The sequence below is a fragment of the Danio rerio genome, chromosome 20 (genome assembly GCF_049306965.1).
Source record: "Danio rerio strain Tuebingen ecotype United States chromosome 20, GRCz12tu, whole genome shotgun sequence".
NCBI lineage: Eukaryota > Metazoa > Chordata > Actinopteri > Cypriniformes > Danionidae > Danio > Danio rerio.
The window spans coordinates 24984658-25128836 of NC_133195.1; the positions used below are offsets into that span (position 1 = coordinate 24984658).

The following is a 144179-nucleotide window of genomic DNA, read 5'->3' on the forward strand; positions in this document are numbered from 1 at the left end:
GGATGTGGTGGAATGGGGGATTCACATCATGGATGTGCAACTGACAAATTTGCAGATGATGCTATCATGTCAATATGGCCCAAATTTTCTGTGGAATATTTCCAGTACCTTGTTGAATCTATGCCATGATGGATTAAGGCAGTTCTTAAGGCAAAATGGGGTCCAACCCGGTAATAGTAAGATGTACCTAATTAGGTACACAGGACTAACAAATTTATATAGATTAACATCAACATATTATGGCTAATTGAATATTTTTAAACAGCTTTTTTTGGATCCCAGGTTCATAAATATAATGATGTCTCAATCGTTCTCTCGGATGTTTGTGTCAGTGATTTATAATCAAAACAAGTTCTCAAAAAATAAAATAAAACTTGATAAAACTGTGCAATAGTCCATTAAATCTCATTTATTGAAATATAAATCTTTTGAATGTACATGGTCATAATGCATATTATAGCAAAAGAATAGCATTTGTAAAGGGAATAACTACCTAGAATTACACATATTGTACCATAGAATATACTTCATACCGTTCCTTTGTTTTCCCTCTTCCTGCACAACAAGAACATTCACTCTACTGTCTCTAGAAATCATTTACCATCTTTTTGTGGCACAGACATGTTTTTAAACACCTACACATACACACACACATAACAAAAGCAGAATAACGAAACGCTCAAATAAGATTTTAAAAGAAGAGTTTTTAAAAGTGCAATAGTTTTTTTTACATATATATCTCCTCTCGACATGCCTGTGGAACATACCACAGAGGTTAAAGATGGGGGGCAGGCAGTGATATGCTGATATACAATGATACACATTTACAATAAACAATGATGTATAACATCACAGTAAAAAAAAAAAAAAAATCTAAATGATGTGTTTCTACAATGCTTCAAGACTACAGGATTTGGCTATGTGTAAATCTACACTGTGATTTTTAATTGCTTTGCTTTAGGGGGATCTGCATAAATCTTAATGAGCAGCAAACAGCACATCTGCCAGGGCTTGATTGATATTTCCATTTGGTTAAAATGCTCATACAGTATATAAAATCCATTGAACAGGAAAGTAAAACTTTAGGAAACAGTCTGAAACACAATGTATTTGTGCATAACAAAATCCCAGACCCTGGAAAATGCCAGACATATACTGAAAGATTACATGAAATAAGCGTGTTCATTTGGATTATCTCTTTTTTTTTTCAAAAGCATAGCTCTAAATATCATTAATGCCTCAAACTGACAAGTGTCAAACATTTCTTCCGTAAAAACTTTGGTCAGACATTAAGATATCATAAATAGTGTTGTATCAAATTGAAGTCACATAAATAAATGTGACTCACAGGTCAAAACACAGCCATTTTCTTCATTTTAGGACTACATAGTTTCTCCCAACCCCACCCAGAATTCACAAATAATATATCCAAACCGTACAAAAATAAATCTCAAACTGCCTCACACATATGGAGACATTAACACAAACATTACATTATATCTTCCAAGGTTTGCGCTGTTTAGTTGGTGCAATGCATTGTATGTAAGATCCTGGAAAACTGTGGGAGTGAGGGGGAAAATAACAGGCCTGGTCTAAAATAGAAGCCACATTGACCCATTTTTTAATCTCTGTAGTGGTTTTCTTTATAGCTCAGATGGATTCATTTGAAAGGTAGCAGTTGTGAAACAACCCAGGTCATTAATATGAAAGACATGCTTATATTGCTGATCAGAATGCCCGTCAAAAATAAAGTTCGCACAATTCACTCTCACGCACAAACACAGAGAAACGATACACAGAAAGATAAATCTCCTCTTCGTTGGTCTTGGCTCCATTAGACTGAGCCTCTTCAAGAGTGCTCATAGAGTCCTGCTCATTCCTCCAGACCTGTAGAGGGCGATGTCTCATCCAAAAAAAAAACATCAATGACATTCACGTATCAAAAGTCTTCTTTTTCTAAGGGCTCCATAAGACTGAGGTGAAGAAAAAGTGACAAGATGACGCAGAGAGAGATCTGTGCACTTGGAATGAAAAGTCTGCAGATGTCTGTTTCTCTCTCTTTGCATCTTTCTCTCACAGGAAGCTGTCCTCCACCAGGTCTCCTGAGTCCAAGCACATCTCGTCCAGCAAGGTGATGTCCTCCAGAGTCTCTCCCTCACGCTTGGTCGTGGAGCTGCTAGAGCCTGTATCTATCGCGCTTTCCTCCGATGTCTGAGAGCTACAGAAAGAAAGAAGACATTTAAATTTTTATGATGTATAGAATGAAAGAAGAGCTGCGTCCCAAATCGCATACTTATGCACTATTCTACGCCATTTTGTAGTATAAATAGTGTAAGTAGTGTGTTCACACTGAAAACTCTAAAAATAATAAGAGCACTTTAATTACCCGGATGATGCACTCATTCAGCCGCTAAAATGAAGTGTGGATTGATGGACAATTCACGCACTCAACGACCGCAGGTTTGCTTACGTAGCGGAAGGGGCGGAGCTATCGGATGCACATGTTGAATAACTATTTATTTTGGAGTGTGAAAGCAAAATTCTCCTACGAGAGTGATTATAGCGCCTCCCGATGGTGAATGCGGCAATACTCACGGCAGGTATTATTTGATAAGTCGGTCGTTCATTTCACTGATTTGGCGACCGTCAAACGTCATTAGGGAAACGGTTTGAATTTCCGTTTGGTAAAAAAACATTAGTGTGCCATTTGGGACAACACTACATACATATACTATCCTGTTGAGTGTGTAAGTGCATAAGAACATAATGCATGAGTGCATAGTGTATAGTGTGCCATTTGGGACGCAGCTAAAGACTAGAGGTATGTGTCCATTTTGCATAGTTCCAATCTATCTGTTCTATTTTTAAGTATAAATAATACAAGTAGTATAAACTAAATCTGTAATGTTACATAATAGAGGGGACAAGGTTTTCTGACTCTAATGATTAATTAGGGATAGAACTAAACTGTGCAGAGCTGCAGCCCTCCAGGAACTGGCTTTGACACCTGTGCTCTATATAGTATGATTGTGTGCAGTTTGAATGTAATCTGGTCGCCATGCAATCCTACTGATCTGCAGTTTTTTCCAATTCTGACATCCTTTATTTGCCCAATACTGTTTACACCTACTATATAGTAAGGAAGAATGCAATTTTAGATGCAGCCAGTCGGTTGTTTTGTTCATGAATAAATCAGCCATTCTGAATGAATCGTTTGAGTGAATAATTCAATGACTCGCTTATTCACATATTGATTTTTCCACCCCCTAATGGGGGTTTAAGTATATCTCTAGTTGTTTCTTTAAAACAGGTCTCTGAATAGCAGACCAAAGTGAGAAGGCAATGTGATTAGTGTTGTACCTGTGGCGGTTCCTCTTGCTGTAGTCTTCGTTAGAAAGTGGATCCAGGTCTGGCAGAGGAATGATGTAGCCGCTGTCAGAGCTGAGTCTCTGTTCATCAAAGCCACTCTCACGGTTCTTCATTTTGCCCTGGTTTTTGTAGAGCACACCCATGTAGGCATCGTCATTGTCAATGCACTGCACCCGAGTCACAGCAGGGTGATCGCTCTTCAGGAAGTCATGATTCACACGTTCATAACACTGCATGATAGAATGCAAATAAATTAATTTTGGGGTCTGCATAACAAATACATTTATTAAAGGGTTTTAAAGACAGTTGAAGTCAGAATTATTATAGCCCCCCTGTATATTTTTCCTCAATTTCTGTTTTAACAGTAAGATTTTTTTATAGTACATTTATAAACATAATAGTTTTAATAATTCATTTCTAACAACTGATTTATTTTATCTTTGCCATGATGACAGTAAATAATATTTGGCTAGATATGTTTCAAGGCGCTTCTATTCAGCTTAAAGTGACATTTAAAGGCTTAACTAGGTTAATTAGCTTAACTAGGTAGGTTAGGGTAAGTAGGCAAGTTATTGTATAATGATGGTTTGTTCTGTAGACTATCGGAAAAAAAAATTAAAATTGCTTAAGGTGGCTAATAATTTTGACCATAAAATGTTTTTAGAAAAAAATGGAAAACTGCTTTTATTTTAGCCGAAATAAAACAAATAAGATTTTTTCCAGAAAGAAAAATATTATCAGACATACTGTAAAAATTTCCCTGCTCTGTTAAACATAATTTAGAAAATATTTGAAAAAAAAACAATAATAATTTTGATTTCAATTGTACGTAAAAAAAAAAAACTTATTAAATGCAAATAAGTGTCTAAATTTCTAATAATAAAATGTCAAGATAAGGATGAAATGGTTCATTGTTGAAACATCATTCTATTTCTAACCTGTACTTATTAAATAATTTTAATATACTTTAGATTATTAAACATTTCTTGCTCTAAGTCAGTGGTTCTCAAACTCTTTCAGCAAGTACCACCTCAGAAAAAAAATGTCTCTCCAAGTACCACCATGATGATGAGACAGATTAATTCCTATTATTATTAGGAATATTTATTATTGTCAGCCACTTTAAACATTATAAATAGTTTGGAAATTAATTAATTACTTTGGAAGTTTGGAAATTAATTACTGTGCTTGTAGGTAAAATAAATAAATAAATAAAAGTAAACGTTTAAAATGTGCTTTTAAAAGTTAATTAAAACTAGGCTACTGTTTCTAAAGTAAAAAGTACGATAACATCATGAACAGCCGGTGCTGATCACATCAGTGTAATTGTTCGAGTCAAAGGGTTTAAAGTATTATTATTTTTTCTTTCATTATTCAGTATTCCTCCTCGTACCAGAAGGAAGCCTGCGTAAGTCATTAAATAATTACTTTTCTAGATATTTTTTTTTGTTTGGTATATAAACTAGTGTTAAAATGAATGACATTTATCTTCTGTAACTCATAATATTAGGACACATGTTAATCCATGTAAAATAAAATATGCGTTTTTACTGTATACAACAACAAAATCAAAGCTGCATTGCACTTTTATAGTTTTGACGCTTGGAAACCTTGTCTTTGTTTCATAAAAGTTCAACTGAAAGTGTAATAGAGCATGAGCGATGACAAACATATATATAAAAAGAGTTTCTATATACTGTAAGATTTATGTGACCAGCATTAAATTAAAGAACATTAATCTCAAATTAGGCCTTCTCTTGTTTCTTTTAATGCATCAGATTGAAGGAAATGAGGGAGAAATTGAATCATTTTTGGCAGTTGTAAACAGCACTTCATCACCGCCATAAACGCGGCTCAACCCTGAAGTTCTGCCCCATTTCGGCAGTCATTCTGTGGTTACTTGAAGGCTTATAGGCCCATTTGCGAACCGCATTTCCCACCACACCCCAGTTATAGGTGCTATAACAGGAGCTAGTCTTTCCCCATGCCAAAGTGACGTTTTGAAGTACCACGTGTGGCGTCTGTTTAATAGGGCAATTATGGCTAGCTAGTGGATGCTAAGTGTATGCTTCTGATGATTAGCACTGCTGGGTTTTGCCCTGCTGGGGCGTTAGCCAGCTGGAGCGCTAGTGTGCTAATCTCTGTTAGTGGTCTGGCAGTGTTGGCAGTGATGACATTCACCTAGCCAAAGACCTCAATGCCCAGACTGACACACTGCATTTAAGCTGCAGGAAGTGGGAAGCCATTTCCACCATACTTTTATCTTGGGCATTTATTAGGGCATGGCAGGCTATTATTATTATTATTATAGGTTTAATTTTGCATTATAGTTTTCAGTTTCAGTGTATTATTATCAAAAAGAGACTATCATAAGATTTAATTTAGTTTCAGAACAGATTTAATCACTTTAAAATATCACATTCAGGAAGATGTTGGTTGTGTTTTATTATAACTCAGATTCCTTCTTCCTGTGCAATTTGGTATTTTTCTTTGACAAAATACATGGCTCATGAACGTAAAATAAAATCAAATTTATTTTACTTATTTGTTTTCATATTGGGGTGTCACAGTGGCGCAGTGGGTAGCACAGTCACCTCACAGCAAGAAGATTGCTGGTTCGAGCCCTGGCTAGGTCAGCTGGCATTTCTGTGTGGAGTTTGCATGTTCTCCCATGTTCGCGTGGGTTTCCTCTGGGTGCTCCAGTTTCCCCCACAATCCAAAGACATGCGGTATAAATGAATTGGGTAGGCTAAATATTCCGTAGTGTATGTGTGAGAATGTATGGGTGTTTTCCAGTGATGGGTAGCAGCTAAAAGGGCATCCGCTGCGTCGAACCCAAATTAATAAATAAAATTTTCTTTTAAAGCCGAAAAGAAAATGAATGAATGAATATTCATAGTTCCAGTGTGCTTTTTGTGCTAATTTCCTTTTTTTATAATAGATTTTATAGATAATAGATTGGAAAAATAATAGATTTGTTTTATTTTTTGATAGGATATTACAATATTATTACAATATTATTAATTGCAACATTTTAATACTGTAAGATTACAATAGTAACATGAACTAGTGAATTAAAAATAATGATATTAATAATAAGTATTTAATAACCTTATTTAACTCAACATTTATTAAAACTGAAATCTGCACTCATCTTTGATGGATTTCTAGCATTAATAAACAGTATGGATAGTTGATTTTTTTTAATTGCATTAACAAAGATTAATTAAAAATATTAATGGCTGCTATCTGTAAGTAGCATAATCATCTTTGTGCTGATGATACGCAGTTTTATGTGACCATCAAAATGGAGTAAACTCTGTTTTACAGTCACTTTTACCTGTTTTAATGACATTAAGGAATGGCTGGCGGGTCATTATTTTTCACTTGAAAGAATCAAAAACTGAACTGATTTTTTAAACCGTTAAAGTTTGACAAGCAAATAAATTCAGTCGTCAAAAGTGGTTTCTATCATTTTAGGAACATTGCCAAATTGAAGTCTTTTCTTTCTTTTAAGGAGTTTGAAACCATCATCAATGTGTTTATTATGTCCAGATTGGACTACTGCAACTCTTTGTATTCAGGAGTTTTGCAGGCTTCAATTGGATTTTTAACTGGAACAAAAAAAAATTTAGTGTCTCACCAGTTTTATCATCCCTTCATGGGCTCCCGATCCAATTTAGGATTTAATACAAGTTATTGTTATTTGTTTTTAAAGGTTTGAATGGTCTGGCACCTACTTATATTGGTGAGCTATTTCACTGGCACACTTTATTGAGGCCAATCAGGTCAGAAAACCAGTTTCAGCTAGTTGTTTCCAATTCACGGGTAAAATCAAGAGGTGAAAGGGCTGTTTCTGTCACAGCTCCTAGTCTGTGGAATGGTCTGCCTTTACTTATCAGGTCATACTGCTCCCATGGTGCTTTTAAGTCTCATTTTAAAAAACACTTTCTGTCTATTGCTTTTTAATTGCAATCTGTTTTACTTATTTTGTTTATAGTATAGATTTTGTATGTTGGTCATTTGGTAAAGAACTTTTGAATGTGCTCTATAAATAAAGCAAACAAACAAACAAACAAACATAAATAATGTACAAAAAATAGATTTTCTTTGCCAATCAATGCATCAGCTACAACTAACTCTGAAATCTTTCTGCACACAAAATAAAATCTATTATATTTTAGTTATGATAATACCAATTATATATAGTATTATTATCTGATAACAGTAAAAAAAAAATATTGGTGGCAACAAAAATTGGCAGTGGCATTAAATATGTTTGGCCTAAAAAGTTCAAACTGAAAGTAGGAAAAATAAACTCTGCTTGCTTGACATTTTATATTTAATATATATTTAATATAAATAACATTCTCTTTCTTCACTCCATGTCATTATGCATATATTCGCATATTGAAATGATCAGACCTGAAGTAAAAACCACAAAAACTAAGCTGACTCAGCAATGATCCAACAGTCAATCAATGACTTAGTGTGTGATAAAACCGAGAAACAGAGGAGAGTCTTGAAATGTCATGCTGATGTTTCAGACTCACCCTCTTAAATCCTGAGGGCAGCAGAGATGCCACTGTATCACTCAGACTGTGGAAAGATGGTCTCTTCTCCGGTTCACTGTTCCAGCACTTCATCATGAGCTCATAGCTGCACACAGAAAAACAACAACAAAGCGGTCAGAGATCTGCAGCAGCCGGAGACAAGAACTGCGGAAAAACAGTGGAGATGCACGTACACATCACTGGACGCATGCTCAGGTTTGGTCATTCGGTATCCACTCTTGATCTTGTTGTAGAAGCTGGAATCCACAACCATGCCGGGATAAGGCGTCCCTCCTACACAAACGACAACAACAAATCATATATGTGAGACTGTTTTATAAACTACAAAAATTGCTAAATTTTCAAAAATTTCATTTCTTTAACAGTACAATTCTGGTAACCAAAGCTGCCACCTTAATATACACAGTAAAAATATTATAATCAATATTTTAGTCACTAAACATCTTTAGAAATAGTAAGATAATACAATTAAATTCATATGAATTATTGCGTTAAAAATAAAAATAAAAATTACAAAATAAATCTACAAAAAAATTACAAAATTAAACTAAACAAAACTACAAAATAAAACTACAAAAACTACAAAATAAAACTACAAAATACTACTAAATAAAACTACAAAATAAAACTACAAAATTAAACTAATCAAATCTACTAAATAAAACTACAAAATTAAACTAAAAACTACAAAATAAAACTATAAAAAGCCAACAAAATAAAACTACAAAAAACTACATAAAATTGCAAAAAACTACAAAATAAAACTAATAAACTACAAAATAAAACTACAAAAGCTACAAAAATTAAACTAAACAAAACAAAAAAATAAAACTACAAAAATCCTACAAAATCTACAAAATAAAACTACCAAAAAAAATAAATAAAATAAAATAAAATAAATAAATAAATAAATAAATAAATAAATAAATATATATATATATATATATATATATATATATATATATATATATATATATATATATATATATATATATATATATATATATATATATATATATATATATATATATATATATAATTTACTGTTTTTTACAGTGTAAGAAAGTATGGTATTAACTATTAGTTTGCCTAAAGACATATACCTGTATGGTGATATGAAACATACCGAGAGAGAAGATCTCCCATAATAAGATGCCATAAGACCAGACATCACTCAGCGTTGTGTAGAGATTATCAAAAATACTTTCAGGAGCCATCCACTTCACTGGAAGAAACGTCTGTGTGTTCGAGACAGAAGAAACAAATCGTTATGTCGCTTTTTCCAAAGAAGGACAAGTAAAGTACTGATAATATCCATAATCTAGGAAGAGTATTCAGAAACACCAGATTTGGACTAAGACTAGCACTCACGCTTCCTTTGGAGACATAGTTGTTATCGTGCATGATGTCTCTTGCCAGTCCAAAGTCACAGATCTTCACTATCTTGCCTTGAGACAGCAGGACATTTCGTGCAGCCAAGTCTCGGTGCACACACTGAGAGAAAAAGACAGAAAAACACACACTCAAAGAGAGGTTTGGCACTGAGAGATTCAGTTCAGCTTCAGTAAGTTGTGGTATTAGAGACACTTTATGCTTATTTGAGATGTATGAATTTTGTATCTTTGTGTTTTGTAACTTTGATGTTGTTTATTCTTATTTTCCCATGAAAATGTTCAAAGTAATATATATATATATATATATATATATATATATATATATATATATATATATATATATATATATATATATATATCAAATCAGAATCAACAATTAGTGGTCACACTTTACAATAAGGTTCATTAGTTAATGTTAATTAATGCATTTACTAACATGAACAAACAATGAACAATACATTTACTATGGTATTTGTTCATGTTAGTTAACATTAGTTAATGAAAATACAGTTGTTCATTGTTAGTTCATGTTAACTCACGGTGCATTAACTAATGTTAACAAGCATGGACTTGGATGTTAATAATGCTTTAGTAAATGTTCAATTATGATTAATAAATGCTGTACATTTGTTGTTCATGATTAGTTTATGTTAGTAAATTCATTAACTAATGAACCTTATTGTAAAGTGTTACCCAATTAGTTTATTTTAGGTCTTTATACTGTAAATCAATATTATATTTATTATCATTTAGTACAGACATGTTTTAATACCATGCTAATTACAGCACAAAAAAGAACAATATTTTAAATATTTTAGTCTATGAGTGCCACACAATTAACAGATTTAATAATGTCAATTTTTATTTTATTTTTAATTTAATGTTAATAGCTTAATTAAAAACTGTAATTTTAGTGTATTAAATGTATACAAATTTATACAACAGTTCTGTTAACGGTTCTTGAATCTGATTGGCTGATAGCCATGCATTATTCTGCAAATAACAGTACTCGTACCGCCTCTTCACCCTTGTGTATTACTCCGCCCACATACAGCGACAAGCGACACTCTACACTTTGACAAATATTGCTGCTGTTGCACAACATAATGTACTTTTGAGGCCTTTTTAGGTGAGATTATAGTTGTTTAGATTGCAAATATGCAGTTTATTTATAAGAATAGTGCCTATTTAAAAATATACAAAATTTCGGAGCATCAGATTCAGTGCATCGGCCGCCATCAGCCTGTCTGAGCAGACCAAAGAAAGTGACGGTTGACTTTCTGCCACAAGATGGCGACAGAGAGCGCATGATAAGTCCTTAGGGGAAAAAAACTCAGCATTTTCTCAGCATAAGTTTCAAACTACAGCTGAACAAATTATTATAAATCAGGTCAGTGACATTCTAAGTTGATATCTCTCTTTTGTATTTTGTGCTGTATTTATACAAGAGAAATTGGTAGTGTTTGCTTTGCTCTGGCTTTTTCGGGGTTAATTATTGTGATATCCAAAATGCAACAGATAAATACTGGGAAATCTCTGTAGACTAATTTCATGTCATTCAGCCTTACACTCTTAAAATATGAGCAAAAATTACCTGTTTTGTCATTACTTTACTTATTAAAATATCTATGATATTTATCACGCCTGAGAATATTTCAAAAACCTGCTCTAAAGTGACATTTGTGAAGTAGTAACGGTTTCTGCTGTTCTGACATGGTGGAAGAAAGTAGTTCCTCAAAGGGTTATTGAGACGCTCCATGTTTTATTTACTTTTTATACACATGATTTTGCTTTCAAACTGTTAACGCAATATCACAGCAGTATCAGCGCCATGTGGCTGTATATTGGCACTGGTGGGACACTAAGGCACTCGGCATGCAGTCTCGAGCCAATGCAAGCCTCCCACCAGTGCCGATATACAGCCATATCACACTGCTACTTGCGTGATATTGCTCATATATATATTATTATTATTTACAAAGCTCATATTTCTAAGATATATGTATTATTTTCTGTTATATTTAACATGTATCTAGTTAACTAAGACTTTAAGAACTAAGTGTTTAAGTCTCCCTGATGCAGCTGCCGATTTGTGCGCTGTTCCACCTCCTCATCTTCAAGGGTGGTCTAGAATGCCTTGTTCATTTGTAAGACGAGATATGGGAAAATGTCTGTTACTAGATTTTAAACAAACGATGTCTAATTAACATTTGCATAACAGCATTTTCAATTATTGACCTCTCTTTCTTAGCTTTCAGTTAACCAGGGGATTTCTGCAAACCCTCAGTCCGATGTATTTTAACTATACAGCCACAACACACACATTCAGCCACTTTCTCAAATATATAAACCTGCCATCAAATCACCTCCTCCGCAAAGACATCCAGAATTACTTTAATGTTACGCCTCAATGTTATGTCTAAACTGCAGGCATAAGCGAGATCAAAAGCAAATGTTTACTAAATAAACCAACAGTTATCCCACTGAAACAGGATTTAGCTTACATTCTTAGAGGCCAAAAACTCCATCCCTCGAGCCACTTGATAGGTGAAACTGAGGAGGTCCATCGTGGTCAGGCCTTCAGCGCTGTCATCTGATAGAAGACTCTCTGCTTCATCTGTACATCACACAAACAAATGCAGTTAAAACAGCGGGCTTAAAATAATTTGTGTGTGTATTCTGGCTTGAAGGAGTTACGAATGGCCTGTTTTGAATATTGTACCCATTCGTTGATGTCCATGTATGCTGTTATTAAAGTTTTTAATTAAAATATCACAATAGGCTGATTTATGTCAATTTTTATCTCTCTTGTTGAAGCACACCATCTAAATATGCAGGGCGGATTGTGATTGGTAACATTTCTAAATCAATACACTGTAAAAAATTATATGATAAATTAGTCATGACAACACGTTTTTAGTTCATTGTAACTTATTAAACTAAGTTAATCATGTTCTAACTTAATTTTATAAGTTACATGAGCTGTTTTAGGTCAGTTTAACATCATATAAGTTCAATAGAATCATAAAGTTAATTTGATTCAGCTTAAATATTTAAGACAAACAGGATTTTTTTACAGTAGAGTGACCATGTACACTGTAAAAAGTGAAAACTTAAACAAATTACTTGTTACAATTAAATGAATTAAGTTTGACAAACTTAATTTATGACAGTTTTCAGTAAAAAATTAAATGAGTTATTTTAGGTGTAACGAGTTTTAGTAATTTATTTTAGAAAACAAGAATGGAACAGTACATACAGTACAGTACAAATCATTCAATGCAATATTGTAAATATAATAATACTAGTAAAAAGTACTTTTTTACAGTAAAAATAATTCCCTTCCCTTCTTAATATAAAAATAATACTTTAATGTCTTTTGGCAAATACAAGTATTGCTTATTATTGATAGTGAACAATACTTATTCTTGCCATAAATAACTTACTAAAACCTGTTACAACTTAAACAACTAACTTATCTTATTACTGAAAACTGTTAAGTTTGTCTAACTTAATTCATTTAATTGTAACAAGTCAAAGTCATTTGTTTAAGTTTCCTCTTTTTACAGTGTAATAATGTGTTATGTGCCCTTGTTTGTTGCGACAATACCCAATATAATATATTACAATACCCAATATAATATATTACAATTCCCAATATAATATAATATCATATGCAATATAATTGACAAATCAACATCTTTTAATTAAAATATTTTTTAAAATCTATGATAAATTTCCTAAATAAGTGGGCGGAACTAAATAGTCAGTGATGTAGAAGCAGGTGCTGATCTTCCTTTTGTGGAGGCAGAGTTTAGACACACTATTGTGTGATAAAATGTCAAGTTCCTCAACTTGTTGTGGAATGTTTCTATATTAAAGTGACCTCTTATACTAAATGTCAAGATAATTTCAATCTCTCAGTTCATAATCCTGTTTAAAGGGATCGTTCACCCCAAAAATGAAAATTCACTTACTATTAGACTTTAGTGGTTATAAAGCTTTACAAGTTCTTACTTTTGTTAAACACAAAAGAAGATAATATGAAGAAATTTGAAAACCTGTAACCACTGAAATCCATAGTAGGTTCTAAAATTGAAGCCAATGGTTTTGAACAAGTGAAGGGAAAAAGAAAGACATTTATGACAGAATTTTCAAATTTTAGTTAAAGTGTCACTTTAAATTGTATTGCAAGTACCAAATGTCCTTGAAAGGATAGTAAAACCTGACATGATTTAGCTTTTTTGGCCATCGGTCCCAACACAGGATATAATTTATTAAATTTACTACAAGGTGTTTATTTAAAAATTTAAATATGCAAAAGTAATGATACGTCAATATAAGAACAACAAAAGTTCAAGGTGTCCCCACCAAGATGGCAGTATGAGTACATAAAATCAGAGGAATGGCAGGCAGATGTATGCATTAAGACGTGTGCTACAATTATCCTTTGTAATTGTAGGGTGCACAGACTGCAGTAACATGGGTGGACCGCTCTGCTATCACTAGCTAAACATCAGTGTGTGTGTGTGTGCACGTTTGTGTGTCTCGACTACCAGTCAAGCCAAACCAGAACACAGCATGCCAAACAGACCGGAGTACGTGCAGTAAACGAGGGACAGACCGAAAAATAAAATGCAGAAGGGAAAAAATCTGAAGGATTAAGAATGAGAAAACAGAGCAGGAAAGGCAAAGAGGTGGAGATGTGATTTATGATTAAAGGAAGAGTTCATCCAAAAATATTTATTCACTCTGATGTAGTTCCAAACCTGTATGACTTTCCTGTTTTTTCACAAGGAGAAAATAGTTTTTCATGCTCTTTCTAGTGCAGTTACATTGAACTAGGGCTTTCAAACTTCAAAACGGATGTAAAATCAGCATGAGGTAGAATTTAAAAGGACAATAAGACTATGTTCAAAGTGTGCAGAACTGACTACTGTTTAAGATGCTGTTCATGGATGAAATTTGCTTAGATTGTGAGATTAGGAAACAATTATTTGGTTCTTTTTTATTAAATCATTTGACATTATAAGTAAAATAAGAGAGAAAGCGCAGAGAAAGTAAAAAGCAGAGAGAAATTTTACTCATCCTTTACTCAAGAAGAAGTACAGATACTCGTGTTTAAAATAACGCTGGTATAAGTTGAACTGAGTGACTGCACTTTTTTAGTAAGGTATAAAGGTCTCAGCCATGTGCTTAAGTAAAAAGTAGCACTTACTACTACCTAGTAGTAGTCTCATGCTGGTAACTGGATCATATGAACACCCAGCATATAGAATTAAGCACATTTTTTACCAATGAAAGTGAAAACTAGCTAACCTTAGAAATACTGTAGTTAGATACTGTAGTTAATGAACATTTACTAAATACGTTGCCTTAGTAAACACATGGCCTGCACTAAAGATAATATGATGATAAAATGAATCTACAGGCTGGGCCGTTTATATGGATACACCTTAATAAAATGGGAATGGTTGGTAATATCAACGACCTGTTTGTGGCACATTAGTATATGTAAGGGGGCTTGTAAGTAGCTCAAAGAATAAAGTTACGTTAAAACCAAGCACAACATTGTTTTTTCTTGTGAAATTCCCAATAAGTTTATTAAGGTGTATCCATATGGCCCACCCCGTACACTAACATTGAAGATACAAAATAATTTATTATTACTAAAAGCTTTAAATTGACTTGATGATAATTGATATGTCGATGATAAGAAAGCGATAACAATAAAACATTGAAGCACTTATTTAAGAAAAACAGAAAAAAAAGGTAAAAAAAATAGTAGAATGTTTTCATAAATTCAATAATGCAAAGTTAAACAAATAAAAACTAAAGCACCTGATTTAACAAAATAAGTAACAAGCACAGAGATTTGTATAATAATGTACTGAGTAAAATAACAAGTAAAAATAAACATATTTAATTAATAAATAATTACTGTAGTGATGTATTTTTACTTCATAACCTCCCATCTCTCATTTTTGTTCTCAGTATATTTTCTTATTCAAATTATTATGCTTTATATAATCTAATATTGTCAATGTATAGTGTGCTACTACCTATATATATATTGTGTTAATAGTAATACAATAGTATCTATATTTCACAGGATTTTGATTTGACTGCTAAAATCACTCTTTATTACATGTTTACAGTGTATGTGTGTCCATTCTTAAAGTTTAGGTCCCATTCATTATAAATGAATGAAAAGAAGCAACCAGTACATTCTTCAAAATGTCTGCTTTTGTATTTTATAGAAAAAATGAAAGTCATGTAGTTTTGAAACAACATTATATTGAGCAGATGATGTCAGAATATGACCTACTGTTGCTGCATGATCTATCCTTATAAGAGGGCTGTTGCTTTCTCACCATTGAATTGTCTGTGAGAGGGAGGATGATCGTAGTCTGATCTCTGGATGGGAGAGTATTTTGAGGCTTCATTCATTTCCAGCATGGGGACGTACTGCATGGTGTCTGCCTGCTTCATGTCCATATAATCACCTTTCCCCTCGAAAGACAGGATGACATAGCTGCACACACACACACACATATGCACAAAAATAATAAGTCAGGGGAGAATGCCAGACTCTAGCCAAAGAAAACACTCACACTATCTGTTCTATTGGTCAGGCTGATGAATGACTAGGCCGTTTAGTAATAGAACATCCAAATAATCTTATTAGTAAGTGAATGTCCAGATCTAGATCAACAATTTTTGTGCGTTAATTTGAAATGTACATCTAGTAAATTCCAGAGTATTCTCTGAAGGAAGTGTCACAAATGTAAGTTACTGTTACCTACAAGTATTAAAATTGTTTTCATTAGGTCCGTCCACCCGCATGAAACAATTAGAATGGTGTAATAAAGCATTTGTTCCCAAAATACATCAATATTTGCATAGAACTTGTGATATATTGTTTCTGTAGATACAGACTACGTATTTTATTCATGTTGTAATAATATTTAAATTTAATCGGGATTGCTTTATGTGTAGACTGCAGATCTTTTCTCAGAAATGTCTTTGCTTAATGTTGTGATTAATATCAGCTGGATGGTTTAGCTTAAAGCATATGAATATATGTAAATAAAAAAAGGAAAAGAATTTGTCAGTGAAAAAGTTACAGTTACAATAATGGATTTTGTTTGCTGCCTATTTTTATGAAATGACAAAATGATTGCCTGGGAGAACAATTTTCTTAGAATCCAACAGGTTAAAATGGGAGGTTTTATTTCAGATAAAATGTGTACTTCAATAGAAGCTCCACAGGGTTGTGTTTTATCTCTGTTAATAATTTTATATACACATTTTTGTATGAATTCATTTACAAATATATATATATATTGTAAAGTATGCAGATGATACCACTTTGGTGAGCCTTTTAAATGAAGAGGAGGAAGAACACAGGCCTGTTCTTGACTTCTTTTTAGACTGGTGTGAAAATTCAAACCTTCTCCTAAACATTTCTAAAACTAAGAAGATGGTTATTGATTTTAGAGAGAGTTCACAAAGCAAAACTCATCCCACATTATTTAATGAGGAGCAAATTCAGTTAGTAACAATTATACATATTTGGGTGTAATGTTGGGCAAAAAATTTAAGTGGGATGTATGAACTGACTGTATAAGGAACTGCCTTCAACAGAGAATGTACTTCTTAAAGAAACTGTTATCTTTTAATGTTGACTACACATTGTTGATTATGTTTTATAGTGCTTTTATCGAAAGTATTGCAACATTTTGTGTAATCTGTTGGTATGAATACTTCTGAGGCCTAGAAGAGGTCATTGGGAAAGGTGGTAACAACAGCCAGTAAGTTGTTGGGAATAAAACTAAAGAGCATTGATAGTATATACAAAGAAATGATTGTCAATAATGAGAGACATCCTTTATTAAACACCTTCCAATTATTACCGAGCCGTCGAAATTGTGTTCCCAGGTGTGTAAGAAGTTATCATTTATTCCGCAAGCAATAATGTTTTTAAATTCCTCTTCCCTCAGTAACAGTTGATGGCTAGTAGACTGGATAATTATTTAGAGCACCATGGTTTTAAATTATTATTTATATATATGCCAAATTTGAAAAGTCTCTGTGAGTGTATGCTGCAAATGAAATAAAGTTAACTCCATATACTGTATAAAAATATCAGTAGTTTAAGATAACTTCAGCAACAAATTATATTTTAATCCCGACACTCATTTCTCAATCAGATTAGCAAGCAAGATAAATAATTCTTAACATAATGTTTGGACCTAAAACATTTTTTTTTTCTATGCAGTGGATCATATCTTTCGTGTGGGTGTGTGTGCTGGCTGACCTCCTGCTGCTCTCATCGGCTGGGTTGATGCCAAAGATGTCTAGATCTTTCTTTCCCTTTTCTGTGTGCCGGCTGAGAAACCCATCTCTGTTCTTATGAAGGTAATTCACCAGATCTCCATAGAAACAATACTCTGTTATAATGTAGATTGGTCCTGAGAGAGAAAAACAGAAAGCGGGGTTAATAAAACTGCTCTAACCTTATCAGAGACTTGTAAAATGTCTAAAAGCAGGGGTTTAAGCTCTACATTGCACTTAACTTCACCCGTTAAAACGCCACACAATAAAAAAAAAACCCTCAGACCAAAAGGAAAACACCCTAGAGATGGCCGGTTTGTGTTGGAAATTGGTGGGTTTGTGCATTTTTTTCACCTGATTTGGTACACGCTCCCAGAAGGTTAACAATGTTTAGGTGAGGGCCCAGATGGGTCATGATTTTCAGCTCTGACATCAAAGCTTGTTTCTCACTGGAACGGGCGGTCGCTGAAAACAAAACGAAAACAATCATATAAACTATTATCTAACGCGTAAATAAAAACATTAAATGTGCAACAGGATGCACTGATTCAATATGTTAAAGTGTTCTCTGATATACATTAGGTTTGTCGCTTATGCTGGGCTCAAACCACAAAATTAAGTATTTACAGTCTCTGTTTGAGGTGAACCCCGCATTAGGTGCTCTTATCTTGAGAAATTTGCTCAAGTTAACCAAAGGAATTACTCACAGAATGAAAATATTGGTTTTTACCATACCTGGAATGGTCATGAATACTGATTAATATTTTTTTAATGGTTTAATTGATTATAATGACTTTGTTGACAATAATTTTACACACACACACACACACACACATTATGTTTAATAAAAGCTTAGATAATAAATAAAATTTAGATAAATATATAGATAACTATAATTAATTTCTGCTTAAAATTAAGAGAGAAAAATATTATACAAATAAAATGGTTGTAATTGTCTGAGATGGCATTTCAATCTACTGAACTTTTATGATTCAGCTGCCTATGTATACAGATTTATAGTTAATGGCACCTTTCACAAAAATTAGGTTTATCTTTCAGTTAACTTACGCTTAAGCATTTTCACAGCAACTTTCATCACAGGCTGAGAACGGCTTAGTCCATAAGCAGTACCCTCCACCACTTTACCAAAAGCTCCTGAACCCAGGACGCGACCTGCAAAACACACATACAAACACACGCAAATACTTTTAACTAATTTGCATAACCAGAGGATGCCACAGAAACATTATCTGGTGTAAGAGAGCATGCAGACACAAAGCGTTGCATTACCACACTGAATTCCCGCTAGCGCAAGATCTTTTTTTTTGAAGTTTGAGTTAAAACCTCAATGAGTATGAAAAATAAAACACCTAGGATTTGCACATGCAATAGTAATAATGCAAGATTAGGATAGAGCTAAAATGCAAACCGCAATCCAAATAAGTACATGACCACAACAAAGTGTTGTTTGAAGCTGGTTAGGCCACACAAAACTCTAGGATAGGATCATGGTGGACTGATTCATCACAAATGTGACTCACCCAGAACGAGTCCATCCCGAGGGAACTCCCAGCGGGAATCATATGGAAGCTGCATGGGATCGACATAGATGTACTCGTGCCCATCCGGACTGACTGATTCAATCACGCGCCATCTAATCTCATAACGTGGTTTCTGTAAATAAATGTAGAAGAGACAGAGAGAGGGATTTTCATGTAGTCAGTGAATGAGATGGTTACAGATGCTGGAAGACAGTTGGATTGTTCCACAAACGGGCTGTAAAAAGAGAGAGGTGTCATTCACACAAATAAATTGATGGAAGTTCAATTTTAAATCTCATTTAAGCCATGGCTAAAGTAACATGACTGCATTGATGTATTGTGTTTATGCTTTGCTCAAATGTCCATGACTGACTACAAGAATAAGTGAATTGTGGATATGTGAATGTGTGCATGAGTGGGTGTATATCTGAATAGGTGAGTGAGTGAGTGAATGAGTGAGTGAGTGATTGAACAGGTGCATGAGTTAGCAGGTGACTAACACTGTGTTCTGTTAGGAAAGAATCATGGGAGTACAAAATGTCCACCAGATGAATCCTTCATTCTGAAGGGCCCTTCGAAATGGTCAGTTTTAAGAACTTTAATTTGAAACAATAATTCAATATGGTGACTATGACTGTTTTCATTTCAAAGTGCCATTCGAAGGGATATATATCCAGTTTGGAATGCACTGAGTGAGTGAGTGAGTGAGTGAGTGAGTGAGTGAGTGAGTGAGTGAGTGAGTGAGTGAGTGAGCGAGTGAATTAGAGTGAGTGAGAGAGGGAGTGAGTGAGCAAGTGAGAGTAAATGAGTGAGTGATTGAGTGAATGAGTGAGAGTGAGTGATTGAGTAAGTAAGCGAGTGTTTGAGTGAGTGAGTGAGTGAGTGAATGAGTGAGTGAGTGAGTGAGTGAGTGAGTGAGTGAGCAAGTGAATTAGAGTGAGTGAGAGAGGGAGTGAGTGAGCAAGTGAGAGTAAATGAGTGAGTGATTGAGTGAATGAGTGAGAGTGAGTGATTGAGTAAGTAAGCGAGTGTTTGAGTGAGTGAGTGAATGAATGAGTGAGTGAGTGAGCGAGTAATTAAGTCAGTGAGAGTCAATGAATAAGTGATTGAGTGAGTGAGTGAGAGAGAGAGAGAGAGAATGAATGAATGAATGATTAAGCAAGTGTTTGAGTAATTGAGTGAAAGTGAATGAGTAAGTGAGAGAGAGTGAGCGAGTGAGTGAGTGAGTATGTGAGTGAGTGAGTGATTGAGTGAGCAAGTGATTGAGTAAATTAAAGTGAGTGAAACTGAATATAAGATTGAGTAAGTGAGTGAGCGAGCGAGCGAGTGAGTTAATGAGTGAGTGAATGAGTGAGTCAGTGAGTGAGTGAGTGGGTGAGTGTGACTGGGTGTGAGGGAGTGCATTGGTTGAAAGGGTAAGTTAGCAAGTGATTAAGTGAGAGTAACTTAGGTGAGAGAGAATGAGACAAGTACATAATCGAATGGGAATCTAAGTTAGTAGGTTTCTGAGTGTGAGTGAGTTGAGTCAGTAAATGATTGAATATTTTCATGAATGACTGATGATTGAACAGGTACATGAGTTATTAGGTGACTCAGTATGAGTGAGTGACTGAATGGTAAAAATAAGTATGTAAGTTAGTAGGTGATTGACTGAGAGCAAAAGAGTGAATGACTGATTACATAAGTAAGTTAGTAGGTGACTGAGTGAGAATGAGGGAATGGCTGAACATGTACTTGAGTTATTAGGTGACTGAGTGTAGAAGAACGAGTTTATAATTAAATAGCAAGTTGAGAGGGTGAGTGAGTCATTGTGTATGTGAGTAAATTTGAAAATGCTTTAAATTACTGGAAGACTGAGTGAATGTGTGAAGTGAACGAGATAGTGACTGAGACCATATGAATGAGTAAGTAAGAGGATGAATGAGTGAGTACCTGTTTCCATATAATGACCAGCACAATGAGTGAGATGATGACAATGACCAGCAGCACCAGAACCGCAGCAGCCACAGTGAGCTCCGAATGCGGACCTGAACACACCAGCAGCAATGAGGAAGAGCAAGGTGGAAGCATATGCTGCAAAACTGATCTGAGACAATCACCAAAACAAACTAGCTTTTCCTTAACATATCTAATAGTCAACATAAAAGAAAAAATTAATTTTTCTGCATCAGTCTTGTACAGTAAGCTTCTGTATTAATCAATGTGCCCAGTGTGAGCAATTCATTTAAGCTGCATCTTAGTGAAGCGAAACCCCTGCCAACAGAAACTAGTGTAAACACATATGGATTTGTTTCGAAAGTCTGAGGACAGTCCACCTGAGGAATCTATCACGGGAAAACAACATGGGGAGCCGGACAAGACAGGCATGGATTACAAAATGAGGCTAACAGATGTACGGGCTACTGAAGTAGTATTAGCTGCATCTGAAGTAGGGCTGTGCAAAATGACAATGTATATCGTATGGACAAAATAAAAAGCCTATCGCTTCATATTATGCTCTATTATTTATTTCATGGCGTTGCAAAATACATTGCTTATAGTAATACTTCTTCATAATTTATATGTGTGCAATATTTCTTGCCGTTACGGGGATGTAGACAGAACCATGGATAACAACATCATGAGAATATTGCAATCTTAAAAGTACAAGGTTTACATTTAGCATTTAACTTAAAAATATTACATGTCTTTTATGTTATTAGTTATATCAAATATACTTATACTTAATCAAGAATTAAATAAATTGAGAAATATGACCACATATGAATGAATAGATTTTCTATATTTTATATACTTTAAAATGTACAGTAAGTATATACTTTCAAACGTAAAATCAATTAAATAGTCCTTTCCATGTGGGCAATGTAAATAAACTATTAATCGATTGAATTTAGAGAAAAGCTAATATATTGTGATATACATTCACGGGCCACTTTATTAGGCACACATGTGCAACTGCTCGTTAACACAAATTTCTAATCAGGCAATCACATGGCAACAACTCAATGCATTTAGGCATGTGGACATGGTCAAGACGATCTACTGCAGTTCAAACTGAGCCTCAGAATGGGGAAGAAAGGTTATCTAAGTGACTTTAAACATGGCTTGGCTGTTGGTGCCAGACGGGCTGGCCTATTACAGACACTGCTGATCTACTGGGATTTTCACGCACAACCTTTTCTAGGGTTTAAAGAGAATGGTCTGAAAAAGAGAAAATATCCAGTAAGTGGCAGTTCTGTGGGTGCAAATGCCTTGTTGATGTCAGAGGTCAGAGGAGAATGGCCAGACTGGTTCGAGCTCATAGAAAGGCAAAAGTATCTAAAATAACCACTCGTTACAACTTAGTCATGCAGAAGAGCATCCCTGAATGCACAACACATCGAAGCTCGAGGCGGATGGGCTACAGCAGCAGACGACTACAGCAGGTGCCACTCCTGTCAGCTAGGAACAGGAAACTGAAGCTACAGTTTGCACAGGTTCACCAAAATTGGACAATAAAAGATTGGAAAAATGTTGCCTGGTCTGATGAGTCTCAATTTCTGCTGCTACATTTGTATGGTAGGGTCAGTTTTGGCATAAACAACAAGAAAGCATGGATTCATCCTGCCCTGTATCAACAGTTCAGCCTGGTGGTGGTGTACTGGTGTAAGGGATATTTTCTTGGAATACTTTGGACCCATTAGTACCAATTGATAATTGTGTCAACGCCACAACCTATCTGAGTATTGTTGCTGACCATGTCCATCCCTGACCATGACCACAGTGTACCCATCTTCTGATTTCATGAAGCACAAATCAACTTAGACTGGTTTCTTGAACATGACAATGAGTTCACTGTACTCAAATGGCCTCCACAGTCACCCAATCTCAATCCAATAGAGCATCTTTCGGATGGGGTGGAACAAGAGATTTGCATTATGGATGTGCAGTTGACAAATCTGCAGTAACTATGTGATGCCATCATGTCAATATGGACCAAAAACTAATATATTTTAGTACCTTGATAAATCTATGCCATGAAGTATTAAGGGATTTTTAGAAGGCAAAATAGGGTCCAACCCGATACTAGTAAGGTGTACCTAATAAAGTGGCCGGTGAGTGAATATCCTCTTGAGGCCCAGGGTGTTTTTTTACATGCATTTTTTTTATTTCTCTTTGCTATTTGGGCTTATTGGAACCTAATTAGAATAAAAACCTAAGTATTATCTTTTGATATGATGTACTTTTAAAGAAAAATTATGTTTATATATGTAGACTCGTGGTCCGAATTTACTTAAACAACTTTTCCTGACTTTTTTTTAATGCATATATAACATCTAATTTTTTTTGAACATGTTTTGAATATCAGAGAGTAAAAACTATTTTTTTTTTCCCATTTTTGACAGTTAAAAACAGTGTTTGGGACATTTTATATGCTGCAAAACAGTTGCAGGATGACACTGTATGTCACTTAATAGCCACCTAAGAGCTAAAATGTGCTGCCCACATATGTAGGGTTAATGTTATTAGGATATATGATGACTTATATCGAGATAATGGATGTCTGTCAAATAGCCTAGCCCCGATCTGAAACAACAATGAACAAATAATCACACAAACACAAGTTTCCTAACACTGACTGAAACCTAAACAAACAGAACATAGCCTCTGAGCAAATCTACTCCCAGCAATTCAGTGCTAAATAAACTGTACACCTGCGATTCAAATTACTTTCAAATCAGCTTCAAACTTTCTTTACCTTATGAACCCACAACCAAACAATGGACACTAGGAGATTGAAGAGCACTTAGGATGAACAGACTGGTTTCTAAATGTCATCTCTGTTGCTCTTTAAATAAAAAAAGCAGTCCACAACAGGCTTCTTACCACTTGACATGAGTTTAACCTCCCGTGAAACAACACCCATGTCATTCCTGGCCAGACAGCGCACAGCGACTGTGCCCTCAAGATGGTGGAAAATAATGTGGCTCTCAATGTGGTTGTCCACATTCATTTGCAGTTCCACTGTGATGTCCGTCGAGTTGATCGGAAGTGGCATCCACTGGGAGGAATCATTGGCACAGCTGGTGGAAGAAAGAAAAATGAGGTCAGCATGATTCATTATGGTGACTTGACTTTATACTCTAGGGATGTGTCTCATTTACCGATCTTGTGCTGCTTATATTGAAGGAAATAGTGTAGAATGAAGACAGGCAGAAATAGAGAGATAATACCTGAGGGGTAACAGAGTAAAAGAAGGAGGAAAAGCTTACTGTTTAAGGTTTTTGCAGATATACCAGTCCACTTCAGGGAATGGGGAGCCGCCAGCAGTGCATACCACTTCCTGACCCGCAGCAGAACCATGATGGACGTCGATCAGGTCCACAATCACAGGGGGAACTGAAGAAGGGAAAGGTTTTTGTTTCTACTTTCCATGCCAACATTTTCACTGCCATTTTTTTTTACTCCAGCCATCACACACAGTAGATGAATTGAATTTTAAAATATATTAAAATGTTTTATTTAAAAAATGGTCATAATATATCACATTTTATCCAATAAATGCAGCTTGGTGAGACTTTTTTGCATTAAAAATATAGTATAGGCCTGAGCTGTCACTGAAACACTTGTTTAATGCAAAAATGATTTCAACAATTTGCAAAAGCTGAAAAACGCTCAAATTTATGTATATATTTTACACTGCTAAATGCAATTAAATGTTGCAGTGAGTTAAGAGTAGAATTAATTAAAAATGGAAACCTGTAACATTTAGCAAATTTAACATCTATATATTGCTAGTATTCTGTCCACCTTTAATTAGCAGGACAGATACAAGAGAACCAGCACTTGTACTGTATGTACATGTAGATACAGATTGGTTGACAAAGATTCTCCAGTTGACAACAATCAAAACATAAACAAATGTATGTAAAATATAGCCAAAAAAGATGTAGAGGTGCATTGAGATAAACAAACAGCAAGCACAGCCAAAAGCAAACATGTGCAAATGTAGGTAAAAGTAAAGCTCCTACCTTTAACCTGAAGGTAGAAACTGTAGCTGGTACTTATGCTGCCTATTTCTGCCTTGACGGTGTAGTTTCCACTGTCCTCTGCTTTAGCTCTGATCAGGTTCAACACACCCTTGTAACTGAGGAAATACATTATAACAGATTTAAAAATATTTTTTTGTTGTCAATGTATTCATAGAAAAAATTATATTTCCTTTAAAGGGGTCATTAACCAAGATACTTCTCTGTATCTTTTTAAGATATAAGAGGCCATTGTTCTATGAAAAACATTGTGTTGAGTTTCAGAAGTGAAAACATTAGTCTAAAACAGCTTAGTCTTTGAGTCAAAACCTGCCAAATCAACAGGTTCTGGAATAAACTTCTTTATTATGTACTGTAATTGTGTGTCTAAACTCTTCCTCCACAGGAAAAAGAATCTCAACACCTGCTTCGCTGCCTGTTTATTTCTGTCCACTGATTCAGTATGTTAGAGAGGCAGATGCAGGTCTACAAAAAACAAATGATAAAGATGCTGCAAGGGTAACAAAAGGCTGAATTTTGCTGATCACAAATATTAGGAAAGAGTGAATTAATAATAATTAATTAATAATTAATAATTTATTGTTAATTCAATTTAAGTTCCTGTCAACATCAGTAAGAACTTTGTCCTTTGTTCAGCTGATTGTCCTTGACAAACAAGGCACAATTAAACACTGGTTTTCCAGAAGAACTGAAACTAAAAGACAATGATGTGCCGACTACATTGAATGCGACAGTAATGTTGTACCACACAAGCATGCATAACTTTTATATTTCAGCCAGTCATGTTTTCATTGTATAGACACTATTGCTTTGTCCGCTATTACAGATCAATTCATATGTCCAAAGTATTTAAGCATGTTGGTGAGGAGGAAGTCCTGTTTACCTGGTCTCGCCGATTTTGAGGAGGTTGGTGCTGATCTCTGCAGTATCATCTCCCAGGACAGCGCTGTCCTTTAACCATGTAACTTTGGGTGCAGGGAAAGACTCTATGTCCACTTTAAACTCTGGCACCTCGTCCAGCCTGGCAGTTTCCACTGGACCGATCAATGGATTGATGTGGACAAATTCATGATCTGAAACCAAGTGACCAGATTAGGAATGCCGATGAATGAAACGTGTGTACTTTATGTGAGTATATACTGTATGACATCTCTGTACCATAGACAGTAATAGTCAGCTCTTTGGTTTGGCTCTCGTTGCTCATGATGTCAGTGATGGAGCAGGCATAGATGCCGCTGTCTTTTGGTGAGGCATTAGTCACTGTCAGAGTATAATAGATCTCCAGATTTAGCTTATTCTCCTTTACAGTCTTTGTTCCACGATTAGCCTGATGGTAAACGACAAGACAATGCGTAAGGGATAAAGAACATATTGGCTGTTGTTATCACAGATTAAATCAAGAATAAATCCTGCAGCATATATGTATTCTGTGAAAACAATCATATGGATATACTTTATGCAGTTTAATACTTGACACAAAATGTAAAAAAACAGACACAAAACATTATTAAATGCAAAGCTGACAGAAATAAAAATGGCTGAACGGAGCATACGCTAATGTGTAGGTTAGTGCAGGCTCTATTCAGCCATTTTTGTTTCAATCACAATCACAAGATTGCACCAAACTATCAAAAACAGTGGTGTGACAGACAAGCATATTCTGTATATTAATTAGAATTTTCAGTATTCACTTGAATCAAGATGATTCGAAGTACCCGGATGAGCCTGTGTTATTTGGTGGTTGTTATCGTGGAATAACATACCATGGCTGACCAATCAGAATCAAGTATTCCAGAGAGCAGTGTAATAAAATTAATTAAATTTTAAAAAGTGTGCTTAAACATCTTATCTTATCTTATCTTATCTTATCTTATCTTATCTTATCTTATCTTATCTTATCTTATCTTTTCTTATCTTAATCTGTGAATGTAAAATCTGTCTTACCAGTTTGCCAGGGTATTTCCAGTGGTCCTCCAGCATCTCACTGCCTTTGGCTACACAGTCAACAGTGATAGTCTCACCCACCAGCAGAGTTCTCTTCACTGCCCGCAGCTCCACTCGCAAATCAGACCCTCCTGATTGACAACACAATGTAGTTGAGATAAGTTGTGTTAATATGCATAGTAAGAGACAAAATTCAGTTTCTCCTAAAACATAAACTTAAACAATAAACTTCTGGAATAAGTTTACGTCAATATAAAATTTACACAAAGCATATTACATGTATTATATTACATCAGTGTTTCTCAAACACGTTTCTGAAGGACCACAAGCTCTGTACATTTTCATGTCTCCTCAACCAAACACACCTGAATCAGATCAAGCAGAGACTGAAAGACCTGTAATGGGTTTGACAGGAGACATCCAAAGCATGCATTGTTGATGGGCCTCCAGGAATGTGGTTCGGAAACATTATATTATATTATATTATATTATATTATATTATATTATATTATATTATATTATATTATATTACATTATATTATATTATATTATATTATATTATATTATATTATATTATATTATATTATATTATATTATATTATATCATATTATATTATATTACAACTTTTTATATTGCATAGTTCATATTGCAAGTTTTTTACTTAATTACAGTAGCAAAAAGATTATTTACAATAGACAGGCCAAAATAGATTTAGTGTAACAATAGTTTATATACAAAAGAAAATATCAGGCAAAATATCTCGTCAGGCATATTAAGAACAATAATCATTTTACGACGTAGGTCCAACTCTATTCAAGCCCAAAAATATTCTGAAATTAATCTTTTATATATTTAGTATTTAAGGGAAACAAACATAAAATAAAAGATGAAAAAATTAAGATTATTTTTCCAGTTTTGCTTCTCAGGTGAAGAAAATATGTCAGAACAAAACAGTTTTTAGATTAAAAATAATAATAATAATAATAATAATGTTGAATTGGAACATTAAATTAAAAGTATGACTGAAGAATAGCCAAAAAAAACATAACAAAACAAAATCCAATATGTATCACCTGTCCATCCATGAACAATGTACTCAATGCTGTCATGATTCTGTCCATGAATGAGGGCTCGGCAGACATACGTCCCAGCGCCGAAGAGCCCGATGAATCCTCTCTTGCTGTCGTAGGCGCTGGGCATAACTTGATCGGTCTCCATGTGGATGAGAGAGACGCTGGCACTGGGATCCGTCACACGGCAGGGAATCTCCATTTCATCATAACTCGTCAGCACGTGGTTTTCAAACGGGGTCATGGACGGCACAAATGGGGTTTGTGGATCTGTGTGCAGGGGAAGAAATAAAATTGTCAGCTCACCATGTACAATTGAGGTAAAAAATATTCTGAATATTTTTTGACTGAAAGAAATCTATAGTCTTTTGCTATTTATTATTTTTTTGCATCTGTATCAGTTTAGTGGCTCAGTAAACATATTTTTGAGTTATGTGATTTGTTTGTAATAGAGTTAAGCCATAAGAATTCACCAAATCTATTCAAGTCATTCATTTGTATGATGTGTCACAAAATTGTGTTAAAACACAGTTCAGACTTTCGAAACGCTTAATTAAACAAGACAAAATTAGTTGGTGGAAACATTTAAGCTAATAAATTTACCTTATGCCTATTCTGAGCAGCATATGGCCAAATAAAAAAGGTCTCACAAAATCTATACAAAAAATTTGTTTATAACATTAGAAAGTCTATGGCTAAAAGACAAACCCTAGACACACAAAAAATGACTGGATTAAAGGAGTATACGGTGACAAACCATTTTATACCTGGCACATAAATGTAGATGGTGGACTCAGTGCTGTTGAAGGGTTCAGAAGAGCAGACGTACTCTCCTGTATGGACAGCTGTGGCATTGCTAATTGTCACAGTGCTAATAAAGAGTCCTTTCTTTACACTGTTGGTCTGGTCATCAATAAAAACAGGGCCATTCCAGGAGAGCTCGGCTTGACCTCGACATGTGAGTCTGAAAGTGGAGTGCAGAGACACCTCCATACTCTCCCTCTGGGGCCAAATCAGTGGAGCCTGAACTGACTGTGGCAGCACCGGGAACATGACTGTATAAAAGCAAAACAATTATTTATTATAAAGGCAAATGCTGTAGGTGTGGGTTTAAGAAACAATGTGGGCACTTCATACATAGTTTGTACAAAATGAATACTGTACCTTCAATGAGGAGTTTGAATGAAAATTGTGAAGTCCTGGAGCCGGTGGAAGCAACGATCTCATAAATGCCGCTGTCTTCTTCTACAGGGTGTCGGAGAATCAGAATATTTTCATACCTTTGTAGGAAAGAAGGCATTGCAATTTTTGTAGTTATATTAATAAACTGGTGATCCTTTCAATAGGATTAATTTGGTTAAAACAAATAGATATCATAAACTATGAACACTTAAGCAATAGTTTTATGGCATTAGATCATTTTGATTCACAATTAATTTATCCATGTGCTAATATTTTTGAGTACTTCAAAATGCATAAATATAAAACAAACCAAAATAACATCAACCAAAATAGAGAAGCTGTTTATATAATATTTTATTTTATTTAAATTAAATGCATCCAAACCATAATTGAATTGTAATAATGTAATGTAATGTATTTTTATTTAATGCCATGTCAGCAACCAAGGCTATTTTTATGGCAAGAACATTTCAATAATAAATATGCAACTAAAAATCAACAAACAAAATGAATACATTAATTAAAAAAAAAAATTTAAGCACTAATACATGATAAAAATACTTAACTTTTTCCAGGTGTCACTTTGATAAAAATGAAGAGAGTTAATTTTATTTAAAAAAAAAAAAGTCTTTAAAAGCAGGCTAGACCAGTAAAATATGTTTTAGTGTAAGAGGAATTTTGCAGTACAAACATTGAGTAAGGTCTTCATCTTTGAGCAAAGTTATTCTAATATGAACAATACTACATCTGGTAAAAATCACTCGGAAAAATCTAGTTTTTAAATGTCTTAAAATTCTGATTGAGATTTTTAATACAATTTATTATTTTTTTAATATGCAATAAATGATCAAATAAATCATCAAGTTTATGAAACTTAATATAAAGTGCACCATCATTTTCTAATACTACTTTCTACTAATTAGGTTAATAGTAATAAAATAGATAAGTAATAAGTAGCAATAAAACAGCAATATTTAGATTACTGCAAAGTAGTCTAATATTAATATTAAAATATAATTCTACAAAAACATTGTCAGTAATAGAGATTATAAAAAAACATGCAAGAGATTTGTTGTTTTTTTTGTAAACAATTTTACCTGAGGTTTTCTAGATGAGTGGTCTTAGAGAAGATGTAGCTGTCCTCCAATGGCTGTCCATCTTTAAACCATGTGACCTTTGGCTCAGGGTCAGCATCAATGTAAATAGTGAACTCTTTTTCCTCCAGAAGAGACACAACCTCCACTGGCCCAATACCATTAGATATAATTTCCACAAATGAGCTCTCTGAGAAAGAAAGAAAGAACGAAAGAAAGAAAGAAAGAAAGAAAGAAAGAAAGAAAGAAAGAAAGAAAGAAAGAAAGAAAGAAAGAAAGAAAGAAAGAAAGTAGACATTGATTGATTGTTTATTGCACATCTGTTCAGTCCATCTCCGTTTACTGGTTTTAATGGTGAAAGCAGAGGTGTGCGGAGTGTGAGTGAGAAAATCATACCGTGAACTGTGATGCCCAGGCTTTTGGACCTGGTTTGTCTAGTAAGCTGGTTTGTCACAGAACACTCATAGCGTCCGGTGTCTTCCACAGAAGCTTTTGGGATGTTGAGGATGTACTGGATCTTATCTTGGAGAGTTAACTTTATTGGGACCCCGTCTTTGGCCTGAGTATGAAGACAGCAAGGACAGAAAAAAAAAGCTATGATCAAATATTAAAAACATTGTGTTTATTATAAATGGGCATGCTGACTGAATTTTTCCCTTTTATAATATATAGACTATGTATATTCTATTGTATTTATAATGGTCACCCTTTTCTTTGCAAAGTAGCAGGTTTTATTCCAGGGTTAGCCTGTGCCTGTGTATCAGTACAGTCTTCTGGAGATAAATCAGCTCTACACCAGTCTTTTAAGGGCTATAATCACAGTTGAATGCAGCAAACTCATCACTAACAAACTCAGCTCAGTTCTGTTCCAGATCAGGCTTGGAAGCTCTCTACACAATTCCACGCTGCTTTCAAAAACAGAGGTTGGCTCATTTTTAAAGATAATGCTTCTGACAAATTCACTTAAACAAACAACAACAGAGGCGTGGAACAAACTAACCTAATAAACCAACATCTTTTAATTCAGAACTCACATTCATTATCAAATACACACAAAAATGACAACTAAATAACTAGCCAACTAACTAACAAACTAACTAACTGACTGACTGACCGACCGACCAACCAACCAACTAAGTTTTAATATAGTATTTCCATTCATCAAATGCAAAAAAGCCATCAAGCAAACTTGATTAAAAGTTACAATTACCAACAAATAACAACAAAATGTTTAGAACTTAAGCTAAGTAACCAACCATTTAACATCTTTACATTTGGTTTTCACATTCATCAAATACAAAAAAAAAAAAAAAAAAAAAAAACTAGCTAACTTGTCTGGAATTTTCAATTACCAACAAATAACAACAAAACATTTTAAACTGGACCTATAAATAACTAACTAACTAACTAACTAACTAACTAACTAACTAACTAACTAACTAACTAACTAACTAACTAACTAACTAGCTAGCTAGCTAACTAACTAACTAACTAACTAACTAACCAACTAACTAACTAACTAACTAACTAACTAACATCTTTAAATTTGGTTCTCATGTTTATCATACAAAAATACAACTTGTCTGAAATTTACAACTACCAACAAACAACTAACTAACTAACTAACTAACTAACTAACTAACTAACTAACTAACTAACTAACTAACTAACTAACTAACTAACTAACTAACTAACTAACATCTTTAAATTTGGTTCTCATGTTTATCATACAAAAATACAACTTGTCTGAAATTTACAACTACCAACAAACAACTAACTAACTAACTAACTAACTAACTAACTAACTAACTAACTAACTAACTAACTAACTAACTAACTAACTAACTAACTAACTAACTAACTATATATTATTCATTTATTAGAGACTCTCTTTATTCATCAAATACAAAAATACACCCCTAAACCATCTTATACGTTTTGAACTCATGCTCACCACCAAATAGATCCAAAACTAACTAACATATTATAACCTCAAAACTATCTGCTTGTTTTTTAAGTAATTTTAACCAAACACCAAATATATATATATATATATATATATATATATATATATATATATATATATATATATATATATATATAAATTAAATATATATTTTTATACACATTCAAGAGTTCCATTAACTTAAACATACATCTCTTGGTTTGGAGCTAACATCACTGTACACACAAACAACAAATAAAATAAAGCTAACATTGTTTGATTAAAACTTACAATAAACAACAGGATATTGTCAAATAAAACCAACTAACTCTGTAACTAATTATCTACCTGACAGACTTACTGACTAACTAACCTCTTTTCATTTTCATTTCAACTACATTCAGCATCAACAACTAATAATCACATTTCTGTATTCGAAACTCACAATAATCAAACACACACAAAAAAATAAACAAAAAACATATTACACTATCCTTAACTACAACTTACTACCAGCAATATTTCATTTAAGGAAGCAAATTTCCTCAAAAATGTTGATTCAACTATTTGTATGTTCCTGACCGTCACACATGTGGATTCACAAGAGCACAGAGGTGAGAAACGCACATCTGTCTTCAACACTCACAGGACGGGCAGGTCACAGGTCAAAGCACATGGTAAATTAGTGTCACTCTTTTCCTTTGAGGTTTCTAGCTTCACTTCTGTAGCCTCACATTTTTGCATTTCCTTCCTACTGTTAAAGATGGACTGAGGAAATATCACCTCTGCATCACACCATACATCTTCAGTCCTGGACTTTTAGATAAGCCTGTTTTTCTTCTAATAGATAACCACAAAACAGAAAGCAAAGAGAGAGAAATAAATCAAATGAAATTCCTGCCTGTTTTTGGGGATGCAGCCACTGCTGGTGGAAAGCCATTCCAGCAGGAGTCTCACAGGTGAGGTTGACTGAATCTCCCTCTTTCAAATCCTCCATACTGGCGCTCAGCTGGATGCTGAAGTTCTGGTCTACAACCTCAGGAACGTCAGTAGCTTTAATGCAAGCAAAATTGGCCAAAACATGAGCAATGCTGCACTATAATAAATGACATGAACAATAAGTCATGACAACATACAGTATGATTTTTATTCATTTTCCTTTAAATTAGAATGACATAAAGAACAAAAATGTATCATTAATACTAAAGTGAATGCATTATTAATGCAGATAATGCTTAAATGTGATAAAATACATTTAAATATGTTACTAAGTGTTGTTAAATCGTTAAAATCTCAAACAGAGTTGACTTTTTCCAACATTTTAACCTCTGTTTTAACCTCAAACCAGATACCACAGGACTAACCACATGTCTAAACCTGAATTGTATGTATTTTCATCATATTGCTATAGCTTTTAAGAAAATGTGTTAGTAATTCACTGAACTATTATAGTAACAGAGTTGACAAATAATTAATCTATATATCTAATGTTGATGTTTCCTAATTAAAACACTGTAAAACCCGAAAAGTTAAGGAAACTCAAACCACTTGATAAAACCGACTGCAACAATGCATTTAAGTTCAAAAGTTAATCTTAAAGAGTACTATGAACTTAATCCATTTGAGCAGGGGTTTAGTTCCAACCCTGCTCCAACACACTTACCTGTAGGTTTCAAACAAGCCTGAAGGACTCAATTATAGTTTGAAAAGGTGTGTTTAATTAGGGTTGGAACTAAACTGTGCAGAGATGCGGCCCTTTTGGAACTGAGTTTGACACCTGTGCATTTGAGTAAATAAAGAAATTTGAGCACAGTAAAACCCAATAAATTAAGATAAGACAAACCAACTGAGTTCTGTAAAACCTGGTAAGTTAAGGCAACTCAAATCATTTAAGGAAACCGATTGCTACAGACCATTTGAGTTAAAAAAACTAATCTATATGAGTACTGTGAACTTACTTTAATTAAGTTAAAGTAATGAGGTATTTAATTAGCTTATCACCTTCAACACTGAGTTCAAAACTCTTTTCAAATGAGAAGAATTAACTTTCAGTAAATTTTGAGTTAACTACACTCATTTCATTTGATAAAGTTGACTGTTGGGTTTTACAGTGTAGATATTTTGTACAAGTGATTGAGAGTAGAATACATCTCAATGCTTTCCAGAGCTTCCCCCCAGATCAAGTGGCATCACTTGAAGCAAATCACATGATTTTTAAGTAATAAGCATTTTAAAGCATGGGGTGCCCAAATCTTTTCTTATGAAGGGCCAAAATAACCAAACTTATATTTCATTAAATTGGAAATGATAATGTATATTAAAACCATTAACCCCAATTCTCCCCAAAATCTTCCCTTTCTTCTCAGATGGGATGGCGAGCAAAATCAAAGGTTACAATGTTTAAAGGTGTACAAAGGTTCTCTGCTTTAATGGTTGAACACTTTTTTTAAAAACCAATGTAACAAAGTTGACCAAATTGTAGGAACAGACTAGAAATGCACTTTTTTTTTTTTTTACTGAATTAAAAAAAACATACAGAAATTAGATGTTTAACACAAATGTTTTAGCTTACTAAAGAAAACACACACAAAAAAAGATCAAAATGTAATTATCTCATTAAAAGTATAGCTAAATGAAAGATTCAGAAAGCGGAGACAGTAAAAACAGTTATAGTAGGAGTCTTTAGGTTATTATTTTCAAGACAAAACGAAGATAAAAAACATACAAGTGAAGTTTCATAAACTAATTTCGAGAGGAGCACGTGATATGATTGTGCACCGCTGGCCACTCATCCGTAATCAGTAATAATCCAATCAGAATGATCCTAGCTTAATATAAATGGATCACTTTCTCCTTAATGCACTTCGTTTTGGAAGAATCCCCCCTTCCACCCCATCTCCTCCTTTTTCTCCCCTTCTAAAGGGAAGGCGATCGAGACCTACCTGATCTCGGTTCTCCTGATATGCTTCTAGACCGGGCGGGAGCCCTGGGCTCAAATATCTCCGAGCTCAGGGTTCTCTCCCGGGACAGCATGCCAAACCTGCTATAAGTGCCAAGTATATCTAAGTGGGAACTCTTGAAACATTATTTTCATTATTTTTAAGTTAATATCATTTATTTTAAGGTTAAACTTAATTCAACTTAATCTTCTGTCATACAGGCTATTAAAAATCAGGTTAATGGTCTTTAAATTTAAATTATTTTAAAGTACAAAGTCAAAAATGTAAAGCAACCACTTTTTTACAGTATACAAATATGCTCCAAGTCCAAAACCAATGTAGAAACACCCAATCACTCTTATTCAAAGTTATTCCTAAACAAAGCTTAAACTGTGACCTTTGATAGGCTATAAATATTCTTATTGCATTTTATACTGATCCAAAATGAAGTAAGTGTGCGTCAGCATCCCACACCTGCAGTGCACTTAAAATCATGTCACCACTATTGGTCATCAAGAATATGTCATCTCCCTTGATGCTTATGTAATCTTATGAGCTCATGTTTCACTTGTTTTTGTCAAAAAGGATTCATTAGAATGTTGAAATTTGATTTAAAACTTACTTACCCATGTCATTTGTCACATTATAAATGATGCTCCGCACTGTTTTGCCATTCACAGTTGTCTCACAGACGTATTGTCCTGGCGGTATTGTACCAAAAAAGCCAAGTTTGGGGTCATAAAGCACAGTAACCTCATCCCCGCTCTGCAGATCTCTGAGCATCACTTCAGAATGTGGGTTTGTTACGTGGCAGGGGATTGTTGTGCCTATTTCATCTGTCTCAGCATCGTGTTCAGACACAAATGGAACATCGGGATCTGTTAAATAAGAGATGAGTATCATTTTACAATTGCATAACGCACAAATTCATTTTAATATCTGAGCACTAATGTACCTTGAACAAAAATGTAGATATCAGTTTCAGTTTCAGAATGATCCTCATGCTGGCAGGTGTAGAAACGAGTGTTAGAGGCCACCGCATCAGTGATCATTAAAGTACTGTAGTTAAATCCAGAATGAACTTTGATGTTGAACGGTAATGGTTCGACCCAAGTTACTCTCCTCATTCCAAAGCAAGTGATGTTAAAGTCGGAATGTGGTGTCAGCATGAATTCCTCTTTCTCTTTATCCGTAACTAGCCATGGCTTCGAGACATCTGCAAGGAGATATTTAATGTATTCATTTCATTACTGTGTTATAAGAAAAGTGGTGAAATTGATAACTATTTTGGTATATTTAAAAAAAATATATATATAAAATAAATATTCTGATTCCCCAATCCTACCCAAAGCCTAAACCCAACTTGTACCTTACAAGGAAAGCTAGGTTGCAGCCAGAAATTATGTTAGTGAGGCCAGCAGGGGGCACCCAACCTGCGGTCTGTGTGGATCCTTACGCCCCAGTATAGTGACGGGGACTTTATAATGTTCAGTGAGCGCCGTCTTTCAAATAAGACGTTAAACTAAGGTTCTGACTCATTAAAAATCCCAGGATGTCCTTTGAAAAAGAGTAGGGGTTTCACCCCGACATCCAGGCCAAATTTGCCCACTGGTCTTTTTCCATCATGGCCTCCCAACCCTCCCCATATCATATCACTCTGTCTCCTACTCATCAATTAGCTGGTGAGTGGTGTGCGGTCTGGCGCAAAACGGCTGCCATCGCATCATCCTGCTGAATGCTGCACACTGGTGGTGGATGAGGAGATCCACCACCCCAACCCCCCCCTTCCTTTTTTTTTGTGTAAAGCAATTTGACTGCCCAGAAAAGCGCTACATAAATGATACATGTAGGAATTAATATTAATAATATTTTTTATGAATAGATTTAAAAAAGCAATACAAAATCTAATCTAACCAGCAAAACAGTACTAGTATTAAAAATATTGATTTGTAAATCAAACAAACGACATTGCATACATTTAGTAACTTGCTAATTAGTTTGTTACTCACATTCAACACCAAACAAAAAGCACATACAGTTAACTGAAACTAACTCATTAACATAATTTGATTTGGAACTCATATTAATAACCATAATAACTGACTGGTTAGTCTGTAACTTTTAACTAACTAAGCAACTATATAACTGACTAACTAACCAATTTAAATTTTTTAATTCACTTTAATCAGGGGCGGATTTAACCGCAATAAGCAAGAAAATTGGCCGCTTGGGACCCCAAGAAATCTGAGGGGCCCCCAATAAATATCTAAAACTTCTAAACTTAAAAAAAAAACTCATTGTTGCCTTAATTTTTTAAGCTACATCAAATTAACCTTGTGAGTCCATTGAACTTACAATATGCTAAACTGACTTAAAACAGCTTGTGTAACTTATAAAATTAAGTTAGAACATGATTAAATTAGATTAATAAGTTACAATGACATAAAAACAGTGTTAATAATGTTGTCATGACTAACTGATCATATAATTTTTCACAATGGATAAATCATATATATAAATCATATTTCCTATTGTAAAGGTCTAACAAATACAATTTTAACATAATTATTACATCAGTGGAAGTGTGACACCCCTCCACACATCCAATCATGGAGCAGTACAGCAATCAAATCAGCAAGAGAGTTAGTTTCAGATACAAAATAGTATTTATTATTTTTAGCTGGGTTTTAAGTAAACAAATAATTTTAAATGTAGAGATTGCATTAAGATACAAGCAAAATAAAAATCAATTACTTAATAAAAATGCAAAAGGTGCATACTAGAATTGCTTGGGACCCCATGGCTGTAAATGCGTAGGGCCCCCAAACAATTAAATCTGCCTCTGACCTTAATAATAAAACCCATGAGCATTTCTTTAACGTTTTAACTAACCAATTAGTCTGGTCTCTTTTAACAACATTTTTTTTAGAGTGAACTATCCCTTTAATGTCCAAATACACGCTAATTACACAAGCTTTATAACTAACTGGTTAGTTTGAAATTAACATTGACAACCAAACACACAAAATTTAAAGTAAAACAAACTTTTTAATAGATTTTCCCTTCCACATACCTGAAAACACCCCTAGTAAGACAATCCCAAAAACGAGATGTGTCTTCAGGAATCCCATGGTCACGTAGATTGTGCTCAGCTGAAAGAAGAAAAAGAGGTAACCATTTAAAAACCATAAAGAAAATATGAAAATCAGATTTTAAAAAACGACAAAGAAACTAAATAATGTAAAATTTAAGTTCAAACTATTTTTGTGTAAGCTCTGGGTTGTACAAAACACAGTGGAATGAACCGCTAACTTATCCAGCATGTTTTACAGAGTGGATGCCCTTCCAGCTGCAACCCAGTACAGGGAAACATCCATACACACATATACACTACGGCTGGTTTATTTTATTCAATTCACCTATAGCGCATGTAAATTGGACTGTGAGGGAGCACCCTGAGGAAACCCATGCGAACACGGGGAGAACATGCAAACTCCATGCAGAAACGGCAACTGACACAGTTGGGACTCCAACCACCAACCTTCTTGCTGCGAGGCGACAGTTCTAACCACTGAGCCACCGTGTCGCTCACAATTTGACTGATTTAATACAAAAAAAATGAAGTTTTCCAAAGCACGTTACACTATATAGACACAACAACAAATGACGTTGTACTGTATTGATCTCTTACTCAATGTAAATGATGAAGTTCTGTGCAGAAACAGCTCAGGTAGCATGAAGAGATCTTTGAATCATCGGCAGCAGAAAGTTTTGGAAAGGTTCAGTGCCAAGACATAAAAGGTCTTTAAAGAGTCTGGACGCTGTTCAGTCTGTAAACGGACGCCAGACTTTTTTTCAACTTAGCACAGTCAGCTTTATTTGACCACCAGGTGGAGACACAGTACACATTTTCCCCAAGCGAGTACAAGCAGCAGTTTCGGCTGTTCCAAATTCTTCCTTTTCTCTTTCTTTTTAAAAGTGTTTTACCCTATATAGGAAAAAAATACGCCTTTCAAATTTTGTTTGACACTTATAATAGTTAATATCAGGATTGAGATTGTGCATACCCTTAATGCGACTTCGAGCGCGCACAATGAGGTGACGGTTTATTGGTTATTTTTTCTCCATCTAAATTATTCTGTTGCACAATTAAATTTGATCGTCTGAATTTAAAACATATATTCCAACTTAGACTAACGTGGACAAATAACGATTACATTGATGTAACAGAACTTTTGGATTTAGTTTTCCTGTGATTTCAAAAGACCAGTCACTAGTTTAAGCGCTTGTTTCTAATCAGACATTCCGCGCGCGCGTGTTTTATCTCTGTCTGATGCTCGGACCCCTGGGTTCCATCAGCGCTCCAGCAGACAGTCAATGCCAATCAGTCTGAAGTGGTTAGCTCTGCAAAAACTCAGTTATATCCGGATGAAATGTTATATTTATTAAAATGTAGTTTTCTGTAAATTTGTTTAAAACTAATTAAAAACTGAGCAAATATTTTAGATCCATTTAGTTTAAAAAAAATGGTTCAGCAGTTTTTCAAAGTGAAGGGGAAAAGCTCAAAGCAAAGGGGGGAAAGAGTTTTACAGCCCAGCGAAGTTCCCGTTTGCTCGTGTCATCCCTCTCAAGCCAGTTATCCTTGGTGAATCCGGGGGTGTCGAGTAAGACTGTAATTAGTCGACCCCTTTCTGTGCAGAGTCCATCGGATTGCCGTGGGAATCCTTTGTGTAATGGCAGACTGGTGCGCGTTTGGTACCGCTCATCTGCCCAGCCAGCGGTGTCGGGAGCGTCCGCACATATTCGGCGCGCACCCCCCATCGCAAGGCGCCCACACACGCACACATAGATGCGCAACTGGCTGCCAAACACAACCCATCCGCTGTGCTTGACACTTTCGGGCAACAGCTGAGCGAGGGGTGCCGTCCAGCACCTGGTTAGTTCACGCGTAAAAGCGATTTCCATGAGAATAAAAGAAAGCGGTGTAAAATGAGGAGACGTTCATAAGTCCAGTATAAAAGCAGGAAGGGGCGAAAAAAATAATGATTAAACATTTTCCAGTCTTATTACAATAACAGCCAAGCAACACAGTCTCATCAGTCCTTGGTAAATACTACAAAAAATTGCATTAAGTTAATCCAGATGTGAGAGAAGTTTCCCATTCATGCAGCTTCATCATCATCGACTTGGGCTTCAGCGCAGAACGCGGCAAATAAGTTTGCCAAACTTTCCTTCTACTTCTCCATCGCTATTTGCAACACATACATATCCTTTCAGAAGACTACTAATCCATTAAGTGGTATTCCAGTATAGAAATGGTCATCCGATTAATATTTTAAGGCACAAAGAACTCTCCAATTCCAGTCAGAAATGTGTTTGCCATTAGATGCCAGCGGAGCGCCTCTCCACGGGCTGAGACACCCCCAGCTGCGCGCCTGCGGCTCCAACTGAGATCCAGCACAACCAGGCTTTAACTTTACGGGATAACGCTGTTCCTTGGATGGGACATAATCCTGCTCGATGCAAAAGTGTCCAGAATAAAAAGAAAAATCTTTTCTTTTTTAGGTAAAAAAACGTACGTGTCCATTGTGAGCATTGATGGGAAAAATACTTGAACATGATTATTTATAAGTAAAAACCTTTTTAACAAGTTATCAAATCGAATGTTTTTATTTATTTATTTATTTATTTGCATGCATGTTTAATTTATCTTTACTGGTCGTTTCAGAGATAGAGAAAACTAATTAATAAAAACCTCAACTGTTAAAAAAAGAAATCAAGAACACATTTAATTAGTCTAATCCTGAGTAAGTGCAATTATGTTCAGAGGTTCAACCGTTTTCGAGGGAACTTTGCATGAACGAAAATACAAAAGAAACTAATTAAACTAATTGAAACATACAATACCTTTTTAATCCCTTTTGGTTGTTCCCTTTGATAAAAAAGAACAGCCAAAATGAATGGCAAAGCTCTTGTAAAATACTCTAATAAGCCCAAGGGTCCTCAGTTGTAAAGCAGTAGTAATCCTTTCCCTTGTGCTGCGCTCCTCCGTCCTGCTCCACGGCCACTCACACAAATGCGCCTCTGCAACAGCAACCTGTAATTGATTCAATGCTACAGTCCATCCTTCCCAGAGAACTAATCATCTGGCTCAAAGTAAATAACTCTCAGGAAACTGCCCCTCCTCTCTCTCCCTCTGCCCCAGGCGTCTTTTCAAAATAAGAGTCCGTGTTTTCACACTGCGGCTCCGAAGAGGAGTCAGATTTCTCCGTGCTCTGCAGTTCTGAAGGAGGTGCATGAAAAGAGGTTGAGCGGGGAAGAAAAGGACCATATGTTTTTGTAAAGTCTAAGAGGGGCCCTTTTGGAATAAAGGGATCTTTTTGCGGGGACAATGAAGTCAAGTGACCCATTAAAAGTGTTTTTATACAGGCTTAGGTAGGAAAGAAATCAAGGAATTGGGAATGCACAATTACATTCGGTAACTAGATTAACCTTGTCATCACGCTCCATTCTTCACGCTCAGCTTTTAGATGATTGTGCTTTTCAGTGCTTCATGCTGCTGCTGCTGCAGTTTTGCGCATTGTTTTGTGGATCTTGATTTAAAATTACTCACACTTGTATTGTGTGGTTTCTGACTTTGGAGTGCACGCAAGATGGCACACTAAATATAGGCTATGTGATGAAATTATGTGATTATGAGATAATAATGGATAGTATGGTTAATAATGCTAATAATTTAGCGTCGAGTACAGTGTGTTTCTGAAATAGCTCATTCAGCAGAAAAAAATTGGGGGTCCATCAAAGGCGCACGCGTATTTACGCAGGGGGCGCTCTAACACAAGAAACACATTTAGTGGTTCTCGTTTTAATCTCTCTCTCTCTCTCTCTCTCTCTCTCTCTCTCTCTCTCTCTAATTTATTACAGCGTAGTTTTGAATAAATAACATCAAAGACATATGCTATATAATTTGTATTCGATATCTGAAAGTTTAGTCAAACTCTTACTAACAACAACATCTTTTTCTGTTTTCTTTCCCTTTGGCTTTTTTTAAGACATGGCAGGCTGCAGATAATGGCTCATTATGAATTAGTACCCTACGCGACGCAGCACACGGTGATTTGCAGCTCTGTGCAGATGAGTGAGCCGGCATGTGGTGAGTGAAGCCCCGGGGCAAGCTTGGCCCCCTCTAGCCCTCGCTGCTCTTCCTGCAGCCTTGCAGCTCACCCTCGCAGAGAAACACACATCTCCAGTTGCTCAGCACAATTATTTCCACATGTTCGTGCCGCCCGGTCGCTCAAAAGAACAGAGTCCCTTGTTCTGGAAACAAAAGACTCTAATCTCTGAGACTAAAACTGAAGCATTCAGAAATAGCGGCGATCGGTGCTTAGTTTGGAATCCGTTAAATGCACTGAAATGAGCAAAAGCAAAAATTTGCTGCCAATAAGCACAATTCCACAGGTATAATTAAACTGCTGTTGTATGTTGTTTTTAGGGTTTCTGCATAACTGTTTCCAAAAGTTATAAGCCAAAAAGATGCTGAGCGAGCTAAAGTATCCAGAAAGGAACTTTTCAATTCACATCTTAAAATGCAATTAATTACTCTAATTAAACTAATTAATTTTAAAAAACTTTAATAGCCCATAATTAAATATGGGCCTTTAGTATTTTTTTTAGTATAAAAGAAATTTCCAGCTTAAACTGTCATAAATTGAACATTTTATTGTTATTATCATTATTATTATTATCATTATCATCATCATCATAATTATTAGCCTATGTAATTGCACACAATCCAATTTTTTTCTCAAGCTTTATATATATATATTAATATATATATATATATATATATATATATATATATATATATATATATATATATATATATATATATATATATATATATATATATATATATATATATATATGGGTAATATGATTTTTCCTTCCAAAGTATGCTTTACTGTAAAGTAAAAATCAAAGCCATAAATATAAAGTTGTGTTTCAAATTAGAGGTTATGTTTTCTTTAGGCGCAGTACTGAACATTACCGCTAGATCAATACATAGTTTCTGATTCGTTTCCAATGCGGTGATTTTTGACAGCGATTCTGAAACTGTTTGGTAAGATACAAGCTGTCAGTTAAAGCAGCTACATCGTCTAACCACTCTTATAAAGTCGTTAACAACATTATAAGTAGCTTGTTATTAGATATAAAATATTTGGTGCTAGTGGTTTATGGAAGCTATTTTTATTTATTTATTTATTTATTTATTTATTTATTTATTTGTTTGTTTGTTTGTTTGTTTGTTTGTTTGTTTGTTTGTTTGTTTGTTTGTTTAAAGCACCAAACCAATATGTTGTTAAGTATTCCACATTCGGTCATGATGTGTCTGTTTGATCGGAACTCAGCTGAGAAGAATGTCCAGTATGCGCGAGCGGGCGGGAGAATGCGAGTCAGCTTCGGGACACCAGTACTTCAGTCGACTCGACCTCCTTTTAGTTTGACTGACGCCAAGACGAATAAATCACTTTTACAGGCATATGCTCACACAGAGAGAGACATTTCTGATGTTTCGACGGAGGGTCCTTTTTAAAGAAGGAAAAGCTGTTTACCTACATCTACAGGGAACTATTACCACATGGTGGCGTATATGTCCGTTCCTTCTCTGGGAGACCCTGCATTCATCTCTCTCCTGTTGGTTATTCAAGTCCATTCCCTAAAAGACAATCAAAGAGAGAGAGAGAGAGAGAGGGGGGGGGGGGGGGGGGGGGGGTAAAAAGCCCTATGGGGATAATATAAACGGAATCGAAGAACAAACCACATCAAAAATAATGGCTTTAACTTTATTAGCAACAAGATAACTGCAAAAAAAAAAAAAAAAAAAAAGAGGGTGCAATAACAGCACAGAATTGGGGTTTAAATTTTTGATATAGGCCTTTATGTTATTTATGTGTGTATGAGTATGTTTAGTTAAAGTAAATGATGGTAAAATCCGCACCATTGAGTAATTGGGTAAACAACTTGAAGCCACACTAAACCATATGTTTTATAAAATACAAACTGCAGAATGTTTTCCATGAATGTTAAGTTTACTGGTAGGTTTAGTGCTTATATTAAACGCTCAGTAGCAACCATCTTAAAGTAAATTAAAAAGTAAAATACATATTGTTGTCATGGTTAGGTTTAGGGGTTATGAGATATAATATGCAACCTGTTCAGTATAAAAAAAAACATCATTAAGTCTATGGTAAGTCCTATGAAGATAATGTGAATCTCTCTATGAGAACAGCAACTATAGGGAAATATTATATATAGAGATTTTTTGTTGATTGATTATATATGGTTAAGTCCTTATGAAACAGATATATTGTGAGGATGTGTGTGAGAGAATGAAATAGCTATTCAATAAAGAGACTCGCATTCTGCTTTGGATATGTTATTGCATTCCCACTGACAAAACAAATGAAAAATTCAGTTAATTGACTGAGGTTAACAATTATAAATCTTAATAGTTATAAATCGTATTGATTTATTTTATTTTAATTTTTGATAACTGAAAACTGCATTGCTGGTTTTGATAATGAACAACATGCTTTAAAAGATCATGTGAAAATCCGCTGGCAGTGAATTTTAGACAAGATTATTTTTAATATTCATTATTATCCAGAATTGATCAAACAAAAGTTCGAAACTCTGACTCCTAAATTTAAAGCCTGTGTCTTTCCCTGTTCATTGGTTTAAAATGAGAAGCAGTGGAGTCAGACTGTTTGATTGGTCAGATGTCAATGGACTCTGACGCGCTGCTTTCACACACGCGCTGTCCAGCGTGCTGAAGCTCACAATTTTTTCTATAGCGGCTATATATTAGTGGGCGTAGAGCCGGGGTGGAGGCGCTGCTGCTCTGCTCTCTCAGGAAATGCATCATAATGAATAAAAGTTGACCTTGAACATAAACAGTCGGCAGAGGCGTTTAGCAGAGGGGGTGTAAAATGTTAAGAGTGACACGATGTTTTCGGTGAGTTTTTGTTGCATCTTAAATGTCAAAGCAAAAGTGAAGTAACCTTTTCAAACCTGAATGATCAAATTACTGGGTTCTAAAAGAGCACAGTCATGTTATTATGGGTCCATATAATAACTTCCATGTTTTGCCCCTGATTTTTATGCTGATTTAATTTATCTCCTAAAAGGGTTCATATCCTTTACACTGAGAGAACCATAACTTCAGTTCCTGTTTGTTTACAATGGCTACATAAAACCAAATGTCGTTTTATTCATGGGTCCTGAAACCAAACAATGTGGATGTCGCAGCAATCAATCGATGAACTAAAAATGAACTTGCGTTATTGTACACAGTTAACAATACTGTACCCAGAATATTACAGTTTGTAAAAAGAAGACACATACATATGAATAATCTTAAAATTGAAATGAATAGTCCAATTTACTTAGGCCAACCTGAACCAAAGTAATCCCAAAGAACATCAAAGGAGGAGTTAAATCTACGCTTGCTAGTTTGTTATTATATTTTATCTTTGTTTCTTCCTTATTTAGACTTTTTAATATTGCTTTAACTCTTGGAAACTACAAGTCCACTTATAGCAGACCCTATAGTTCAGGGACAAGTTGGCCAACTTAATGAATAATATTCTTTCTTCTAAAATAAAATATAATCATATATTATCTCATTCAGAGCTGACTTTTTTTTTTTTTTTTACAACGTCTATACATTCTAATCCAGCAAAGCCTCTAAGCACACTTGATAATATAGTGGGCACGCTCAGGAGCGCAACAATGGGACGCCTTGAAGAGGAGCTGACAAGTCTCAGAAAGGGCCCATTCTAGAGAGCGCCACAAAAGCGCTCAGGACATATTGTGTGATGACCGAGTTCCCACTAAATTAAGTCACCATGGACAGCACTGATGGGACACGTGTCTAGAATTCCCAGTCCCATCATCTTTGAAACAATCGGTTTTGGACGGGAAGCCCAAACGATGTCCTCGAGCTCAAACGATGCTGAAAAAGCCCGAAGAGAGTGTCACGTCAACTTTGCAGCATTAGAGAAACGGTTTTCGCGACTGAGGACAAAACAGGTTTGGGAGGCATTCATTGCCCGAGTGCCCCACTTCTCTCAAGGCGAAAGCAGCTGCAAGCGCCCAAAAGGGGCTTCTATTAATTGCTCTTTGTCATGCGTAATTGCCCATTTTGCGACAGCGAGTATACTTTAAAAGCGGAGCTGTACTTTGTTTCCATTTAATATTTGGTTTAAGGATCGGATTATCTAATATAGAATACCTGCTACTCAACTTGGCTACAAAAGCAGTACAAGCGATGATAAATGCCATGACATCAGTTGAATTACCTTGCCTTACAATACAATTAGCCAACTGAACGAAAATAAAAAATAAAAAATACAACGAAAACAACCACCTACCAAAATAAATAAATTGATTTTTTTTCAAGATCTATTTTACATATTAATTTTACTTTCATTTTGAATCAGCTTAAATTAACTTTGCAGTTTTAAAGTTCCAAACTTCAAAATTGAATAGAATATTAATAAAGTAACAAGTGACAAGTGTCCGGGGTCAGCCGTGTCATGTTTGAAAAACGGGAGTCAGTCCTAAAACGGCTGCAAACTCTTTTGTCGGAGGCTCTTTCTCTCTCGCACCTGCGAGGGGTGAAGTCTAATTCGATTAATAAGAAATTCAATATATATTCATTAGGTGCCTTCCCTCGATAATATATGATCATGAAGCGAGACGTGAAAGGAGGCCATTTATTCCCCCTCTGAAAGGACCTGCGTGGGACCAAAATTTCACCTGCTTCCCCTCTCAATTAGGAATGTATCCCAAACTCTGACGGAACACGAGTTAAATTAAGCGTTCGCTAATTTCCTATCACCCCTCCTACGTAATCCCTCAATTTTCAGCATGCCCCCTCAATTTGGCCCAAGTTGAAAGGTTCAAATAGTGCCTAATGAAACAGTGACTAAATCGTTTTCTCGCGCGCGGAGAAACCCTGTAGACGTCTCGTGAAAGGCCTTGAGCTCGCCGCCGTCGGGGGTCCGCCGGCTAAATGCAAGTTCCTGGCAGGACAATCTAACCTGTCAAAGCCTTTGGCCAGCTCTGCGTAGCTTTTTTCCCTCGCTCGTATTGAGGGAATTGCTACATAAGCAACCAACGTGGGACAAAAAACTGCAATTAAACTCCTTTCGGATTAACTTAACAGGGGTACAACCGTCTCTTGAAAAGCGCACACAGAATAGATGTATAATTGACTATCACCTGGCCCGTGAGATACAAATTCTCTCCTATAGGCCTTTTGTGGCCTACTAGGGGATATATGAGAAAAACACTGAAAATTAATTAAAAATATCACATATCATTTTTAAATTATACTATACTTAAACATCTGAAAAACATCCAGAAATTTGTCAAAACAATAACAGTAGGATTATTGTACAAGCTAACAAGTGAATCTTTCATATGATACAACTCGTGAAGCTTTTAGGGGATTATTGTATTCTCTTTGAAGAGGATTCAATGGGTCAAAAGGCTTTGTGTTGGTTTCTTAATAAAACAAAAACTTTTGAAATCTTAATACTAGTTGTCATTTGTTGCTTGAAATGCAACAAATTCATGAACTTCAATTGTCGCAGTTTGTCTCTCAAAGTTTTATTCATGTTGAATTTAAATTGTTTCCCAGTGATGGGTTGCAGCTGGAAGGGCATCCGCTGCGTAAAACATATGCTGGATAAGTTAGCGGTTCATTCCGCTGTGGCGAACCCAGATTATTAAAGGGACTAAGCCGAAAAGAAAATGGATGAATTAATTAATTAACACAAATTGATTTGGCTGAATTTAGTGTATTTATATTCACCTATTCCTTTAAAATCATAAGTGTAGAATTTAAACAGGTGTCTAAATGCAGTAAAATACTTGATAATAAATATCAGAACACATGAGTAAAGTCACAGATGTATTTTTATTTAAATAAATACAAATATACACATTTTCATTAATATGCACATAAAATTCAGATGAAAAAAAATCACAGCTTCTCAGTAGTCTAGGATTAACAGTCTGCATATTTACAATATCAAACAGGAAATATTTCATCTTCTTCATGAGTCCAAAGTTTATTCTTTAAAGAACAGGGAAGACAATGAATTACCAGAATTCACTTAAAACAACCTGTAAAAAAAGTATTCTGTCACAGTGAAACATTGATAAAACACACATATAACTTGAGTGTCAGGGTAAAACAGTAGTTTGTGGGAATACAGACTAAACCTCCACACACTTTGGGTTATGGAAAGAAGACAACGTCCCATAAACTCAGTAGTTTCATCCGATCCGTTTAAAAGTGCCACGTATGGTACAAAATTGTAGTCTGTAATGTTTGTGACGCCCCTAAATAGGTGAAGTCTCCTTCTCCTCTGTGGCTGATACAGGTGACAGGGATTCTTCGTCTTCTGAGCGCGGATAATGCGAGTGGCTGCCCGAGCATTTGCATCCTGCGTGCGCGCTCCTTTGCGTACCTTTGCCTTCTTTCTTGTGCTTAACGCGTCGGTTTTGAAACCATATTTTCACTTGTTTCTCTGACAGATTCAGGTATGTGGCTATTTCGATCCTGCGTAAGCGTGAGAGGTACATGTTAGATGAGAATTCGCGCTCCAACTCGAGCAGTTGAGTGCTGGTGAAGGCTGTGCGCATCCGTTTGCCGTTCTGTATGTGGCTGTTGTCAGATGCACCTATTGAAAAGAAGAAAAAAGAAAAGTTCAATGTAAAATAAAGTGCGTAGCATACTCATCGCAAAAAAAAAATAAATAAATAAAATTAAATAAAATTAAACAGTTGTTTTTATTTTCTTCGTGGTACAAATGCGTAAATCTGCAATTCAATCTGTTTCACAGTAAGATAAAGTAACTGAGAGATACAGAGAGAGAAATCAATGCATAACGACTTCTAATAATTTTCTAATGCTAGATAGTAGAGTGCATCATGACAAGCAGTAACAGGTGTATAAGCATGCGCGCGCGCGCACTCACTCACCTAGAGACAGGCAGTGATACCTCCGAGGGTCAGTGACGCTGAAGCTTGTGGGCGTGCAGACAGGCGCGTGTCCGTGTCCAGGGTGCGCTAACGCGGGGCTCTGTTGGTGTGCCATCCTCTGGCAGAACGCCGCGTCACCGGCAGTGAAGCCTTGTCCCTTGAGCAGTGGAATTCCGCCGCGGGGAGAGTGGATGTGTGAGGATACGCACAGCGGACAAACGCAAAAAGTGCCGGTCTTCCGGGACGGGCAGATGGGCGCAGTGACGCTCATCACGCCGGGAGAGTGCATGCCAATGGGGATGAGAAAGTCCTGCGCCGTGTGCTCGCTTAGAGTTGGGCGCGCGGGATCCTTGATAATCAAAGAGTCTACGTAGAAAGACCTCGACATGATTGCTCCTGTCTGAGCGAGATGCTGATGGTGTCAGTGATACCGCACTGATGGCGATGCTCCAAGAACTTGCGCAGTGCCCAGTGGTCTCAAAACTGTTCTGAAGCCCTCGGGAGCTGGCTTATGTTTGATAGTTCAACAAAAGGGTCCCTGGAGAGGGCCGGCCCAAACGTCACCCACGTGCGCCCACGGCCTAGGGGCTTTAGTACCTCTAGTGTCCCGGGACACGTGATGCCCATGCAAACCTCCAATCAAATCTTTGCCTATGCAGACTTGTTAAGCCGCGGGTTTACGCTCCTCGACAAGCACAGTGGCATAACAGCTTTGGCAAGTTCGCCTACTGAGATATCAACAATTATCCCACTATATACGAGATTAATATGTAGCTTCTCAGTTGATGTAACAAGGCCAACATTTATCAATGAGCTTGGCTTTGTTGTATAAAAACTTTCGTCAGTACCCACATTATACAAATAGCAAAACAGATTATTAGTAAAACTACAGAAATTCTATAACTACAAAAGGTCTTGCTTCATCCACAATACTCCTTATACTTGTTTTCCCCAGAGCCTCCCTAACTTGACCTACATTAAGTTTAATAGGCAGTGCATAATAGAATTTATGGCAAATGTCACATAAAAAATCAGACTATTGGATAAAGTGTTGCAGAAAACCCCATTGCGATTTCATCGACTTTTAAACTTATCTACTGAGACAGTTTTTTTTTTTGCTGCATTTGTAATAAATTTTAACATCAAAATGTTATAGTCGAATATAACTTAATATCAATCTTTCAAACGAAGTGAACATTGACGTTTTTGCGCTTAACCTCCAGACAATACATTTGTACACTAAATACTTCATAAACAGATTAACAGATCCTTAAATTAATCAATTCTTAACTATATTAGAAATATTCACGTTTCAAAAGGGGAAAATATAAAATAGGTTTACCAGTGAATAACTAATGATGTAGTTTCACCAAAACAAATACTTTTAAGAACCATTAGTTTATTGTAGCAGAAGTGTAGACACCAGGTTTGTTTATTTATCTGTTCGTTTGTTTGAGCAGATTGATTATACAGTATGTAGAGCCACACCTTTAGTTATTGTTTAACGAACTGTTCAATATTATGATTCCATTGGTGGTTATCATGGTTTAAATATCCATAGGTTTTGTTTTATTCGTGGTAAAACCATGCTTAATTTTTACAACGTTTTGCAGAGTATTGTTTGTACTCAAATATATTTTATAAAAAGACAAAAAAGTAGGCTGAATCCTAATATAAACTATTAAAACAGTACATTTTCAATTCAAATTCAGTGATGATCTTTGATTCACGTCTGTTTGCTAAGATCTGGAGCCGGCAATTAAAGATTTATGATTCTCAGTGGAGTCTGGGTGCTTGCAATTTGATAGCGATTAGGATTCAATTAGAAAGTGTTTATTGTGGAGGTTTTGGAGTGGATAAACAGCCAGCTATTTCAGAAATGCGTTAATCCCTCATCTTGTGACAATAATTAGCGGGTTTGATCTCTCGGCGGGTCAGCAGCGGGGTGAACTTCCACTTTCATCTGCGCGCGAACGCCTCTACCTCCAGACACTGCGCGCGGAGGCCAGTGGCGCGCGCGAGCAAGCTTTGACGAGGTTAAGTCTTGCCATAACGGTGGGTCAGGTTTTATTCTGCCTCCTGTTCTTTCGGAAGAGACTTCACCTCGTCAAATCTTGTCTGAAGATTACAGTAAAAGTAACGCTGTCAATCTGAAAGAGCTGTAGCTACTGCTTGCGTCTGTAGGCTGCAATTATCTTTGCCCAAAACCCAATTACAGGCCTGACACCTAATCTTTTTTCAGTACCATGCAAAACACAGAAAAATGGGCTCTCGTTCGGGGCGGCTTTTATAGATGTTATGATAGAACTGAAAGACTACTAATGATAATTGAGGGCAAAGTTCAAGCGTCGTAATGACGATTTCATATCAGCGTTTAGTGCTAATATCACCAAGAAGCTTTCACAGGCACATAATTGCTAAAATCAGCGTCTTGGTCCTAAACGGGGTAGAATATGACTTTAAAATGGGCTGAATTGGGGAGGCGAAAAAACAAACACATCTGTCATTCTGTCTGTAATTGTTGTAATGGATGAAACACGGCGTATGAAACAAGAGAGAAGAGGGAGAGAGAATGACTGACAACCCATGCGGAATGATTCGCGGCGCGCGCCCATCATACCGTCCAGTCTTCAATATTTTTTTCTCTGCATAATGCTTCACGATAAAATTTCATTGTCTATTAAGTAATCCCACAAATGAGAGCCTTTATGAGTCTGTAATGAGCTCTAATTGCCACGACTAGCCAGGCCACGTGGAAGGATTTAAGACTTAAGCCGTCGGGTACTGTGCACAGAGTGTTACCTAGCCATTACTTTCATAATTCAAGGGGAAAATTAGCCCATTTAAGGGGAAAAAAATCCTTTGATTCCTTTCATTCTGCTCGGGGTGATAGGAATAGGCTACATCTTTGTCTGCTGCGTTTAAGAAAGCGAGTCTTGAAAACGGATAGTAAATTTTAAAGAGAGAGAAGACCGTGATTGAATAACGTTTATATTGCAGAGATAAAGTAAAGACATGCCCATTTTTGTTCTTTCGGTTAAACCTTATATAGAGCCTCGTTAGGCCTAAATAAAGCAGTGTTACTGGCTTTTAAGTGAGTACTGAATTGTTTGTATTAATTTACAAAAGAGTTGAGTAAAAGAAACCCATTGTCACGTGCAGGGCCGGAGTGGGACACCTTTTCAGCCCTGGAGTTTCAAGCCTCAGACCGGCCCACCTCAGTTCACGACTGACTATATTAAAATAAGGTCATTTCCAAATCAGTTTCTAATGACACTATCACGTCTTTTTTTGAGAAAACAGCTGCTTTAGAACTTCAAATGTTCAACAACCCTAACAGAATTATATGTCTTAACAATAAAACTGAAAACAATAAGTAACTCTAACGAGGATCGAACCCGGGTCCGCAGCGTCTTAACCTAACGTGCTAACCGCTGGACCACAATAACTGTGTTCTACTGTCAGACACAACTGAGTTATAATCATTAAAATAGATGAAAAGAGAAGAGTTGCGGTAAAATAATGAATAAAAAGGCTGTGGTCAAGTAAATAAATAAATTTAAAAAGTGTGACTGCTGCGAGCAACAGATTCTGCAGCTAGGGACACCGGCCCTCGCGGCCAAAAAAACGGACCGGCCCACCGGGAATTCTCCCGGTCCTCCCGATTAGCCAATCCGGGCCTGGTCACGTGTAACCATATATGACACAAAAAAACGAATAGAAAATCATGATTGATTGTCAAGAACTTCAACGAAACACAATGCAAGAAAATTAGTTTTATCATAAGTCTTTCATGACCTTTATCATGAAAAGACAATGTATTCAAAGAATTACCTCCATCACCTTATATATTCTAATATATTACAGGCCTCTAACATATATAAAAAGTCATCTCGGGTAAAAAAAACAAAACAATTTGATGTAATTTTCTTGTATCGCTTGAACACAATACTTTTAGAAGTTGTTTTGCAGAGAGAGTGTACAGATTTGTTGTGACATTTGTGCAAAGTGGTTTGCCAATGATGTTTTTTAATACAAAATAATAACTAAATTGTTACAGAAGTTATGAATAATTCATATTTTGATATGAAATTAATAAAGACTCCATGTAAAACATCAACGAGAACGGGGCGACGTCAGGTGAGCTGTTCTGAAGTTAAGTCTTCTAAAACAATTAATCTTGTCACAAAAGGAAATTTTATTTGTATTTCTGTAGACACGTTGGGTTCACATGAAACACTCCATTAACACTTAACAACATAAATAAAAATGCAAGTGACTTTTATTTAAATCAAATAATATGGGGGGAGCATTTTCTAGAAACGCATGGGAGAGTCAGTGTGCTATAATACTAATGGACACAAGATTTTATTAAATACATTCACACCAAATATGTGGGTATCTCCAATGTGATGTATTGGTAGAAAAATGACGTATGGTCTCACCTCCAGTGCCGTGCAATATTGCACTATAAGCGCTTCATAACTGCCGTATTGCATAAGTGTCATTAATTTGTGTCAACGCCTTCTCACAAAAGTTGCATTGTGGCGCAAGGGGCCAGCCTGCGGCCCATCCCGACTGATACAGTGGGCGATTCCCCCCATTCCCAGTAACCAAGCAACACACGGTGAATACTGAAAACTGAAAAGAAACACTCGGGTTTTCAATATAGTCTTCAATAGCAAGGGGAAAATGAACAATGATCCCGCAGACAACATAATGCGGCGCAGTGACTTTTCATTGGCAATTATCTCCTTCATCTGAATAGCAGCTGCAGGGCCTGCTCTTCATTTCATAGTTTTGGGGGCTGAGTGGGGGGCTTAAATTCAATTGCCCGTGTGTGTCAAAATCTAATTTATGTCTTAATGACGGATACGATTTTTATGAAAAGAAGCGGGAGCCACACACATAGGAATTTCAGCAGCAAACTGCAACTGTTGCGTATCCCCATCGTTTTTCTCCACGAATAAATGACAAGATGCATTTATTAGAGCGACTTAGATTGAAAGAAAAGCCGCGCAATTAGGAGAGGCCAGAAAAACAAGATAAATGCCGACAGATTCGGTGATGCTGAACTCAAGAAGATGTCCAACTAACCTCATTAAAAAGCCTCGCTTTCATCACCTTATTAGAGAGCACAACTCTTCTAAAAGCCAACAGTTCTTTCCAAACCAGTAGACAAACACTCATGACTAAACCACAACAGGCCTGACGAGCGACCAAATAGCCCTTATCCCGATTGTGTTTCGCTCGACATGCTGAAATCAATGGGAAATATGTAAAGTCTTAATCAAAACCCCATAGTTATATCAAAAGTACTCTTTTAAATTTCAGTACATGCACTTGAGATTCCGTGTGCTGTAAATTAGGCAAACACGAGATGGTTCAAGATAAAAATGAGCAAATAATACCCTTCAAATGTTTTCATGCTTTCCATAATTAAGTCCAGTCTGTTGTGAACTAACTTAAAAGGATCGTTCACCAAAAATAAAAATTTACAAGTGGTTGATAACCTTAATGATATTTTTTCTCCTTTTGAACCCAAAAGAAGGTTTTTTTTTAAGAATATTGAAAACTGGTCACCACTCAGATCCAAAATACATGGGGAAAAACATACAGTACTATGGAAGTTACTGACTTCCAACATTTCAACAAAAGAACAAAACTCATACAGGTTTGGAACAGGTGTATATGAGTAAAAGATGACATAATTAACATTTTGGAGTGAGCAACCCCTTTAATGTTTAATCTGGAATATTCTAAACTTTTAGAACGTAATTTGCCTGAGATTACAATGTAGCTGAAGAGCTCAAAACATTATAATGTTTTATACAAGCCTTAAACATTTTATTTTATATATATATATATATATATATATATATATATATATATATATATATATATATATATATATATATATATATATATATATATATATATATATATCTTTTACATGTACTAATTTCATTAACTGAAACTGAAAATATAATTTCATTAACTGAAACTGTACATAGTTGTTAAGTTATAAAGTTATATTTTTAATGCAAATTATAAGACATTTTAATAAGTGAAATAGCCATTTTATCTTAACAAATAAAATAATCTGAACAAATAAAAAAAAATCATGAATAATTGGTCAAAGACAAGATGATTTCAGTGTCAAGATCAAACATTTCATACACACAAAAACATTAAAATGAATGTACTTTACTATTTCAAACAACTTTTGTGAAAACAAAATGTCAGAATATGTCGGTCAAAAAATGTAAACTTAAGATTGGTTTTGTTGTCCAGGGTCCCATATTTATTCTGACCTAATATAGATTATATAAAGTTTTAGAAGATTATTTTAAATGATTAAAAAGCTGTCTATATAGTTTCAGATATTATAGTGCATAGATGATTTATCTATTATGAACTCATTTTTCATATAGTTAGTATTCATTCATTTATTTTCCTTCGGCTTAGTCCCTTTATTCATCGGGGGCCACCACAGGGGAATGAACTGCCAGCTACTCCAGCATATGTTTTAAACAGCGGATGCCCTTCCAGCTGCAACCTAGTACTGGGAAACATTCATAAACACTCATTCACACATACAGCCAATTTAGTTTATTCAATTCACCTGTTCCGCATGTCTTTGGACAGTGGGGGAAACGGGAGGAAACCCACACCAACACGAGGAGAAATGTCCCCACAGAGATGTCAACCAAGCCAGAACTTAAACTAGCAAACTTTTTTCTGTGAGGCAACAGTGCTAACCACTGAGTAACCGTGTCGCCCTATGGTTATTGTTCTAAATTTTCCTTATCATTAAACTGTGATTATTAAGATTTTGAAAACTCAAGGCAAATCTCATGTCATTGCTCATTGCACAAGGCTGCAATGTAAATGCATTTTTAGACAGTTTATAAATATATATTTATATACCTAAAGTAAAGTGTGTTATACTTCTTATATTTAAAGTGTGTCCTGCACTGTTGAGGATACAGAGCTGAAGACTGACTTCACAAAATTAAATTAAAAAACGATGTCAGACAAAAAATGCAATTGGATATTTTCATCAAATCGCACCCTTTGGGTCTTTTATAAAGCAGCTTGATGCAATATTGTGAAAAACATCATAAACACTGATCCTTGTGAAGTGCAGGTACAATCAAAATAATAATCAAATAATTTAAACAACAAGTAATACAAACACAAGTCAACAAATCTAAAATCCAGGGATCCATGTTCATGCTGCTTGTCACAAAATTGCATTAAGCTGCACATTTCAGTTGTTGTTGGATCATTTTTAGATACAATAAGTGAGTGAATGTTTTATTTATTTATTTTTTAACATTTTTAGGTCATAAGAAAACTGTGATCATTTTGATAACAGTGATTATTTTGGCCACTATAATCATGATGTTACATCTTTAGAACAAAACACAAGCAGAAGCTCACAATATGACACGGAAAGGCAGGGAGCATAGTCTTGTTCTGTCAGAAATGACCTAGTATAAAGTTATAACAGAAGTACAGACAATTTTTTAATTCTACTTAAGAGGACTTGGGGCAAAGGAGTGGCGCAGTAGGTAGTGCTGTCGCCTCACAGCAAGAAGGTCACTGGGTCGCTGGTTCCAACCCTCAGCTCAGTTGGCATTTCTGTTTGGAGTTTGCATGTTCTCGCTGCATTTGCGTGGGTTTCCTCCGGGTGCTCCGCTTTCTCCCACAGTCCAAAGACATGCGGTGCAGGTAAATTGGGTAGGCTAAATTGTCCGTAGTGTATGAGTGTGTGTATAAATGTGTGTGTGGATGTTTCCGAGAGATGGGTTGCAGCTAGAAGGGCATCAGCTGCGTAAAAAACTTGCTGGATAAGTTGGTGGTTCATTCCACTGTGGCAACCCCGGATTAATAAAGGGACTAAGCCGAAAAAAAATAAAAGAATGAATGACAAGGACTTATTCTGTTCACTCTTTGCTATATTGACTGGCTCTATCATGACCCACTGAGTGTGAATGTGTTTTTTTCTGTCAACTATACTGTTTATCATTGCTCATTTGCGGACACTTTCACACAATCAACTCAATTCACTCTCACACCACTGTCCTGAGATCAGCCTCTGACTAGAAAGCACTAGCTTACTAACTGGCGTTAATGACGGCCTTCCCTTCTCTCGCTTTCTTTTTCCCTTCATCAGATCTTTTCTGCATGACACACATGCGACACACTTGTTGTAAATGAGTTTATTATCCATCTTGACATATTCTATGATATATTGGTTTGGAGGATGATTTTCAGAGATTAGTTGGAGAGATCAGGACATCAGTGTCATGGTATTTCTATAAATTGGGATCAGGGCATCCAGAGCCCATTTTGTCAATGTTAAGGGCATCGTTTTATTTTTCTACATGTCATAAAATAATTAAATAATATCCTTTTAACATATTTCTAAATATAAAAGTTTTAATGACTAATTTTTAATAGCTGATTTCTTTGTTTGATTTATTAAATAAGTGGTCCACTATGTACTACTTTAGTTGATGTGTAATGTAGCTGTGTGAACATAAACAACATCTCTGAATGTAATATGCTAAAAGTTCAATGCTGAAGGAGACATTGGCTTTTACAGACTAAGCATAGCAAAGCCTACAGCAAACGAAGTTTAGGGGATACAAAAAAAATACATCCAAGCTAGTGAGATCACAAGGGCTTCTGGTTATGCACATTCACCACGCGCAGCGAAGGGGTGTGGCTAGAGCTGCAGTAATGTTACAGCAGAGAAAGCTAAAATGCGTCCAAACACTGCTATTTCCACAGAGCTTCTTCTGTTTCTGTATTTGGGCTTCCAAAGGATTTTCTACAAATGAAGCATGAACACACATTGCTTTGTACCTTATTATGAACACAACCAAGCCTTAATAGCAATTTATAGAGGAATTACCAACCTACGTTACACATGACGTCACACGGGTTCCCGGTTGCAAAAGCAAACATGTCATGTAGGATGCCAAATTCGAAAAACGTAACTTTTACCATACACCACACTGCTTTTAATGGCAACCGCAGACGTCTCTAGCTTAAAGGGAGCTGAATAAGATGACAACCTAATTAAAAATGCTGGACTCTGCAGTTCTCATGTTATATCAGGTAAGGTCACGCCATGCTGAATCATACACATTATTGATTGAATATACATTTTTGATTGCAGCAATAATTTCAGCAAAAAAACAGTTAAATATGGTGAATTAAACTGTGGACACTGAATGCTAAAATGAAACGGAAAAGTGTAAATTCTCATACCCTGCCGTACAGGATAGAGGTAAAGTTGGTTTTATATTCGCATACTCAGACATTATCCTTAATAACATAGTTTCAGAAAAGTATTTTTTGCCAATTCTAAATAGAGAAATATTTAAGCAGCCAATGACTATCAAAGTACAACATTGTTCACAGTCAATTAGACAGTGTTAATGTTGTTTTGAAGTCATACTTGCATGCTAATTCCAATCGATATTCAAAGCAATATAACAATATAGAGACTTCTAAATGAACGAATGTGCGTACATAAAACCAACTTTACCTTTATTCATACAGGTAGTTCGCTTTCAGAATGCAGTTGTTTTGCTTGTTGATGATTATCCAGGCCTTGTACAGATCCATCTTCTTTTCTTGTCTTTAGCTAGGCAGAACCTCGGTTTTTAGCACCACATAGTTTTGAATCTGGTAATCAGGAAACATTATTTCTTGCACATGACCAAACAGAATTGTTGGCATCCAAAGACTTGTAGGCCTTTAACTTCTCTCTTGTAAAGTCACTTGGAGTTTCAATGAGATAGTTGTATGTTTGGGGCTGGATGCTTGGCCATTTCGTCTTATCCAATATCCATTGGGAGGGTGCTATTGCAAATGGCACTGTCAGACTAACGCCGCTCACTTTAACGTTAATTTTTCCAAATAACTGTGCTTTTCACTGGTTGAGAAGCTATTGTAATACACAATAAAAGCATTATGTAAATAGTATGTATAATATGTAATTAATATAACTTATTTTTAAGACAACAACAAACTCTGTGCCGCATCGTATGTCATTCCCTCTCTGTAAATGCTAGCGCTCTCAGTTTTTTCCTGCAACCTCGCTGCGCGCGCATCCTAAATGTTTACAAACATGAATTGGAAACAAACATGGAAACTATTGGATACTGAGGTTCTGTTGAGAATTGAAATATTGAACATTGCCCTTAAAGTGTTTGAACATTTTCAAAAACTGCTTTTATTCCAGCCAAATTTAAATATATTTTTTTAAATACCTAAAATTCCTTTAAACATCACTTAGGAAGTATTAAAAAAAATAAACATTGTACAGGAGGGCTAATGATTTTAAGCAATGAAAATGATCAGGTTTACAGCTAATAAATAAACTTTTATATACATTTTTTACAGAAAAAAAATTGAGCAAATTAAGTAATTTATCTAACTTATTATAATTTTATATTTGTTTATAACAATATAGAGATTCTATAAGCAATATTCTAACGATGACAACAACAACGCAAAAACAATAAATTATTAAAAACATAGCATAGAATGACAACATTTTAATTAATGGAAATAAAAAAAAATATTTTAAACAATTAAAAAAACAGTTGAAGTCAGAATTATTAGCCATCTTGAACTATTAGAGCCCGTTTATTTTTTTCCCCCAATTTCTGTTTAACTGAGAGAAGATTTCTTTAACACATTTCTAAACATATTAGTTTTAATAACTCATTTCTAATAACTGATTTATTTTATCTTTGCCATGATAACAGTAAATAATATTTTCCTAGATATTTTTCAAGACACTTCTATACAGCTTAAAGGGACATTTATTGTATAACGATGATTTGTTCTGTAGACAATAAACAACAACAAGAAAAATTGCTCAAAGGGGCTAATAATTTCGACCTTAAATATTAAAATTAATCGCATGCAATAACACACTAATTTTGACAGCACTAATATATATATATATATATATATATATATATATATATATATATAGAGTAATTATTTCTGTATTGTATATATATATATATATATATATATATATATATATATATATATATATATATATATATATATATATATATATATATATATATTGTGGCCTCCCACCAGTGCTAATTTACAGCCATGGCACACTGCTACTCGTGTGATATTGGCATATATAAAATTCATGATATTCCAGAAATTCCATGACAAGTGGGAACCCCTTTTAAGCACTTAAAACTTTCTATAGCAGTTTGCGGCTTTACAGGCAGTCTGTGCTCTGTTTGTGTTATCAGTTCTTCAGGTTAGCCTGGCCTGTCATGTGCCAGAGGGTCATCTGAGGTTTTGTATGTTTACATAAACATCAGCCTACACCAGTAACCAGTGTGTTCTATACGCGTCACTTTGAAGCAGGATAAGCAGTTAAGGAATGAATTGAGCTGTGCAGGATAATAAGCTAAATCTAGGGTAAGTTACTGAAGCTGCTTGTGTTTTTAGCGTGGTGCGCTCAATACAGAAATAATTACTCTAGAGCCGCATACAGACATCTTAATGCCACCTAGATTACAGATTTTATCCTAAAAGCTGTTGGTTTGATGCATTCTTGCTTCTGAATTTTCAAAACACATGTTTACATAAGGCTCACAAATAGGCATAGATGCTAAAGTTAGAGATTGTTACAGTACATACCAAAACAGCAGTTATAACTCAAATGGAGCTTGGTAAATAACATAATTGTATGGTGGTTGGATAAATTACCTGAGTTTAACCTGAAAAACAAGCTTAGGCTGGAATTTTTCTTTCTCCTAAAATAGAATATTGAAAGTTCAACAAAAGTTAAACTACATCAAGAGCAAAACTGTGCTGAAATAAATAAATAAATAAATAAATAAATAAATAAAATTTGTTCCTTGTTTTCATTGAAAAAAATGAGTAAATATTTGATCGGGAAAATTAACACAAGAAAATAAATAATATACATTTTACATATTTTTTATTTAAATTATTATCAATCATTTTAAACAAAATATATAAATCAATTTTGTACGAATAGGTCAAAAGTAATCTATAAAGTATTCAAAAGTAGTCAGATTCCATTACCTAAAATGAACTGAATTACACATTCTTTGGTTCATTACAAACTGCAGAACCAAATTTGACTTGCTATAATATTATTTACATCAAAAATAATTTATACCAAACATGCATAAAGCGTGAAAGTTACCAAACTCTTAAAAATAAGAGTTAAAAAAATTATTAATTGTAATATATAATTTTAATATAATAAAATTTCAGCAAGTCAATGATCCCAAACACAGCCAAGGAAACTCTTAATTGGTTTCAGAAAAAGAAAATATTGCTGCTAGATTGACCCAGCCAATCATCTTACAGAAAACAAGAACTAAAGATCAAAGTTCATGAATGAGACCAACAGAACCCAAGGAAAAAAAAAAAAAATAAATAAATAAATAAAATCACATCTGAGCACTCCATGTGAGTCTATTCACCATAAAAGAGGCATCTTAAAGCTGTCATTATCAATAATAATAATAATAATAATAATAATAATAATAATAATAATAATAATAATAATAATAATAATAATAAATATATACCAATTATTGATAGATTTCATAAGTTCAGTACCTTCTTTTTGTGTTATTCAGTTGTTGATCATTTTGTTCCAAGAATTCACACTTAGCTCATGATTTATACATAGCTTGTTTGGCATGCTGTCCCGGGAGAGAAGAGGGCATCCCCCAGGGCATCCCCCCTTTCGCAGGGCAAGGGAAGATCGAGCCGATCTCAAAACGCTCCAATTTTTTGTTAAAATTGTCAAATAAAATCAACCAATCAATCAAACAAAGACAGTTGTAGAAAGGAAATGAGGATATTTGTAGTAAATTGGGATCCTTTGATTGAAGGATTGAGATAAGCTAATGAGGGCCAGCTGGGTCAATCATGAGCACGTGCTTCTCTCGAAATTCCTTTAATATTAAACTTTATTTTGCTTTTATTTGTATGTTTTTATTTTTAGCAAAATCAGGATCAATTTCATGTCAGCAGCTCCTTCAGAAATATATTTTGCAGAAAAAATCATGATAAATCCTTATTTTTTACACTGTATATACAAATGTATTTACAATGGACTATAATTTTTATTTTATGGTCAATAAAAATTGAATTATTGGTCAACAGAAATTGGCCAATGGTCAATAAAACTGGATTGAATTCTTACAAAATAATTCTTTATTGCCATTAATGCTTCCAATAAAAACCTTTAACATCAATAAAACATTTTCATTCCACAAAAAGTTGTTTAAAATAAAGAATAAAGAGAAAAAAAATATAGTGGTTTGTTTCATTCATCACTGGAACATTTCTCTAAAAGGTTCTTTGTGGAAGCAAAAAACAAAACTTATAATCTATCTCTTTTACTCCCCCTCCATTTTAAAGAATGTTTCAATTTCAGTGTTAAGTGGCTTACTTTTTGCCTTCCCAATAAGGCAAAAGCCTCCACTAATCGGCTAAGCGATATATAAACTGTTATCTAGCAAGCACAAAAAATTCCCAAAAGACTAATATTTAGAAAACACTTCCATCTCGCACTCGCTCCTTTTTCCATGGCAACATTCACCCACATCACACCTCCAAGAATCCATTCAAAACACAACAACGCAGCTAAAGCATCCAGTGCTAAACAATCCAAATACTCCAATAAAAGTTGTGATTGTTGTGTCAGCCCCAATTAATTTGTGTATGTAAAAGCACTCTAGTAAGGAATCCACTTCACGTAGATGGATGAGAAAAAGAACTAATTGAATTATCGCAACTCTTTTAGGTCTCTAACGGCAGCTTTAAAAAGGACGCTGTGTGGAAAGGTTTGCAGCAGCATTTCAGACACCTCGGGATAAGGTGTTTTCTTCTTAATTGTGTCAGTTTTTTTGTCATAAATAGCCTTAATGTTGTGTATGTAGAGACAGGAGTGGGCCGATGTGAATGGGTTGTGTGCTGTGCCCCTCTTTTTCGCTCTCTGTCCTGTTTAACTAGAGCTGAAGAGACTTTCAAGTGTGGCTGCGTCTTTGTCCGTTTGTGTCCGCCTGTGAGTGTTTTGGGGGTAGGGGTGTGAAATTTGTATGCAAGCAACATTAGAGTCTGTGTCGTTCACCTGCTCACTGTGGCGACTCTGGTTCAAGTCAAGCAGACTGATGTGGATACGCGTGTGAGTGTTTCGTAGCACCTGCCTGTGCCGCCTTCATCTTTATGCCATGCTCCTTCAGTCTCTGTCGTTTGTTAGTTTTCTCAAAGGTCACTGCCTAATTGCTCTGTCTGCTGCTTGTTTACTCGGGTTTGATCTTTAGTGAAAGTGGAGAGAACATTAACCTAGATTATGCTTTTCTAATTCTTATATCACACATTTAATTTACATTTAGGAAAATGATGAATTAATAAAAATATAAACATAAAGGAAAAATAAAAAGACAATTTCTAAATGCGTTGCGAAAAATGTAACAGAAAAATTTTAAATTTCAGGAAATCAGCAAACAAACAGTTGTTGTTGCTGTTGTTATTGTACGATAAAACATTAATAATAACCATCATTAGGGTAACGCATTACAAGTAACACGAGTTACGTTATAATATTACTTTTCTAAGTAACGAGTAAAGTAACAAATTACTTAAAAAAATAATAAAACTTTAAAAAATAATATTTGAGTGACTTTTTTAGTTAAAATAATTAGCTTTTCAAAAATAAATTACTGAATTAAAATTAAAGTCGTCACAATAAATCCCGCAGTCAATGAGAGAATGTGTTCATTATTTTGAACGCATAAAATAAAAAAGGGGATTGTCTCAATGAACAATGATTTTACTTATAACAAATAGTATAAAAGTAGCAAATGCATTGCTATAAGCTTTCAATAATCTGTATGTATGGCATGTAAAGCTCTGGGGTTAGGACGTTCTCAGATAACATTATACTAAAATATTTTTTGATGTGTTTTTTTATATAAATGTAGGTGTAGGTTATACAGTGCACTTAGTAATTGCTGAAAAGAAATAAAGAAAAGAAAAGAAAAAGGTTCTGAAAGAGATCAAGCCTCAGTCTGATAATAAAAAGTAACGCAAAAGTTACGCAATGCATTACTTACCATAAAAAAGTAACAAAGTAAAGCGACTAGTTACTTTTTTGGGGACTAACTCAGTATCGTAATGCATTACTTTTAAAATGTAACTTTCCCCAACACTGGTAATAACAGATAAAATAGATAAATAATGTTCAAAATAGGTTTCAAAAAGTACATGTATAATATTTATAATAATAATACATAATATCATTGGACTAATCTTATTACTATTATACACAATATCAAACTAAATAAATACATTTATGTAATTAGTGTTTTCAAAATGCAGCGGTATCATTTGCAAAACAATGCTCTGTTTTTATATATATATATATATATATATATATATATATATATATATATATATATATATATATAGTAAAAATATAAATATATATAAATATATATATATATATATATAGTAAAAAAAATCCATAATAATACGGTTAATTAGATAAACTGTAAAATAGCGGTTGTTAAATTACAGATATTTACTGTAAAATATTGGATATTAAATTACAGAAATTTCCTTAAATTAAAATTTCTGTTAAATTTCTGTAATTTAACAGTCGTTATTTCACCTTTTTTAAATAAACTGTAAAATTATGATTTTTTTTTTTTTTTTTTACAGTTTTCCACTTCAAGCTGCTTCTGTGTTTTAGGTTTTTTGAAAGCAGGGTGAAATGTGAGTTAAGGTATAGATTTTGACAGGGTGTGAAAAATATTTAAATATAATATATAAAACAACTACACAATAACTAAATAAGATATTACAAATCTAGTATTACATTACCTAAATAATTAATTATTATTAATTATATTAACAAATGTGTTTATTAAATGTGATACAATAACATATACGTTTGTTTTTTATATTCTTAGCACACTGGCTTTTTATTTCCATAATTTATTGCACACTATGTCTATGGTCTGACTTTGAGGAATGAATAATAATTTACTTTTCCCTGTTTGTCTCAACTTTAACCGTGTGTGAAGGATTCATGAGGAAAAAAAGCCAAATAAAATAGAAATCGAGAAAAAGAGAGAACCTCAGGACCACCTTGACCTCTGACCTCAGGCTTCTGACTTATGGTCCTCAGTGTTGTGTTAACTATCCTGATGACAGCAGTGGCTGAAAAGCAGATTTATCCCAAAAGAAGAGAATCACAGATATTTTTCACCCAGTGACAAGTGGCTGGAAGAACGGGAGTGAACTTTGGATATAAATGATCTTATCAACAGAGAGAAAAGAGAGCCAATGGAAGATGGAAATAAGGATATCTCACGCTTTCCTACTACTATGATTCTTTGCTTTTATTATGAGAGTAATTTCTGTTAAACTGTAAACAATCAGTGAAGTGTTTAAAAAAACTAAATAGGTAAAATGAGCCCCTAACAACTAAGCTGTTGAATTTTAAAAAAGGAATCTTATTAGAAATTGCTCACAAAAGACTCAAAATAATCCTAAAAACTCAAAACAAGTCTTTCTTCAGCATTATCCCAGACATATATCTAATACTACTTTACTGCAGGGAATACATAGGGAATAAAGAAAATTATCTAGAGGAACAAAACACTGTGAACTCAAAAGAGCTTTGGCCACAGATGTGCTTGTGATACAAATGTCACATTAAAATACCAAGTGTAACTTCAATTTAATGATGGTTAAAAATAAAGCACAAAGTATCACTTCGAATCATTCGATAGCAGGAGCATATAAATGATTTTACAAGTTACAACTAAGTTAGTTTAGTGTTTTACTCTCTCTAAGTAAACGGAAAGGAGAGGGTGTTTTGTATAGGTTGTTTGACAAGCCCACACAAAACATAGGCTCATTATGAAAATGTAGCCCTATATACATTTCTGAAGATTGCGAATTATGTAGCCAGAGGAACGTATGGCTGTATTTCGTCTTAAAAATGAAAGCTCCAGGGTCTTACAAAATATTGCTTTTTATAGGAGTACGCAATCAGGATGAGCCTGGGTTGCGTTTACAGGTATGAAGTCTGGTGCATATGAAGAAGAAATGAGTGTGTCTTCTACAAGTGGTTTGGCAAGCCCACTCACTACTTGGGTGAAGCATAATAAGAATTGCACAATATTTTCAGAAACATGGAGTGGCGATAAAGCATTGGTGCATGCGGAGAGGAGAGAGCGTGTCCTACAGGTGGATTATCCATAGCTCAGATATATTCTTTATTCCAATATCTAGAAATAGGGGGGGGGGGGGGGGGGGGGAATTACAACTACTATTTACTAACATTCTTAACTTTTTGTATTACAAGTTCTATGAAATGTCAAGTTTAAATACAGTAGTTGAAGTCAGAATTTTTTATTTATTTTTTTACAGACCAAGGACATTTTCACAGTATGTCTGATAATATTTTTTCTTCTGGAGAAAGTCAAAGCAGTTTTTAATTTTTTTTAAAACCATTTTAAGGTCATAACTGTTAACACCTTTAAGCCATAATTTTTTTCGATAGTCTGCAGAACAAACCATCATTATAGAACAACATGCCTAATCACACGAACCTGCCTAGTTAAGCCTTTAAATGTCACTTTCAAGTGTCTTGAAAAATATCTAGTCAAATATTATTTACTGTCATCATGGCACAGATAAAATAAATCAGTTAATAAAAATGAGTTATTGAAACTATTATGTTTTAAAATGTTTTGAAAAAAATCTCTCTGTTAAACAGAAATTGGGAGAAAAAAAATAAACAGGGGGGCTAATAATTCTGTTTTCAACTGTATATATTTGCTTATTTCTCCATATATTTTGAAAACAGAAATATCAACACTGGTTCAAAATTATTTTTTTTAACACATTAGAGTCAAATGTTTTACTGATGGGATTTTGGTAATCCTTTTATCACACCATAATCCAGAAAATCCTTTGAACAGCTATAAATAGATAATTAAATAAATATATATATTACTATATTTTGTGGAATAAAATTCATTTAATGTGGCAAATTATTATTTTATAATAATTTTGTGGCAAAGTATTAACATATGCCTCAGTATAGCAACCTTCAGAATATCGAATATATGAATATAACTATGAAGTTTGGTGTTAGTGCTAATGATATGGAGTGCAACAGAAAAACAAAGAAACAAAACAAAAAAAAACGGCCTTGAATATAGCATCAGCAGACAAAAATCTATAAAGAAAGACTTAAAGGAGTGTTTTGGATGTATCTTTCACATTACACTAAAAAGCTTAACATCTCAAAACTGTCAAGTGCATCAAAAAAGTGTTTTGCCTTAAAATGACTGAAGTTCTTTTTAATAGAAGATCCCCAAACTCTAAATACAAGCCATAATTTGAAATGCAGTCATACATACAAATGCCTGAGTTGGAGCGAGTAGCAGAAGGAAAATGCAGAGAGAGGACAAACTTTCAGAGTCAGTGAGCCTGGTTAAAGCCAGCGAGTGTCTATCCAGCCAAATACACTGGCATTCAAAGAGGTCAACCCCATTGAGCCTCTAAAACGCTGTCATGATAATCCATGGCAAAGATCTCGGCGGGCCTTTTAAAACAACCCTGGAATTTTTTACGCTTTCTCCACCCTTTTCTTTCCAGCTCTGTTTTTTTTTTTATTCTTCTTCTCCCTCCCGCCCCGCATCCATCCTCAAATCTCTCTACCCCAGTCTTCACAAAGTCATTAATGAGACATTCAAGGCTTTTTGAATTGGCCAGAGACATTGTGTGTCAAAGAGCGAGAGACAGAGCGTCAAAGAAAGGAAAAGGGGAGTAGAGAGGGAGAGCAAATAGTGGAGAGGGCCGAATGTACTCGCAGCTGAAAGCAGTTAGATCATGTTCTTTTCATGGTCCGATTAGAATCAAATCGATCCCTCCAACCACACACACATGCACACACGCACACACACACTTCTGTAAGAGCTCCTCCAACAAGTGTGTGCTGCAGCCAGACGTCCACCTGAATGGTAATCAAGTTGTCCCGCTAAAAAGTTTGTAAATGGGACAGGGGTTAGAAAGATGTGGACAAAAAGATAGAGGTTGAGCTAGACAAAACAGAAGAGTTGTCACACGTTGTACATCACTACTTAGTTGCATCCAAAATGTCAATTTTGCATGATCTGGATTTTTTTCAGTTAGTGATGCACAATTTCTTTGTCTCATTATAGTGTTTGTAAGAACTTGATTGTTTCATTGCACTGCTTATTTCCACAGTTTTCAAAATTCAGTCTCTGTTTATTTTTTTTTTCCAAATTCTGTTCAACGGAGATCAGATTTTTTTCAACACATTTCTAAACATAATAGTTTTAAAAACTAATTTCTAATAACTGATTAATTTTTATCTTTGCCATGATGGTAGTAAATAATATTTGACTAGATATTTTTTAAGACACCTCTATACAGCTTAAAGTGACATTTAAAGGCTTAACTAGGTTAATTAGGGTAACTAGGCAGGTTAGGGTAATTAGGCTAGTCATTATATAACGATAGTTTGTTCTGTAGACAGTCGGAAAAAATATAGCTTAAAGGGGCTAATTATTTTGACCTTAAAATGTTTTTTAAAAAATTAAAAACTGCTTTTATTCTAGCCAAAGTTAAACAAATAAGACTTTCTCCATAAGAAAAATATTATCAGACATACTGTGAAAATTTCCTTGCTCTGTTAAGCGATTGTTTAATTGGATTGCTTATTTCTACCGTTTTTAAAATCCAGTGTTCATCCAATGCTTTTTTTATAAGTTTTACTGTACGTCAATATCTTAATTTAAATGCTGTAAAAAATAATCATATAGAATAATAATAATTTAATGACATTAAAATTGCATATTTAAGGAACTCACTGCCAAAAAACACATTTAAATGTTTACATAGATTTACCTATTTCTCTGTTACAATCATTAAAAATATTTTAAAGAGTACAGATCAGAATAAGTGTGAAGTTTTACGTATAGATGTTTCATTATATACAAAGACCGGCAAGGGAATGTTACTTCATCCACATTTTTACATTTTTTTTCACAAAATTTAGTTGAAACATTGAAGTAGACAATTTATCTACTTTTATACACTTTCTATATATATTTTAACACTTTTGTGAGTTTCATCTAGTTTTTTTTAACCGATCTAAAGATTTGATTAATTTCAGTTTCACATTCTATTTTAGTTTTATTTAATGCTATGTTAGTTCCAAGTGCAAAATGAGAAAATGAAAAGACAACTAGCGAAATAAAGTAAGATTAGGTTTTTATGACTTTTTTTTCTCAAGCTTAAATATATATATATATATATATATATATATATATATATATATATATATATATATATATATATATATATATATATATAATTAAAAAAATAAATAATATGGTTGTAGTCATTCTATAATAACCCAGTCATACTTTCCTAAAGATATTCTTAAAAAAACACACAACACTTAATAAATCTGTTAAATAATATTTAGAAAATCTCTAAATAAAAATCTATTTATGATGTGAAAGTGAACAATAAATAAATATTTTTTATTTATGTTATTAAAAAATGTTTACATCCAATTATTGCATTAGAAAGGTCTAAATATTGAGTACTTGTATAACAAGTCTATTGTTAAATTATGTTACAAAAACAGTAAATATATGTAGGTTTACATGTCATAATATTGTAATGGCATTGACTGTATAGTAATTCACTAAATCCCTCATTTACTAATATTAATTCAGTAGTGTTGTATTTGAATATAAAATAACAATAAATAAATTGAAATAAAGCAAAGAATTTAAGTAAAATTTAGAATTTATTGGCCATAACCTGACAATAACACTGTAGACTAACTGCTTTAGCAAAAAACAAAACAAAAAACAAAACAAAACAAAGATATAAAGCATAGACACAGATTTTTTTATTATTATTTTTGTTTTAAACATACAAATTCTAGCTGAACTTTAGCTTAACAAATGGCTCTATTTTAAAAGAAAGATGATTAAATGTTGGCACAAACACAATGGAGTCCTGAAGCCTAAAGATCTAAGAGCGTGAAGTTGCATTGTGAGCTTGGTTTTGCCTACAGGGTGATTTACTCGAGTGGGCATTTCAGAATCGCATTGGAACGATTTTGTGCACGAGTGTTTTTGTATCGTGGAAAATTGGTGCGCAAGTGGCATTGTGGCCAAGATATTTAGCGGGTCAGTAACGTGCCTGGGGTCTTTTTAATGAATAAGGTAGAATTGTGCGAGGGGTATTTAGTGTCATAGTACCAAGTGCTATTAGACTCACTCCACCAACAGATGACACTAACATTCTCTTAGCAGCTGCAGACACTTCAGCAAGAGCATCTAGAGAGGAGCATTCATGAGCTATGTTGATGAAGTTTGTATGGGTGTAAGAGGACGGGACATTGGCGATTTGTGACGGTGGGATTTTGTTGGGACACGAGGAGGGTTTGTGAGGATCGCGTGTAGCGCCGATGACCTTTGTGTCTAATTTTGACACTTGCAGCTGGGCCTATGATGGGCACCCCTGCGCTTTCATTTACATTTGAGAAAATATCATACATGGGTTCAAAAACAAGTTAAGCCTGAGTTTGAACATTTTGCTGTTTATTTTCACCAAACATCAACAACAACAAAATTTAATTTGACCCATGTTTACTATTCAAAAAAAGCAAATCTAGGTTTTTACAGTGGAAAAAAATAGGAAGTGTGGACATGAATTATGTAAATAAAAATAATCATCATTTTAATAGATGAAAAAATATAGATTTTGGCTATGTCTGCATTAATAATAATAATAAAATTTGTTTACTCAATTTGTTTTCATCTTCTATCCACACTGACGCAGTTGTCCTACAATCAGAGTTTTTGAAGATGCTCTATCAAGTGAATACATTTGAAAAATACCATTTCCATGTTAATGTTGACTATGAAAAATTAGGTTTATTTGAAATCACAATACTTTTTTAACATTTTTTAAAACATATTAAACTAATAATTCACTGCAAGAAAGTCGCTGGTTCGAGCCCCGGCTGGAGTTTGCATGTTCTCCCCGTGTTCACGTGGGTTTCCTCCAGGTGCTCCGGTTTCCCCCCAAAGTCCAAAGACGTGCTGTAGGTGAATTGGGTAAGATAAAAAAAAATTTTCCATAGTGTATGTGTGTGAACGAGAGTGTATTGATGTTTCCCAGTGTAGGGTTGCAGCTGGAAGGGAGTCCACTGCGTAAAACAAGCTAGATAAGTTGGCGGTTCTTTCCGCTGTGGCGACCCCTGATTAATAAAGGTACCAAGAGAAGAGAAAATGAATGAATGAATGAATGAATGAATGAATGAATGAATGAATGCACTAATAGATTATTGCTTACAGTGCTGGGTTTATGTACAAATTGCTTCATGAAAACAGGTAATTTTGTTCAGACTACTTTTAGATCATATTTGACATAGTTTAAACTAAAATGAAATCTCATTAATGTATTTAACTTAGCTCAAAGGGCACTGAATGACAAAAATTTTTGGAATCCATGCATTACATAAACATTAAAAGTCTTTCACATTGTAAATATGTTTGTTCCGACCTCCAGAATTAATAATTAATTATAGTTGCTGGATATGAAGACATCTATACAGCAAGTTGCATATTTTTTTTTCATCTAATCAGTACATGGCTTAGCTAATGAATGTAAATATTTTATCATTTAATAAAAAAAATAAAAAAAATCTATTACTTCAGAATGAGAAAGAGTTTTGCTGCCAAATAAGTTTACAGATACGAGGAAGATACGATTTTATTATTATTATTATTATTATTATTATTATTAAATATAAATTTTTTGTAATCTGATTGCATAATTCAGATCTCAGTTATTACTCTGCTAACACTGTCTGTTAATACCCGTATATGCGTGTTATGCTATTTACATTCTGAGTGTACAATTTAAATTCATATTACATTCCAGCTAAGATGACACAAAATGTTCTTGCAATTGCTGTTCTGTGGCAAAATGTGAAATGAATGCTAGATTAGGTCATGTATAGAAGAGTGCTAATAGAGTGCTGCTGGGAGTAATATTTTTTTTAATCTGATGACTGCTCTGAAAGAACAAAGGGAAAACTTTTTTGTGTATAGTCTCTAAATTTTTTAACTTTGTTGCCATGACACCAAAACACCCTAAAAACTTCTACAAACTTTTGCGCTTAACTTCAGCTTAACTTGTATTAGCCTAAAAAAACTTCTAAAAGGTAACTACACAGGTTGAGGTTAATCTAGGGAGTAGGTTTAGGGATAGTAGATGTTACACATGTTTCTGAAATAACTTAAGTACTTACAGTAGAATGCAATTTAAACCTGACACTAAATTTTACAAAGAGCACACCAAAATTACAATATAATGATATTGACATTGAGGTAGTTTCAGAATAATTCTTTCTAGCTGATTAATAAAAAAGAAAACACTGATAGCCAGAATCCATTAAACTTTAAAGATTGTGAGTACTGAGTAAAACTAGTATTAATTAAAGCCCAATCCCAATTCTATTTTTGTACCCCTACTCCTTCAAAATAAGAGATAGGACACCGCTTCAACATGAGAACACATCATCATATGTCATTGCAATCTCTTGCTTCATATGAGATCAATGATCACATTGCATTATTTTTAGGCATTTACCTTCAGAAAATCACTAAAGGCAAATATTATGTTATCATAACGACATAATAAGATAATAAGCTCGTAACTATACTGTGCATTTACACTGTGGCATTTTCATCTATGTAAACACACAAAAACAACATTAACATTATACCAGACAATGTAAAAAGCTCATTCCAAGCCACTAGACCTTTCTGACAGGGTATTCAAGTGTCATAGAGTGTCAGAATGTTGTGGGACTGCAGTACAGGAGTTATTATTATGGATTATGGATAGCGAAATTTAGCGTTTTTATTTTAGCATTTAAAAAAAAAAAGCTTGATGGTAAAACACGAATGAGTGTTTTATGCGGTTATAATATATTAAAACATGCTTGTTTGTTGTAAAAATTCATAATAATGACAAAAAATAGTAATTTGTGCATCTCATTACTTCCGTGTGCAGCCATGCTGCCGTTGGAGCTGGTGTATTCTGGGAAATTTTCCTACCCCTTGGTTTTGAGTGTGATCCTGAAAAATCTCCCTTTCAAGGGCTATCTAGCCCTTCCCCTTAGGCCTACGCCTTCAAGCTAAAGAGAATTGGGAAACCCCTAACTCTTCATGTTAACGCTCAAAACAAGGGGTAGAGGTGAGGAAAGGGAAGGGATAAGGGAAATGGGATTGGGACTAAATGTTAGATTAGAATTGACAATAACAAATTTTAGCTTTTTTTATGTTACATATTGTATATTTAAGGAAATTTTACAGTATTAAATACATTTATGCAGCAGTTATAATCACTTTGTGTTAATCAGTTTTTGGGTATATATGTGAAAAAGAAAATTCCAACAAAAATTTTTTAAATCTAAAAAAATAATAATATAAAACTCTTTGGATATCATTGCTAAAATGAAAAAAAAAAAGATTTAAAGTTTAAGAACTCTACATTTAATGTTATGGAAAATTTACACAATTTTTGGGGTAAATTAACCTTTTTAAAGTGCCAAAACCTTGCACCATTCCAGCGAAGGAGAGATAAACAAAATACTGAACAGCACCAGTGTGTAAATTGAAATATTCTTGTAAATCCTACATCCGTATTTCATAATGCTATATTGTTTCAAAACAGCTTAAAAATGATATTTAAAAAAGTGCCAAGTACCATGGGATGGTTTAACTGCAGCTGCTCTGTAAGTGAGTGGGTGGGACCACCCTGTGCTCAGTTACATTGACACCTCTCTCTCTCTCTCTCTCTCTCTCTCTACAGTCTTCCCCTTTTCACCTTACTCTGGCATTCATTCACTCTGCAGCTGCATCACCCGACCACTCTCTCTCTCTCAGTCTGTATTTGTCTCATCCAGTCCAGAAGATGGATGGAAGAGGCTCTAAAACAGACCAACAATAGTCGCTAGCGCAAGGTGAGCTCTTGCAGCTGTGCTAACTGGCTAGCATGAACGTCACAGTATGGCAACAGTATGCTTTTGTTCTGGCTCGCAGCCTGAAAAGGGCCACAGGGGGGTTTGCATGGCGTTCTAGCGCCGGGTCATTTTTCTCCTGTTTTGCCACTGCTATACCCTTCTGCCCCGGCCCCGCTCCCTCCACAGCTGTGTGTGTGCGCCAGCATTAGCGGGAGGAAATGCAAGGGCATGGGGATGATGGAATACGTGCGTGCGGCGGGCGGTTGGGGCCTGTTTTGGGCGCGTTTTCCCCGCCGCCCTATTAGAGGCTTGTTTATTGGCCTTGTGATGCCATTGTCCTGCGTGTTCAGGGGCGGCCACACTGCGTAATTGGTCGATTAGCCACGCTCTGCAGCAGCGGAGGTGATTTATAACATGGCCTGAATGGGGCTGACTTCATAACGTCACAGACTAACGCTGAATAAACGCCAGAGAAACGTTCATGAAAGGATGAAACGTCCACCGATCCTTTTGTGTCGGTGTGAAATCGGCGATTGGGACAAAGAGAGTCACTGGAGTCCCTTCTTTCTCCCTCAGTTTCTATTTTTCTCCACTTCTGCCTCTTTATTAATCTCTCTTTCGTTCCTTTTCTTCACTGTTTATCTACATCAGTCGCTCTCTTTTCTCCTTCTTTTACGCCTTGTCTCTCTCTCGCTGTTTTTCCATCTCTCTCTGTCTTCTCTAACCTCTGGCCCTTTTCTCTTTCCCTTTTTCTCGCCTTTCGCCTTTGTACTGTCTTTGTTGATGCCTCTGTAGATGAAGTTGTCGGCTCTCACTTATTCTCTTCTTCTCATTCAGCCTCCCTTGTTTTATCTCAATCTTTCAGTCTTTAGATAGACTCTTGTAGAGCTGAATTCTTATTTAATACAACTTTTATCTCCATAAACACAAGCTTCATTTTCTCAATGTAATCCTACAGCACAGCAGTGTTTACGTTGAATGTGCTAATTTATTCTTCATTTTATTCTACTTCAGCCTGGCAGCGAGCATGGGAACACACTTTGCTAGAGTAATTTAACGCAGCCTAGAAAATAATGGGCCGAACGCTCCAGAAACGTTCAGCTGGAAAATATGTGATTTTCCCTTTTAAGAATATGATGCTAGTTTCAGTTCGCGTGATTCCACTTCATCAATCAATGACACGTTACTTCATCATTTAATAACATGACTCAAGTGACAGAAGTGACATAATATCATCAGATGAATCTGTCCTCACCGCTATTAGATCTGGGATGTGATGTGTGTGCAGATGCAGTGAAACTCTGAGGTGTTTTGATGAAGTTGTCTGATTACAGCCGTAGGTCAGCTGTGGGTTTGTGTGTGGCCAGTTATAGAGCTAATGGCTTGCAGGGGGCAGGTTTTAATGACCTCCTAATTAAGTCTAACCCTCCCACCATTGACCAGATCATGTAGTAGAGGTTAAAGGTCATTTACATAGAGACTGGTTACCAGTGTCTACCACCAATTTAATTGAATTGGGAATACCTATTTGTAGAATGTTTCCTTCCTATTCTTTCTAGACATTCTTTATATATATATATATTTTGTCTGGCTTAACAGGGCTGCTGGTTCAACAAAATTTGCTAGTACCTTTTAATATACTTAATTTATTTCCAGGCCAATGAGCTGATATAACTATGATCTACTATACTATATTAAACTATGCTAAATTATGGCATACTATGCTATGCAAATACTTATACTTATACTTATAATATACTATACTATACTATACTATACTATACTATATTTTAATCAAATCTAAATTAAAAATGAATTAAAAAATAAGAGACCACTTGTAAATACTGAGTACTTGACTAAGTATGTTTTTGAGTTATTTGTATAGGGCCAGACAAAATCTGTGGACATTTTTGTTGTTTCTGCAGAGAATTTTGTAAAAATCTGCTAATTTATGCGGAAGGATTTTGGGAGTATCGTAACTAAATACTTAATATATAAAATCAAAAAAATAATACACATTTAACTTTTACTTAATGTTTACAATGGAAATAAAATTGGATCCACTTATTTGGTAAACAAAGCAGGTTTCTCAGATAATATATCCATTAAAAGACAAAACACATTACTTTACAGACTGTATAGTAAACAAATAATATGAACATTTAATAATAATAATAATAATTATTATTATTATTATTATTATTATAGTGAAACTAATTTAAAAACTGAATAAATATAAATTTACATTAATTTACACATGTAAATACACAGACTCAATGATGGGCTAAAAATCTGTGGAAATCTGTGGATTTCTGCACGTGCAGATTCCATGTGGGCCGTTATTTGTTGATTTTTTGTTTGTTTTTTACTAACGTTTGATACCATGTCTTCCAATTTTCAAACAATAATGTTGTCATTTATAGTTTTTTTTAGCAAAATGAAAAAAAACTAGACAAGATATTAAATGTTGGTAACACTTTACAATAGGTCTGTATTAGTTAAAGTGAGTTAAAGCATTGACTAATATGAACAAACAATGACAAATCATTTACACATCAATTACACTATTTATTCATGTTTGCTAACCTTAGTTAATGCTGATAAAGTTATTCATTATTAGTTCATTATAACACATGGTGCATTAAATAATGTTAATAAACATGAATTTGGTATTTGGCATTAGTAAATGTTAAACTATGATTAATAAATGTTGCACAAGTTATTAGTTCATGTTAGTAAATGCATTACCTAATCAAACCTTACTGTAAATTGTGACCCAAATGTTTTGATTTGTTGTGTTTGAAAATCAGGGATATTCTACAAAATATTGCTTTCTTGTGAAGTTTGGTATTTGGTATAAAAAATATATTTTGGTTAGACAAACTAATATAATATAATATAATATAATATAATATAATATAATATAATATAATATAATATAATATAATATAATATAATATAATATAATATAATATAATATAATATAATATAATATAATATAATATAATATTTCATTAAAATGTTTAAATTAACCCTAAAAATGTATGAATATAAATAATTTCAGTCATATTATAATATATAAGAAAATCAGTAAATCAAAAAACTTAACAAATATATATTATTTCAATCAAAAACTGGAAAAAAATATATATTCCTGACTTTCTGTTCCCTTGGGAGAGAGTTTTTAGAGGTCTCTCCTGCCCTCCCAGCCTCCACTCGTCCCCCTGCCCCCTAATGGGAGGGTGTTAATATAGTCGCTTTTCCCCTGGTGTTAAATAGGAACAGTTTCTCTTGTGTTAATTCTCCATTTTGTCGCTGTCTGTGTGCAAGACCTCTTGGTGTTCAGTCTCTTATTCTGCACTAAACGCTCAGCAACCCCCTCCCCTTTCTCTCTCTCTCCCCCTTTTCCTCTTTCTTTTCACTCTCCCCTCTCCTTTCGTGAGGCCATCTAGATTATGTTGCTAAGGAGATTTTTTTTCTTCGTCCTCTCTCTTTTCGCTTTTTTTCCACTGTTTTCCATTGATTTGGTGTTAATGCATTTTCAATGCCCCTCGGTGTGTGCTGGGGGAGTGGGGGGGCTCCGCGAGTGCAGTCTTCACACTCACTAGAGGAATTTTACTCTGAAGGGGTCGATGGAAGGGGGGGTGGATTGTCCAAAGAGAGCCACTCAAGTGAAAAATTAGGTGATTTTTAGCAAGCATGGGAGCTGGCTCACCAAGACGCACACACAAAAAAAACTGAGGAGCGGTGGCCACCCACTCCACTTGTATTTTCTATCCTCTCTTCAGAAAACACTCACAGGTGGACTTGCGAGGACTGCCATTCTCCTCGCTCGTGCCAGTCACACTGGATGTGGAAATACCCATCGCTCTTCAGGAAAGCTGTCACCTCCAGTTAAAGGCCTGAAAATAGAAGGAAAGACAATTCATTAATTCTTAAATTATTAATGAATAGTTAACTATTTACCTCAAGAGGTTACAAACTTTTGTGAGCTTCATTTTTTTCTGTTGAACACACAAAAGAAGATATTTTGAAGAAAGCTGAAAACCTGTTTTCATTGACTTCCATAGCAGGGAAAACAAATACTATGAAAGTAAATGATTACAGTTTCTAGTTTTCTTCAAAATGTCTTCTTTTTTTGTTGTTGTTGTTGTTCAACAGAAGAAAGAAAGTCAAACAAGTTTGAAACAAGTAAAGGTTAAGTAAATGTGACAGAATTGTCAGTTCTGGGTGAACTTTCCCATCATTTACAAGAAGATAGTTCATCCAGAAGGAGCATCATATAGCAGTGGCATATCAAACAATTTCTAATAAAATCATGGCGAAAATGTAATTATTTTACAACACCAAATTCTGTATGATGCAAATTGTATGAAAATTTGCTTCACAATTTAAAAAAAGTAAGGTCACATTTTATTTTGATGGTTTGTTTGTTGAATTAAAGTTACATTGCATCTACATGCGAACTAAATCTCATTAGATTATAAATAGACTGTTAGGTTGGGGTTAGGGTTGGATTAAGTTGCACTTGCAAAGTTTCTTATATTCAGTTAAATGTCTGTTGAGGAAGCAGTATCAACAGATATTCAGCAGACAGTCTACTAATACTCAAATGGAACATCAAAAGTGTTACCAAAAGTAAGGATAAAGATCCACCCATAAACATAATCAATCACTTTCATTGACATGCATTATTGTGAGAATTAAAATGAAGATAAAATGAATGTAAACGTTTTATTTTTAGGCCTTCATAACAAGTTGGACTAGCAAGAAAAACCCACACAAAAATCAGTTTTTAGTTGCAATTTTCATGTAACCATTTATTTCTCATCTATACTAATTCAGGGCTTCTGCTGGTTTTATGTGAGTAAATATAGGCATTTTAAAGACCAACTAAAGACAAGGGAAAAATTAAGGGAAGAAATACAGTACTGAATTGTGAACAATGTATTATGTAAAGGGAGCATAAGAGGTGATTATAGCAACATTTAAATTCAACTTAAATAATTTTTTACATAAAGTTTGTTAAGGCTTCAATAATTCTGAATAAACCACTTGAATGTTGAATTCTTACCTTCTGATCCAACCCATGTATTTACCTATATGCCTCTTGAACCAAACCAGTTGCTATAAACACAACTCTTCATGTCCTCTAAAGACAGTATATGTATTGAAAAAGGGTTTGACAGTTTAATAGTCAAAAAAGTACAAGCAAAACAGAATAGTAACATTAAATAAAGCACATCTCTAATTTAGATTTTTAAGGCCTTAATTCACATAAAAATGAATTAAGACTTTTAAAAAACACTTGCGGAAACTTTAAAAATCCTCTTTAATCAACTAAAACTGTACACCAAATTAGCATCACCCACCAATAAAGCCATTACACATGACATTTACATAAAGTGCAATAACTTAGCAAAACATTGTGAGATAATTGCTTAAAATGTTCTAGGCATCTTTTCAACAAATCTCTCTCTCTTTCTCTCTCTTTCTCACCACAGTCCTTGTTTTCCCTCCATTGTCAGTCACTCTGTAATTTTTGGTTGCAGTAATGGTGTGAATGGTGACCTCAGTGGTTTTTAAGTTTTTCTTTTTTTTTTTTTGACATGAATTATGCACAATCTTCTGTTTTTGTATACTGTTTGTTTCGTCTTCATAATTTCTTTCTCCCACAAATGCTACAGTGCTCTTCTCCACCCAGATGTGCAGAGGATTAATCAAGCTGTCACTTTGCGGATTCTTAACTTCATGAGCCAATCAGAGAGCAGCTAAATAAGGAACTGACAGGAACTAGAGTTGTTACCGCCCACTGCAGCTGCAGCCACCCAAAAGTCAGAGGTCACGACATGTGACTGATTTTATATGTGCGATGTGTTTCCTCTGAGGCCCCCCGTGCTTGTTCTTCCACTGCACCTGCAGAATGATACTGTTTTTCTTATATTTATACAGAATTTCATAGATTTTTTCTTTCTTCACTCATCTCATTTAGCTATTACTTATCCATTCTGTACATTGGAAAAACATTCTTATAAGATTGACAATCTGCACAATCTTTGTGTTGTTTGTGTGTTGAAGGATTCAATCACTGCCTCTGTATGTGGGGCCACGCATGACCTTGATCAAAAGCAGAGGACAAGTACTGTTTTTATAGCTGACAGCCATTGCAATGACTTTGCCTTGAGGGCACAGATGAATCCAGAGCTGTGATTTACGCATTTCTGTCTCTAAAGACTGACCAAGCCATGTTGCACAGAAACTAATTGTTTAAAGGAAAAACAATAACCGAGGGAAAAAATTGGTCATAATTTTTTAGAAACATTGTTTAAACAAACAAAAGTTTACATTTAATACTCTGTAGACTGTAGTAATTATTTGAGTTATTATTTTTACTGATTGTTTCATTGAGGTCATTTTTATTTTCATGTTTAGTTTGTGTTGTTTTTGTCATTTTTAACAGTATTTGTATTAGAGTTGCATTAGAACACACGCACACACAAATTACTCATGATTAACTGCATCTAAATAATAAGTTTGTTTATATATGTGTATATAAATACACACACACACACACACACACACACACACACACACACACACACACACACACACACACACACACACACACACACACACACACACACACACACACACACACACATATTAGAAAAAAAATCATGTTTATTAAGATATAAAATATATATGGTATGATGCAAATTATATAAATTTAAATATCTGTGTAACAAAATAGTATTGTATGATTTTGTTTCTATTTATGTTTGTTTATAACGTATATGACATATACATTACATATATATATATATATATATATATATATATATATATATATGACATATACATTACATATATATATATATATATATATATATATATATATATATATATATATATATATATATATATATATCCATTCTCCATTTGTCTACCGTCAGTGTCATGCGCATCTGAGGTTGGAGAGTGGGACAGGTAAGAATGTTGTGCGACATACATTGTGCACACGTAGTTTGAATATCTCTGTATGAGACACACTAGGTAAGAGGCGTGCTCCACCCACTGTACTTTTTGTTTTCTCATCAGATATTAGCTTAGGTTAGGTAGTGCGTAATAGACGCGAAGATTTCTTTTCAATAACTTCTATATTTTTCTTTTGGATAGTTGGGGTAGAGGTTGGGCCAAATAGATGGTTTTGTTTTATTTATTTCTATTGTTTGGATGCCGCCCGCGTCTCATTTCTCCAACTCTCCCATATCTGGTCAAACATCTTCATTTGTTATCTGTGAAATTCAATGTCTCTTTGTAAATATTTAATGATCTTTCTATATACATATTATTGGCATTCATTATTATCACTATTTTTGTAAATAAACTCACTTTATTGCATTTAGCTGGTCTTGGTTTTAGTCCCTCATTTGTTGATATTGTGTGTTTGCTTATGTGTTTCACCCAAAAATTAATGTTATCTATCTATCTATCTATCTATCTATCTATCTATCTATCTATCTATCTATCTATCTATCTATCTATCTATCTATCTATCTATCTATCTATCTATCTATCTATCTATCTATCTATCTATCTATCTATCTATCTATCTATCTATCTATCTATCTATCTATCCATCCATCCATCCATCCATCCATCCACCCACTTAACCAACCAACCAACCAACCAACCAACCAACCAACCAACTAACCATCCATCCATCCATCCATCCATCCATCCATCCATCCATCCATCCAACTACCTAACTTTTTATTCTGACTTTTGGATCAGACGTTAAACCGAGGACTGATTCTCTGTGGATGTTAAAAATCCTGTGGCACTTCTCGTTAAAGAGTAGGGGTATAACCCTGGTGTCCTGGCCAAATTCCCTCCTTCAACCCTTAACCATCATGGGCTCTCAATCATCCCCATCCACCGAATTGGCTGTATTACTGTTTCTCCACTCCACCAATAGCTGGTGTGTGTTGAGCGCACTGGCGCCGTTATCCTGTGGCTGTCATTGCATCATCCAAGTGGATGCTACACACTGGTAGTGGTGTGGAGACACCCCCTTATGATTGTGAAGCGCTTTGGGTGTATGGCCATCCACAATAAATGCGCTATAAAAAATACACATTAAATTACATTTATTTCAGATAAATTTACAGTTTATTTACGTTGTTTTTGTCATTCTTAACAGTATTTGTATTAGAATTGCATTAGAACAAACGCGCACACACACACACACACACACACACACACGCACACACGCACACACACAAACACACAAACACACACACAAATGAATCATGATTAGTTGCATCTAAATTTATAGAATTTCAAAAATAAATGTATAGTTTGTGTCAAAACAGCTTAACATAGAAGTTCAAGTAAATTCAAATTGAAACTGTCAGTCCAGTTTTCAGAATAGGATTAAAGTTCAATTTAGATCAGTTTGTACTACAAATGTAAAGCGTATTTATTTAGCTTTCTGGTGATGTATATGTTTCAATATAAAAAAAAATCCCATCCCCTGTCTACCGTTTACCAATCTTTCTCCCTTACATGCACCATACTTTGACATTGCCTTCCATATTTATTGAAGACTAATATTTATAGCTATACAACTGTAAACATTTATTGAAGACTAATAGTTTATACATAGCTTTTTTTATTGTGGTTCCAGCTGATTGGTGTGTCTACAGTTTTGCAGCAGTGTGTGTGCGCACACCTGATGGCTGTGTTTAACCTATGGTTCATGTGTGTGTTCATTTGAAGGCCTTTGTTTTGAAATTGCAAGGAAATTCCAACTCTGTGTCAAAAGCATCCAAGTCTGTTTATTGATTTGCAAATCACTGTGTGTAATGTTTGCAAAAAGTGTGAAGCTGACAATGTGCTTACAGTTGTGCCGATCTAGCCTTGAGTTTTGCTCCTTGAGTGTACGGTTTTGCCAATCATGGCAAAAGATTCATTTTATTGTGTTAGCAATCATGAAAAACTGTGGGTGCAAAACTTGATTAGTAGTGATGCAACAAACTTGAAGTAAACTCTAGAATAAATGTTTTGACCCACTTTTGCTTTTAGATCAAACTGTGTTTGATGTTTACTGTAACTATCATTAAGCTTTGTTGTTAACATTGCTGAGTTAAAGTAAACATATTCCAATCTGACTCTTTCTCCTCCTCTCTTTTCACACCACGACTGCTCGACTGAGTCTGTTCTCTACTCTGGCACATTTATGAATCCGTCTTTTATGTTTATAATGAGAGTGTGTTCGAAAAATAGATTAGAGAGAAGCCCAGAGGAGCTGACAAGGCCAGCATTAATTATGTAGATTTTAGAGAGTTTGTTTACTCATATGATTATAGATAATAACACAGGGAGAATGAGCCAGGAGAAAATGGTAAACATGATACTAGCCGACATACACATCTCAACCCGAAACAATCAGAACCGCCTCGAAGACTCTCCACAGTCACAATGGTTTTTATGATTAATTGTGTTTTACAAATGAAAATGGTGTCAAAGCTGCGTGAACAGCTTCAGGGCAGAGGCTGCGTTATTGTGGGAAACTGACAGAAAAGCCATTAATGTTATTGACAGGTGTAAAGACCGTCAGAAGCACACCTGTTTGCTGTGAATATATGCTGGCAATCACATTCAACACACTTGTGCTAATTAAAGGGCTGTTTACACAGAAATGGCTTTTAAATTCCACTATAGGTTATCTTTCATTTTATTTCTAAGTATAGGCTCTAAACTAAAGTCTAATTCTAATCTTGTGTTTCAGTTTCACATGAATTACACTATATGGGACGGTAACCAGTTTTAAGGTTAACCAGAGTTTGGAAAAGTGTTTTAAAATGTTTTAATTGTTTTTAAAATCGCAAACATTTTTGTTATCCCGTTCCTGTGGTAAGGTTTTTTTTTTTTTTATTAACCTATTTTTTACTACTATTTTATTTCGTTTTTTAGGCCAACAGTATCTCCAGCAGCAAAGGAGCTTCCACATCAAACTGTGCTTTTAAAACTAATCAAAGACAGTAAAAGACAGTGGTTTATTTTAAATATTTAGCCTGACATGTTTACTGTTCCGAAATATTTCTTAAAATAAAATATATTGTGTTCAATTGTTGTTTTTTTACAGAGACATTTAAAAAGAATCGCAATACCATGATATTTGTCTCCAAGGTTATTAACCGTCAGTATTTTCAGGGTATATGCAGGAATCCTAAAAGTAATTGCAATACCTTTTTAAGACTTTTTAAAGACCTTCTCAGAATATGTTACGACCTCATCGCCACTTCAAGTTTTACAGTATCAAAACTTTAACTCAATAAACAGGTGTTAATAAACAGTTATAGTTGAATAAATATATGGAGCACAACCATGCAACAGAACTCAGATGAGCTCGAAAGAAGCCTGAAAGAATAAATTACGTGGTTGCTTTCAGTGACAGGCTTCAACCACTGTTTAAAGTCGTCTTTCCCCAACCTGGAGTACGTAAACTTACATTTTCTCATTTTGCCGTCTGTTTTGTTTTATGGTTTTGCTACATGTGGAGAGCATCACATCACCTTCCCGTGTTTGTCGCAAATTACATGACATCACCCGGACAGAAGAGCTTTGCTGGATGTACCCCAGACCGAACTCATCGCACGGATCGAGCACGCTATTGTTAACTTTCGGAGAAAAATAAATATATTTATGTTTTTTTGGAGTCAAACACTTTGGACAATGCTTGAACAAAATGTAAGACCTTGTAAAAACGTGATTAAGACTTTTTAACACTTTTTATGGGCCTTAACTTTTTCATAATTCATTTATCAACTATTAAAAGTTTTTTAAGAACACCCTGATCTTATACCGGCCTATGCCTACATCATACAACATTCTACTAATGTGATGCTTATAAGATAAAATAAAATTTACTTTTTGAGCACAAGGTCCAGTCACGTTTGTTATTGTTCTGCCTGTTTTCATCAGCAAAATACATTATTTTCAACAGGAAAAGTGGGAACTTGTCAAAAGAGCAAAAGATTTCCACACAGAGGTTTCACAACATTGGTCATGATGATGACTAGATTTGCCCTATTGACCAACAGATGGCCGCTAAAAAAGGAGGAGAATGATGATGCAATATTTCAGGCTGACCACTGCGCACTTTCTTTTTTTTTTTAATGCACAGCTTTGGGTAAAATGCACTGTCACTTGCTTCCCAGCATCCAATCACATTGGAGTAGGGCAAATACCAGACTGACTAATCAAAACATTGTGCTTGTACAGATGACTACACCAAACTCAACAATGGAACAAGTTCTTTATACTTACAAGTACCAAAAAAACAAACTAACTACAAAATCAGATCCAAATAAGGTGTAGTCCAATTTCTTAGAAATAAGGTGTAGTCCAATTTCTAATTTTCATAGGACTTCATAATATTCCATAGTGTAAAACTATTTCCCCACAAATATTTTATAACAGGTTTACATAGATTTGCTGAACTGACAGCCTTTTAAATCAGCAATTTGAAAGTTGCTACTTATGGTGCAAGAGCAGGGCTGGGCAATATGGCAAAAATGCAATCTCGATAACTATTTTCCATATTGAATGATAATGATATATTTCCATATCAGTTGTTAATGCTTCCAGATTTAAAATAGTACACAAACAATGACTAAAGCCACAGAAATTAGAGGGCCCAATAAGTGGCATAACAATTTCGGCTGATAAATCTTCAGTGGGCAAATTATGTACATCTCTAATGTGAACACACTTCTAGATTCCCATTGTTGCAGATTTCTGCAGTGTGCTTGCTCTTAGATCAATACAGTTTAAAAAAGTCCAGAGCATTGTTATTGACATTTTATCACGATTCGACAAATCATTTATCGGCCTAGTCCAATGCAAGAGTCATCCCATCCATGACAAAAACTAAAAAGAAAAAAATATGACAGCATTCTAACTCTTGAATAGATATTCCATATCATCTAGACCAGTGTTTCTCAACCACTTTCCTGGAGGACCACCAGCACTGCATGTTTTGGATGTCTCCTTTGTCACACCCATTACAGGTATTTCAACCACTGCTAATGAGCTGATGATCTGATTCAGGTGTTTGGGTAAGGAGACATGGAAAATGTGCAGAGCTGGTGGTCCTCCAGGAAAGTGGTTGAGAAATACTGATCTAGATTCCTCTGGGGGTTATTAAAGTATGTCTGATTCCGATTTATGGCGAGAAAAGTGAACTAAAAATAATAATAATAATAATAATAATAATAAAAAAAGAGGAAAAAAACAATCACATCTAGACGTTTTTAGAAAAGCGAGGGGCATTTCGAACTGGCTATTTGGTGGAACCACAGGCTAATAGCACCTGCAGAACAATCAAACGCTGATGCCTGTGAGAACAAGCCTTTCCTTTTGAGAATCAGAGACACTGCATTCACCATCTATCTGATCCCTTGTGGGAAAAGCTTTAATTCTCTCAGACAAGGACTGAACAACAACAACAACAACATAAAAGCAGTAAAACTGAGCTAATTTTTTTTCTTTTTGTCTTCTATAGGATGGGCCATTCTTTCTTCTCCCTGGCTGGTACAAATTGGGCAACTGTGGACCTTTTCTCCTCAGAGCGAGATGCAGGATGCAGCGGGGCCGAGATCTCAATCGGGCGTTGATGTGAACAAAGTTAATCCCTCATTGGTGCCGATGTGACCCGAAAAAAATCGGCTTAAAGTGGCTCCGTTAAACTGGACACAGTTTTTGCCATTCAAAGGCGGCACCATTCCTCTCGTCTGCGCTCTGCCACCCACAAACACCACCAGTAGTGGAGCATTAAGACAAATACATTCATAACCCTGTTTTATTAAAGACTTGGGGCCCCTGGGTGTTGTGTAGGGGCCCTAGGGGGGCCGGTGCGACAGTGGGGCGATTAGGATAAGCCTTCCCATGAGGAACACGAACACGGCACAGCAGCCACTGGGCCCTAAGATGTCCGTTCCCCTCCCACCTCGAAACCTAATCCTCTATTTCATGCACATTAGTGCTGTGTAAACGCTCCCCCAGGCTGCCTTTACAGTGAGCTTCGCTTCAGAAGACAGACGCACCGCTAAAGATGCTGAGAAGCAGTAATGCTCAGACATATTTTCACAGGCATAAGAAAGTGATAGGGAGTGTGAAGGAAAAAACAGATGTGCTTTATGATTTCTTTTGTTCTGTGTAAAACTAACACTAAAAATGCTGGTTCATCCATTTTTTAATGACGGATGTGGTTATGATGAAGGGGTTGCTAGAAGAAATTAAAATGATGGTTGTGTTGGAATAATTAATAAATTCTACGTGTGTTCAATTAAAAAAAAGGTCAGGAGAGGTTTTTCTTTAAGGTTTAACATATTAGCAATTTATTGGATACAAATGAATAATTCGATTTACAGAATTCTGTTATCCTCAATGCAGGAGTTACATTCAGGAGGTTTCATTTCCTGACTTAAATAGGCTGATATTAATCAGTGGAGTAGTGGAATACATCACTTATCAATCATTCTCTAGTCCTCCATTGGCCGCACCCATACATACGTCCTCTTTTTCTATGAATTCTCTGCACACCATTAAAAATCTAGGCCTTTTTTAACTAGACATATTCTCGTGTTCAGTTTTAACACATTTCTGTTGACAGGAAGTTTTTAGCGGCAGAGCTAAAGTTAATTACAATCAGGCCTGTGCATCTCTATCAGCTTTATCTACTTTTGCAAAAATGCTTTATTGGAAAGCAAAGCATAGCACACTTATACAGAAGTTCAGTTAAAATCACCTTTAAGAAATACAAACACAATTGTTTAATGAAAAGAAAACAGACAAAAATAGACATTTCAAAATCTTTTGTAATTTCTTTTTTACAATACTTGAAAATAAACAATCAAAATTGAATTATTTGTAGATAATTCTATTTATTTAATATCTATTTATTATTACTTTTTTATTTAAATCATTTTAAATAATAATCTTTTTAAAGTTTCAATTTATTTATTTATTTATTCATACTACATAACAGGCTGTCGATTTGCTACATAAATGATGCTTACTATGCAATAAACATAAATAAAGGCATTAGCAAACTTTTTCGTTAACGTAAATTATGTAAAGCATATTTATAAAAAGGTCTTAAATTTCGAGTACAGTAATTAATATGTTAATAATAAAATTAATTCACACTAACACTATAAAAAGTGGAAATAACTTTAAATGCAACAAGTGAATAATGTCATTTTAATGTAAAGTCTAAAAACTGCTTAAATACAGCTTTGATTAGTTATTCTTGATTCCAAAAATGTTATTCTTTCTTGACAATACGCACTTTAAAACGCTACTTTTACGAATATTTATGAGAAATGGAAATAATTTTGGCCATCATAAATTGGAGAAAAACTATTGTTTCATAATGGTATTTTCAGTTGTTTTACCAGTTTGGATTTTTATAAATTTCATGAACAATCAGACGGACAAATAAAGCAAACAGTATGTAAGTTTTTTTCATTTGTCATTTGATACTTTGTCAATCTGCATCTCTCTCTCACTCTGCCTGCCAGATTTGGCATAAAGCTGGTACAGCAGGCATTTGTCTTGGACTGGCATACAGTATGTTTTCCAAACATGGCCTGGGTTTGGCAGAGGTGGCATCGTCTTATAGGTGGCACTCAAGACTAACATTTGGCCTAGATGTTAAAAATTTTTATGTGATCAACGTAAGTTTGGCCTAAATTGACCCACTTTTAAAATACGTTTAAATTATTTTTGAGAAGAAAAAAAATTAAGTCACTTCAAGAAAAAGCATGACCAAAAAGTGAAATGCTAAATGGGTTTATCAAATTTATTGCAGTCATGCAGTCAACATATCTGGCCCAGTTATGGGTTCTTAACTTGGCTGAGACTTGGACCAGATATGGTCCATGTTTGGCCTTTGTATGGAAGCCAGATTTGGTCCAATCATGTACTGTAATTTATGCAGCATGTGGGCCAATCAAAAGCTGATTGTGTGGGCCAGAGAAATTTTGCTATGTGGGTACAGTATACACATCAGTGTCAGTGTCACAGTGCTTTCTGCTGACACCACAAAGTGCTGATTGTCACTGTTTATTCTCACAATGTCAAGTGAAGCATAAATCAAGTAAATTGTGAACTGAGACTTTTTCCTTAGATTTTTTCACTTCTGAAGTGGCTTTAAAAGGGTCTCGCCTCTTGTGTTTGCCAAGTAAATCCAACTTTTTTTCAAACCCCCAGATGCTAAAAAAAGCAACAACACAAAGCCCCGAACTTCAAGAGCATCTTCAGACCGCAACAAAACAGCATTGAGTGCACACACATATATTTGTAACTTAAATGCTGACATACATCGAGACTGCAAGACTCGCTGCTTACTATAGAGTGATAAACTTCTAACACATGGCAAAACTATTAATGACACATCACAAAAGCCCACACACTACTTTCAAATGCACTGATCAGAAACAGTCCTTTCTCACACTGACATGTAGAGGCATGAACACATATAAACAGAGATCAGGCCTCCTTACATAGCCTTAATGTGAATCAGAGCTGGGGACGGTAACCACAAGCCTGTTAAAGTGAAAAGTGAGAACAAATATCAAAGACATTAATCAAGAAAACATGAATGAATCATGACACTATCATCAACTTTTAATTCTTTCCTCCTGACTTCCATTTCAGAAATGTGACCGTTCACTCTTAAAGTCCCCATGAAATCAAAACTAACCATATGATTTTGTTAGCTCACATTGCTAGTTTTGTGGTGAACAATTCATCTGTGCATGTCATTAAGAAAAAAAATGTTTGCCCTTCTAATCTTAAATTGAAATCTAAAAATGCATTTCCTGTTTGTTTTCAGTTCAATTGTCAGATTACGTACAGTTGAAGTCAGAATTATTAGCCCCCCTGTTTATTTTTTCCCCCAATTTCTGTTTAACAGAGAGGTTTTTTTTAACATTTCTAAACATAATAGTTTTAATAACTCATTTATAATAACTGAATTATTTTATCTTTGCCATGGTGACAGTAAATAATATTTTAGATATTTTTCAAGACACTTCTATACAGTTTAAAGTGAAATTTAAAGGCTTAACTAGGCAGGTTAGGGTAATTAGGCAAGTTGTTATATAACGTTGGTTTGTTCTGTTGACAGCCCAACAAAAATTTGCTTAAAGGGGCTAATAACTTTGACCTTAAAATGGTTCATAAAAATTTAAGAACTGCTTTTATTCTAGCCAAAACATAACAAATAAGACTTTCTCCAAAATAAAACATATTATCAGACATACTGTAAAAATTTCCTTGCTCTGGTAAACATCATTTAGGAAATATTTTAAAAATAAAAATACAAATCAAAGGGGGGCAATTAATTCTGACTTTAACTGTATATCTTAGGAATTGGACGTGGCTTACATTTTTAACCACGCTGCTCCAACTGTCAGTTTTGACAACAAACAGAAATGGTGAGAAGGAGGAGTTTAGTGTTTAGTCTCTTCCCAAGCCCTTTTCCCCAACTTTCTGAATGAAATGCCCACTTTACTACATCCATTCAGCTTGCAGCAGAAAAAAACATGCCACGCCCATTGGTTTGCCTTTCCATATTGTTTCTCTAGGAACTGTCACAATAAAATAAATAAATAAACAAAAAAAAGTTGCAGCTTCCGGCTCATGTGGACTTAATAAAATAAAAATTCCAGGAGGAGCCAAGAATAAGGGGTGTAAATAACTGTTTCAATTAGTCAGGGGTTGATAATAGTTTTCAAAGTATACCGCGGTTTATAAAAGTCAAGGTTTTAAAACAGACAAAATTTTCTGTTATACCATTCCTAAGGTGTGTGTAGAATTTTTTATTCATATATTTTGTTGTTGTTGTTTTTTTAAAACAACAGAATCTCCAGCGAAAAGATATCCAGACGCCATTTTAAACTAATGAAGACAGCAGATGTCAATGATTCATTTGAATTATTTAGCCTGACATGTTTACTGCTCCAAAATACTGTTTTTTTTTTAAATATGTTTCTTAAAATAAAATATATTGTCTTCAAAGGGGAAAAATTTTTCTGTTTTTTTACCCAGACACTTAAAAAGAATATATTTTAGAGCAGTAGTGAAAATACCGTTAAACTGTGATACTTTTTATCCAAGGTTATTATATCATCAGAATCCTATACCAGCCTATGCCTAGTTTCAATAACTATGTTATATATTTTATTAGAAATGTTACTTGGGCAAATAAACATTCCTACATTTTACATGTGACTTCAGTATTCAAAACTTTTGAAGCCACTGTGCGCCACAAGTGTCAACTGTCATTTTTATCAACAGGAGTACAGCTACTCTTATTACAGTCACAGAAATCTCATCTTGAATTCATTCATCCACTCACTTCAGCTGAACTGACAGTGATCTGATGCCTGGCCAGCGTCCAGCTGAATGTGTGTGCAGCAGCAGATCAGAGAGAAAGTGAATGTGTGAGTGTTCGTCCTGAGGCAGCATGCCATAAAGTGAGATTAGTGGTCATAATCTGCTGAAGCATGTGTGTTAGTGTCTCTGTGGTGTGCGGTGGAGAGGTTGAGTCCTGCTCGCTCACCCACACAAATCTTAAATCTCCATTTACCTTAATACACACTGGAAAAAAGTTACCAGAAGACCAAAAGCAACACGTGAGACTCAATCTAAACAGTTTGATTTCTGTTATCCAAGTGTTGTGAAATAAATCATACACTGTAAAACCAAACAGTGAAAACACTAATAGAAATAAAATAAACTTATAATTTTTTACAAGTTAATTATTAGTTAGTGAAATTAGTAAAAAAGTGAATTAATTAAAAGAGTTTTGGCAACTCATAAACTAATTATATTAAGTAGAACTCAAATCGAATCAGTTATGAATCCATTAATTCTGTTTTATGCTAGAAACAATACCAAACCATTTGGGTACCTGTAGCTAGTTTTTTGGACTTAATTTGTTCAATTAAATGAACTTAAATTGTTTAAGTAATTAATCATTTATGTTTGACAATATGAACACAAATAACATGTGTATATATATGACTCAAAATAAACAAATATATATATAAGTTTGCAGAACTGAAATCAATTGGTTTGAAAAACTTAATTTTCCACAATCGGATGTTTCCTCAAACAGCTTGAGTTACCTTAACTGTTTTACAGTGTACTTAAAATTCTTATTTGAATTCAATATCGCAAAACTAAAGAAAATGACGAATTATTAGCCCTCCTGTTAAATTTGAATTCTTTTAATATTTTCTTCTTTAATTTCAGTTTAATGGAGCAAATATTTTTTCAACACATTTCTAAACACTAATTTTAATAATGAATTTTTAATAATGAATTAGTTTTATCTTTGCCATAATGAGAGTGCTTAATAGCTTATTAGATATTTTTAACACTTTATAAAATACTGGGTTATTTAACTCAATTCTGGGTGTCATAGGGACTAACCCAACTGTTAAGTTAGTTTTTCTAATTAAATTAATAGGACCAGATTTAACCCAATATTTGGGTTAGTCCATATTCCACCAACTTTGGGTTTAAATGACCCTGTATTTCTTAGTGTGAAGATACTATTATTCTGCTTATAGTGCAATTTAAAGATGTAACTAGGTTAAATTAGGTTAATTGGGCAAATTAGGGTATTTAGTAGGGCCAGACAGAATCTGCGGACATTTTTGCTATTTCTGATGAGAATAAAAAAGCAGCAGATTTGTAGTTTTGGGAGTATCATAACTAAAAAGTTAGTATATGAAATAAAAAAATACTTTTGAACTTTTATTTAACAATGCAAATGCAATTAGATCCACTTATTTGGTAAACAAAGCAATTTTCTCATATAATTTCTTTACTAAAAGACAAAAAAATATACTTTACAAACTGTATTGTAAATAAATCATTTGAACATTTTCATTCATGGTGACGTGGTGGCATTTTCATTCATTCGTTCATTTTCTTTTTGGCTTAGTCGCTTCATCAATCTGGGGTCACCACAGTGGAATGAACCACCAACTTTTCCAGCTGATGCCCTTCTAGCTGCAACACATTACTGGTAAACATCCATACTCACTCGTTCACACACATACACAACGCACAATTTAGCTTAGTCTTTGGACTTGTGGGGAAAACCGGATCACCCGGAGAAAACTTACGCAAACTTTGTTCTGTACCCAATCAAAAACAAATAAAAACAGCTTTTTTTCTAGCCGAAATTATTCAATTAAGACTTTCTCAAGATGGAAAAATATTATACTGTGAAAAATTCCTTGCTCTGTTAAACAAAATTTCATGAATTTATAAAAATATATATCATAGGAGAGACAATAATTTAGACTTCAACTTTATAGGTCTCATGACTAGGCCTTCACAGATTCACTAAATCCACTAAATTCCACAGATTTTTTTGCCTATAATTGAGTCCATTTTTTATTTTGTGAATGTGTGTAAATTTATATTTATTCATTTTTTTTTATTTCAGTAATATTATTGTCTAATATGAAAATCATATGGTTTATTTACAATAAAGTTTGTAAAGTAATTCTGTAGATATTATTTTAGAGACTTGCTTTGTCCACCAAATAAGTGGATCTAACTTGATTTGCATAGTAAACATTAACTAAGAGTTAAAAATGTATTACTTTTATTTTATATATTAAGTTTTTTGTTATGATACTCCCAAAATCATTACACATAAATTCCCAGATTTTTTTTTTACAAAATTCTTCGCAGAAATAAGAAAAAATGTCCACAGATTCTGTCTGGCCCTACTCATGACTAATCATAACTGATGTAGCCTATGCTGAATAACTCTGACTACTTTGTATGTTATATTGAAATTAAAGGCTTGTTAGCCTAATTAAAACAGCCACATGCTATAAAATATAGAGCATATTCCATTCATCCATAAGTTCCCACACTCAAGAGACAATGAAGTGCATACTAAGATGCACAAGACTATAAAAATAATTAAGGGATCATTCTGGAAAATAAGAATAAGACTGCAAAAGCATGTGGTCTTCCCAGACGATATGTGGACAGTTGTTTAGCAGTCATACTTTAAGAGTTCACAACATTAGATTACTTTAGACTGGGTGGAGACTGACAAAAAAGACTATAATGAGAACAGATTAGAAGGTGAAGAGAGAAAAAGAAAGGGAGAGACTCTTGACCCGGACGTGGGGGCGCTGGGAGGGTAATTAAACAGAAAGAAAAGAGAAAGGGAGACTCAGAAAAGCATTATAGACAGGCACACTGCCCAAATAGTCTACGAGCCCATTAATTATCACCTCAAGAAAACTTTCTCACAAAACAATTATGGATGAGTTATTTAAATACACTTCTCTATCCAGATTGTGTTATATTTTAAATCACAGTGGAATTTTATACTAAGAAAGATTTGTAGATGGATGACAGTAAAGGGCTTCAGTTCAGTGTGCAGTTATATTTACCTCCCACTGGAGGAAGTTCATTGTGTGGCACATACTGCCCCCTATCGGTGGAAACGAAGAATAGACACTGATAATGAAGCAATATTCATGGTAGAGGAGCGTCAGTTCTTTATTCTGACACATATAATTTTTATTTTCACTTTATTCTCTCTCTATCGTGTAAAGACAAATATTAACTCATAAAATAAATGTTCTAATAGGCTCTTTTTCTCAAAGAGCTCAATACTCGAATAAAAAATAGACTATTTGGTTATTTATAAATACTATAGTGTTATTGAACGATAGATAGCAAAGTAGGCTATATTATAGCTACTGCATATATTATAGAATTTGCAACACGTTTTAACGAATGCTACATTATAGTACTGATAAACTGTACTACTTAATATTACTATAGCCTACTTTAGATTTTAACGCAGTACGGTGGTGCATTGTTTACAAAAGATGCCAACAGTGTGGAACCGAAAGCTGTTTAATTGGTTACACAATCATTAACATCTGAGTAAGTTATGTGAAATTCTAAGTTAGGCCTATTGTGAGGTTTAGTTCAGAGACAGAAAGATGATCCGTGAATGATGTAACCTATAGGAACGACCTGCCGCGGTCACAATACAGCTTTTGTCACCTCAAACAATCCTCTTTCAGTTTTCCACTAATGAATGCGCATTGAATATAATATACCTTTGTTTTCCCGTTGCATCTCCAATGAACTCCAGTCTCCAAAGATAGGACACAGTATTATTATTCCGTTTTCTAAGCAGCATATTTATTTTTTTTTGTTAAGAAAAAAAAAACTAATAGCTCTTTAGTCTTATGCTTTGCCTATTTTAAATATTGCACATCGCAATGAGTGATACACACGCTTCCGCTGAGAGGAACTTCCGGTGTTCTGGAACACAACTTCAGAATAAAAAAGTAGTTCTTTGTAAAATCACTAATCAACCTACTAATGTTTAATCATGTTTCTATGGCTAATTTTAAAGCTCGATCCAGCATATATGGAATAGCTTTTTGAATTGGGGATGATTAAAAACAGACATGGAAATCTACAGGGTATTTTACAAGAATTCCATGGAAGCTTTTAGTGAATGTACTCTGAAGTTGAATGAAGCAACTTTGTCTTTTTATTGCACCCTCAAGTATTTATGGAAACACATTTCTTTGAAATAACATGAATCACAACTTGATGTCTTATAGTGTCCGCATTTGTGCATATCCTTACTATAAAACGTGTTTATACTGTGTTAAAGCAGCAGTATATCTGAATGTAGAATTTTGAAACATTAGATGAAATATGCAGACATTTTTCAAAGATTCTGAAGGTAATCATTAAGTTGACACTTTACAATTCTATAATGCTACAGGAGAGGATTTGTGAATGGGGCATATGCACATGGACTTAATTTCAGCCAGCCAGCCTCAGCTTTCAGTCTTTCCATATTAAAATTTTCACGTTTAAGGTCTGATTTCTTAAAAAATCTGTGATCTTCACTGCCTGATAGATATACAATATAAAGTGTTTCTCAGATCACGGACAAGAAGCACTGCGTTAAGTTCCATTTTCCTCCGCCGTTCTTTAAAATATGACGATTTCTTTTACCCCAGTATTTTCAATGGAGTTTCTGCGCTAACCTGCTGATACTGATGGCAGTCTTTCTACTCATTTTACGCTTGGACAACTAAATGAATGCTTAAGTCTATTTAGCTGAATGTGTTGTGATTACATTACAACATCGATGCTGTAAAAGGATGCTTATGAAATTGAAAGTAGTCACATTAAGCTTTCACCGGATGTTTATCAGGCGGTTCATTCCGCTGTGGTGACCCCAGATTAATAAAGAAACTAAGCTAAAAAGAAAATAAATGTATTAATGAAGTTTTTATCATTGGCTGAAAAGCTTAAAGCTGTGCATACAGTCCACTGAAGCTACACAACTGATGCTGCATGGGTCACATGACAATCACAACATTACAATAGGATTGGATATACTTTACATTTTTGATGGTTGCAATGTATTCCAAAATGGATGTTAAAAGTTTTTTAAAGAAACATCAACACCAATAAAGGTGTACATCTCACTATTCATAATTTTTAACTTATATAAAAATGCAGTAACCTTATTTTTTATTTCATAGCAGAAACAAAATTCTATGTTGTTTTTAAAACTTTACTACAAATTTGTTTTGTGGGCAGTTTTTCTTGTCACTAGCTAAAAATCACATAAACATTTCTCACCCAATGTCCTAAATGATGTAAAATAAAATATTTCTCATCCAATTTATTGACTATGCAATCCAAATCCAATTCACAACTGTCTAAAAATACATCAATTATCTCATTTGCGTCTATTTTAATTTCTTCTTTGGAGAAGCATCAGATAAAGTATTAAATTATACCAAGCTCTTCCCAGAAATCTTACAAGCTGCAGAAAAAAGAAAGCTCTGAGCAGCACAGATCCATTTGGCCAGTGCTGTAAATGCACGCACAACAGCATTGATGTCCCTTATCTTGTTGACCAGAGAAACCCTTTGGGATTCCACCCCCTTTCTTTTTTTCTCATTACAGAGATAAGTCTATACTGTCCCACTATCCCATGATAGCAATGCCTCTCTGGTGTCTGTCTCCTTTAGATACATTTCTGCATGCCATTTAAAACTTTACCTTTGAACAATCTCTCACGTCTCACCCGTCACATCTGACAGGTCACTCACTGGATAGCAGCACTATTCATTAGAAGAAAGACAGCTCATCTACCGGCCTCACATCCGTCTGGCCACTGTGGAGACGAGGAGACAGTGAGAGATGGTCTGGTCTGAAGTGGCAAAGATGGCTGATGTACTACAGCTACAAACAACACACCCAAGAGAGAAGATAAGAGGAGACTGCTCATTAACATGCTCTCTTTCTCACACACAAATAAACACATTGGCACATTCGAGACATGATGAGAATGTTGCTCACTGCTCGCTAGAATTATTACAGTAATTATTTATTTACACATCTACACAAATGTAAATTATGTACAGCAAACAAACACAAGGTGCTATAAAGTGCATTAAAATCTTTGCGTCACTTACAGTGTGCAGTCAGTGGCCTGTTCCCTCACTTACTTTGTTGGTTTTGTATTGGTCACACTGCAGTTATTATAGTTTCCACATACTCATCAGAATTATTACAAATATCCGTTTTTTATTTTATTTTTTTGTTTTTTGTCAGAAATTAAACATGACCAGCACCTAATGTTATAGTATGACATTATCGCACAGCATGTAAAGCCAGCATTTGTATTGATATTTCTTAGATATATGTTCACACATAGTTTGGTTTAGTTTTGGTTCATTTGATTTTGATCAACATCTTAAACAATGTTGCATTATGGGCTAAATGTGCTACAATTTGTAAGACAGATGCACTCACAATTAATTATGCTTGAGCATTTTGTCCTTTTTATGGTATACATGCCATTTTGGGCTTATTTAAATGTTTTTGCTCCATTTTGCATTTGTATTTTAGTTATTAGGGAATTATTTTATGGCTTAGTTTATTAATATAAATTTATTGATTACTTAATACACTACCTGACAAAAGTCACATTTTTCAGCAGGAAACATTTCAGCCTTCACATCAAAGTTCCTGAAAGCAAAGAATGTCAAGGTGCTCCAGGATTGGCTAGCCTAGTCACCCGACATGAATATATTGGGCATGTCTGAGGAAAGATGGAGGAGGAGGCATTAAAGATGAATCCAAAGAATCTTGATGAACTCTGGGAGTCCTGCAAGAGCACTTTCTTTGCCATTCCAGATGACTTTATTAATAAGTTATTTGAGTCATTGCAGAGATGTATGGATGCAGTCCTCCAAGCTCATAGGTGTAATACACAATATCAATTCTTTTTTCACTGCACCATGTTTTTATATTCTATACTGTACATTATTTCTGTTAAGGGACAAAAGTCAGACCTTACTGTCCTATTTTAATAATTTAAAATTTAGGCATGATCATATTTCACTTGGGTAAAATAAACGCAATCTAGTGGCCTTTGCCTTTCATATCAGCCACTTTTGATACCAAATGATCAAGTACAAGTCAAGTTATTATTTGTTGTTTCTAAAATTTGCATAGGCGACAAGACTTTTGTCATGTAATGTATACTGCTGATGCGGTAATCATTAGTAAATACATGGTTTATTTCTTCAATGGTCATACATTAACTCATGATTATTTAGACTGGTTTAAAATTATTTAATGCATATTAGTGCACCCTGTTCTGATACTCCACCAGTGTAACACTTTAGTTCAAGCACCAGTTTCCGCTATAAAGTACCATATTATTTTCCGCTTTTTATTAAGATATTGGCTGTTTATAATTAATTATAAAGTATATTTTATCTATATCCCTAATACTACCTGAACACAACAACTACATAACTGCAAATGAGCAAATGTGTACTTTATTGAGGTTAATATATATTTTTAATTATAGCAGAAATTGTACCTTAAAACAAAGTGTGAGGCAATATTTTCCAACCCAAACCTAACACTCCACTAATATGAGTTATTGTACATGCACTGTGTGCAGTTGACAATAGTCAACAGAATATCTAAAGGGAGCATTAAAATAAACCGTAACCCAGTTTTCTTCCTTCTTTATCTGATTACCTCACAATTCTTTGTAAATCCTTTTCTTGCAGACTCTTGCTCATCTCTGATCTGAGGTAATCGTTTCTGTCATATGAGTTTCTCTTGCACTCTTTTCCTTCTATTCTGTCTTTCTCAGTCTTGTTGAGATGAAATATGTGCGGTGTCTGATCCTCATGCCGGGGGGTCTGAGTCTCTGGCTGCTCTGAACTAGAGTAACTGACTATATTCTGTGATCTCCAGCTGATTTATGACCAATGCTTCCTGCCCTGAGCCTAACCTGCAACCTTACGACCAAACAAGCAAAAATGTTGCCGGAACACCCACTGAATTTATGCAAGGAGACTGCAGATTTCATGTATAGCAAATCATCAGTAATACTCTTGGTATAGTTACTCATTATTTTATCCTTACATTGTCATATGACATTGGTATTACAAAAACATTTTTATAAATATATTTCCAATTTTATATTTAATAAAAATAATACATTTCGACATACGATTGCCTTTGAAAAATTGTGTTTTCAGTATGGGGAGTAAGAAATATTTTGTCAAATCAGCATATTCATATGATTTAGAGCTATGTGGCACTGAAGAATGGAAAGATGATTCTGAAACTTCTTAAAAATTGCCATCCTAAGGATGAATGAATGAATAAATGATTTTTTTTGTCAAATCAGCATTTTAAAAGGTTACGGTACTCCAGGATTGGCCAGCCCAGTCACCAGACATGGAAATTATTGAGCATGTCTGAGGTAAGATGGAGGAGGCATTAAAGATGAATCCAAATAATCTTGATGAACTTCTTGATGATTTTTTTTTTTTTTTGGCATTACATATGACTTTATTAATAAGTTATTTGAATCATTGCAGTCACGGGAGTCACAATAATAATTAAATACACAATATTAATTTTTTTCCACTGCTCCATGACTTTATATTCTATACTGTGTACATTATTTCTGTAAGGTAACACGACTTTGTCTAATGATGACTTTTGTCCTAAGAATGAATGAATAAAATATTTTTTTGTAAAATCAACATATTAGTTTGATTTAGAGTCAATTAGGACTGACGAAGGGAGAGATGACTCTGAAACTTATATGAAAAATTGTCATCCTAAGGATGAATGAATGAATGAAATATTTTATTTCAAATTAAAGGATTTACGGTCATGTTGCCCTGAAGATTGAAGAGATGATTCTAAGAACTTATGAAAAATTGCCATTATAAGGATAAATGAATGAATGAATGAATGAATGAATGAATGAATGAATGAATGAATGAATGAATGAATGAAATATTTTTTGTCAAATCAGCATATTACTATGATTTACAATCATGTTGCGCTGAAGATTGAAGAGATGATTCTCAACTTCTGAAAAAGTGCCATCATAAGGCTGAATGATTGAATGTATGAAAAAAGTTGTTACTTTTTACTGTATTACAAACAAATGAATACGAAAAGACTTAAATTATAAAAACAACAAATAATATACAATATACTTCATCTCAAACTAGCAAAATAAAAATAAAAAATATTACAAGAAACATTCAATGCAAAAATTTCAATACAAATACTCCAATAACAAATAAAAAATCATTATCATGAGTACTGTTGCTTAAATTAAAACTAAAATAATAATAAATAGTTAAAGGGCAAAAATAATAAAAGCTTGCAAAATTACTAAAAGCTAAAAAAATATCTAAGCAAAAACCCAAATATTCAATAAAATAATATTGTCAGATTTCTTAATAAGTACTATAATATTATGTACAGAAATTAACTAAAACACTTCTTTTATGCTTATTTCAGAGTAGTTCCATATGTTGGATAAAATGTTTATGTGCATGTACAATCTCCTGAGTCATTTAATCAAGTTTGTATAATAAATCTATCAGTCACCCCCACCCCCTACACCCCCAATTTATAATTATGTTGTTTTGCAATTTTTCCCCATGGCCTCACAACATTGCCTAATTTCTCCCAGAACACAGATCTCTCCCTATCTCTCTCTCTCTCTCTCTCTCTCTCTCTCTCTCTCTCTCTCTCATCATCCTCATGTTGCCACTCTCCCTTCCTCTCTCCCTGGTCTGTCAGATGTCTCTGCCAGTGTTGAGTCTCATGGTCAGCGTCTGTGCCGATCTGCCATAAACTAACCTCACACCGACCCTCAAGGGTCAAAGGTCAAGACAGTATAAACACAGAGACAAGCGAACCATCCCATCAGTCATACGACACCACAGGAACACCCATCGCCCCGCATCCCGCTGGTCAAAACCGAGCATGACATACTTCATGATGGAAGTATCTCTCTTCCCCAAAACCTCTAGAAATGCTGAAAACGCCCAGCTTTGATTGGAAAAGGCTGATGGAATGGCCATATTCGTGTGTCCTCAAGAGGGATGCGTATAAGCTCCGTGATTCATTTTGGAAGCGTTTTTATGAATGTGCTGGCAGCCGCTATCCTGGCGCTGAGACAGAGTCTGCTAAAGTCATTGTTTATAACTGACAAGCTCTCTGAGATGTTTTATCATTACACCAGGAGACATGAGGAGAAAGCTAAAGCCCTATAGTATGACCTCCTTGCAACAGACAGAGAACAGGAATGGAGACACACAAACACGTTTTAATGAAGCTACATTTGTGCAGATGGCTCATGGATGCAATGTTTTTAAAATGGATGCACACTATACACCCATGCAATCCTGTTGATATCTCTTAGCAGGCACAGGATGTCAACATGAAGTCATATTGACGTTGTACCCCAACGTCGTGGGGACATTGCATTTTATTTGGAATTGAAAATCGGGTTGACATCAGAACACAATAATATCCAACGTCCAACCTAAAATTGACCAAATATCATGTCTAATGATGTTGACGAATAAATGATGACGGATAAATAACAGTATTTAGCATCAATATGATGCTGGTTTAAGATGTTGACTCAAAGTTGACTCAAATATCAACATCTAATGATGTTATAGATTGACATTGTGTGGATGTTACCACTACGATGTCTATCAGACGTTGAATTTTCGTTGCCATACCTGACAAATAAATGTTAGCATTTGAAGTCAATATGACGCTGGTTCAACATGTTGGCTTTACGTTTTAATATTGGTCACTTTTTAACACAACCTAAAATCAACCAAATATCAACATCCAATGATGTTACAGCTTGATGTTGTGTTGATGTTACCACTATGATCAGCTGGGTCAGTTGGCGTTTCTTTGTGGAGTTTGCATGTTCTCCCCGTGTTCGCGTAAGTTTTCTTTGGGTGCTCCGGTTTGCCCCACAAGTCCAAACACATGCAGTACAGGTGAATTGGGTATGCTAAAATTGACCATAATGTATGAGTGTGTGTGTGAATCAGTGTGTATAGATGTTTTCCAGTGTTGGGTTGCGGCTGGAAGGGCAAACGCTGCGTAAAACATGCTGGATAAGCTGGCGGTTCATTCCGCTGTGGTGCCCCCAGATTAATAAAGGGATTACTGTAAGCCAAAAAAGAAATTTAATGATTGAACAAAATAATGTAATTTATAACAGAATTACACTAGTTTTGCCTTCATTTGTCCAATCTGTCGATTGACAGTATTTACATTTTTTTTGTAAATCAGATTCATTTACAACATTTAATTGAAACATTTAACTTCAGTTTGCTTTTTTGTTGCAATAAAACAAACAAAAAAAAGTTTACGTTAAATTAGAATTGACGATCTCTGTGTTAAAGGCATTCATCCCAACCCTCTTCAACATTTTCCCTCTCCTACCAGGGATGGTTGGGCAAATCAAAGATTACAATGGGCCAACTTTGGTCTCTGGGCCCTACTTTGGGCATCTTTGCAGATGAGCTTAAATAATTTAGCCTTTAGCCTCAGAGCATTCGATCGATACCATAGAAATATTCATACAATTGCATACAAAAATCAAGATCTTGTTTCTGTATATTTTTCTGAAACTGATTCCTTTGTTGAGTGGTATGATGAAAACTTCTTAAAAGTTAATACGGAAAAAAACAAAGGAAATAATCTTTGATCCCAAGTGTGTTGTCGAGCATTTACCATAATCAAGAAATCACTCAGGTACAGTCATACAAGTATTTGGGAATTTTTATAGACTGGTCTCTAACACCCGGCACTTACGTAAACTGGATCTGTGAAAAGCTTCACCAAAGACTTTATTGTCTACGAAGATTGTGGTTCTATGGTATTGACAAGAAAATTATCACAATCAGTTTTATTGCCAAGTATGCTTCACACACACAAGGAATTTGCTTTGGCTATAAGCTTCCAGTGTACATAAAGTGACAAGTGACAACACAAAATAAATGTGAAAAAAGAAGATAAACATTAAACAGAGATGCAGTTCAGATTTGTTATAAATATACAGGTTATACGGTGCTGTGTACAAATGCGAATGGAGAAAGTATTGCAATGTATATTGATATAAGTTGCTGTGTACAAGTGCGTATGAGAAAGTTTTGCACATGTTTTTTGCACAGTTGGTGAATATTTAACTGTATATGAGGTAGTCTGAGGTGGCCTGAGGAAAGAAACTTTTCCTGTGTCTGGCTGTTTTTGTGCTTGGTGCTCTGAAGCGCTGACCAGACGGTAACAGTTAAAACAGGTAGTGTGCTGGGTGCAAGGCATCTAGAGTGATTTTGTGAGCCCTACTCTGGAAGAGTATAGTTGTACCTATTTTGTCAGGATGTCTGAGAGCGTCATCAGGTATGGTCTATTTACATGTTATGGCAATCTTTCTGCAAATCTGAAATCAATTTTTGTTTAATATATTATCACTCTGCTATAGGACTAATAGGATCAGAAACCTTTACCGGTATTCAAACACCCTACCAGCAATGCACACTGAATCAAGCGAAAAGAATTCTGAACAATCCATCTAATGTACTCTTCCCATTTTATGATGTTTTACATTCTGGTAGAAGATTCAGAACCTTCGGCGGGAAGCCAAAGAGACTTAAGAACTCTTTTATCTCAGTGTCAGTCAGATTATTGAACACTGATCGATAGTGTGCTCATGTTTTTCTTGTATGTAATTCTTTTGCATGTTTGCTTATTTTATAATTTGCTGATGTGCTCTGTGAGTCCACTGAAAATTTCCCCTTGAGGGACAATAAAGTATACAAACAAACAAACAAAATGTATTTTTGTCGTGATTAAATTTGCTGATCAAACCCTTGTACTCTCTTTAAAAGCCTGCTAAACTGTACTAATTGTAAACTCTACTAGTTTTAAATATTTGACTTAAAGCATGTATTATTGATGTATTAAAATAAATGTCCATCACAAAAAAAAAAAAAAACTTAATCCTTTCTAAATCTATAATGGGAAGCTAACAAACTGCATCATTGGATTTAAAATTGAGATGTAAGGAAGCGCATTTTAGATCATTTTTCAAGACTTTAAACGTTGGTTTGCCAGACCTGGCCCGTATATACGTGTCTTGTCAGGAGGTTTTGATTTAGCTAACTTAAGGGGATATTTTTCAGCAAAGTTCTCTAAAAGAAAACAAAGATAACAAGTTGCCTGTCAAACTAGGAGCCTGAAACAAATTCATGTTGATCCATAAATGTATTAACGCAAAAAGATCAGCCAAAACTGTGAGCCATGAGTGAGTTTGTGCAAGGTTACACACACAGCCAAACGAAAACAATAATGGCTATAAAGCCCAGCTCATAAAATGACAAATGCTTTTTATAAACGTCTCATAATCAGGTACAAATGCTGGCCGTTACACTCATAAATGACCAGCTTGTCACTGCAGTTTTCTTCCAATTAAGCTCATAGTTTTAAGTGAACTATTATCGCCTACATGTTTTCAGGCTCTAATTGGCTAATGGTTATTTTACCCAGAGTTCAGCTCTCATCCTGTAGCAGCAGGCTGATGTTCAATTACACCCTTGTGGGACGATTCAGCAACAGCTCAGAGAGGTCACGGGGTCACTATCCTGACAAGCCAAGATTAATGTGCTGTTTACCTGAGCTGCTGAATGACCGGTGTGCAGATCTGTCAGCACAGAGTCATACATACACAACACTCACTCTCTCTGTATCTCCTCACACTGATACTGGACACTCCAGCAGAGGTGTCAGCTCCACATGCTTCTCTGCAACAAGCAGATACAGACAATCTTCATGCAAACAATGATGACTTATGAACTAGTACCAGGATAAACACAGGACACTCTTATCACAGTGAGTGGTTCACACTTACGTAGCCCCGCAAAAAAGGGTACTTTTAGATGCAACTATTTTTAGTTAAGTATTTGAGTCTTGATTTTCCTAATATACACATAAAGCTTTGAAAAACATGTTTGTGGGTCTTCCACTTGAAGCCATGATAGTTGGGAATAAATAGAATGATATGATGAATGAATGGTAATTAGGTTAGTGTATGCTTCATTCAGCCAATTTTGTTTTGGTCAGCTTTGCTTTTAAATACATAATTAACAAGCATATTATGGCTCAAAACAAGGTATTGTGTCCACTTTTTAAGTTTTGTGTCAAGTAATTGTGTAACACGCTGGATAAAAAGTACATCCAGTCAGTTGTTTTTTGTAAAATAAATCTTTATTATTTTTGGTAGTGGTATACTCGTATTAAGTACCTATAAAGTTTTGATTAGTAGTTTAAATATTCATTGATTCATTTATTCATTGATTCATTCATCGATTCATTCATTCATTCATTCATTTTCCTTCGAATCAGTCTCTTTATTCATCAGGGGTCATCACGGAGGAATGAACTGCCAGTTTAAGTATATATTTTGTAATAATATATATTTTCAGTATGTTGAATTTGAATGTTTTTGTCATGTTTAGCTTTTTTCACGTGTCCCTGGACCATCCATACACATCCAACATCCATACATACTCATTCACACTCATACACTACAGACAATTTAGCCTACCTAATTCAACTGTACCGCATGTCTTTGGACTGTGGGGGAAACCGGAGAACCCGGAGGAAACCCATGCGAATACAGGGAGAACATGCAAACTCCACACAGAAACTTGCTGTGAGGCGACAGGACTACCTACTGCGCCACTGTGTCGCCCACTGCAAATATAGTAAAATTCATATATTTATTTTTTAATTAGTAATATGCAATTAACTTTATTTGGTAAACATTTTAAGATTAGATTAAGATTTAGATTTTTCCAAACTCTCAGACTCCAGTTTTTAAATAGCCTAATTGTAAATCAGCCTTATATTGACCTATTTTAACAAATTAAACATCAATGAAAATATTATTTATCCTGCTTTCGGTTGATGTATAAATATCAATTTTCAAAAATTAACATTTATGACACAAATACGTCTAGTGTATAGTTTACAAATATTTTATTATATTTCTTTATTTTTTACAGTTCATATAACTCTTTTTTCAGTAACATTTATTCAGTTAGCAAGACAAATTTTAGTTTTATGGTTTAATTTCCCCCATTTAAAACAATTGTGTAAATTAATATATGCAAAAAATATGCAAATTTTGGCATCATCTAGTGTCTTAATAATAAGGTTATTGTATGCTCCATTCACCAAATTTAGTTTCTGTCAGCATTGCATTTAATTAAATAATGGCTCAAAATAAGGTATTGTGTCCACTTTTTATGTTTTGTGGCAAGTAGTTGTGTAATAAGTTGGATAAAAGTACATTCAGTCAGTTGGTTTTTGCAAAATAAATCCTGTCAGGCTTTATAACAATGCAGGGTACAAATTACAAGGGGGTTAGAGGGGGGTTGAGGTGGGGGGAATTGACCCCTAATTAAATATTTATCCCCTTGAAAGATGTCAAAATAAGATATGGTTGTCAGCTCTTTAAAGTTTTATGGTTTAAGTTCACTCATCTGAAACATTGCATGCAAAAATATGCACATTTTAACCAATTCGTTTTTTTGAGTTACAGATGTTTACAACAAGCCCACAAACACTGACTAAGAAACCTTCTACAGTATGCTGCAATGACTTTTACAAATATCAAACACATGTTAGAAATATCTTGTAGTCATTGTTTATTTGCATATGTGATGCTTGTTTACTGTCGCAGTGATCTGTTTGTTTAGCTGGTAGGCAAATAGTAACGTGCTGTTACGTCTCCTTTCCCTGTCTGTAACAACATTGACCTTTCACCCACAGTGACGACTTCATGAGGCGCCGCCGTGACCTACTGTAACTGAGTTCAGCAGTGCTGTAATCATGCTTGTCTAATTGGTTACTGATCTCTACGAAACTAAATCCAACATATTAATCATCTGTAGCTGTGCAAGAATCCCACATATTTGTTAGATATCCTGTATATTTTTGACAGTCTGTTTCAGAGATCTCACTTGTGTGCCTTAAACCCACATCTGGACCATGTGGTTAGTAACTCCTGCCAACGTGGAGAAATAACTAGAAGTGTTTTAGCTGGAGGAAAGAGGGGAAACCATTGTCGTGATATTGTTTGTAAATCTGACCCGAGGGATTGTGCTCAGCACTTCCAGTTTTTATTAAGTATTTCACCATAAGGCTCCGCAGAACAGAGTTACAAAGCAACTGAACCTCTCAGAAGAAATTTATTACTTCAGTTTCTCATATTAAACTTTAACACGCTGAATGTAATGTTAGCCATTTATCCTGTAATATCAGATTTATGGTGTCACTACAGTGCTAATTTAGGGTAAACCAACCAGTTACAACCAGTCTGGCCTTGGTGGGGTTGGGCGTGGGTGCTTTGATGGATATTTCATGGTTGGTTTGTGTTTTCTCTGAAGGAAAATATGAAGATTCAGCCAGGCAGTAAATGCTTATTTGATTAATCAAGTGTGCAATGTCCATGTAAATGGCTAAATGTCATTTTTTTGAGTTAAAGGTTCATTTAGTTTGTATATCTGATTAAACAATCGCCATTCAGGGTATTGCTTCATTAAACTTAGGTGAAGATTTAGGGTGAACTATGCCTTAAAGCAATAGTTCACCCTAAAATGAACATTTGCTGTTCATTCACTTTACCACAGGTTTTCCAAGATGTAGGTGACTTTTTTGTAGAGTATTAATAGTGTAATGGTTCCAGTTCACCCTAAAATGAAAATGTGATTTTATTTTTATTTTTTTGCTCATTTTCAGGTTATCTAAGATGTAAGCGACTCTTTTGTAAACCTTTAAAAGGGGTAATACTTCATGTTCACCCAAAAATGAAAACTTGCTGTTCATTCACTCACCTGCAGGCCATACAATATTTAAGTGATTTTTTTTGCAGAGCATTAAAAGATATAATGTATAAGTTCTGTTCACCAAAAAATGAAAATTTGCTGGCAGATGCCAGTATGAGTCAAAAATACAGTTTTTATTTTATGTCAAAATTTTTTATAATATTGGGTAAAGATCAATTTCCATGAGGATATTTTGTAAATCTTGTACTGTAAATATATTAAAATGTGTATTTTTAAAATAATTTAATAATATGCATTGAAAAACACTTAATTTATTCAAATATAAAGGCAATTTTCCTCAATATTTAGATTTTTCCGAACTCTCAGATTCCAGATTTAGGTGATGTAGGTGTCTGTGTTTGTCGAGCATTAAAAGGTATAATAGTTCCTCTTTACCCCAAAATTTTAATTTGCTGCTTATTCACTCACCTGTAGGTCATCCAAGATGTAGGTGACTTTTTAAAAGGGGTCTGGATGCAGACCTGGTGCAGTGCAATCTGAGCTGCATCCAATGATTTTAATGGTCTCACCTAACCCCACTCCTAACCCTACCCATCACAGTGACGTCACCCGCTTTTTATTATTATTATTCAGTAAAGCATCAATTAAAACTGTTGTCCTTAGTGATTCATAGACAAGTAAACAGCTTTCTTTCCAAAACTTAAATAGTACAAAAGACATATATAGGCAAAATAAAATGAATACACATGACTAGATACACTAAGATCTTTATTAATGCTGTGAAGATTTTTTTAGCTTCTAAAACAGACTAAACCAAATGTTTTGCATTGTTAGCTCATTGTGTTAGCTATGTTAGCTCAGTGGATCACATATATTACATTTGTTTTGCCTCTATGTTTGTTTGACTCTCAAAGTTTTGGTATCCATTGACTTGCATTTTCTAAATTACCTATGCAAAAAAATAAATAAAAAATAAATAAATAAATAAATAAATGTTTATTAATATTCTACTAAATGAGCGACACAGAGGCACAGTAGGTAGTGCTGTCGCCTCACAGCAAGAAGATCGCTGGTTTAAGCCTCGGCTGGGTCAGTTGGCATTTCTGTGTGGAGTTTTCATCTTCTCCCAGTGTTTGCATGGGTTTCCTCCTTGTGCTCCGGTTTCCCCCACAGTCCAAAGACATGCAGTACAGGTGAATTGGGTAGGCTAAATTGTCCGTAGTGTATGAGTGTGAATAAGTGTGTGTGGATGTTTCCCAGAGATGGGTTGCAGCTGGAAGGGCATCCGCTGCATAAAAAAACATGCTGGATAAGTTGGCGGTTCATTCTGCTGTGGCGACCCTAGATTAATAAAGGCACTAAGCCGATTGGAAAATGAATGAATGAATGATTCTACTAAAGGAAAAAGTCTACTACATCTGTATGGCCTGCAATGCAATTATTTTTTTTTTAAGTGTTCATTAATATTCTACTAAAGAAAAAAGTCAACAACATCTTGTATGGGCTGAGGGTGAGTAAAATAACAGCAATGATTTAACCCTTAAAATGTGTTTCTTCATTGTCTGCATGTCTTTACTCCATCTAATTTGCACGTTCATTCTTATTTCTTGGCCATTTCGTTTGCAAAATGGAGAATGTTTATACATGTGGTCCTGCTGAAACGCACAGAATGAGAGACAGAGAGGCTGAAAAGGCAAACAGCAGACGAACATGGAAAGACAGCATGAGACGGCGTAAAAGAGAGAAATGAAAGGGGTTGGCGAGAGGTGAAGTGGACGACCGATGGGAAGAGAAAGGTGGAGTGTGTTTTAACAGGCTCCAGATGGTGAGGTCTGAGCAGTTCAGTTTTGTGAATGATGGCTCTCCGGTGACAGAACTGACCGGTGCCTGAGTCATAACCCATATCAGGGGCCCAATGAGACAAAACACACACTTACATATGGTGATAAATGTAAGCAAATCAGTGTCAACACACTGTTAAACTGTGTGCATTATTAAAATGTTGATATTCAGAATAACAAGCCAATGTGTTATTGCTTCCAAAAAAATAAAAAATAAATAATAAAAAAAAAAATTTAAATAGTAACAATACACGAACAGTTCTCTTAAAAAAATGAACATGCCAAAAATCTTTCATTATTTTGTCACTATAACTCAACTCGGAGAAGAACTCAAGCATTAAGAGAAAATCAACAGAAAAATATCAGTTTCAGTCTGGAGATATTCACCTCTGTTAAAAATGAACTTTTTTCTATTTCTTTCTTTAGATTTTTAGGCATTCGTGCCTAATATTCAGCCATATAGTGAGGATTGTTATAACATAATGAAATGTTATTTTATTTATTATCATTTGTTTTTAGTAAAACTTTGCGTATACTCTTAGAATATTTGGATTAACTGGCATGCTGCACTGCGATTCATTTTATTCTAGTTACAGAGTCCAGTAAAGTCCTATTTAGGTAAACCTCAATTCCTCTGACCTTTAAAGGTGCTCTAGCAACAGATGCTAGAGGCCATGGTCTTTAACATCATCTTGGTCTTTAACGTCAGCTTTAATGCTTCCCATTCACTTTGAATGGGTGACGTCAGGCATTGGCGAACTGCATTGTGGATCCGTCTGCGCCGCTTCAGAGGTGTTGCTCGCTGTAGAAGTTGGCACTTGCTCAAATTTTTCAGTGCCGACGGAAGCGTCAGTCCATCAGATCGCTGTATGCAAATACACCAGCTCAGACAGTGGCCTATTGCTGACTAATTTCATTGGCTGACGATGCTATGAAGATCGCATCAGCCCCAACTTCATACACGCCCTCTGTCAAGCGTTGACGCTGAAGTCCCGTGTGAATGGGGCGTTAGCCTTCTTGTTATGCTGCGTTCACAGCAGACACAAAAGAAGCATCAAGCACGAGTGATTTATATGTTGAGTCAATGCAAAGGCACGAATAGACATCCTGCGGCGTGATATGTGAGAATGAGGCAGCGTGAATGATGTGATACATGTGAATCGCTGGAGTTGGAAAATCTGAACTTCAGCGGACATTAACACCGCGTTAACCAATCAGGAACTTCCTCTTGTAGGGCAGTGATTATGACAAGCGCCTGTTGTTGGTGTCCTGAGAGGAAATCCTCCTGCTGACACTGGACAACAGTTCACCAAACTGGGCACGGCTCAGTCAGAAGCACCGCTGACAGCTCCATCATCCAGGTATAGTTTCTGAAGGAGTTTATGAGCTCACAGAGCTCAGTGCACCTTAGAATGGATCTAATGGACTCAGGCACGGCTCCAAACAAATCAACGCTGTTTTTCAGTCTTCCTAAAGCACATGAACACAGCTATTGTCTCAATAAAATCTATGTTAGCCATTTAGCAATGAAGCTAGAGTCACCGGGCAGACAGATGCCCTGCCCATGACATGAATCCACGGATGTTGTAAAGTGAATTTGACGAATTTTATTCACGAATGAAGCAAGTAAATTCAAAATGTTCACGCGTCTATTCATTTATTCACGCGTACCAATGCTGTGTGAACTCAGCATCAGAGCAACTTGACTCCCATATAAATTATTGCTGGTTCGATCCCAGCTTACACTGGGTTGGGTGCAGTAGGACCGGTTGGTTAGACTTGGGGGCTTGTGTAACAGAGTGTAACAGAAGCCAGCTATTGAAGTGCTATGCAGTTAAACCTCACTCCTCTGAACTCAAAAGATGCTCTTGCGACAGACGCTAGAGGCCATGATCTTTGGCTTTCTTGTTAGAGTAACTGACTCCCATGCAAATAATCACTGGCTAGATCCCAGCTCAAATAGGGTTGGGTGCAGCAGGACCAGTGGGTTACACTTGGGGGCTCATCCGGGATGAGAATGAGGGTACAGGACATTTCTTGTTTTTTTTTCCCACTAGTTTTTGTTGTTGTTTTGTTTTGTAGTCCAAAAAAGTAAGCAGGGTGTGTACATAATTAGAAAGACATCAAGTTATAGCTCACATTAATCCAATTATAATTGGCTGAACTGTGCAAAAGAAGAAAAAAAACTAGATTGTAACTGAGAAATCAACCATATTTAGTGATCATAGATGTCTACCAGTCAAGTTAGATAACATGAACTGACTAATATGCAATACATCTATTTCTTCCTATGAATATTCTGACGTTTGTTTCTTTTCCCCTGTCTGATTAGTGAGATGAATCAAAGAGAGTTAAACTAAGAAAAAACTCACAAATCCATTGAGTTTCTCTCCATTTACAGCTCTTCCTTCAGCTGTCATTGAAGCATTTGGATGAGGGACATGATTTGTCCTCTCATTAGAGAGGATTACAGCAAAACTCTGTGTTAGTCTGTGTCTCATTTCAAAGGCTAGAATAAATCTCTGTCCATACTGAGATAAGGAACCGGCTTTCTCTTTCATACACACATGCAAAAACTGACTATCACTGTCATGCAAATTAGATTAGTTTCCACAAGCACAGATGACAAGGCTTAATTCAGACAAATCAGAATATTATGAAAATGTCTGGATGTGTTTGTGTTGGACTGGATTGTGTTTATGTGTGGGCTTAAGCAACATCAGAGTAAATTGCTGTAAACAATTATTTGGGGAATGCGTGGCATTTTTCATGGGGGAAAGGATCTTTTAAGCCAGGTCATCCCTTATCAGGAGGGTCTGCTTTCAAGCATGTAAGAACTAAAGAGTTAGGCTGCTTAACAGGGTAGTCCATGCTAGCTCTTTATTTGCTATTAATGCATGGCTCTCTGGAATGCTGGATTCTGATTGGGCAGTCATGACATTCCAAGGTATATTTTTCCCAGATAACAACCACTTAAACTAATAACAAAGGCTCATCTAAATCATCTCGACCATCAGCTATATTTCTATGCTTGTCTGTTATGCTGCTGTTTTTGACTCTTGGGCGCCATCTAGTGGCTGAATGATAATTAGGTTAGTGTATGCTCCATTTGCCCAATTTTGCTTCCGTCACTTTGAATTTAATTAAAAAATTAACAAACTATTATGGCTCAAAACAATGCATTGTGCCTACGTTTCTACATTTTGTGGCAACTAACTATGTAATAAGCTGGATAAATCACATCCAGTCATTTGTTTTTACTAAATAAACCCTTTAGGTATAAACAACTTGCCTGTCATGATATATTTTGGGATAACAATGCAGGGTTCAAATTACAAGGACGTTACAGAGGGTTGGGGTAGGTGGTGAATTGACCCTCTTTATTTAATGCTTAATACACTTAAAAAATGTTAAAGCAAAATGTGGTTGTCAGCCCTTTTCAAAAGTGGTAATAAATAGATAATATAAAAAGACATTTGACTATTCTTATAACTAAAAACCTAAAGCTAACTACAATTATTTCTGTCTAATTGTGTGACCAGAATCCACATCAGACAGCAATCAGGAGCTATTTTAGACTTTTTTTTTTTTTTGCAATGAAAATTGTTTAGAATTTCTTAAATGTTGATGTTTACTGGAATAGGTTCAAATATTTCTATTTTCCTTGGCTCAGTACTTAGTGGGACAAAAATCTCTTCCCGATGACACTGAAGATTCCAGGATAAGGCCTGATCAAGCCCTGATGTAATAATGGAAACACAACTGGCTTTAGACCACACTAAAATGCTTACTGATATTGTAAAACAATAACCTTATAGAGATATAAACAGTGGTGAAAAGACTACTGACAAATCCTATTCAAGTAAAAGTACCATTGCTTGCTCAAAGATGCAGTGCAAATAGAGTAAAAGTATCTGTTGTAAATATTACTCAAAACATGAGTAAAAAGTTGCATTTTAAAAGTATTCAAGAGTAGCGAGTATTATGCTGTGAAAGCTTGATGTGTTTACATGCAGTTTGTGCAGGGATGTGTAAACATCAAATTTTGTAGTGCATTTAGTGATCTTTATATATTCATTTATATCTTCCAACCATCCATTGTTTGTTTATTCTTTCCTTCAATCATTTATGAGTTTGTTCCTTTCTTTGTTCATTTTTTCCATCCTTCGTTCCTCCCTTCATTCGTTCGCTTATTCATTCATTCATTCATTAATATTTTTGTTCCCTCCGTCAATAGGTCCTTTGTTCATTCATTCATTTGTTTGTTTGTTCATTCCTTCTTTTCTTAGTATGTTTAGTCCTTCCTTAAATCCTTCCTTCATTCACTTGGTCCTTCCATTGTTCCTCCCTTCATTTCTTTGCTCATTCATTTGTTCGTTTATATGTTTGTTCCTTCCTTCATTAGTTCCTTCGTTCATTGATTGATTGATTAAAGACTTTTCCTAAAGAAAGTCCCCTTCATTCATTTGGTTCTTTCTTCCTTTATTAGTTTGGTCCTTCCATCATTCGGTCTTTCCTTCTTTCGTTCGATCTTTCCTTCCATTCCTTGTTCAGTCCTTTTTTCATTCGGCCCTTTCCTCTATTCTTCATTCGTTTCATTTAGTGATTGTACAGGCGTGTTTGGTGATTTCAGTCATCATACAGTCGACATCCCTCCATTTCTCTTAAGTGACATGCAGTCATTAAACAGTAATTTGGGTCTTTGCATGTAAAGATTTTGGACATCTTCTTGAACATTTTTAATGCTTCCAAAAGATATGATGCAATTTACTTTCTATGTGCGATTTGATTGGACAGAAATCGCTGGACTGATTTTTCTACTTCAACCAATAACCTTAAACAAGTAAGAAATAACGTGCAGGTTGAAGAAAAATAGTGGAGTAAAAATACTGACACAGCACTAAAAATTTACTCAGGAGAAAGGAAAAGTACACTTTTTTAAAACTACTTAATAAACTACAATTTCTGTGGAAAACGTCTCGGGTTACGTATGTAACCATGGTTCCCCGAGAGGGAACGAGACACTGCGTCTAACCAGAACGCTAGGGGAACACCTCTTTTATACGCGTCTTGAAGCACATGTGAAATCAATCTAATGTAATTAAGCAGGTGTCGTCAGACCAGAGAGTATAAAAGCCTGTACTGAGCATTCAGTATCAACTTCGAATTTGCTTGAAAGAAGTAACAGGCAGAAGAGAGTATGGCGGAATACGCAGTGTCTCGTTCCCTCTCGGGGAACCATGGTTACATACGTAACCCGAGACGTTCCCCTTCTAGGGAACTTCAACACTGCGTCTAACCAGAACGCTAGGGGAACGCAATACCCACTAGGCCAGACTCACTGCTGACTGTGAACGCACACTACGCAGTGAGAATAGAGGACCCTGGTGAGGGGTCTACATCGAGTTGATAGTGACGCACAAATGTATGTGGAGTCGACCATCCTGCCGCCAAACAAATGTCAGAAAGGGCTGAGCCCGAAATAGAAGCTTTGGAGGCCCCGACAGCCCTTGTGGAGTGGGCCTTAACAAATTTAGGTACAGGGCGTCCAGCAGCCTGATAGGTAAATGAGATAGTCTCAACTATCCAATTACTTATTGTCTGCTTATTTGCCGGACTCCCCCTTTTTGAGGGTCCGAAGCAGACCAGTAACTGTTCACTCTTTCTCCAGTTGATAACCCGGTTAACATATGTATTCAGAGCTCTAACTGGGCAGAGTAAGTTTAACTTCTCTTGGTCCGACGACTGAAATGGGGGCGGATGAAAGGCCTGTAGCACAGCAGGTCTCGCCACATGAGTGGGCACCTTAGGCACGTACCCCGGTCTGGGATAAAGAAAGGCTTTGGACATGCCTGGAGCAAACTCCAGAAATGAAGGTGCAACCGACAAAGCCTGGAGGTCACCAACCCTTTTTAAGGAAGAAATAGCCAATAAGAAAGCTGTTTTTAGTGTCAGAAACTTATCTGACGCCTCCTGCAGTGGCTCAAATGGGGGAACAGAGATGCCCTCGAGCACCAATGTTAAATCCCATGTCGGTACCCTGTGTGTGCTGACAGGCCTTAGCCTTATGGCTCCACGAAGGAAGCGACGAATTAGCGGATCCTGTCCTAGTGACTCATCATCTAGGGGAGAACGGTAGGCCGCTATAGCTGACACGTACACTCTCAGAGTGGATGCAGCTAACCCAGCAGACAGGCGATCTTGGAGAAATTCCAGCACTGAGGCTACCTGGCAGCTGACTGGGTTCAGCTGGTGTTCTCTGCACCAAGCTGAAAAGAGAGCCCATTTTAGGGCATAAAGCTTCCTTGTGGAGGGAGCCCTGGAGCTTAGAATGGTCTGAGCAACCTCGGTTGACAGTCCATACTCTATGAGGTGGGCCCCCTCAGAGGCCACACCCACAGTTTCCACAGGTCGGGTAGGGGATGAAGTATCATTCCTCCCGCCTGGGACAGCAGGTCCCTCCTGATGGGGATCTCCCACGGGAGACCCGCCAGCAGGGCTATGAGGTCCGAAAACCAAATCCTGGTAGGCCAAACCGGGGCTACCAGCAGTAACTGTACTCAGTCTTGACGGACCCTCTCCAGGACTCCTGGGAGCAGAGCGATCGGGGGAAAAGCATACAGACGTAGCCTCGGCTATGTCTGAACCATGGCAACCAGTCACAGAGGGGCTGGATGCGAGAGAGAAAACCATAGTACGCAATGCGTGGTCTCTTGGGAAGCAAACAGGTCTACCTGCGCTTTCCTTAATCTTTCCCAAATGGACTCCACCACCTCGGGGTGAAGAAGTTTCCATTCCCTGGATCTCACCCCCTGCCTCGACAGGAGATCTGCTCCCATGTTCAGATGGCCCGGGACATACATTGCCCTGATGGACAGGATTTTGTTCTGGGCCCACAGGAGGATCCGATGTGCTAGTTTGCATAGCATTCGAGACTTCAGACCCCCCTGCTGGTTGATGTAAGCGACCACCAATGTGTTGTTCGTGCAGACTAAAACATGATGGCCCCTTAGATCTGGGAGAAAGTGTTTTAAGGCCAGAAACACGGCCATCATCTCCAGGCAGTTTATGTGCCAGTAATGATGATGTTCTCCCCATCGTCCCACTGCGGGAAGCCCCCTCAGGGTTGCTCCCCAGCCCGTTAGAGAAGCATCTGTCATAAGCATGACGCGATGACAGACAGCCCCCAACACTAGGCCCTGGGACAGGAACCAGGGCATTTTCCACATACTTAAGGCTCGAAGGCAGCGCCGCGAGACCTTGATCATGCGGATCAAGCCCGTTGCTCCCTAGCCCGTCAGAGAAGCATTTGTCATAGGCATGACGCGATGACAGACAGCCCCCAACACTGGGCCCTGGGACAGGAACCAGGGTATTTTCCACATACTTAAGGCTCGAAGGCAGCGCCGCGAGACCTTGATCATGCGGAAAGGATTCCCCTTGAGGGAAAACCCCCTGGATTTGAGCCACCACTGCAGGGGTCTCATGTACAGCAGACCGAACGGAATCACGCTGGCTGCTGCTGCCATGAGACCCAACAACCTCTGAAAGTGTTTCACAGTGATGAACTGGCCTAGTTTGACTCTGTGTACGGTTGACTGAATCGAAGCGATTCATGGCGGGGACAGACGTGCTCGCATCGTCATGGAGTCCCATAGCACACCTAAAGAAATGGTCGTCCTGGCTGGAACAAGCACACTTCTTGCAGTGTTTAACCAAAACCCCAACCTTCTGATATGGGTGAGAACGACATCTCGATGCCGAACTGCCATATCGTGAGTCTGAGCTAGAATTAGCCAATCGTCTATGTAGTTTAGGATACGTATCCCCTGCATACGAAGTGGAGCTAGTGCCGCTTCGACTATTTTGGTAAAGGTTCGAGGTGACAGAGCTAGGCCGAATGGAAGAACCCGATACTGGAACGCTTCGCCCCCGCAAGCGAACCTCAGGTATTTCCTGTGTTGGGGAAGGATGGAAATATGGAAGTATGCGTCTTTCAGGTCTATCGTCACAAACCAGTCCTCGGACTGAATTTGTGACACCACGTTTTTGATGGTTAACATCCTGAACCTGAGGGCCCCGACGGCCCGATTTAGATTTCTCAGATCTAATATGGGACGCAATCCCCCATCCTTTTTGGGAACTATAAAATACCGGCTGTAAAACCCTGACTCTCTGTCGAGTGGGAGAACACGCTCTATTGCGCCTTTTACTAATAAGGCCAGTACTTCCTGTTCCATAACCAGAGCCTGTTCTGGCTTCACTATGGTGGGTGCAATACCGTTGAAGCGAGGTGGGCGTGCACAAAACTGTATTTTGTAGCCATGTTTTACTGTGAACAGGACCCACTGGGACACCATCGGCAGGTGGTTCCACGCTGCCAAAAAATGTGCTAGGGGTACCAGCCTCTCGAGACTGGCCTCTGGTTGTTCTTTGACCCCCCTGCAGAGGGGGTGAGGCCCCCAATGCCCTCAGACACTGAGGAACGCCCACCCCGGGAGACACAGAGCCCCCCGCCAACATAAGTGGTGAGGTGGCCTCTCCCTTTCTCCGCGGACCCTGGTTCAGTGAGAGCGCTGAATGGTGCTCTCGGTGTCCAGGGGGGGCCCTGGAAAGCCTGACTCCCAACACATCAGGACTTAGTTTTATCCTTCGTACTTCATGATATGAGGAGCTGGTTGACGGCTGGGGCTGTCTTTTAACAGCCCCCTGACTTTTTGATCTTGGGGGGAGAAAGTCCCCGAGGGAGCTAGAGCGTTTTTTAACTCTGTCGAGGGATTCGGCAACGCGATCGACGGCGTCACCGAAGAGCCCTGAGCTCGATATTGGAGCGTCCATAAGAATAGCTCTATCGGTTTCTGACACTTCTGCTTGTGTCAGCCAGAGGTGCCGCTCAGTAGCCACCAGGGTAGCCATAGATCGCCCCAAACTAGAGGCTGCCTCTTTAGTAGCTCTTAAAGCTAGATCTGACGCCCGAAGAGCTTCTTGAAGCTGTTCGGGTGTTGCTCCCCCACCATCTAGGCACTCTTTAATTAGGTCAGCCTGATATGCCTGCAGCACTGACATGGTGTGCAGGCATCCAACAGACTGACCAGCCGTCATATATGCTTTACTGACTAGACCCGATGTTACTCTTAATGGTCTCGACAACAAAGGAGGGACCCTTGCAGATTTTAGATCTGAACGACGATGACGTGCTAAGTCCTCTTCTATCATTGGCATTGCTGTACATGCCTTTTCCCCTAGCCCACGAACTGCTGAATAAATAGCTGTTTTTGGTGTCATTAACCATGCTGAATACGGATTTTTCCATGATTTAGAAACCGCATCATGTAGCTCGGGACAAAAGGGGAGGTCCCTTAGTGGAGGATCTACTCTGCTGGGTAATTCTCTCTCATCCAGCATTCCTGTCAGACGCAGCTGCTGCTGCTCACGTGCTGGCTGCCAATCTATTACTTCGAACCTGTCAGCAGCACGTGAAATCACCTCCACTAACTCCTCATATTCCACTGACTGGGGCGGCAGATTCCCCGACCCTCTTTGTATTTGTTGCTGCGGCGCCTCGGTTTCCTCGGAAACGGAGGACGCCGCCCTCCCACGAGGTGCAGAAGAAATCGCAGAGCGTGCTTCTGACGCTCCCGAAGGAGGATTAGATCTCACGGATCCAGAGAGAGAAAGGACAGAGTCCGTCTCCATCTCATCCGCCAGATCTAGCTGCGAACCCCACGACCGAAGTCGACGCTCAGCCTCAGCACGAGCGGGACCCGAACCGCGAGGAGCGTGCGCCACTGGAGCTTTATTAAAGAACTCTCTCCGACTACGCAGCTCTTTTCGGGAGAGAACGTCACAGTGTCCACAGTCAGCATTCTCAAATGCTGCCAGGGCATGCTCTTCTCCCAAACACTCTAAACACAAATCATGTGAGTCACCAGCCGTAATAAAGCGAGGGCATGGAGGCACACAACGTTTAAAGTTTTTCTCTGCCATACCAAAATAAAAAAGTAAGTTGTCAGTTTTTTTTGTATTTTGTGTATGCAAATCAGTAATGAAAGTTCACAGAAAGAGGGTGTATTTTCACGTGCGTGCTTCTTGAAAGCAAAGAAGTTGATACTGAATGCTCAGTACAGGCTTTTATACTCTCTGGTCTGACGACACCTGCTTAATTACATTAGATTGATTTCACATGTGCTTCAAGACGCGTATAAAAGAGGTGTTCCCCTAGCGTTCTGGTTAGACGCAGTGTTGAAGTTCCCTAGAAGGGGAACTGCTCAATTACAGTAATTGGAGTATTTGTAACTTGTTACTTTCCACCACTGGATTAAAAGTTAAAAAAAAAAAAGTAATTGCAATTGTGACATATAAATTTACATTACAAGTCATGTCAAATCATCATTATAAGAAACATTAGTCATGCTTGTTGCTTGTTTTTCAAGAAATGTATTACAGATAATTTCACAATTACAAGGTATGAAGAAATATCACATGTGACAGTGACAATTTCCTTTCCTTCCTTCCTTCCTTCCTTCCTTCCTTCCTTCCTTCCTTCCTTCCTTCCTTCCTACCTTCCTTCCTTCCTTCCTTTCTTCCTTTCTTCTTTCCTGCCTTCCTTCCTTCCTTTCTTTACAGGCTTCCATTCCTTTGTGTGTGAAAATTTATGTAAGACAGAATTTAGTTTTTATCTATTTATTTCACATGTAACATCCTTAGGATTTTTTATTATTTTTTTTAAGTAAAAAGTGAGCAAAGAGTAACAAAAATAGAGGAAAGTCTTTTAGTTTTGGTCTGTTCTTTGACTCTTCTGTCAGTCAGTCAGTCTGTCTTTCTCTACATTTCTTTACTCAGATTAATGACCGTAGAACTTCCAAACTGCAGGAGGCTTTCAGCATTCAGAGTAGAGAGAGACCAAAAAACGAAGCTGACATTTTTAGGATAACTGCAATTTCTGAACTTAAAAGCCTTACGAAAGATCAAAACTGAAAGATAAGCATGGTGAGAGAATTTCACAGAAGCACAGTGTGAAAGCGCTATAAAATAAGCATTATGGAGTACATTTTGGGCGAAATAGTAAATGAATGACACAGTGGGTGATTTTTAGTTCCTTCCAAAGTTACTTTCTCCTCTATCTAAATATCTTTAAAAGATTTTTTTAAGTTCAAAGTCACTTTTATCTTGCTCTCTGCGTTTTGTTTTTGCTTGTTAAGCTGCTTTGGAAAATGTGAATCGTGAAATGAACTGCACTGATTTAGACTGAGTAAGTGAGTAAGTGAACATAATGCTTTTAACCTGTTCTGTTTGGATAAACAATCTGCTTGTCCCGCATAAACTAGACTAATATCTGTCAACAGTTTACTTCAGGAGATCTTTGTGTAACTATTAAAACAACATACAGTGCAGCAGAGGAGGCTGGAGTCTGCATAAGGAAGCCTCCAGATGTGTGTGTGTGGGTGTATACAGTATACACATGGTGGAATGACAAATATTAGTTTAACAAAAAGGTCCTTAGTGATTGAAAATGACTGAACGCTAACTGGAAAAGAGAAAGAGAATGATGAAGGACTAGAAACACGGAGAGAAGGAGAAAAATAGCATTTTGCACTGGTCTTTTGACACAGGGAGGTTTCACTAAATTTGTTTTCCACACTCCAGTCTGTAAACGCATACAAACTCGCTGTTTCATTATTCATAGGAGCAGATTCTGGCCTGCCAAGCGTAAATCTTTAAGACATGAGCGCAGGCTGTGACATTACCTGCCTGATGTCATTTTCTGCATTAGGCTCACAAATGACATTTGTGAATTATTTTTACTGCACAGGGTAATCCACAAACAAAACGGCATTTCAGCATAAATAAAGATAAATAGAGATCTAGTCCACTTTCTTTGGGCTTCTCACTCTACTGAATTAAAATAGCACACTTGATGTCAGGCCGTGTGTGTGTGTGTGTGTGTTTTTGGGTGGAGAATGTGTCTTGTTCTATCACAAAATGTAGGCCAGCAGTGTTGCTTATGTCCCTAAAGTTGCCAGAACTGTATTTAAAAAGATAACATCAAAGAAATTAATTAAACCAAAAACTGTGAAGTATACAGGTCCTTGCTTTGAAGAACTTCAGCACACAAAACATTCCTCTGCAAAGGTTATATCCAGCATTTTGAGTTTTCTCCTGATGAGAAGTCTGCTCTTTGCAAGCTTTCAGTCTAAATTCTCTGATTCTTCTCGTGTGTTTGTCTTTTGTGGGCAACCAGACTTTCTAGGGACTTAATGAGCTCGTGACATTGTTAAAATGCAATTTTCTTGAAAGCACAAGTTGCAACCCAAATCGCATACTAAAGCATTACGCCGTTTTATAGCATAAATAGTGTAAGTAGTGCAATCACACTATGGGGTCGCACAGTTTACCAGTACTAGTATTGCGATACTATGGCTTCAAAATTCTGGTGGTGCCAAGGTAGTTTGTTAATGGTTGTATGTGGAAAAAGTCACTAAAACACTCACACATTTGTGCGAAAACATACCTTTTTATTTTAATAATCTGTGGAGCCCTTTAATGGTCCTTTTTTCACTGAGAGGTTCAGTACGGTATGATACGGGCCTGTACGGGTCACCTTTATCAAGCTTGCGTTTCCACTGCCAAATGGGTACTCTTTTGGTCGGTGTGGTGTTTCAGAAAGTTTCAGACAATGCCATTTTTACTTGAGTAAATGTCACAGTAAAGCTGTACCGGTAGTTCACATAACAAATGAGAAGCACTTCCCACAAAACAGATGCTTTATACACGTTTAAATGTTCATTACTGACCTTTCTATGAAAATGATTTTAATATAACTGCAGATCAATGAGTGTGAAATAGTCTACTGTAACAATACTGCAGTTATATAAAATAAATTAATAAATTAATAAATAAATGCAACATATATATGTTGAATGTGTGAACCATCTCATTATTGTTGTTGCTTAAGCATTAATCACGTTACAGTTTTTCTAGTTTGCTTTGACCTGGTTAAAGAAACTAGGTTCCTCTTCATTTTTATTATCACTATCCCAGCAGAGCAGAAGACAGGTCTTGCAAATGTGTAAACCCTTTCTCATTGGGTTGACACATTTTCCCCACCATTTTTCCAAACAGTTAACACAGATGTCATTCAAGCAGTCCAAACTCCATTGTTTTAGTTTTGGTAACCAAACAGAATCCATCTATTCCTAACTATTAAAAACTACCAACATCAGTATGAAATCACAGAAGCACCGGTTTGACACTCCTTCACACAAATCTTCAATTAGCCATCATTCTGCAAACCTTATAATAACGATGGAAGGTCTGTGTTGTTCTGTGCCAGCATTGATGGAGTAGGTCAATATGGCTATGTCCTATACTCCCAATAGTTTTGACTGTATATTAGTTTACATGTGTTTTCTCTAATATTTAGAGTATTTTATTACTTTTGTCTGTTTATTTATATACAGTATTTCAGTTTTCAGCCACAGTTTGAAAAATGTCATGAATTCAATATATATTCAATCAAAGCACATCTTATTCTTGATCCAATTCTTTGCAAAAAGGCGAATTTGACAGCCCAAATAGAGACAACAAATGCCATTGGCTATAAGCTACAATGGCAAGCAATGGTGGTGCATTTTGAGTTCCCCTTCGGTTGGGGAACTTCAGTGCCATGAATGGGAGGATTCGGATCAGAAGCCGCTTATCTGGAGAGTATTGAACGGGCCAATGAATGAAATTAATTGGCAGCGTAAGCTTGCGCAGGTGTGCGACATCTGCAATTATCTCAGCATATAAGCACACCTGAAGCCAGCAGACGCCATCCTTTTCGCTTCAGATCCTTTCTGAGTGAGTCGATGAGGGTTCCTCTTGCTGATCAGCACTTCAGAGCGAACGAGTGTGTCTCCCGGTCCAGAGTGGGTCTTCGCGGTGGCAGACGGTCGAGCTGGGTTACTCCCTTGCCTGCGGTTCTTTGGGTCCGGTCCTCCAGAGCGGTGCGTATAGTTGCAACTTTCCTAAAAGAGCAACACAGTCGTGCAGCACGTCCTTTTCAGGATGGCGCTCCGACTGTGCGTTTCTAGATGCGGGGGTTTCCTGTCTCCGGATGATGGACACGATCACTGCATTGCATGTTTGGGGGTCCAGCATGTTAATGCGGTGCTCGCGGGCGGTTCATGTCGTCATTGCGATGCCATGACCGTTGCACAGCTAAGATCGCGGCTAACTTTCGCAAGAGAGCGAGCCACCCCAGTTGCCTCCTGCTCTAAAAAAGCAGCGGGCGCTCGGGCAGATCTGAGGGTTTCAGCGGGAGCTAATCCGCCGCCCACGAGCTCGCGGACCTCTCGCTCCTCACGGCGCTCCATCCAAGCTTCGGGTGGTGAGAGTGATCCGTCTAACCAGATGGTAGCTCTCACACTCGCTGACACCGGAGATCAGATGTCCTCCGCGGCATCGGAGGGTGGGCTTTCACTGTCCGACAAAGATCCGGACCCGCTCGCCCCCTCCGGGCAGGTGAGCGCTGTCAAATCGGATCCTGAAGCGGACATGTTAGCCGTGCTTTCCCGGGCTGCTTCGGCCGTGGGGTTGGAGATGGTTTATCCCCCAGCTCCGCGGCCGGACCGACTAGATGGGTGCTACGTAGAGGACCAGAAGGCGAAGCCTTCGAAGCCTCTCGTCCCCTTCTTCCCGGAAGTGCACAGTAGGCTCACGCAGTCCTGGAGGGCACCTTTCTCTGCCCGTGCTGCGAGTGCCTCCGCCCTCACCGCCCTTGACGGCGGAGCTGCCAGGGGGTATGAGGCGATCCCGTCAGTGGAGCGCGCTATCGCGGTCAATCTTTGTCCGCGCGGCGCCTCTACGTGGCGGGGTTTGCCCCGCCTCCCGTCCAAAGCCTGTAGGTTGTCTGCCTCCCTCGGAGCCAGAGCTTATAAGGCTGCGGGCCAGGCTGCTTCTGCTTTGCACGCGATGGCCACCTACCAGCGCTACCAAGCGCAGGCGCTGGCCGAGCTGCACGAGGGCGGGTCCAACCCAAGCTTATTACATGAGCTGCGCACCGCGACCGACTATGCTCTTCGGACTACTAAGTCCGCCGCGTGTGCGCTGGGGAGGACGATGTCCACACTTGTGGTTCAGGAACGCCACCTCTGGCTAAACCTGGCCGATATGCGCGACGTTGACAAAGTTCGCTTTCTTGACTCGCCCATATCCCAGGCTGGCCTGTTCGGCGACACCGTCGGTGAATTCACCCAGGAATTCAAGGCGGTGAAAGAGCAGTCGGATGCGATGGGCAATGTCATCTATCGGCGTGGCCGTAAGCCCGCTCCGCCCGCCGAGCCATCCACCTCCGCTGTTCCTCGCCGAGGGCGCCCGCCAACGAGTGCTGCCCCGCCCCCGCCTGCGCCTCCGGCCAAGCGGGCGCGGCGTTCACCTCGAAAGCAGGCAGCCCCTCCTGCCCAGGGCGCCGTTAAGTCCGGTAAACGGACCGCGAAGCGTCCCTGAGACAGGCCATCCGGAGAAGAGGAAACTTGCTCTTTCCCCGCTGGAGGGCGGGGCCCCGATAACAACGGTACTTTTCAGTGCCACCAAAACATCAGTAAAAGAGCACTTTTTCCCTTCCCCGGATGTGACTGCACGAGTTCTGCCAGTCCGGGACGCGCTGCCTTCCGGCTCGCAGACTCTACGTGCTTCGCCAGTGGCTCACGAGCGCTGGGGGGACGGTCTCCCTTTCCTCAGCCCTCCAGCCCCCTCTCCGGAGTCAGGGTGCGGAGCCAGAGCGAATCGCTCTCCTCCAGCTCTTCCGCGGGACCCTCGTGCTTCCCGGATCAGCACACCCACTCCGCGCTGCCCCACCGCTGGTACGTCAGCGATTGTAGCGATGACTCCATTAGCGAGGGCTCTGCCTGCCTGGTTAGCGCGGGCCAGCCCCTCGCGGTGGCTCATCCGCACAATCAGACTCGGTTACGCGATTCAGTTCGCGAAACGGCCCCCCAAGTTTACGGGCGTGTATTTCTCCAGGGTCAACCCCCTGTCCGCCCCTGTCTTGCGAGAGGAGATTGCTGCCCTCCTGGCGAAGGGTGCAATCGAGCCGGTTCCTCCAGCCGAGATGGAGAGTGGGTTTTACAGCCCATACTTCATCGTACTCAAAAAGAGCGGTGGGTCACGGCCAATCCTAGATCTGCGCGTTTTGAACCGCTGTCTGCACAAGCTGCCGTTCAGAATGCTCACGCAGAGGCGCATTCTCCAATGCGTTCGTCCTCGGGATTGGTTTGCAGCCATAGACCTGAAGGACGCGTATTTCCATGTCTCCATTCTTCCACGCCACCGCCAATTTCTGCGGTTTGCGTTCGAGGGTCGAGCGTGGCAGTACAAGGTCCTCCCCTTCGGGCTCTCTCTGTCTCCGCGGGTCTTCACCAAACTCGCGGAGGGTGCCCTAGCGCCCCTTCGGCTCGCGGGCATTCGCATACTCAATTATCTCGACGACTGGCTGATTTTAGCCCACTCGCGGGAGCAATTGATTATGCACAGGGACAAGGTGCTTCGGCATCTCCGCCTACTGGGGCTTCAGGTCAACCGAGAAAAGAGCAAACTCGCCCCCGTGCAGAGGATTTCTTTTCTCGGGATGGAGCTGGACTCGATCACCATGGTAGCGCACCTCTCCGAGGAACGCGCTCGCCTGTTGCTGAACTGTCTGAGGGAGCTCGACAGCAAACTAGTGGTCCCACTGAAGTTCTTTCAGAGGCTCCTGGGGCATATGGCATCCGCAGCCGCCGTCACGCCGCTCGGGTTGCTCCATATGAGACCACTTCAGCACTGGCTTCACGATCGGGTCCCCAGACGCGCATGGCACGCGGGCACACACCGGGTCTCGGTTACTGCGCTGTGTCGCCGCGCCCTCAGCCCTTGGAACGACCCCTCGTTCCTACAGGCCGGTGTGCCTCTAGGACAGGCGTCCAGCCATGTTGTTGTTTCAACAGACGCTTCCAACACGGGTTGGGGGGCCGTGTGTCGCGGGCATGCGGCTGCGGGCCTCTGGAAGGGTGCCCAGCTGCATTGGCATATCAATCGCCTAGAGCTGTTGGCAGTGTTCCTCGCTCTCCACCGCTTTTTACCGGTGCTGGAGCGGCAACACGTGCTGGTCAGGACGGACAGTATGGCGGCGGCGGCGTATATCAACCGCATGGGGGGTATGCGCTCTCGCCGCATGTCTCAGCTCGCTCGCCGTCTGCTCCTCTGGAGTCACCCGCGGCTGAAATCGCTGCGCGCCATTCACGTCCCAGGCACGCTCAATCGTGCAGCCGATGCGCTCTCACGACAGCTGTTACGCCCTGGAGAATGGAGACTCCACCCCGAGTCTGTTCAGCTGATATGGGCGCGATTCGGGGAGGCCCAGATCGATCTGTTTGCTTCCCCCGAGAACGCTCACTGCCAGTTGTTTTTTTCCCTGACCGAGGGCTCTCTCGGCACGGATGCACTGGCCCACAGCTGGCCTCGGGGCATGCGCAAGTATGCGTTTCCCCCAGTGAGCCTGCTCGCGCAGTTTCTGTGCAAGGTCAGGGAGGACGAGGAACAGGTTCTGCTAGTTGCGCCCCTTTGGCCCAACCGGACCTGGATATCAGAGCTCTCACTCCTCGCGACGGCCCTCCCCTGGCGGATCCCTTTGAGAGAGGACCTACTCTCTCAGGGACAGGGCACCATCTGGCACCCTCGCCCCGATCTTTGGAACCTCCACGTGTGGTCCCTAGACGCGAGGAAGACTTGGGTAACCTACCGACTGCGGTGGTTAATACCATCACTCAGGCTAGAGCCCCCTCCACGAGGCGCGCCTACGCCCTGAAGTGGAGTCTATTCACTGAATGGTGCGTCTCTCGCAGAGAAGACCCCCGAAATTGCCAGATTAGTGTTGTGCTCTCTTTCCTTCAAGAGAAGTTGGACAGCAGGCTGTCGCCCTCCACTCTCAAGGTTTACGTGGCCGCCATCTCCGCTTATCATAGCGCGGTAGCTGGCGGCACCGTGGGAAAGCATAACCTGGTCATCCAGTTCCTTAGGGGTGCTAGGCGAATTAATCCATCTCGCCCCCCTCTCATGCCCTCTTGGGATCTCGCCCTCGTTCTCACGAGTCTGCGATCCGATCCCTTTGAGCCACTCGAATCAGTATCTCTAAGATTTCTGTCCCTGAAGACAGCTCTGCTGGTTGCGTTGGCCTCCATCAAGAGGGTCGGGGACCTGGAGGCATTTTCGGTCAGTGACTCGTGCCTGGAATTCGGGCCGGATTACTCTCACGTCATCCTGAGACCCCGCCCCGGTTATGTGCCCAAGGTTCCTACCACCCCCTTTAGAGATCAGGTAGTGAACCTGCAAGCGCTGCCCCCGGAGGAGGCAGACCCAGCCCTTTCTTTAATTTGTCCAGTTCGCGCTCTGCGCATTTATGTGGACCGTACTCAGAATTTTAGATCATCTGAGCAGCTCTTTGTCTGTTATGGCGGTCGGCAGCAGGGAAGTGCCGTATCAAAACAAAGATTATCCCACTGGATTGTGGATGCCATTTCACTCGCTTATTCGAGTCGAGGTCAGCCGTGTCCCCCGGGAGTTCGTGCACACTCCACTCGGAGCGTTGCATCCTCTTGGGCGCGTGCACGCGGCGCCTCTCTAACAGACATCTGTAGAGCTGCGGGCTGGGCGACACCCAACACATTTGCAAGGTTTTACAATCTGCGAGTGGAGCCGGTTTCCTCAAGGGTATTAGGTAACCCTTTGGTGATTGAGGAGACAACTCGGTAGGGTGTTGAAACACGCTTGCGGCGCCATTCTCCCTAACACGGAGGTACGTGCGCCTTTTTTATCTGTCAGTAAAGTTCCCCGTCAGGTGAGCCCTGCAGATTCCTCCGTGGCCCCCAGCACTGACTCAGCGGAGGAGTCACTTGCTGGCCCACTACGTTGTAGGTCTGCCCGCTGGTCAGCCCGCGTTTTGGGTATAGGTGCCTGCTATGCGTGATCCCCACTAGGCGATCCCATATGCTTATTCCGCCACGGTTAAGTCCCCCCCCTGGGTGGACCCGTGTCTTCCCTCTCCGCTAACCACTCTTTTGCTATGCGTACTCCCCCTTTTTAGGGCTAGTCCATAGGTAAATTCTGCCATCTATCCCCCCCTTGGGTAACGGATGGCCTCCGCAGCGTCCTCCCTATCGGGATTGCACGCTTCCCAACGTACTGTCGTATTTCCTAGAATTATCTAGATGCTCACGACTTCCCAAAAAATATATCTAAATCCGTAAAACTTCTGTTGAAGTAGGATAAATTAGGGCCAGGGACACGTTGGAGGACCGCGCCCCCCATGATGTGGGTGCGTCACGCTTGCTTGACTATCTCCTCATCGGGGGTGTTGGTAAGGTGCAGTCATTATGGCGCTTTCCATATTCTCCCATTCATGGCACTGAAGTTCCCCAACCGAAGGGGAACGTTCGAGGTTACAGAAGTAACCCTTCGTTCCCCGAGGAGGGGAACGGAAGTGCCATATTCCGTCGCCATAATGACTGTCCCTTAGCTGTTTGAAAGTCTCTTCAGCTTAAAAGGATGGCGTCTGCTGGCTTCAGGTGTGCTTATATGCTGAGATAATTGCAGATGTCGCACACCTGCGCAAGCTTACGCTGCCAATTAATTTCATTCATTGGCCCGTTCAATACTCTCCAGATAAGCGGCTTCTGATCCGAATCCTCCCATTCATGGCACTTCCGTTCCCCTCCTCGGGGAACGAAGGGTTACTTCTGTAACCTCGAACGTTCTGTATTTTGTATTTTGTTGTCCATTGTGTAATGATTAATTGAAAGAGCTCATATACTTGTTTGCAAGTTGTGTAGTTTGAAGGTAAAACTAGCTTTTGTTGCATATGTTATATGTTTTGACACGATATGTGCCTTTTGCAAGCTAAATGTGTCATTTTGCCCATGAGTGCCGCTGTTTAGGCCTGTGTGTTAACTGTTTTGAAAATGTGGAGTTTCAGTTGACAACTGCATCCAAGCAATCGAGAAAAACTGTAATACATTATTTTTAGTTCGCTCCACCTACAGCATGCACAAAAAAATCGCTACGGCACAAATCTCCTTCTTAGCTGTTTCAATGGTAGCCAGAAGATGTAGTTACAAACACTGGATGAGCAGAGACAGAACAACGGGCAAATACAGCAGGACTACACTGAAATATCCAGCATGGATGCATTTCGTCTTTTAAATGAATGCTGCAGCTCTTTTCACGCTTACCAGCTGACCACTTACCTCCGTATGGACGGTTATCAGTTTGTCCAGTAGCTCGACATGTATGTCAGTGGACCCGAGATGTAGAGAGAAAGCAAATAAGACAAAAACAGAATCCCAAAAATAAAGTAAATAATAAAATAAAGTAAATAACAGGGTGAGAATGTGGTAAAATATGAAAACGTGGTAAAAATCAGACAAGGGCTTTTCTTTTTCTGGATTGCTTTTTAAAATTTTCCGTTGGGTGTGCGGGTCAGTCGGTGCTCTTGAAAACACTATTGGAGGAGGAGGGTGGGGGGATTGGTTGGTCAGCCGTACAGTCATTCAAACAGTTAGTTGACAGCAGGCACAAATGGCACTTGTGAGAGAAGTCTATAAAAATGTACACTCTTATCTCTGGTGTATTCACGAAAAGAAAAACAGCAAAAAAAAAAAAAAATTAGCTCCGGGGATATATTTGGCGCTCTCCAGAAATGTATATATCAGTACTTTTCAGATTAAGCATGGGTTGGGAATATCACAATATGTGATAGGATGTGATGTCCTATGTTCTCCTGTCAAAATGAAGACATGCATGCAGTAGTTACCAAAACGCCATGGATTTTAATAGCAACACAGTAAATTTGGTAAGACCCCTCTTACAAAGAACTGCATGGCTATGAAGATTGAAGTTAGGCTAATTCACCGTAGCAGCCATATTGAGTACTGTACTTTCACGCAATCATAATAATACAAGTAAAATTCATTTGTATACAAGTGCTGCGCCATTAGAAAAGTGCAAATATGCCCCAAAGAAGAAACCCAGGAAATCAAACAGTGTGACTAATAAACACACCCATCTCACAGAATCATCGAATTCAAACACTTGACTAAAGTAATGAGGTAAGTTTGGAATGAAAACATGTTATTAAATGTGATATAGTCCATGTGCTTTCAGATGTGCAGCAATAAAGGGACAGCTTATTGAGCAAACAACAGAATTAATAACAGAATGATTCTCCTTGATTTCAGGATCAAGCCGATTACATTGTCCACCATTTTGTGTGTAGTTTGTCACTGAACGATGGCACTGTGCAGTCAACTATTATCTGAAAGTGGTTTCTGGAGATTTTTTAAAGATTACAATGCTGGCTTTACTGACAAAATGCAAATAATCACTGTAATGTATCTGAAAATGATGGTCTTTTTCAAGAGACTTGTTTAAGTTTTGATAGACTGTGCTTCAAAATGTATACCTTATGGTATATTTAACTCATAAAATATCAGATGTAAAGTATATTTCATGATTTAAATACATAACTATATCTTACAAATGACAAAGTAGCCATTTCATTTTGATCTCCAGCCACTGTAGCCTATCCTTGCATTGGTTATACTGCAAAGGATCACTCAAGAAATCTACAGTATATCATTATGGACCAGAAATAGGCATCTGTTAGCTCTTCCATATGAATGAACTACATTTTTAGAAACAGTTGTAATGCATGCACTGATGACATAAACCCAGTTGCTGACGTCAAAGGCTCCTGATAGTCTCTCTATCTCTCATTCGTTATGCCATCCACAGACAAAACAGTTTAATAAATAATAGAATGAGAAGAGCAATAATTAATGAGGACAAAGAAAGATGGAAACTGTCCTAAAAATGTCATCCATTTTCAGCGTGGACATCCTCTTGAATATCTCTGGAGTCTCAGCTAAATATTTTGGCTTCCTCTAAAATATCTAATAAAACAGTTTATAATGCTTCCCCGGTGTCTTACACAGGAAGGATCCTTTAAAAAAAAAAGAATTGAAAGTTTAAAAAATGGTAATAAAATAAGCGGAGACAGAGGGTCGGAGCATACCTTGTGTAAATATTTGACTGTCTGTAAATCCAGCAGAGCTGTTTCTGTCCGAGAGATGATTTAGGGCTTCCTGTGATAAGCCTTCTGCCTCACCTCTTTCTGCTGGCTTGAAGGGACCATACACTTCCACATTTAAACAAGAATAAAATACTAGAATGACCTTTCACCGGTGTCACGCACTCAAGAGCAAAAGCATCATTTAGAATCCGTCCGCAATTTCAAACAGCACTCCGCAATACATTTCTCAACGTCAAGAGTTCAGGAAGTCTTCATTTGTAATGGAGGCTTTTATCGTTCAGGAACTGTGTAATCTAAAACGCTATTTGAAATGAAACGTTTTGTCAAGAATTCTTTCATTTGTCTCAGAGCAGGCTCTTTTAAAAGCTGCCTAGATTAAAGAAAATACTATTTAAGTTCAACCTTATTTTTGCTAAAAAGTTTCTTTTGGATTAATAAAATGCTTTCACATACCCAGTCCTTGGGAGAAAAAAAAACACACATAAGGAGAATAAGATATTGCCTTTATGATGAATTGCATTCAGTGTTATATCTGATTCTGAAGTGCATAATATGGAGCCAGATCATTCTCAAAAAGAATACATCTACAAAATAAAACTCATACATGCACAGCACAATTCACATTCACAAAATCCAATTTTGGAAGTTCAAAGCAATTCATATATAAAACACACAATTTGTGAATTCACAAGCAAAAGTCGTAAATATTTTATCAAACTAATTGGATTTGTGTGTTTATGAATCGTGTTTTGAATTGACAAATTTGATTTGAGTATTTTGAATCATGTTTAAATTTTATGAACTGGATTTGTGTATTAATGATTTAATGATTTGTTTATAAAGCATGTTTTAAATGTATGAATTAGATTTGTGTATTTTTGAATTGTGTTTTAAATTTACGCATTGGATTTGTGTATTTATGAAACATGATTTACAGTTTTTCTAGTTTGCTTTGACCTGGTTAAAGAAACTAGGTTCCTCTTCATTTTCCTCATCACTATCCCAGCAGAGCAGAGGACCGGTCTTGCAGATGTGTAAACCCTTTCTCATTGGGTTGACACATTTTCCCTACCATTTTTCCAAACAGTTAACACAGATGTCATTCAAGCAGTCCAAACTCCATTGTTTTAGTTTTGGTAACCAAACAGAATCCATCTATTCCTAACTATTAAAAACTACCAACATCAGTATGAAAACACTGAAGCACCGATTTGACACTCCTTCAAACAAATCTTCAATTAGCCATCATTCTGCAAACCTTATATAAACGATGGAGGGTCTGTGTTGTTCTGTGCCAGCATTGATGGAGGAGGTCAGTATGGCTATGTCCTATACTCCCAATAGTTTTGACTGTATATTAGTTTACATGTGTTTTCTCTAATATTTACAGTATTTTATTACTTTTGTTTTTTTATATACAGTATTTCAGTTTTCAGCCACAGTTTGAAAAATGTCATGAATTCAATATATATTCAATCAAAACACATCTTATTCTTGATCCAATTCTTTGCAAAAAGGCGAATTTGACAGCCCAAATAGAGACAACAAATGCCATTGGCTATAAGCTACAATGGCAAGCAATGGTGGTGCATTTTGAGTTCTGTATTTTGTATTTTGTTGTGCATTGTGTAATGATTAATTGAAAGAGCTCATATACTTGTTTGCAAGTTGTGTAGTTTGAAGGTAAAACTAGCTTTTGTTGCATATGTTAAATGTTTTGACACGATATGTGCCTTTTGCAAGCAAAATGTGTCATTTTGACCATGAGTGCCGCAGTTTAGGCCTGTGTGATAACTGTTTTGAAAATGTGGAGTTTCAGTTGACAACTGCATCCAAGCAATCGAGAAAAACTGTAAATTTATGAATTGGATTTGTGTATCTTTGAATCGTGTTTTGAATTGTTTATTGAGTGTGTGTTTATGAATCATGTTTTAAATTTATGAATTGGATTAGTATATTCATGAATGGTGATTTGAATTTACAAATTGGATTTGCGTATTTTTAAATCGTGTTGTAAATTTGTAATTGGATTTTTGTGTACTTTTTAAATCGTGTTTTGAATTTATCAATTAGATTTATGTATTTTTAAATCGTGTTTTGAATTTACAAATTGGAGTTGTGTGTTTTTTAATAGTATTTTGAATTTTCGAATTAAATTTGTGTATTTATGAATCGGGTTTTAAATTTCATGAATTGGATTTGTGTGTTTATGAATCGTTTTTTATAATTATGAATTGGATTTGTGTGTTTATGAATTGTGTTTTAAATTTACAAATTGGATTTGTGTTTATCAACTGTGTTTTAATTTCCGAATTGAATTTGTGTTTATAAATCATGTTTTGAATTTACGAGTTGGATTCTATAATTTTGAATTGTGTTTTGAATTAATTAATTGCATGTGTGTTTATGAATTGTGTTTTAAATATACAAAATAAATTTGCATATTTTTTAATTATGTTTTTAATTATGAGTTGGATTTGTGTGTTTACAAATTGTGTTTTGAACTTACAACTTGGGCGAGGCAGTGACGCAGTAGGCGTTTCTGTGTGGAGTTTGCATGTTCTCCCTGCTTTCGCATGGGTTTCCTCCACAGTCCAAAGACATGCGGTGCAGGTAAATTGAGTAGGCTAAATTGTCCTTAGTGTATGAGTGTGTGTGTGAACCCAGATGGGTTGCAGCTGCAAGGCATCTGCTGCGTAAAAACTTGCAAGATAAGTTGGCGGTTTATTCCGCTGTGGCAACCCCGGATTAATAAAGGGACTAAGCCGACAAGAAAATGAATGAATGAATTAATTAATTTACGACTTGGATTGTAAATGTGTATTGTGCTGTATTGTATAAAATGTATTATTTTTGAGACTGATCTGGCTCCATACATAAAACCCAGAGATGCACAAATAGATAGAGCCCAGAAGTTAGTAAATGATGATCATGTCATGAAAAATTTCAATCCACAAACTCTATTAAATGTGACAGTCAAGGTTGTGGGTGCACCAGAGCTTTTAGAGTGACTGACCTGTGAGCGTTTCCCAATATTAGGATGGATGAGACAACAGACGGATAGAGACACAGATGCAAAGAACGGAAAGATAACAAAGATGGACAGAAGAAAGAGAAGGATGACAAGGGTGAACCGGAGGACATCTGGACTGATGGAGCAAGAAAGAGAGAGAGAAAATGCTTAAGGCCACCTGCCGTCCCTTAGTGAGCCCTGCGGCAAAATATCTCTATGACTCACTAGAAAGAGAGAGAGAGGGAAAAAGAGAAGCTCAAAGACATCAAACGTCTCTCATCATTGCTTACACGCGTCTACGAGTGTCGGGTGGCTTAGAGAGTCTTACGTAAGCTGCATCAATGAATGAATATTTATGCTTTGTTTTTTATTTATTCATTTGTCAGTGGGCTGCAGTTATGGATCTGTGCGAAGAGACACGTTACATCACACGCAAATCAGGGATCAGGTTAGAAATCAGAATATCAGCAAGTAGATTGGTGTTTATGTTCGCGTTTAATGCTTAATGTGATGGATTGAAATATGGAGGCTGAAATGTAGTGGCAAAAAACTAAGTCAGCTCTACCATTTTTACACAAACACAGAGAGAGAGAGAGAGATTATGTCACAGTGCATCGATTGTTTGTGACTAATGGCAGTTCCCTCTTAGGGTCGGTTCACACAGAAAGTGATTTCATCATTCCTCTGTGCTGTGTTTCTGTTGGGTATCTAAGTAAACGTGCATGTATAGGTGTTTGGCTAAATCTACATTATTCTAGATTCATTCAAGCATATTTTTTTTTGGCCTTGGACTTTAAAAAAATCAGAAAACAACAGCTTTCCGTATTTAGTGATTCCTGTTTTTTTATGTTTTGAATTGCATCATGGGACCTTGATCTTTCCTCCACAGTGTAAAAAATATCTGTAAATTAGCAGTTTTCTGTATTTTGTGATTCATGTTTTTATTTTGAATTGCCTTATGGGACCTTGATATTTCTTCCAACATCTTTTAACCATGAAAAGTTCGAAAAAGTGACTTTTAATCACATTTAATTGGTTTAAAGTTATATATTGTTTATGTTGGTGTTGTATATAACATTTCAAAAAACTTTTTAATAAATAATAATAATAATAACAGTTATTTTACAGACTTATTTTTTCTATATAATTTCTTATATAATAAATTGTATTGTTTCAAATTACTATGTCAATTAAAGTCACTTTGTTAAACTGTAGAGTTGAATTTTCATCATCAAAGGTTGAAAGAGCAAAGACTAAGGTCTGATAATCCAATTCATAACCAGAAATAAATAAAAAACAACTTTAAATACCAAAACAATTATTGGTCAATGGCTTTTTTTAACATCAACATTTTTCTGGGTTCAGCACATATATATATTTTTCCAATTCCCTTTTTATAATATTTTAACATACATACACATTTCCATTTATATGTGCCAGATATAACTTTCAGTGTTTGGACTTCCAGCAGTGAATATTAAACCACAATGACCTGAACTTAACTTAAACTTTGAAAACTAATCTGACACTTTCAATTCACTATAATCATCTATGTGAAGCTGCTTTAACACAATCCTCTTTGTAAAATAAATTTAATTGATTTGAAAAAGTTTCTCAGTATTTTACATCAGAATACAATATCACCTCTTTAACTAATCGTAAGACATTTCCAAATCCACCACCTTTTAAAAATAACATAAAAGTCCCTATAAACTCTATCAAAAATTATGTATTTATTTCATAATATAGAAGGTTTTTTTTTCCTTGACATTTTGTTGCCATCTCTTTCAGGTAGCGGCCTATATTTGGTGCACATATATTTTTCCAATTCAAAGAAATAAGCCATTTTGCTTGCAGAATACATGTATTCAAAAATATATGTTCGTCTTTTTTAACTTGATCTCATTGGCATATAAATGAAATAAAAAAAAAATTTAAGGAGACATTGGTATATTAACCTCAAGAATCGTATTCACCAGTGTGCCAGTGGTGTGCAGTGAGGTTTGTGGCTGGTGAGACATTGACACTTTCAAAGTCAGATTTACAAACATATCCACCCAATATATTTGCCAACTACCAATTTTCATTCCATTTCATATCACCATTCTACTCACATAGAAAGTACATATTGACCAAGGAAGAATGTAAAATGTATAGCGGTTCAGTATGACTCCAAAATCACCCTGCTGGATGCTTAAAAGGCAGCCTATAATAAGCGACAAACACAACACCATGGAGGTTGCTCTCTCTCTCTCTCTCTCTCTCTCTCTCTCTCTCTCTCTCATTTTCAAACACACACTCAGTATTTGCACACTGGTCCTACCTTTACTTGTAAATTAAGAAGTTTTTGTTAGAAGTTTTTGTGCTGAGATATTAGGATATTAGGCCACTATTTTTGCAGTCAGTCAGGGCAAAACAAAACATAAACTTTACTTTACTACAAAGAAGAAGAGCGACCACGGAACAAGACTAACTGTGAGCTCATGCACTCCCTCTTCACTGCGGCAGAGCTACTGCCTGCCTCACCTCATGTCTTTTCAGTTTGGCTGTATGTCAGATCCGAACACAAATAAGAGATGGACATTCATGAAATACATTACATATTATATGGAAAATAATATGGTCATATAATACAAATGTTTACAATGTATTAAAAAACATTTTAATAAAGTATTACATTGGTAGCATACAAAGAGTAAGCAAAAGGTACGCGCTAAAGCCAGTTTGCAAGGGATTGCACATGAGGCAAATTAGAGAAATTTTGATTATAAAAATGATTTAAATTATTTGAATCATACAGAAATTTCATTCATAGCACAGAGTAGTGGACAAAAAAATTATTTTATCTTTGGTATACATCTCAGGGAAGGATAATGACAGGTGAGGCTGTAGTGTGCATCTTTTTTTACATCTTGTTGTGCTATAAACAGGCTTCCATTATAGTCGAGACATATGTACTAAACGCTTGCTTTGATTTAAGTGGGCTCTATTTATATAAAACCCGCCTTTATAAACTGCCAGTGTACACAATGGACTCCAGGCTCATGACATTCTGGACAATTTCTGGCATCTTGATCATTTTAACAATTTAGAAAAGATGAATCATCGTCTGCCCAACTGAGATTTCACCGTGTGGAGATAAAGGTTAGAATCCTGATTTGTCTGTGGTATCAGAGCATATAGCAGCACTGGTGTTATTTTTCTTTTGAAATCTGATAGAGGGTTTGGACCCAGAAATGGTAATGGATGACATACCATTTTTTTTTTTTCTGTTGCACTGGAGTTCTTGTGTATTTGATTTTCTATTACAAATGGCACAGGTTTATATGATAGACATTGTGTTGCAAATTTAGCATCATACACAAGAACGCTGTTTTATATCATTTTAAAAAACACATCTTGTGAAGAATGTATGAATTGTAATTGGATCCATAAGAGCCTTCATGATTATATAATGTTTTGAGCATGTTTCAAGAGTTTACACTTATAATGCTTGACTATGATAGCAGGTTTGGCCAGCCTGATCTCACGAAGGAAACGTAAGTATTTTACGTTTTGTCAGTTTAGTGGCTAATTCGTATGAATTCGTATGAGTTCAGTCATACGAAAATGTACGATTTTAAAAGGAAGTCATGGCACCCAACCCCAACCGCCATTAGGTGATGAGCAAATCGTACTAAATTGTACGAATAAGATTCATACAAATTAGCCACTAAATCAAAATTAATTTCCATGAGATTGCGATGGGTTTGGCATGCTGTCCCGGGAGAGAACCCTGAGCACGGAGATAGATGAGCCCAAGGTTCCTGCCTGTTCAATGAGCATTAGGAGGGATAGGAGATCACATATTTCTTGAGAGCTCCCAGTGCTATTGTTTGGCTAATTGGTGGTTCTGATTGATTCAGTATATATGTGTTAAGTGCATGTGACTGTTGTTACAATTTGCTTATGTACATATTTTTAGACTGTGGGAGGAAACCAGAGTACCTGGGGACAACCCACGCAAACACGAGGAGAACATGCAAACTCCGTGCAGAGAGTGCCGACTAGCTCAATTAGAACTTGAACCTTTGGCCCTCCCGCTGAGAGGCAGCAGCGCCAGCCTCTGAGCCGCCGTGTCACCCGATCATGGAATTGAGGGAAAGGATGAGGGTGGGGCTCCAAAGACGAAGATAGGGAATGAAGTTTAGGCAGGATATTTATAGTAGTTTAAGAATGATCTGATAGGCTAGCTAATGATTAGCAATAAGGATCAGCTGTAGTTGATCATATCAAGTGCTCCTCTCAAAATAGTTTGTGAAACTTCACTTCATAATGAAGCTAATTGAATCCTATGTGTTCACAAAGAACACTATGTATTATAGGCCCCGATTTTACCTTAGCATTGCACATTTTAACTCCATGTTTCTACTGAAATCCCTGAATTAAAGTATATTGTGATCTTAATAATGCACATAAGGTTCTTTCCACTTTCCCTGATAATTTTATGAGCTAAAAGACTGAAAAACATCCCTTTTATTGATTATCTCACACTGTCATTCATTATCACAAAGTCTATATTTTGATCACACTTTTGATGGTTCGTTTTAGTTGTATTTAAGTTACATTGCATCTACATGGCAACCCAATCTCATTAGATTATACATAGACTGTTAGGTTAGGGTTGGGGTTAGGGTTAGTGTAAGTTGACATGTATTTGCAAAGTTTCTTAGTAAATGTTTGTTGAAGGAGCAGTATCAACAGATATTAAGCAAACGGTCAACTAATACTCTAATGGACCATCAAAATAAAGTGTTACCGATATTTTTTTTAGCAATTTTTTATTGAATTTTTGAAAATGCAACAATTATAAAGCAATCAAACCTGCAACCTTCTTTAGATATGCCAATTTTAAAAAGCATTATGTAATCTGCCACAGAGCTTCTGATGTAACAGTATTAAGTAATGCATGCCTATACATTAAATGTCATGTCCCGAGAAAGATTACAGAAGATGTTCAATAATTGATGGCTCTGAGGGTTGAAATGACCTTGTCTTACTGTAAACATTGGTGAGTCAGCAGCACTGTAAGCTGTTCGTTTTAAAAACCTTTTACTATGTCCTACATTTAATTCAGGTCTGGTTCTTATAAGACAAACTCTGGGATGGGTTTGTATAATTGAAACTATGTAAAGACCAGCGCTGGCCATTAAATGAGAGCTGGCAGGTTGTCGATGTACTTTTTAGAGACGGAGGTTAAAGGGTCTGATGAGTCCAGCAGGGGGTGGATCTATTAACCTGCTGAAGGGGCTCAAATGACAAGTATTGTACAACCAGGAGAAAAAAGGAGACAAGATTAAGTAACAGAGACCCCACATGTGGAGTGTTGCACAGATATTTAAAAAGTGTATTGAGTGAAAAAATAATAAACTCTATATTATATATATATATATATATATATATATATATATATATATATATTGTAAAAATGGCTGTGCCTCATAAGTGCGATTCTAACCTCTGTCTCTTGTCCTTTATGATGAGGCACCCACACACACCAGACCACTTTACCTGAGTCCAGGATCCTGAGTCCAGGATCCGTGACTGTGCAATCTCCCCAGTAAAAAATGGATTTTCAGGTTTAGTGTAGCGGAACATGTAGACAGATGCTGAAGTTTGCGGTGAATAGTTCATGGACCGTTTTTATCACTGTTTGTCATCTGTTGCCACAAGTGTTGTGCGCACTGCGCCACTGAGACATAAATATACATTATCATCAATTTTAAAAACAATAACTCTACTTAGTATTTTTCGTGTGTGCAATCTCATTTTTTATATTCTTTAATATATATTTTTCTTCCCTTTTTTTTCGGCTTAGTGGTTCATTCCGCTGTTGCGACCCCTTATAAAACAGGGAATAATTTACGTAGTTTCTATTTAATATACACTACAAGCTGAAAGTTTGGGGTCAGTGGGATTTTTAAATGTTTTAAAATAAGCTTATCCTGCTCACCAAGCCTGCATTTATGTAATCAAAAATACAGAACAAAAGGTAAATTTGTAAAATGTTGTTGCATGTTGTTTGAAAGTAGTTTATAATTTAATTTAATTATTTATTCCAGTGATTTTAAATATGAATTTTCAGCTTGATTACTCCAGTCTTCAAAGTCGCAAGATCCTTTAGAAATCACTCTAATATTAATTATTATTATCATTATAATCATCATCATCATCATCATCATTATTATTATTATTATTATTATTATTATTATAAATGAAAATAGTACTAAAAGCAATAATGACTGGAGTAATAATTTAATTTGAAACTACAAACAATAAGAAAATGGTTATTTAAAATTGTAATAAATATTAAAAAATGAAAAACATTTATTTACATTTAATAAATGCTGCCTTGATGAACATAATAATCTTCTTTAAAAAAAAAAAAAAAAAAAAACATGAAAAAAAAAAAAACCTTTTGACCCCAAACTTTTGGCCGGTATAAAACTGTATATTTAAACTACAGTATCACTCACTCAACTTTCCTTTGACTTAGTGGCTCATTCCACTGTGGCGAGCACTGATAAAACATGGATTAATAATTTACACATTTTCTACTTAATATATATTTGATTAAAATAAATTCAATTACTTTATCAAATCAATCCTGTTGAGCTGAAAAAAAAAACAGTCAAAAAAAAATACGCTCAGAATAATTCTGTAAAACAATAAATACTTTTGTAAAAGAATCTGTTAATTACACCATTTTAAACAAGTAACCTTTACATTTTTGTTTCACTTTATTAGCAAGGCCAGACTGCAACTAAAACCTGTTTTGCATTTTTAACATTCCGACAACCACCCTATAATAACACAGGAAATGTCAATTTGTTCTTTTTATGTACTTATACAAAGTTTCCCCTACTTTCCCCTAACAGTGCATTATATATAACCATAAAACTGTTAGTTTTCCTCCACACACAGTAAGAGAACAATTTTAGCGTTTCTCCAGTCTGTGCAAACAGTTCATGTTTAATAAATGCAATGAATACCAATGCCAGTGTAAGTGCTTCACAACTAAAAACAAACCTTATTAAAAAAAGAACACGTTTGTGCTGCTAAAATGAGAAACGAAAATTTAGCCCCCGTGTGAATAACCACGCACTCATTCATATCCTCAAGATGAGCTTCAAGCACATGCGTGTGTTTATCTATGATTATGTGGCATGGCAGAACATGAAAGCATCATCTGCCTGTGCGTGTGCATGCAGGTTTGAGTGCTCGTTGACAGTTTGTCAGTAATGGATCATTAATGAAAGTGCAGCTGAGGAGTCACTGGACGCCTGAGGGAATGCTGGGAATAAACCACCAGTGACGCACTTTCTTGCACATCACAAAGACATGGGGGGTGCGGTTGGGAGGAGGGGGGTGTGTGTGTGGGGGGGGGGGGGGGGGGGGGGGGGGGGGGGGTTGTTGGTGTATGTAGGAGGCTGGAAAGATGTGAATGAGAAAGAGAGGTATAGAGAGAAATGTCAAAAATAGAGGAATGTTGTTGTTAGGAGCAATGTGAAAGGGAATGGATAGAAAGAGAGAGAGACATGGCCAGAGGTTTTTTTCTCTCCGGAGCATGAAGAACACTCAGATAGGATCAATTATTGACCAGACATCAGGCTTTTAGCTGTCAGATGCAAACGTTGCACTCTAAAAGACAGAGAGCGCATACAGGCAAGGAGAATGTGAAAGAGGGATCAGTCATCTTGTGCTGTTTTCTTCCATAAGTGGATGAGGAATGGATAATTAGGCTAATTTCATAGAGTTCAGCACAGGGCATTTTTCCTCCGTTGACATCTCCATGACACACGCACAAACAGTTTCCAGTCTAAACAAGTACATGCAATACACAGGGCTGGATCTCTGTTTTTACTCCAGTGAATATAATGGCTATTGGATTAGATTTAAATCAAACCAGTTTAGCCAGTTTTTATAAAGATATATATCCATGAGATTTCAAAAAGAAAGTACTTTTTTGTTGCTTACGTGACTTCACGATTCACATGATTTATAGTTTAGAAATACTGTGCCTTCATATCTACTGGCATTCATTAATAATGGATTGCAAAAATACAACAATAATATTTCAAATCTAGAAGTCTTAGTCTTTGCCATTGTAATGTCAATGTTTGCTTGAAGCATGAAATATTTATCATATGCTGGAGATTTGAAATGAATATGTCAATAATTGAACAATACATTTGCATGTTCACAAGCCTCTGCCAGTCA

At 36.5% G+C, this 144179-nt stretch overlaps 2 protein-coding genes and 1 long non-coding RNA gene across 6 annotated transcripts; 1 reads left to right on the forward strand and 2 right to left on the reverse strand.

Moving 5' to 3' along the window:
- Positions 1–393: 393 nt before the first annotated feature.
- On the reverse strand, positions 394–96023 carry pdgfra (platelet-derived growth factor receptor, alpha polypeptide). 4 transcript variants are annotated; one of them, XM_073932213.1, is made up of 30 exons: positions 95822–96023; positions 78430–78532; positions 38493–38571; positions 36375–36635; positions 36046–36297; positions 33382–33533; positions 30932–31094; positions 30539–30725; positions 29424–29539; positions 29027–29314; positions 28263–28529; positions 27189–27319; positions 26403–26571; positions 26128–26317; positions 25227–25342; positions 24468–24594; positions 24082–24278; positions 21148–21242; positions 19216–19348; positions 18743–18847; positions 18029–18139; positions 17658–17811; positions 15712–15872; positions 11842–11954; positions 9315–9437; positions 9070–9181; positions 8117–8216; positions 7923–8028; positions 3361–3599; positions 394–2218 (listed from the first exon to the last, which is right to left on the reverse strand). In XM_073932213.1, the coding sequence occupies exons 2-30, from the start codon at positions 78451–78453 to the stop codon at positions 2074–2076; spliced, it is 4416 nt and encodes a 1471-aa protein (XP_073788314.1). In that variant the 5' UTR covers positions 78454–78532; positions 95822–96023; the 3' UTR covers positions 394–2073. The 4 variants fall into 4 exon arrangements, with proteins under 4 accessions (XP_073788314.1, XP_073788315.1, XP_068071492.1 ...); XM_073932214.1 differs by lacking the exons at positions 78430–78532; positions 95822–96023 and adding exons at positions 39111–39407; positions 39487–41493; XM_068215391.2 differs by lacking the exons at positions 78430–78532; positions 95822–96023 and adding an exon at positions 39111–41493.
- On the forward strand, positions 41697–88477 carry LOC141379564 (uncharacterized). Its single transcript, XR_012396420.1, has 3 exons — positions 41697–41897; positions 42472–42572; positions 87202–88477. It is a non-coding gene; the product is annotated as an uncharacterized lncRNA (long non-coding RNA).
- On the reverse strand, positions 48386–49959 carry gsx2 (GS homeobox 2). The gene is given in 2 exon segments (NM_001025512.2): positions 48386–49173; positions 49475–49959. Coding segments are annotated over 2 exon segments (729 nt in total). The 5' UTR covers positions 49863–49959; the 3' UTR covers positions 48386–48832.
- Positions 96024–144179: the final 48156 nt, after the last annotated feature.

Coding starts and splice junctions, on each gene's coding strand:
- pdgfra (XM_073932213.1), bottom strand. CDS start 78,453: ATGGCAGTCCTCGCAAGTCCACCT. Junction 30,726..30,931: donor CCTGGGCATCACAGTTCACG/GTATGATTTTCT, acceptor TTTCTTTCTCAG/AGAGCTCATTTGTGGAAATT. Junction 9,438..11,841: donor AGTTTTTGGCCTCTAAGAAT/GTAAGCTAAATC, acceptor TTTTTCTCTCAG/TGTGTGCACCGAGACTTGGC.